Genomic DNA, 144179 nt, shown 5'->3' with positions numbered 1-144179 from the left:
ACTTGGGCTTACTTATGTTGAGGTATATCCAGACCAGTGTTTATATCGCTATTTTTGAAAAGATATCTGTTCCAAAATGTTGTTTTGTCAGAATTTGATCAAAAATGAGCTTGATACATCAATTTGGACCAAACAATGACTCATGTTCCAGTTAAGTTGACCTGTCCAATTTCCATTCAAAAAGAGTCACTAATTACGCAATATAATCGCTACCAGTCTCAGATACACATGCTTTAATGCATAATGATTGCTTTAAATAATGATCGTTTAGTGCATGAGATGATCAACAATGACTTCAAGCATGCTCAAAACATCTTTATTGTCAAAAATAAGATTTAATTTCCAAACTTCGAGCCACATTGTTTATACCGGAAGCCGCGTTTTTGATTGAATTTATTGAAACCCATGCTAAACCGATCGATATACAGTATAAAAACACTACGCATCGGTAACTTCCCTTTACAAAAACACGAAAACTAGCGTAGAAAAAATTATACTTGATTAGTTTTAGCCTTTCAATAAATTATTACCTCAAAAAAATATGCTTGGCGATCAAAATGGAGGTGCGAGCGCACAAAAAAAAAAAAAAATATTTTTTTTACATTTTCAAAAAAATAGGAGCGGTAAATCCGCGGAACGAAATATCAATTTGGTGTGGCCTTGTGTTTGTTTTTCATACAAGAGATGTTAGTGAAACATTTATGCCCCCTTGGGAGCCAAATTGTTAGTAGGATTTGGACACTTAAATAAAATATGGACAATCAGAAAACCTTTTTTCAGCTTACAGTCACACTGACCTTGACCTTTGACCCACTGACCTCAAAATCAATAGGGTTCATCTGCTGGTCATGACCAATAAGCCTACCTAGTATGAGGTCCCTGGGTCAAAGCGTTCTCAAGTTATTGATCGGAAACCGTTTTTCATGTTAAGGTCACACTGACCTTGACCTTTGACCCACTGACCTCAAAATCAATAGGGTTCATCTGCTGGTCATGACCAATACACCTACCAAGTATGAGGTTCCTGGGTCAAAGCGTTCTCAAGTTATTGATCGGAAACCGTTTTTCATGTAAAGGTCACACTGACCTTGACCTTTGACCCACTGACCTCAAAATCAATAGGGTTCATCTGCTGGTGATGACCAATACACATACCAAGTATGAGGTCCCTCGGTCAAAGCGTTCTCAAGTTATTGATCGGAAACCATTTGGTATTCCGACCGACCGACAGACAGACAGACCGACCGACATGTGCAAAACAATATACCCCACTTTTTTCAAAAGGGGGCATAATAAAGCATATATGTACAGTGTTGCAATTTGTTTGTGGAGTGTTGTGTTGTTGATCTATGTTTCTGGTTTGCGATTGTTTAATTTTGTGTCCTATTTCTTAGGCGTATCCTGTGCAATTAAACGGTGCTAATGTTTGAACTTTGGACTTCTGGGCTTGTTTCTGAAGTTTGTCATATAATTGTTACTGCCACGACTGAGTTTATGTCGTTAATGTCTTTGGATCTCATCGCTTGTGGTCTGATACAATTTCGGACTGCCCTGACAGCTGAATAAGACCGAAACTGTTATTCAGTCGTTAGACCCTTCACAAGTGCAACTTAATAATTATAATACATCCGATTTAAAAGCATCCTATTAAGATCTGCTACTCGAAATAAAGGAAGATATATTGAGTATAACCTTAATGAATAACCTGAGGAATTTAATTTTAAAATAATTACCCTTCTTTAGATGGAGGTGTTCCTAGTTTACCGTCATAATTATGGTCGACTTATTGCACAGTTGATAAGATTTGCTAGGATATGTACAGATGTCAAAAATTTCAGCTCTCGCAGTAAACTTATGGCGGAAAACATCTAATACAGGGTTTCAGATATTATAAATTAAGGAAAAAATTTTCAAAACTTATTAATGATCATTATAAACTTATATCAAAGAACAAAAGTAGTCTTAAATCGCTGATTGCTAGTATTGCTCATCCGGATTTTTATTGAAAGAATGAAAATTCGTAAAATTAAAATGTTTCCAGCAGGTAGTACGGTAGTCCAAATTTTTGTACGTTGACGGATTTTTCTTTACGATTTTTGATATGGCAAATCCTTCAAGTACAAATTGTTTTGTACCAAAAATTGATAGTTTTCCGATTGGGATTCCGGGTTCAAGCATATTGCGTCCGTAAAATATCATAAAAACAAGAAATATTACTAGATAATGTTATTTTATATTAGTTCCGTACACAATAAATAAATATCCAACGAATAATTATGAGTTTGATGCGGTTTTCTTCATTTCATTCTGTCAAAACATAACTGCAAGGCTGCAGTTCAGTTTTACAACAATCGAACCATTCGGCAATGGCCGAGTTGATACTTTTGTATTTATGAGGTCTATCTCGAAGCTTCTCGGAGTTGGCCGAGTTATTACGATTGGTTCGAGTTGTTCCGCTTGGCATAATTGTTGTCTGTGACAGTCAAGTTTTATTGGAAAGGTAAATCATGTGTTTTAATGCATTTAATGCTTGTTTTGTGCAAAATAACTTTGCACTTACATGGTAAAATATTGATATAAACCTTTATTACCCATTTCAAACATAAAATACTTTACTAAATACAATTATTTTTATTATTATCAATATTTTTCACCCGGCCTCCACAGGCCCGGTGTTTGCACAAACCCGTTTAGACGTTAGGGATTGAAAGAATCCCGTATAACACGTCTATTAGTTTAGACTAGTAGTTGGGCAGATAGACTCAATGAATTACTTGGATTATAATTAAACCGTGGATATAAAGGCAATACTTTGAAGAGTACTTGCTCTCAGTCCTTTTATTTAATTTATGAAACTTTTTGAAAATTCATGTTATCTTTAAAACCGTCCTTGGCTGACTCTACTAAGCTTATCAGTCCTTTGATTTTATGAAAATTTTGCAGATTCTGGCTGGGAGTGTTTTGACATGTGACGTAATTTTTATGCCCCCACAAAGTGGCGGCATATAGGGTTGCCCTTGTCCGTACGTACGTACGTACGTACGTCTGTCTGTCTGTCTGTCTGTACGTACGTACGTCCCGAAGATTGTTTCCGATCTAATTCTTGAAAACCGTTTGTCCAATCCTCACCAAACTTTAAACACATGTTTGTGACCATAATATCTTGATCAAGTTCGATAGTCATGGAAATCGCTTTAGTCATTTAGGAGTTACGGCCCTTTTTTGCCAAAAATACTTCAAAAATATGTTTCCGATCTAATTCTTGAAAACCGTTTGTCCAATCCTCACCAAACTTTAAACACATGTTTGTGACCATAATATCTTGATCAAGTTCGATAGTCATGGAAATCGCTTCAGTCATTTAGGAGTTACGGCCCTTTTTCGCCAAAAATACTTCAAAAATATATGTTTCCAATCTAATTCTTGAAAAGTATGTGTCCAATCCTCACCAAACTTTACATACATGATTGTGACCATAATATCTTGATCAAGTTCGATAGCCATGGAAATCGCTTTAATCATTTAGGAGTTAGGGCCCTTTATTTCCCAACAATACTTAAAAAATATCATCTCGATGTAAATGAGATGTGGATCCAACAAGTTTTTTCCTGCCTGAATGGCGCCATATAACCTATACAGTCTTGCGATGCCGTAAAACCCAACTCAACTCAACTTATCCTATATGTGCAGATTATCCTGAATAATCATTATGGCTTATTTTCTGTGACAAAAAATCAAAGTGGGGGCATCCGTGTCCTATGGACACATTTCTAGTTTTCAAATATTTTACATAAATAATCATTATGAAGAAAAAAATAGCTAACATTTGTCGCTTTTATTTAATGTTTTCTTGATTTGTTCCAAGCTTTAGTACAATGATGCTTTTTATTATGAATTCTATGATCACAAAGTTTTAAGCCTTTTATTTTATAAGGCAGACTGTGTGATGCTCATAGTTTCAAACAATGACTGCGTCTTATCTGTTTGCATTAGGTGCTCTGAATTGTATTCCTCCGTCTGCAGATAGAGTGGGGATCTCTTATCAGGATCATTATCTCACTTGAATTTTTTATGTTCACTATTCTTTAAAAAATATATTTCTAATGACAGCAGTTTAAAGTCAGTAATATACTAAGGGAACCTGTTTGCTTTTATTAGTTGACATCTGACCCACATTTGGGTCCTTTCTATACAGTTAAATGACCTTGACCTTTTGGGAGCATCCTTACATTTGTATGCTCCGTCACACAATGTAAAATAAACTTAAACATGTTAAAAAAAAATTTAAAATGATTTTTTTTCTTTTGTCTTTTATCTTATTGCTGATATTATATAATATCCATAAAAATCATATTTATCAAAATTTTAAAATAATTTATACATGATTCAGTGTTTAAATTGGCTATTGATTATATAATATTGAATTGTACATAAGAAGTGTATGTATTTAAATCGACGAATAGATCCTAAAACATTATTATTCACTTACATACACATTAAGCATTAAGTAACGATAATATTAACTACATCATGTTGATATTATTGTAGAAATTTTTAAAAAACTATGCCGTTATGGAGAAGACTTTTAGTGACGGCGGAGATGATAATGTGACGGTGGGTGACAAATTAGAACGTACATGTGTTTAACTATGAATAATACATATGCATTGTGAAACATTTATTTAATAAACCAATAAATTCATCTAACAAACAACTTAAGTCATAGAAACGAACGAGTTGCTGCTGCGAATACATCATTGGTAGAATATATTTACGTTATAACAAGTAACTCTTCTTCTGTTGGCTTACCGGTATAACAAACAGAAAACTTGAACTGAATTAACCAAAACTTAATTTAACACTAGAAATCGCTATGTCTTATCATGATATGAACACATTTAAAGGTAGTGTTTAAGAAGTCAAAGTCAAGTGTTTTGCATGAGTATCATAAACTATGAACATTTTATTAATTCACAATAGCCTCTATTGCTTTAGATTTCTCTGGGTCTATCTGGCAGTGCCTTCCTGTTACGTGGCTTGGCTCCGGGATAGGCATTATAACATGATTCCAGGTATACCAGATAATGTCATCAATGCGTGGCCAGAAGTATCTGTTGTGGCCTATACGAGCCATGCATTTCACCTCAACCGATTCAGCTTCTAGTAGGGATTGAAAATCGGACCAAAGTCATAATCGATCATCGAAAATAATCTGACGATACATTTCGACCAATCATCGATTATATAATCGAAACGGAACAAGTGAATATATTACAAATACATCCAAAACTATATTGGTTTGTACATACATGTCTTTAAATGAATAAACATATTACAATCAGTTATGTTTTATATGCTGTTTTGTTATACATTCCAGGTTACAATTGATAATTTAGTAAAATGTTTTTTAGGAGATAACTTAATTCTCAAATAATTGAGAATAAAAAAAAATATTTTTCCACACTACAAGGATATACCAGACAGTAGTTTTATATTTATTAAAAAGATCAACCATAAACTGATTAATTATTTACATAATTATCAGCATTTTCATCACTTTAAAACAGATATTACATAATTTGGAACAAAAATGTAGTACAAAATGTATTTACATACAGCATTTTAAAAAATGTTCCAATCTTTTACATGAAATACATGGGAAAATGCTGAATAAGTAATCATTTTACTTGATAAAAAAAATTATGTTTGATATTACAATGAAGAAGATTTTTACTTTTAAAAGAGACACGTTCGCCCATTGGAGCTGACATTTTGACAAGGATGTTGCGAGAGTTAGCTCCCCTAAGTTCTGATTGCCGTATAATCCCGAACAAGTCCGTACCGTTTCCCGTTTTAAAGAAAATTAGTACATACACAACACGGTTACTTCCCTTTGCCGTACATTAGCGGTAATCAATTATGGAATAATGAAATCGATTATCGCCGACATCGGATACAAATAATCGACTTTCGACAATACTCGATCATCGTTTTATTCCTAGCGTCTAGGTCCTGAAGTATAATAAAATGCACGGATGTCAAATTGTTGGAACACAAATATAAGGGATGGGCTTATACATTTTGAATTGGTAACATTTTACATCGACATTTGCTACACATTAAAAGTTATTAACGTCATTTTTAAATTCATACTATCACACTACTGTAAGTTAAGATATAAACATTGATTATTTTTCAATGTTGAATTCCGTAAAATGCATGTTAAACTTATGACAAAACATGCCTGTATAATTCCCGGATACACATGCCCTTCATACGAAAATGCGCACCAGGAACCGATTGCGTATTTGCTATCATAAGTTTGTGGTTGGTCTTCAGTTTCCTGCACAACTGCTGCAATTTTGCATGTATATAAAGTAAGGTATCAGTCAAATATGCCAATTAACAAGTTAATATATGTATGTTGTTCGGTTGACTTACTACATGTCTTTGTATTATTAATATTATTATGATAATGCATATTTTGACTTAAACAGAACTGTTCAGGTACAATTTTTTTCTCAAGTGGTTCTTCGTTCTGTAAAGTTTTTAACATTTCATTTTAAATTTAATATTGAATGCCGGGATAAGAGCGAGGTTGTGTACAAGGCGGTACCCGGTATTTACTTTTAAATGCCAGTTTTTATATGTTTGTGATTGTTTGTTCGTCCTGTTACATGTATCTCTATGCCATTAAAAAGAGGTATATGATAAACGTTTGACTTCTGGGCTCTCCCTGTAGTTTATATTGTATTATTATATTTAAATTTTGTTTAAATGGCGTATATACCTGGCGATGCAGTTACTTGTTGCAGCTCATGTTCGCCAGCTTCACCAATAAAACATCTACATGGATTTGGCCATTTACAGAAGCATGACAGTAGCTTCAGCCGCAAAATGCTGCCATGTTGAGTGCTGATAAGTACTTGATGAAGCTTCATTGTACCTTTTACTGCCTTCAGTGACCCCGGTATGCGATTTGAGTATTACTCAATGACGGGTCCTTCAATTGTAAAGAGACGGACATTTTTCAGTTCTCCACGTACATTCTCAAAAAGTGCCGTGACATCATTAATGTCCTTTCCATTTGCAACAATTCTGTCAGCAGTACGCTTTACCGTCCCCCCTACACCATCTGCTACACTTTTGCCGTGCCCTGTTTCTGTGAAATTCCATGTGACGCTTTCGAATCCGTAGTTTTCTATGATCTCCCTATAGAAAAAGATAAAAATTGTTTTTGGATTTATATCGAGTGCTTCCAACACTCACAAAATGTATATTTTTCACATTTGGATGGTCTTCCTTCAGGGATTTCAGGATTGGTTGCATGTGTGCCCAGATAGCCCCTAGTCCATGTTGAGTGTTGTCAGGTATTGTACAGTAAGACTGCTTTTTATCTTTTACATAAACAACAAAAGTATGGAGAGAAATTTCACGGTGATGATGCATAGCGGATTCTTTCCGTCCACATTTTTCATTTGCTGGTTCTATCCGGCACCGGTGCGGATTCTATCCGTGAAAATCACAAAGGTGAGTACACCTCAGCATTTCTTCGCCTTTTTAGTGTTATCTTATAGCGTTTCTGCAAATATTTTTATTTTAAAGAATGACAATATTATAACTAACTATTAGTTCATTGGTATTTAAGAGATGCCGTTTAACGATCGTTTTAAAATGACAAAAAAGGAAGAAATTTTACATGAAAAAGGTAGTCGACAAGCATAAACTGTTTTCGTATCTATTTTTGAATTATTACTTATTTTATCATAAGAAATACAGGCACTAGAGTTTCACCATAAGAACCATGCTTCAATTTTATCTAGATTCGTCGTTTAATCGTGTTTTAAGGAGCGGCTGACTGATCGAGACTAAGAAGGTTTCCGTTACCACATGCAAGCGTTTATTTGTCATAGTAGCTGTGTCTGCACTGCCGTCTGCATTTAAAAGTTATTTTAAACGAGAAATTGGCCGCAGTTTGTCGGGATTCACTTTATATACGCTGTCAGTAAGAATCGTGGGTGCTATATACAACGATATTTTTAATCTACAGTATGCTAATAGATCATGGATAATTAGCGATCCGTGCATTCATCGAAATATATTTTAATACGTGAAATTGGCACTAGTTCATTAAAATATACTTGAGATACGCTGTCAATAACATACATGAATGTTTATTGCTATGATTTTACTAGTCTGCGAAGTGCTACTATCTATGAATGATCATGCCTTTAGACTGACCTTGCTCGTATTTATAGACATTTAGAAGACCACAGTTCTTTGGCCAGTAGACATCATAATAGTTTTAAACTTGTGCAAAAAAGTCACTTATTTTGCATTTTCACCCATGGATTGACGAAGATTGATAGACATAGCTGAATTGCATGCTCACTGATGCAAGTAGATTTTTTTAAAGAGAGTTAAACTCTTTTAAAATGGCACTGGATGTTATGAGTTTAAGTTGTTCAATAAATGTTTAAAGCAGCTCCCTCTCACGGATTGAACAATTCGACAACTTTTTTACTTTTGTCATGGAACGAGCCAATTTTGGCAAAAATCCATGAAAACCAATTATTTAAGACTGCTGGCAAAAAGATAGATCACATATATTTATGTTTAATATCAAAAATTGGGATTTTATGCATTTCTTTTTAACCGTTAATAAACCATAAAACATAAATTTTCGAACATAAATATGAAAATCCGAGAGCTGATCTTTTGTCGACAATCTTTTATCGTTGGTTTGCAGATACATTTTTTACGTCAAAAGTTGATCTATCTCAGACAAAAAATCACTAAGTTGTTAAAATAGTATCTATGAGATTGCAGCTTTAAAAAAATGTTCAAAAAGTAAGTTTTTGTTCCGAGAGTAAAACTTTTTTTATGTGATATTTCATTATATATTAAGCATGCATTTTTCCACCAATAACGAAAATTGGTATTGTATACGGAGATCAACCGGCACCAAAACATGCTGGCTGATCAGGGTCCACACTGTTCTATGCACAGATAGTAGGTAAGCCTTTAAGTTTCCAAGTAGCAAATACAAATAGCCTAGACCCTGATCATGCCAGCTGATCCGTGTCTACAGTGTTCACAGAGGCCAACAGGTTAATCATGTTGTTCAATAAATGTCTTAAGATGTTCAGAAAGTGAAAGGTTTTGTTTTTGAGAATAAAACCCTTTGAAAATGACATTTGATGTTATTTAACAAGTTGTTTAATAAATGTTAAAAATGGCAAATAAGTTATTTCACTGAAATGTTTCGTTGTAATAACTGTGAAAAAGGTTGAGAGAAAGTCTGGAATTTGCAAAAAAAAACCTGGAAAAAGTCTGGAATTTTACTTGCAGAAAAATGTGGAAACCCTGTTCATATTATGACATTGTGGATTAAAAGAAATGATTACATGATGTAGATTTTGTTTCTTTTTCTTTCAGGACCTCGAAGACGAACTGATTTTTTTGGGGGTTGAATTGACCGAAATCGAGGTTGCAGGGACGAGTAAAATCGGGGATGACATCAAAAGCGACAACACAAATACCTTGGATAAGAACATGGACGTTAACTGCTCTATTTGTGAAACCGGAGTTGGAGGGAGAAGTGAACCCCAGGATGTCAACAACAATAACTGCAGCAACATCAACGACAGCAATGAGAATCAAACATTGGATAAGAGCGTAAACATTAGTTTAACATGTTCTATTTGTGCAACAGTATGTTCGTCGAAGAGAGCATTCAGACGTCATGTAAATACTCACTCTGAAGGCCAAAATTGCCGATAATTACGAATTGAAAGAACATCAGAAGATACACTTTCATTAGAAACCATTCATGTGTTCATATGGAAAGTCATTCAATACAAGAGGGGGGTTAAATACTCACAAAAAGAAACATAAGGGTTTAAGTACATTTGTGAAAGCTGTGGTAAATGTTTTAACTATAAATCCAATTTTGAGGGACATAAGGCATCCCATTCAAAGGGAAAAAACATTCAAGTGTAATTCCTGCGACCGTGCGTATTCATATCAACCTAATCTTGCAAGACATAAGTGCGGTCATACTATTGACCGAGTTCCGTGTAAATATTGTGAAAAGAACTTTAAATCCCAGCGCTATCTGAAGGAGCATGAAATGGGACATACTAACCCGGAACGCTACCAGTGTGCAATATGTGGTACATTCTTTAAATACAGAGGGACTTTTTACAAGCATAAGAAACGCACAGGACATAATTAATTGACAGGAGTTCAACTTTGAATAAAGGCGGATGTTTCTTTGTTAAAACTGATCATGTATAGCTTACATAAATAATTTTCAAGAGTACCTTGTTATGGCTGAACAAATTAATGCTGTGGTTTCGGTGAAGTGAAACCAATTCATTTTAGGAATTATTGATTGTACTATTAGTACATTCGTTTTTGTTTTGGTCCATGCAATGTTCATACAGATTTGAACGATTGCACTAAAAACAAAGTAGATGGGGTAACTGGCACCACAACATTTATTATCGTACGTCAAGGCGGGCCAGTCAGGAAACAAAGCCTTCATCTATTGCAGCAATCTTATATGTTTTCTCTTTGTTATTTCCCTTTATAAAAATGCCTAGGTGGTATCATGTAAATGTTTTATACGCTCAGCTTGTGAGTTATGTTGATTTTTGTTTTCACTGTTACAGTATGTTTGTTTTTAGCTCGACTATAAAAATGGAGCTATACTATTCACCCAAGCGTCGGCGTCGGTGTCACACCTTGGTTAAGGTTTTGCATGTAAGCACCTTTGAGTCATTATCTCAGTAAATACATCATGTATTGCATTGAAACTTTAGATATGTATTCCTAAGTATCTAACCTACGAAATTAAAGAAGTTAGATAACAAATTTTTGAATATAATGCAAATTATGGAAATTTATTATTTGACTTAGAAATACTGGTTCAGGTTTTGCATTTAAGCACATATAGGTTAATATCTCATCGACTACTTGATGTATTGCATTGAGACTTTATACAATGGTACTCAATCATCCAATCTACACGTTCTTAAATAACCAATTAAGATAAGTCTAGTTTGCATTAAACTCAAATTAGGGCCCTTTTTATTCGACATAGAAATTCGAATACATCATCTATTGTATTGAAACTTTATACACGGGCTCCCAACCATTCAACCTTCATAACAAGTCAGGAAAGATATCTCTATCGTGCATATTATATAAGTTTTGCCCCTTTATTATGCGACTTAGAAATTCTAGTTAAGGTTATGCATGTATGCACACATTGGTTATTATATCAGGAACTACTTGATGTATTGCATTGATGCCTTATACAATGGTACTCAACCACACAACCTACTTGAATAACCAAATTAGATAAATGAATTTTGCAAAATTAGCCCTTTATTATTGGACTTAGAAATTCTGGTTGAATATTTATTTGCATGTAACAGCATTTATGTTAACATCTCGGCAAATACATTATGTATTGCATTGAAATCTAATCTAATTTTACAGTGGTCCATGTTTCGCCAAAATTCCAATCCTTTCACTGAAAAGCGGTGGAATAGTCGAGCGTCTCAGTGACAGCTCTTGTTAGATACATTTTAAAACCACATGGTATGTGAAACGTTTGAGTTTTGTCTGTTAAAAAAATTTTTTTAATGTGTTTACTTATGTTATGAAAACATAACACTGAAAAGTACATGTACCTGTAATTGCACGACTATTTGTTCAACAAGCACGATATCTTTGTGTTATATTTTCACATACATTGAAGTCGGTTAGACTGAAATAAAAATTGATAATTTAATTGTTCCGTGTATAGCTCATCAAAAAAGACGGACTATGGCTTAGCTTTAGCGTCGTTGGTTTCTGTTTTGTGCAAAAAAGTACAAGATGTTCAAATTCAACTTATTTTCACACATTGACACACGAATAGAAAGGGACCTAACTCTTGCATCAATACTATTTGAGTTGTTCTCCTTTTTGGACGGGTTTATTTTAACATTGGCCAAAACTCAAAAGTATATACATGCAACTTGGTTCACGTGTATGTAAAGACAATACACACATGAAAAGCCAGGGGCATAATATTGACATAAAATGTTACAATATATTTTATTTGTTGTATTTTTTGCATGTTAATAAATAAAAACAAGCCTTTTGAAATATAAAAGGTATAGGTAAAGGTAGAGTTTCAAACCTTGACTTTAAAAATGATCACATTCAAATCGATTATGATATAATTCACTTCGGGTGGTGTATGTGAGAAACGCGTTGATCATTTTCACACAAAGACATAGCTTCAAAACAATAATATAAATCAACGTTCTCTTAAAACATTGTCCGTTATAAAAAATACTTTATAAGCAAAATACACTTTTTAGCTTTAGCACGTGTTGCTTTGTTCACCAACTTCAAGTGGAATTCCCAATCTTGTTGTTGCCAGGATCTTTGTTTCGTCGTTTTTATGGTGAAACCTCACCGGCAAACATCCTCTCGCCACTTCATGAGGTTTTGACACGTCAGAGCGTTTTGATTTGCGCTGTTTTTGCCGTACTGTTGTGGGTTATCGAACAAATGATTCCTGTAAAAATATGATATTTGTGTATAATATTTGTGTTAGCACAATAATGAGAGGGTATCAGAGTTTTTACACTTATAATCGTTATTTCTATAACTATTCTTAATACTGCATAAAGAAACTACATTCGAACCCCGATGGCTCGAACTCCCAGATACCGGCGAAAATACCTCGAGTCCCTGAAAATTCGAACCAAGCGGTAATGCTTACCTTCAGTATTGGAAATCGGTCCATAACATCCAATTCAAATCAACGAGAGGTTCGAGCCAAGCGAGTTCGAGCCAATGGGGTTCGACTTTATATTTTTAGCGATAATTACTACTTATCACATATTGATAGTTTGAAAACATAAATGTTTACCTACCTAGGTTTAATGAAAGACACAACCGAGATTTGTCCTTAACCGATATCCAACTTTTCGGTTGGTGTTTTCATTCCAGCCATAAATGTAGTGCTTTGCCGTAAAATAGTCGATACAACACCTTCCAGAATTTTAAACAATCTTTGGAGTAATACATCTGAGAGGTTTTATCTACAGAATACCACTTGACAACATCAAGAAATAGCAAAAGTGATATATTGTTCAGAGAAAACTTGTCAGTGTTAACTAATCGAAGAAAATCGCAGAAGGGTGTAAAAAGTCCCGATTTTTTTTAATTTATTGAGAACACTTGGCAAATTTTTCAGCATTTCTTTTTGTATATCTTCGGAGACATTGCTTTCGAAAAGTATCCTCCGTGATTTCTTCGAACGTTGTTTCTTTTCTTTTTTTTTGGGGGGGGGGGGGGCAGCAATCAGTGAACTAACATCCGGGCGATTTGCGGCATTAAAAGTGCTCGAAGGTGTTGCATTTGTTGATTGAATTTTTCTTTTTTTTATGTTCTTCGTTCTGTTTAGAGAAAGATTAGATCTTCTTTTGCGACTGAAAACAAATAAACAAAAACAGCATATCAAATCTTGGATAGAATCTGGTGCGAGTGACAAAATATATCCGGTGCCCAAATTTCTATACATACACTCATAATAGATAGAATCCGGAGCTTCGCTAAACCGATAAGGGAGGACTGCATTACCATTTTATCCCAAATATTATATGCAAAAGCAGGAAATTAAATAATATCTACTTCGATACCTTATTTCAACAGTTAAACGGATTTATCAGTATGCAAATATCTCATATTACATACATTTAAACGCTTCTTTTGCGTGGTAGTAGCTGTCAGAATCATGATCGCTGTTTTATTTTCATTCGTTTAGATAAATAAAAAGATATGGGACTTTCATTTTTGTTTTTTTGTCGATATTAAATGAAGTTATTCTTTAGAAATCAAATCACACACATACTTACATCACTTGCTGTTTATTTAAACGATTTATTGATCGGCTTTCCATTGTAAAATATAAACAAAACGGAAAGAATCCGCACCGGTGCCGGATAGAACCAGCAAATGAAAAATGTGGACGGAAAGAATCCGCTGTGCATCATCACCGTGAATTTGTCGTCTATTGCCACTGAAATGCATCGTCTGTATTTCTTCAGCGAGTTGTCCATTGTAGTTCTCCGAAAAATCTAGGTGAATTACACACCCAGGTTCACACAAATTATCCTTCTTATTCTTCAATTCTCGGTACACATGCTAAATATATCGTTCCTTAAAAATCTTCAAGGTTTTCTCTAATAAGGTTTCAACACTTTCTGTCTCTTCTACTTTCATGGTTCTTTGAATATTCTTTGGGCCTTCTTTCAAATCAACAATCTCTGTTCTTTGATCCATTGGTAGTTTGATACCTTTGTTGCAGCTACTGCTTCTGTGTATTCGTTGGTGGTCGGCATTTTTCTATTTGCACACTCTGTGCAGTGCCCGTATGCGCAGTCATACCTATCTACACCACACATGATCTTCTCCATTAGTATGTTAGGGCTTGGTGAGTCGACAATCTTCAGACGGAATAGCTTTTCTGACCTCAGTTTCACATTCTCATGTAACTTACACAAGCAAGTTTCTCTAGCATCTACCTTCTTGTGTACTATCCAGAAAGGTCTAAGCCTACAAAAGCTAACGTAGGACACCTTGATATCAGGGTAAAACTCAAAAAAGGATTTGTAAAGGTTCAGGAGTGTATCATTTATGTATCGCTTTTGCATTTTCTTCTTCTTTCTTGTGATTGTGTCTTTATTTCCACTGCAGTCAGTGCCATTATGCTCTAATTTGAACTGAGTGTGTCCTTTTTGTATGTACGTCTTTGTTATAAAGAGTTGATCAAGTCTCTGTTCTTTTCTTCCAAGTTCTCTCTCGAAGTTTGCTAATTCAGTAATTGCTATAACATTCAAAATCTAATTTCTAATTCTATGTCTAACAACAATTCATCAATCTGTTTGAGCTCCATTATAATATATATTTCTCTTGCCAACTTTGATAACTGAAATTAAAAACTCAGTATCACCTAATATTATAATATTAATAATAAACATAATAAAAATAATGATAATAATAATAATAATAATAATAATAATAATAATAATCAATTATTGGTATCGTTTTTATTATGATTATCATCGGTATACATTCGTATGTATTATTATTTTTACAAGTAAATAATTTATTGAATAATAATAATAATAGAAATATAATAATAATAATAATAATAATTATAATAATAAGTATAGTTAGTATTATTATTTTGTTATACAATAATAAAATATATATACTGATAGAAAGGCTTATAATACTATTTTAATTATAGAGTATCATTCTATAATTGTTATTATTAAAATTAAGTCATTATATAATTCATTATTATTATTATTATAAGTAGTAGTAGTAGTTGTTGTAGTAAATTAATTTGTCTGCTCCGTAACGGAATTAGTCTTCTCCGTAACGGATCAGTCGTAATGGAGGGGTATTGTGACGGAAGGGGACTCATTTTAGATTAAACGCGGATAAAATGGTTGAATGGTCGTTTACATATTATATTGTACGAATACACATTATAATGCAAATATACACAGCTAACAACAGCAAAATATTAATAAAAAGGAGAAAATATTTGCTTTTAGACATCGTTCGGTAAAGACAACAAAACATATAAGGGTTCAAATGCAAAACACTTTTACCTCAGTTTCTCCGGCAGCCATTTGTGTCAGCAAGATGGCGAAAAGGAAGCAGCGTTCTTTAAAATGACGTCATCAATATGACATAATTTACTTCGAAAACTTACTTTGAAAAAAAACATGTACTTCTATGGACTAAAACAGCGTGACGGAAAGGGACACATTTTGAGTGGGACAATTTTTGTTTTTTATTTCATGGGAAAACTTAACATTCGTAAACGTAAGTGTCAAATAAAGCAGGCATATACTGATCAACAACCTTTTACGATCCATTAGAAATGGTAATAGTGTAAATAGATTCGTTAGTTAATGTGTAAGCAGGGTGAGAAATATATACCTCGCATTTGGGACATTTCTATCAATAAACGTGACGGTAAAATTAAGTATGTTAAACATTTGCAGTTTTTTTTTCTTTTTGCGTGTACATAATCATCTAGCAGTTACATTATGGTGTGTCAAATCCATATTTCCTTGGTATGTAAGGAAAATGTATAACATTTTTATTATTTAGTATGTGTACTTTTTACGTTTAACCATGTAAAAGTTACAAGCCTGGCACGTGCTAATATGAGAAATTTTGGTTATTTAGAAAATGGCCCATCATTGAAGTACTTGGGGTTTACCTTTTAGTTTATTATTATTTGTTTTATTATTAAGTTTCCTCAAGTTAAAGCATACTTTAGTAAGATTTACCTTTTACGTTTTTTTCTTTATTTAGGATTGTTACTTAGCATGTTTCGGTAGTTTTTCACATAAGTGTTAGTCCTGAGTTGGAGAGGATAACATTTAAAAAAGCGCGGTTCAGAATTACATTCCCGGCACCAAGACACAAAAAGTTTGACTATTACCCGAATTAACACCATAGGACTGTATAATTGCGCAATGAATTGTTTATTTAAAAAATATAAAGAACTACACGAAATATTCGTTATCTTCGAGACTTTCCACAAAATCAAGAACGAAAACGGCCAAACGTTAATGATGGGCCTATATATAATAAATTTAGAAATATGTACGAGGTTAGAGCGCGTGATTCACAACAGTTCATTACTATGACCGGGAAGTAGCTCAATTCCAGGCAAATTCAGCAAAAGATATCAATTTTGCTTATATAAAGGGAATCAGTTTATTTGTAATGATATTCAAGTATGACAAAATCAGCATTGATATCAATCCTCTTACCGACTAAGTATTTTTATATATGTTTAAATGTAGATTCGTCTATCCTAACAAAGTAAACATTATTTACTATAATCATTAACACATATGATTAAGGAAATGCATAATAGAGCAAGACCACTGATCAATTTATTAAACACAACAGAAATTTAAAAAGCTTAAACCAATAATAAATTAGCATCCTGGTGACTATTTTTCTACACATCGACTGAATAATTTTAAACAACTACTTGTGTGATAATTCTCCGATTGGCTGTACTCCTTAAGGATTATTGCACTGATGATTTATTTTGGCTTTGGAACTGTTACGATTTCTTTTTGCTTGTTTCTGTTTAGTCCAAATAAGATTTAGGTGTCATGTAGTTCAATTGAACATTGTCATAATTAACATAATCATTGATAATCTCAACCTGAGCATGCAATTTTAAAAGTTTCACCTTTCTGGCAATTTGAAAATGTTCACATCACAGTAACATGCAAGAAGACAACAATCGCCCTTCCAGGAGGAAATCCGTTTGCAGCATTTCTTGTTTTCTATTTGTCGCAAACCATACGCAGATTACTTTTGAAATTGGACAGCATTAAGCTTCCCTTGCTGTCTGATCTGATATTATAAAGATAATGTCGTTAGACTGGTAAATTGAAGAGGTTCGTCATTCATTTTCTTTTTGAAATATTTTCGTATTTTCCTAACATTTTATGAGTGTGACGACGTTTCCATTCTGAATAAAAGGGCATTGTAATCAATGATAGAATGTTATGACATTACAACTATGGCTTAATGTCAATAATTAAAGAATTAATTACAAATTGAAAATCGGTATCTGTTACCAATACAGAACTATTTTGAAATAATTATAAAAATTGAACTCTGTCTATGCATAATCGCATTACATTAAGCTGCCTAGACAGTCCATACTCGTGATAATGAAATGCGCTCAAACATGCTAATAGCGATGCTTAAAATTGTTAAAATGGTCTATAATTTGGCAAATTGAATCAGTAGTAGTATTGGTAGCCCTCCGTAGTCAAATTTGCATAATTACATCATCAATTATAAATAGCCCTCCGTTGTCAAATTTGCATAATGACATCATCAATTATAAATAGCCTTCCGTTGTCAAATTTGCATAATTACATCATCAATTATAAATAGCCCTCCGTTGTCAAATTTGCATAATGACATCATCAATTATAAATAGCCTTCCGTTGTCAAATTTGCATAATGACATCATCAATTATAAATAGCCCTCCGTTGTCAAATTTGCATAATTACATCATCAATTATAAATAGCCCTCCGTAGTCAAATTTGCATAATTACATCATCAATTATAAATAGCCCTCCGTTGTCAAATTTGCATAATTACATTTACATCAATGAAGGTGTAGCAGGGGTCGCGCAAGTCCAACTTTTTTAAGAACAGTGGATGACATGTTAATCATGTGAGTTTGATTTAATAGCAGCAACGGATGAAGAATCACAACGCTTGTACTTCACGGGGACGGTCCGTCTTCATTAATCAAACACTTTAACTGACAATGATCACTTAAAAACGTTCGCATTAATTCATTTTTCAGCAATTATGTTAAATGGTCCTGTATATAAAGTCATGATAGATCGCGCCTATCATTGTAGTGAGATCAGTCATTAACACACAAAGAAGTCAACGTCCGAGGTTACTACATTTATTGTACATACCAATTTGAAAATTAATGAACAAAATGTTAAACCTTGTATAAATTTTCAATAATCATTTTCTCAAGGAAGTTCACTAAAATGTATGTTATAAATATGGGTATAATATGTACTTGATAGTTTTAATAAAAAACATTGATTTTATAAGATTAATGTAAAATTGAATTCATAAGTAATAATGCTGGTTAAATGTTTGAAGCAATAAAACGCTATCTAGGCGACCATTTACAAAAGTCTTTGTTACATTTCTACTCTATGGTTTTATAAAACGTATTTCAAACAAAATTTCAGATAATCACAAGAACTTTTTAATCTTTGGAGCCTACACGCCATTAGATTGGTATTAAGAAAAAAGGTCAAATATTCAAACAAGTATGGTATACCCCCTTTTAGTAAATACAAACTTGCTTTCTGATTAATTATTAACAATGCATTATCCCAAGGTCAGTGGTCTAACGCGCTTTTACTTTTGGGTGATTAACCCGATCCTGATAGGTCTGAGGTTCGAAACACTCTGTTACCCCATAGTTTTTCTTTTTGTTTCAATGCAAACATACTTAAAAGTATCAAACTGGTAAAACAGAATACATGTTACAATCACATAAAATGTGACTTGTCCCGTTATCTAAGTATTTAGTTGTCATCCGTTAAGTCAATGATGGGCGGTGTATTAGAAGGTCTAACGGGACACGGGGCATACGTTGAAACTTTAGACTTTTGAATGATATCAGTGTTATACCGTTCTGGCATATGGTGTAAAAAAAGGGTTTTCAGTGCGATAAGCAGAGAGTAAAATTCTAAACGGTGAGACTCTCCATTAAATCCTTCGAGTACATGACTCAATTCATGTAGGAAAACAACTATCAAATGGTCAATACAAGAAATGCCACTTAAATTGAGTATAATCATAACCTTGGTCGAACCAACACTCTTCATAGTAAGACCTATGGGAGCATTGCCATGTGTTTTTATCAGTTTGATACCCAAAGTATTGAATTCGGTATAACGCTGACCAATCAAATGGGTAAACAAACTTAAAACGACTTCTATAACGGAAAAGGCTTCGTCAACTGTAAATGGCCGCCTAATATAGACATCATTATCTTCACAACCATATCTGATACCGTACAAATTGTCAGGATATTGAAAATTAAACCTAGGTAAATTATGAGTGTTTGTTCGCACATTCCCATTTGGAAGTTCTTTAATAACTTTCAGTTTTTGAACGATATAACGGTCACATCCAGTTTGTATCAACATTAATAGCATCATATAGGCGCTCGGAAAACATATTCCCTCTGTAACATCACAGAGCTCCGGAATCTGGAACATTTTAGCCACCTGAAAATAAAGAACACTATCTAAAATTGTTTTGTTAACACACACACGCACGCACGCATACGCACACACACACACCCACACACACACACATACACACGCGCGCGCGCGCACGCGAGCACGTTCATATAGAGATAAAAAAAACAACAACATTGAACATCGGACCAAGAACGCATAAAATTCATAATAGTGATTATATCAGTAAAGTACCGGTTGACTAGTTTGTAACACAGCTTCGCTACGGGCTTAAATTAGTTGTCAATTACCTCTACAACTATCGATATTTTATTAAGAAACGTCTCAAAAGAGTCAGTCTTTGTTTACATATTGTATTTTTAAGAGTAAGCACACATTTTGAATTTATATTATACTGTCATGCATATAATATACGTTATTGTGTTATACTATACTTATAAAAGGAATCGATAATAGATATACTAGCTTACCGTTTTTGTCACTGTATTACGAGGGTTGAAGACGTTCATTGCCTCGTGTTGACCTAATAAGTAATAAATGATATATCAATACAAAAAGAAAAAGAAAGACTAAATAAAGCTTGAATAAATGTTTATTGTAAATGCAATAACAAAAACACACCAATACGCACATAATGGAATGCGATTTACATAAATAATAATAATAATAATAATAATAATAATAATAATAATAATAATTACAATTTAGGTCCTGAGAGAGTAAATCTAATACACTAAATGTTTATTAATAACATTAACTCACCACAGCCGCGCATATTTGAAGCCAATGTATATATGTTGTTTTTTTTTTCAAAAAGATGAAAAGTAAATTGTTTTGAAAAGCTAGGGAGTTGTTATGTGTGTGGTAGAAAATACACGAATGGACAGAACAAATGTAAAAAATGTCACCTCCTCCCCTAAACTGACCAATGAATTAAATGTTAGTTGACCAATGTACCCACCCACTGAGTAAAAACTACAAATCAAATTCAAGTATGAAGAAACACGCGGATGAACAGAACAAGTGAAAAATGTCAAGCTCATATCTAAGATGTCTCGGCAAGGTTTTGGAACACCAACTCTTCGGAGCGAAGCGTATCAATTCTATGCCAAGAATCTTATTTATCCGCATTATATACAAACATATTAATATATGTTAAGGTCAGATGTCTATATAAACAATAATAAAATTACATTTGATTGTACATGTAGTGTTAACAAACTTACATTTGCTGACTCAAACTTTACAGATTTCACTTTCGTGTCCGGAAGCGGAAGCTCATTCGGAAATTCGGAGCATGTTTCCATTTGTGACACATGTTTATACATAACACGCGTAAATACTTCATAACATTTAATTTATATTGATTTAATAAATGTTTGGAAACAATTTACTGACGCTTTTGTCTAGTGACATTTAATATTAAACCTTCATATTACGTATATTTTTTTTTTTGAGGTGCAAAACCTCGAAGAATGTCGTGAAAGTGTTACAAAAGTCAATGTCCATCCGCTTTAAAGTACAAATTTTCCGTATTGGTCGGTTTAGTTCACTAATGACAAAATAAAAGAGTCTAGACGCATTGAAAATAGCAGGAAATTAACCGGATTTCATAAGTGACCTTTTGCGCATGAGCAAAATGGGTCGTAACGAGTTGTTTTCCCTATTGATCCTTGCTACATACATGCTCATCCATGATGAAATCTTCACACTTGTTTAGTTTACTGAAAAAGTGATATAATACGAAATATCATAATGTTACTGAAAAGTAAGTTTTATTTAAGAAAAAATGTTTTAAAGTTATATCTTTCTAAAGGGAAACTAGTTGAGTAATAATGATCTTACTCTTCAACAAATGCGGAATTAGATAAAAGAAAACAACAGAGGTTGAAGGTTCCATAGAGCTCGTCAATACTTTTCTTCCACGGGAGTTCATCAACCTATTTTGCTGCAACCACACCTTGAACTGAAATGCGACCTTAGTAATATGTCTCATGCATAGAGGATATGTTTCTATAAATGCATAGTCTCAAACAACAAAGCTGCTAGTTACATACAGAACGTATGCCTTTCCGGCTATCGTCGTCAGACGGGATCTAATAGCATTTGTAACTCAAAGGTTAAAGGTCACAATTAGGTTTGTGCTTTATGCATACTCGTTTAACACACATTTAAAAGCAGAAAGTGCCATTATTATTTTATTAACGGTAAAATCAATTTGTTCGATTTCCGGAATGACGCCCTATCAAAAACAATGTGACATACTGGTTGGTGAAGGTGGCATTCGTGGTCTAAACGTTGTAATATAGCTGGTGGATCAATCACTGACAGATTTTGGACTCGGGAAGCGATCCACCACACATCACGCAAATTATAATTATATAATTATAAAGGAATCGTTAACATTGAAATTTTAGGAGGAGCATTTCCGCCTGCTCCGTATTTTAATGACACTGATTTTGTTAAAAAAATATTCGTGAGTAAATTTCTAATGTAAAATGCATTTATTTGAGAGACCAATAAAGAAAAACACAAATCAAACTAAGCTTTTCACCTTCTAACTAAGTGATGTTAGATAGAATTTGTTTAAACTAGATATATGTGTGGTTGTACGGCATTAAGTATATTTCCTTCAAAACTGGGTGATTTAGTATCGTAAACTGTCTTTTAATTTGTTAATTTCTTTAAAATGATTTTACTAGCTAGCCTTGTGTTTAACTGTTGCTTTCTTATTGAACAAAACTGCTACATATGTTGAACTATCGGACGACTGCTTTGTTACGTCAAGTCACATTATTAGTTGAAATGAATTATTTTCTCATTTTTTATTGAGAATTCACTTTTCTGTTATGTTTATTTTAGCACACACTGTTGTGTGTATGTTTTAATCTCATTTATTATGTTGATAATTAAAATTTAAACACAGTATGTACTTATCGAACTTTGAACCCCTTGAGTTTCTGGGGTAAGGCATAATCATTTTCTTTAATTACATTTTTTTATTTCATGGTAAAAGTCTTAGACTTGATGGTTTATAATTTTTGTATTATACTAATATTCTTATAGAGATTATTAGTTGAGCATTTAATCTCCCAGATTCTTTTACCTTATCTGCAACATTCCATAATGGCCCAATGAAAAAAGAGCATGCAATCGACCAAAAAGAAGATAAAATGTTTTATCAAACTGCATAGGCATTTCCTGTATATTTTTATTAAATGCACACAGTATAGAATGAATTTAATGCAACAATATCGCTAACTTTCCGCCGTGATACTCGTGTGATTTTTACCTTTTTAATAAACTGACTAACTCGCTGTATATGTTGATACTTGCTTGAGTACTCGTTTAAAATTGACTGATACACTTAGTTTTATATTGATTTCTATTTTTATTTCTAAGACTAATGCAGTATATATCAACGATTGACAATGATCAGAAAAAAACTGATATTACAGATGTCGAATCTCCGTAATCAAGTTTTAGGAAATACACCGTCTAAATTATAGGCACTTTCTGTATCGTCAACTCTCGAATAGAGTTCACAAAACATGGCTTTACAAAAACAGGGTTCACATTTGACATTCTAGTATTGGGCTTTTTATTGGAGTTTTCGATGCATTTTAGTAGTTTAATTAAATCAAATACAAATGTTTTATTAGCATGATGAAAAATTGCTGTGTTATTATAACAATGTCAACTGATAAGATGCCGCAGAAACACTAGTTATGTCCATTTTATATAAAAATTTAGATAATTTGTTTTGTTTCTTTACCAACAGGATTCACTGTCAAAATCATACCGATACAAATGTTGAAGTAATGTATGAAACTGACATGTCAGTGAACAATTTTAAGACTGTTATTTTTGAAAGCAACAAATTCTCAGTTTTTATTAGAGGATCCACCATAGATTTGAATCAGCTTCTCATATCGCCGCACTATAATTGCTGTAAAGTGGGATTGAAAATGTTTGTACAGCAGTTAAGGCAATACTGCTATGCGAAGGTTCTGACATAGAAAACCGAAAGATAAACTTGAAGGAAAATTACATGACAGAAACAATTGACACAAATTCAGTGAATAAACAAATTGTACGTTCAAAATTTTGCAAACAAACCGTTTCCTTTCAATTTATGAAACATCATCATTGTGTTACATGTAAAAGACAAAAATTGTCCTATGTGAAATCCAAACCGGAAAAAAGTGTTCTTGAAAAAGTTAAAGAGCTTATGCCATCAGCTACAGATGCTATGCTGACATTGATAATGACACAAATTCAAAATAGTAATAAAGAAAATGCAAAACAAAACAGATGGAACAAGCAAATTATCATTAAGTGCCTAAACTGGTATACAAGAAGTCAGGAATTTTGCTATTACCATCACCTTCTATGATTCTATTATATAAAACTAGTATAAAGCACACACCCGGACTTTCGACTGAAACATTTCGATGGATGGACCAGGAAGCTATAAGAATGAACATTCCAGAAAGCGGTAGAATATTGGGAATTCTTCACGATGAGATGTCCATTCAACAGAAATTAGAGATCCAGAAATGTGGCAAATCTATTGAAATGGTGGGATTTGTCGACATGGAGCAAGAAAGTGCAAATTTGTCAGCACTACGTGAAGGGAAAAAATCGAATAAATTAGGTACACATGTTTTGAAATTTTTGCTTCAATGTATATCTGGTTTTTGATTTCCGTTTGCTCACTTTATTTCCAATCAAGTGAACGCATGTGAGATATATATGCATGGTTGGGATAGAGTAAAATTACTGTCTCTACATGGATTCAACTGTAAATATATATGCATGGATGGCACAGTCAGCAATAGGACATTTACGTATGTTTCTTCATTTTCCAGACGATAATAATATTTAAAAAAAGGATGAACGCCCCTATGACGTGTGACCCAACAAAAGAAATCATTTTCATGATGGACCCTTCCCACACATTCAAAAAAATAAGAAACAATTTGTTAAAAAGTGGTACATACGAAAAATCCACTCGATTACCAAAATTACCTTCTGGAAAGGAAATCATGTGGAAAATGTGGATTGATGCTTTTAAATGGGACAGAACCAATCCAATTCAAATTCATAGAAGTCTTAACTAATGAACACATATTTCCAAACCAATCAGAAAAAATGAGGAACAAACTTGCAGAGGAAGTACTTAACTGTGACATGTTAAATCTGATGGTGTCTTACCAGCAACATATCTAGGAGCAAAAGGAACTGTACTGGATGGGGCAATAGAGCTATTCCAAAATACATCTGTCAGTTTTGGTATATTCCGCGACAGAAGGACTATTAATGAGAAAAACGATATTCGTATGACTAAATTAAATGCTGTGCAACAGTGGTTCTTAAACTGGTCTTTTCAAACAGACTCTCAAAAATCAATTATAATATCACAATATCACGGAGACGTCCAATCATCTATTATAGGATTTCTTGAATTGTGTAATTATGTCATTGAAAGTCATCCTGGTACCTCAATAGTACCTGTTCAACCCGGATGCCATTGAAAATAAATTTTGCCCTGCAGTACAGAGGAAACATAAATGGAGTTATATTAGGCCAGTCAGCTATTTTTTTTAAAAAAGTAATGCAAAAGCTGTATGTAGAATGACTGAAAATTTTGCTTTTTCATCAAATAAACCAGTCTGGCACCAATCAAGGAAAAGGAAGTCAGAAACAATAAGCATTAAACCAATAAAATGTGTACGAATGTTATGCAACTGATTTATAGTTTGCTTATATGAACTTTGAAATCAATATACAGTGATTTCAAGATAATGTGAAATTTAAGTAACTTTCATATTTGTAACTGTATGTGTGCCTGGTTTAATGTCTTTTTCAAAGAAAGTTCAATTATATCAATAAAATCTGAAAAGTAGATCCCTCAAAAGCATCGCGCAAGGCAAAAATGAAAATTGCAGACTAGGTTTGATTGAGTCTGTTCATGAACAGTAATGGAAAATGCAACGCTCCCCGTGCCCCCTGGCATCGGCTTAAGCAGTATTCAATCTTCAAATCTAAATGAGTTGTAATCAAAGATCCTGAATGACCAGAAATATAACAACACTGAATTTAAGAACAGAGCATTCAATGCACAACTTTATAGTGCTGCCTCACTGGAATATCACGCAAAGGATATCTATTTATAAGAAGATCACAATTTTTTTCCATTTAAACACATATTTCTGTTGTTATTAAGATAAGGCTTTGTTAAATCAATGTTTTGCAACTATGTAGATAAGAATTTTAATTATGATAGCTTTTGGATAATGAAACAACCATTCCATTACAAAAATAAACATACATTGCATACGTGCCCTTGTCTAATTCTAACTATATAAGTAACATTTTTGCTTTAGACATCAACACAAATAAATCAACAATAATAACAATACCAATCAAAGTGCTGAAAGCACTGATGGACTAGGGCCTCATTCAGGGGAATGTTGACAACCATGTTCTAAGCATTGAAAAAATCGGCTCATATCACAAGGGGTCACTGTTTAATGGGCTAGCTTAAACTTTAGACTAAAACTGCTTGCAAGCTGCAAAGGAAATTTGAAAAATCTAGTTAAGTGTGTGTAGAGTGAGGGGGGGGGGGGGGGGGCTAAAGCGTTAAATCAGATAAAGTCATAGTTCTTTTGAATTTCCCAAAATCGTTAAATCAGACTTGTACAAATTAATTTACGTGGTTGGCACACATACTTCTTTAATTTGATCAATTCCTTTTAATCAAAGGACTGTTATTTGCAGTTTCAGAGAAGATTTTCAATGATGTAATCATATACTATATAGAAAACCTGTCGCCTCTTTTTAAGGGGAACTTTAAACCACAGAGCCATAATTTAAACAATCTTTGTAAAATACATCTACATTATACACCTATGTCATACTGCATACACAATGCTATTAGGAAGTAGTTTTTATTTAAAAAGTGAATAATTATTTTCTCCCTCTTAATTTGTGCTTGGTATTCAATTCATATAACATGTTACCATGATAACTTAGTGCTGTTGATACATATTAGGCACTGCCTTCTGTCTAATGCTATTCATAAAACTGCTGCAGACTTTTGTACATAGCAAAGCAAGTTGAGTAGACTAAGATGAGATGAATATCGTTGAAGTATGAAATATTGAAATGTCTTTTAAATACTCATCAATCCACATGCAATACATATCACAAAATACCTTAACCCATATTCCGCTCCAGTGCATTTCGGCCATATACCACTCTTGTGACGTCGGTACGCCGCTCTTCTATCTGCTGTTGTAGAACCGAGCGTTCACGACGTAAAGCATCCAGAGAGTCGTAAGAGGTCTCCTTCTTCGGAGTCAAATTCACAAGCTCCTCTTGTATTTCCTTGTTCTCCTCCACTAGAGACTCAATGGCCTCTTGACCTTTTCGCGAAGCCTTTGTCTTCGGTCGAGCGCCATTTTCTGATGCCGCCATTTTTTTCAGTCAAATACTGGACGTCTGGACGGGACGAAATTAAACTGAACAATGACCAGATCGGATTAACACCTAAGCGTCTATGGATGACTGCGCATAAAAGTAGTTCCCATAATTATAACATTTTAGGCTAAAATGTGGTAACTGCGTTTTGATCCGGATATGGCGGAATGTCATATTTGATTATGGTAGTTTTTTGTAGATTTTGATTTTACTCGGCTTGTGCCTTGTGGTGTCCGAATCTGCAAAACTCTACTTGAGTCGAATACAACCTACTGGATCAAAACGCAGTACTTTTAACCCTATTATGTACAAAACCTGTTACCCCGTGGACAGAGCATCTTTAACCCACAGGGCCATTGTAACTTTGAACAATCATTGTAAAAGACAACTACATACATGTACAAGATGCTTAAGGAAGTAGTTTGGAAAATTTTAGAATTATTTTCTCCGTCTTAATTTGTATGCTTTAGATAACTCAATAAATGCAGCAGTTGGCCATTCTTATATTGTCCTCTGTCACTGTCCTGATAGCTCCCTATCTCAATAGATGCAAAAGGATGTAGGTTCATGATTCCCTGGTCCAATATGTCATACAGAAAGAAGATGTTGAATGTAGAATCAAGAAGCTTTCTTTTCAGGCACTCCAAATTGAATAGTACTGTAACATTTGGAGTGCCAAGAATTTGTTGGATTCCTAGGCAACAGGTATCAGGTGTTGCAGTACATTTGGAAAATACTTTTCACCCGTCCTTGTAAATCTAAAAAAGCTTTCATTTCGCAAAAGAAGTTCATATAACTAAATTAAGGTTGCTAAATCAGAGTTTGAATAATTCTGAAAAATAGATGTGCCTTTAATTGCAGCAATCTGAACTCTAACTCATAATGTCAATTAAGCTGGTTATGCAATACTGCAGTTCCTTGGCGTTGGGATTGCTTTATTTACTTGAATAAACAAACAGTTCTTGTGTTGGAAAGTACAATGTATTAACATGCATTTTTCTTGCCCTGACTCCATCCAAGCCTTAAATCTTAGATCAACATGTACTTGGGGCTATGTGTAATATCAATAAGAAATATAAATTATGTTCAATTTGGTGCCACTTATGATATTTCATTCCACATACAAAAACACTAACATGTTCAAACCAATATCCTATGTTATGATAAAACCATTGCCAAGTTGGTAATTTGAAAAGACAAGAAATTATATCTGGTCAGGGTTTGACATAGTCATTCTAGACAGCTGGACTTGTTTTGCAGTTACTTTGAAAATCTTCAAAAGCTTAACTGAACAAGACTTGAGCAAAAAACTCACAATACCAAAAGGGGTTTTAAAGACTTATGAGATCATTCTCACATCACCTATACCATTAGTTCTTATCTACAAACTTAAGTCAACATAATAATTGATGTTTTACATAAATATTGCAATGAATAAAACATATTGCAATAAGTGCCAATAACATAGCAATCAAGTATGGTCACTATAGGCCTAAACATGAGATTTCGACATTTTCCTGATAAACAATAAATAATTTTACTTAACAATTTTCTCATTTTTTACACAAGCTGAAAAAATGGTCTCTTTTTGAATACTTCACATATGTTATGGCTTTCATCATTCAAACTAACATTTCGCTTGTTATTTCAATATTCAATGATTGTGTAAACATTCATAAATGATGGTTAAAATTAACATTCATGCTAATCATACCTACCAAAAGCACCTGACTGACCAATCAGTATCCAATTTTGGCAGGCCTTATTGGTGGTTCATTGAAATCAACCATGACCTCCCACAATCTGCACTGATCAACAGTAGTTAATGAATTGTTTCAATTGTTCTTATTTTCATAAACTTAGAAAACACAACTGCAGTGAATAAAATTTATTCCTCATCACTGAGAGAAAGTTTAGAAAAATGAACGAAGCCGAGTTACATCTAGTAGGATATCAAATCCTACAAATGTATTCATCATTGTTTATAACCGTATTTAGTAAATGTTAAATTTTTGTATGTCTAAAAAGTTTCATTTTTTGGTATATCAAAGAACATTTGTGTGTATAATTTTGATGATATTAAGTGTTCAATCCCAAGCTTTCTTGTTCACATATTAGTGCAAGAAAAGTCACTGATCTGAATAAATTCATTATAATGAAAGGTCACATAAAATATATATTGTGCTTTTTAAAAATAACATTTTTTCATCTGTTTAAAATTATGTCAACTGAAGTGCATTGACATTTTATTATGAGTTTAAAGCTGCACTCTCATTTTGACAACTTTTTTTAAATTTTTGTCTTGGAACGACAGTACCTAGTAATCTTTTTTAATGGAAAAACACGAAATAACTGCTATTAATAAAACATTTGTAAACTATGGGGATCATCAGTAGTAAGTTTCAATGCATTAATTGTACACATCGATACCAAGTTTATGTCAATTTTCTACAATTTTCTTTAAATTTTTGCTTTTTCATCATTAACTTAGTACAGCCCCTTTAAACTGTACCTTATAATGTCTGTGACTTATCAAATATTTAATAGTAATGGTCTACAACCAAGATTTGTTTTAATTATTCAGGTTTCAAACTGCATTGTGTATGCGATTGGAAGGGTAATCTTGAAAGCTCACCTAGTATAAGTTTTACAAATAACATTCACCCTGCAAGGTACTCATATTTGGATGATACAAAAAGATTTGCACAGTCATTTATATATACTTGCATTTATTGATAAAGGATACCTTTTTCAAATCTTTGAATTAGATTACAAAGTATAAGTTATATAAATAAATATTTATTCTTAACTTTATCTGAATACACAAGCTAATGCATCAGTCAATTGTAACCATGCCCACCGCCCCCCGGTCCCGGTATAGCAGGGACTTTTACTTTCGGTCCAGCCAAACCCAGCTAAAGTCCCCGACCTGCGGAGATAACCTGATGGTAAAGTCCTCACCAAATGCCCCGCACCCAAGGGACATTAGGTAAAGCCCCATCCACACTGTATTTTCAGGGAAGACCTGGCACTGCGGGGCCACCTGAAAGGTAAAAACATGGCCCATTTCGCCGGCTATCCCCGTTATACCCCCCGGATGTGAGAGCCGTGGTTACAATTGACTGGTGGATAATGATACATAGTGATCCAAGCTCATGCCAAGATGATTTCTGGTCTGACATCGCGAGGTTAGATATTCCTAAGCATAAAAAAGCCTTGACAGCATTTGAGAAAGACTGTTGTGAGATTAAATCTTCATTACTTTACTATTCCACAACATAAGGGATCTTTATTGAATATTTTGATTTTGTTCCCTAAATGCCACAAGTCAACCGATTAATTAATACAAATTCAATTATATCTCCACAATTTTCGGCACTGCATTGTTAAATAAAACTCAAAAGTTACATTTGAAAATTATTTAACCAAATACCTTTCCCTCAAATACTTCACAAATTTATATTTATCTATCAACAACAATGCATCACCATACTGTATCTCTGACTGATTTTTGATTTTCATTCTTGGCTAGAAAACAAAAAGTGAGCACAAAGCGTCTTCAGAAAAAGAACGTGTGCACCAGACAATTGTAACCACCCACCCCCCCCCCCCCCGGATTTTCATCCAGCCAATCCCCGGTAAAATCCCTGCCCTGCGAGAACGAACTGGTGGTAAAATCCCGTGAATAACCCCACACACCGGGGATCTAAGGTAAGAGCAATTTCCTGATATATTTTGAGGGAAGACAAAACCACCGCAATCACCCAGCATTGCGAGGACACTAGTTCCGGCTTCCATAACTGTAATGTTGATATTTATTTTTTTGATGTTTACAACACGTCCAAAAAGGTAATATATAATGTGTTCGCTGAAGTTCTTTAGCTACGAGGGCACCTGAAAGGTAAAAACACAGCCCTTTTCTCTGGTATATCCTCGTAGGGGCCGTGGTAACAATTGACTGGTGCATTATGTAAGAGAGGAAATCAAAATTGAGCATGCAAGATTGTTTTATCAATGCCATGGCGATGGTTTATCACAATGTCATGTACTTACACTGAGAGTGGCTCCAAGATTTTTCTATACACATAGGTAAACAATCATCTTATTCACAGATGCTGTGCACATATCCATATATTTGGCTTCATTTAGATTGAAACTTCATAAATAAGTATGCGCATATTTGATATTTTTTTATCTCCATTTTGCAAAATCACATGAGTTTTTCAAACGAACTTGTATTGCTTAACGTGTCAAATTAAAAATGCTACCCTCGGTAAGATGAAAATAAATCCGTTTGATGGTGATAAGCATTCAATGGCGGCTTTATTGATAAATTTCCTCAATTAAACACTATGAAATTTGCATCATGAGCATCCGGAAGTAGTGATAACATACATGTCTGAATCATTCGGCCGCTCTGATCAGAGTTAATTTTGAAGTCAATAAGTAGACTGGTACCCTGATTTACTTTTCCTCAAAAATATAAAGTTATACAGGTACGCGGCATATGGTTTTTAGTTAACATTAATAGTATTTGAACAATAAATACCAAAAATCATGTTGTATTTAAAAAATTGCTAAGTGCCATGAAATTCACATCATTAGCATCCGGAAGTAGTGATAACATACATGTCTGAATCATTCGGCCGCTCTGATCAGAGTAAATTTCGAAGTCAATAAGTAGACTGGTACCCTGATTTACTTTTCCTCAAAAATTATACAGGTACGCGGCATATGGTTTTTAGTTAACATTAATAGTATTTGAACAATAAATACCAAAAATCATGTTGTATTTAAAAAAATTGCTAAGTGCCATGCGATGATTAGTTAAAAAAACTTTGTATCGAAAAGAAAAAAATCACGAAAACATGCAAATTATGTCGAAAAAAAGATCAGGGACCGACTTCGAAATACCAACATTGTATACAAAGGATAACACTACTTTTTTAAACCAACTCTCGTGGTTGTTTTCTACTTAGACCGCACGCTTTATTCGCTTTTAATACGTATGAATTCAAAAGACATTTCGAATGCGCGACAGGCACCACGGTTAGCTGATACTAATTTATTTTCGGATAAAAGCGAAATAGGGTACCAGTATATCAATACAGAGCATTGAACGGAAAAACCTCGATGCGTACTTTTCCAATATGTTCATATTCTTATTGCATATAATCTGACCGTATGCAAGAACATTCATGTGGTTAACCCGATTAACTCACTCGCTACGTATGCATTTATTGTGCTTCATTAAAAGAACAAACAGTTAGCTTGAATTGTTAGGAGAACTATTTTTATTGGATGTTGTGATTGTAATCAGTTCTGGTACTACTTTGATTATTCAAATTCGCTAACGGCAATCCAATCAAAATACAGCGTATGAATACATTTCGTCAGTGAACCCTCAGATGCGGCTTGAAAATGCAGACATCGCGGTTATGGCTATGAACTAGGCCACAAGTGCCCTAGTCCAAAAACAAAAGATATCAATACGAAAAAGCAAGAAAATCTCTATGTATCAAACATTACATATCTCACAGATTAAGTGAACTGGTAAATTTCTCTGCGTAAATATATATTTAAACAGATGTCATTGTCTTATGTTTTATGTCAGTTAACTATCTCGACATATTTGTATGTGAATAATGTAAATATACAGCACAAATCGCTTGATTACACTCCGTTGTATCGAACTTAATTGTTATTTGTTAGTTTGCTGGTCAAGAAAACGGTGTACCACACATGTGACCTATATTCTATTTGCGTATAACTGTGTGCATTTATCATGATCGGAGTCAGCCAGTTTAAACATTCTTTTTGTTTTACTTGTCCCTATAGGAGCTTGGATTACACTCAATACATCACCCTTTCCAATCCATATCTTGTCGGTTCGCCTCGGTCACTGATAGAGTTCCTTTTTCCTGACCATGAATGAAATCTCAACTTCCTTATCGATGTCTACTACCTTCCCCACAAACCACCCGGTCTCATACACGGCAGCAACGTAATCTTCAACGCTAATATCTGAGTGTTCCCACATGTTGTTCAGGTTCTGTTTGATTTTCAACCAATACAGTTTCAACAGCTACTGTTGCCACATGTTGTTCGGGTTCTGTGTGATTTTCGATCAATGCAGTTTCAACCGCTACTGGATTCAGCTTACGAGTTGGTTCTTCCGGCCACCTGCTGCAACGTTCACCTGACAAGCAATGTGCACAGTAACAGCTGGTTTCATTAACCAAGACACTAGACAGTCCATTTCCGACAACTGCATGTAGTTTCATGGTTCCTTTGACTGGCCGAATAAGTCCAAGCATCTGCGACAATTCATGTTCCTTTTCCCTAGTAGCCTCATCTCCGACATATACAAATGATACATTGTCGAAAGAAGACTTTTCAGTAGCCCATGAAAAGAAATCTGTCGCATCCTGTATAATTGCTCTTCCCGTTTTGATGGCTGTGTCGGCCATCCTCTTCACTGTTCCACCTAAACCATCGCAGACGCACGGACCCTTCTCATGTCCAGCTTCGAAGTAGTTCCATATAGCTGCGCAGTTGTAGGTTGTCTTGTGATTCGCAACAGTGTCAAATATCAGTTGGTTGCGGTATTGCGACGTCGAACTATCCGTCCAATAATGAAAGACCTTTACATTTGGAACTAGCTTTTTTATTTCAGGGACAATTTTGTCAATGAATGTTTCAACAGTTTGTGCATTATGAGCTAGTGTATCTGACACAATTACAATACTTTTGTGCTTGAGTTCGTTGTCTTGTTTATAGTACAACACTACTGGGTGTAGCGTCACACCAGTTTGATTGAAGTACGCAGATTGAATTTCCTCTGAACTTCTACAAAAATAGTTCTCGGCAAAATCCATTTGAATGATGACATGATCGACTGGTAGGTTTTGCTTTAGTGTCCTTATCTGTGTGTACTGGGTTTTCACTCTATCTGCATGCTCTCCAAACTCTCTCCTCTGTTTATCGATGTGATCTACAAATTCATCTCTTTTCACACATGTCAGTGTTTGTTATCCTCATCACCTGTTTCTTTTTCCCCCTATCGTGAATCTCGACTCTTTTCCATTGTAGTACAGCAATTGTTTCTGGTATCTTGTCTAAGACTGCCTGCCTATCATAATCCGCTCTCAGGAATGTCTCGGGGTTCACTTATGTTGCAACCCCTTCCCGCCAGAATGTTTTGGCAGTCAACGCCATATTCTGGTGTTTGGTGCACAGACAACTGCTTCTAGATATGAATGCGGATATTTGTATGTGTTTGGGTCTTATTCTACAAAATGTTGCGAACGATATATTCTGTCCTGGATTTTCAGATAGGAATTTTTCATAAGGATCTGGAGATAATCTGTTAGAACCCTTACTTGTTTGACTGCACCATCCTGTTTTACTGTGTCCTTTTTTCCAGGTTGCATGCGGCTGTTGTCGTCGCGCTCAAGGAATTGGATTATATTTTTCTCCAACTTTCTGGCTGTCTTGAAGCTTCCTTTGTTTGTACCTACGTCATCAGCCGAGTACTTGGTGGCGGTGTTTTTGTTCAGTCCAAGTTTTTTACAAAGTGTGAAGCGACATTTATACTTGTTGATAATTTTACACAGGATCTATCAACCTCTGTAGGTATCCATTGGCTGTTCAAGAAATCCAACACCAGTGAAGGTTGTGGGATAACAGCATCTTTAGTAAAGTTCACCACCCGCAGACCATCGGGTGACTTCACTAGCTGTCCAGATTGAAACATCTATCTGTAGTCTACTAGCCCTAAATGTAAGTAGTATCTCTTTAGTATGTATACTTGTAACATTTATCAAATGAAATACATAATGTTGATATATAGATTGATATTTAAATACTTTTCTGTGAAATGTTCACTACAACATTCACTATGACATTCATGAGAAAAACAATAGAATAGAAAAATTGCCAACATATAACAGTCTCCCTAGCATCATGAAAAAATGGTATCAGGCAATTTATTCAAATGTTTATATAAATAAATCTGTTATTCCTTTAACAATTATTTCTGATATCATGAGCTGCAAAAGTAAACCATATTACATAAACAAGTTTGAGATACCTGTCAAGTGTCATTCCTTGAGCTTTGTGCACCGTAATTGAATATCACAACTTCTCACTGCCAAGTTTCTGTTAGAGGCTGGATCGAATACTGCCAATTTATAAAAGTATATGCCTCAACCCTATTAATAATGTTAGTAGAAAAAATAAACATTGAATGGCTTACATGTAAAAATACCTTGTGTTCAGATAATTCATATCTTAAGTACTATAGTGTAGTTTTTAATCTATACAATTATATAAAGCACATTTAGTATCATAGTATCATTTTCAATGACATGTGAGCTTTAAATAAGCCTTTGCAAATAGTACAAACATGAACATTTATGAATGTACTTACTTGAAATTAGTCATGTCTGGTTTCAAGATAAGATTAACTATTTAAAGCGGATACTTGGAAAGCATCGATGCTATATTTACCTTTGCATTTTTCTTTTACCAAAGTGTCTTCTGAACTGTCAAAGTGCCTCTCCTCCCCTTCATCAATTGCTTCAAATTGGTAGACATCACCATTGACTCTCATAAGGCAGTCTCTGTTGTAAATATCTGCCAATATATTGACAGAAGAAAGACTTCTTGTCTCTCGACCTACCAGTGTTAAAGGCTTACTTAAATGTTTCACATAAGCTGTAGTTTCCTGGTCAACTTTTCCAATAGCAAGGTTGTGTACTACTTTGATCAGCTGTTCATCTTTCTGCCTCATAAAATGTGACAGAAAAATTATGTGTAGTGGAAAAACCTCAGACTGGAAAGAAAATTCTCCTTGATCATTGTACCTTGAATTCATAACAGGGGGGGGGGGGGGGGGTGCAGAAAATCTCCAACAACAACAAGCTGTGCACTACCAAATACCTAACTGATTCCTCTTACATGTCTCATTACAGCCTCTTATGTATCAAGCATACATTTGCTGAGCATTGAATTTTCATCTATGATTAAAATGTCAACATTTTTCATTCTTTCTGCAGCTGCCACATAGTGGTCATCTGATGCATCTATGAGTGTGTTGAGTTGTTGTGCTGTCAACCTCCCATCCCCTAAGCCACTCCATTTGTGCACTGTCATTGGATGATACATCTGAAATGATATGCAGTAGGGGGATACACGTATTCCGAATCTGCAAGGGTTTAAGTGGGGTTTTGGAGCTTGATATGCAAGATGGCGGCGAAACCATGAAGAAATAGGATTGTTGGGACCTGTTTTCGCCTGGTAAGTAGTACAACATGTAAAAAGTATAATTTCCAAAATATCATGACGCGCATTCGGCAATACAATTACCATGTCTCACTCGGCTTTTTATTTCATGCTTCTAGGTTACGAAATAAAAAAAGTTATACTTTTTAAAACTTCGGCCAGTCTGTTGTTTACAAATGTGGGAAGCGAGAATTTGATACTTTTTAGGACGTTTAAGCTCCAAAAACACATATTTTTGCAATGGTTTCTGCTTTTACATTATTTAAATGTGGTCTTTTAATTTCCTGACAATGCCTTTACTGTACAAGAGCCTTCATGGTCAATATGTTTTGGTTTAACCACCTAAATGTGTGCTGAAAATAGTTCAACCACATTTTGGCATCTGAAATGAAAGACAATGAGAAGTTTTTATAAAGGAAAACAAACTGTGTGACAAAGCAAACTTGTGACAAACGTTCCATGATGTTATTACAAACTTTCCATTATATAATACTATCACGTGTTAAATACTTTCTATAAAAATATTTTAAAGCGATTTATTTGTCTTTTGTTTACTGTCTAATTTTCTTTTCCTCACATTATAAGTACTTATAACCAACTGATAAAAGTAGAAATTAAAACAACCTATTATAAAAAACACTAAGGTATCTGTATAAGGTTTTGGTACTACAATGAGTCAAATGCCTGGTGACCCTATAGGATAGGCAATCTTACCATTACAGTAGATGGTTATTTTTATATTTGCTACCTCATAATGGTTACATGAGAGGAACCAAAAATCAAATGAAAATTCAGTTTACTGTTAACAATGGAATTTACGTCATGTTTCTATTTGTAGGGCCATCGATATTCCGAGATACAAAAAGAAATCATCTCTGAGTGTATACCGCTCTAGAAAACGGAAAACGGACAGTCCCTGTACCAGACAATTCAAGAAATTAAAAGTTACCGTCACACCCCGAAAGAGTTTCAGTTTCACACCAAACAGAAACGTCTTAAATACAATATACAGGATATAGCGTCAGACATATCTGTTGCAACACCAATCAAACTCTCTGTCCGAATATCCCGACTCTGTCTCTTTGAAGAAAAGGACGGTAAAAAAGTTTTCTGACAATTCTAACAACGAGGTGAAAAATGAGCCAGGAGAAGTTCGGGAAGTTGTCCGTCTCAGTGCCGTAGCTACACTGAGACACACCGAAGCAGCTGCCTCGGTGTTTTTGGGTGCATATAACAATTTCGATAGCTCTAAAAATATATTTTTTCAACTTACTTCATTTGCCTCACTGTACACAAACCATCGACCAAAGATACTCCAGAATGCAGGAAATCGCTACTTGCAAAAACAAAATTCCGGGTAGGGGGAGGGGGCATGCCCCCGGACCCCCATAGACCAATCTGCCTCGGTGTTCTTCTAAGTCTGGCTACAGCACTGCGTCTGTTAAATAGCCTTGTAAAAGATGGACGCTTTTCCACGGCTAATATATCATTCAAACTATTCCTTGACACTCTACGTTGGCATGCATCAGACAACACTTCTGGTATGCGGTATTCTGATGAGACAAAGGAACTGTTTTGGACCGGGAAGCGCTTTCTTGGAGGTCAATTTGTACGTTCTATGCGAGGCTTTGCTCATCAAGGTCTTGTTTCAGAAGGCAAGTCAACAATGGGTAAATTCAACCCAATGGACACAAATATCAACTTTGCGGTTCCCTATGATACAGTGTTGAGCGAGTTTTAAGCCGTCTTACGTTGGCGATATCGATGAAACATAAATGAAGCCAGGTATTTTACACAAGAACATAGAAATGACAGCAAACGCAATGCCTAGTGTATCGCATGTTGTTATGTTTGACGGAAAGAAAAAATTTCCTAACTCAGCTGACATATATTTGCTTGATAAAGAGGTACCAAATCTCTCAACATTAAAAACGTTACACGAGTAACAGAAAGGGTGTGTTAATCACATTTTAACTCATGTAGAAAGGTTGATGGACAAGGGAGTCAGCTTTGTTAGTGATTTAATTGGCAATAAGAGGCAAACGCTTCTTCAGGAGAGCAATGACGCAAACAAGACGATTGGAACTGTTGTGAAAGTTCTTCGCGAATGTTACGCAAAGAAGTCCTTGTACTTAAGAGTCCCTGCAATAAAACCTGTTGGAAAACAATGAGAAACTGAAATTTGCCAGTAATAAGATCAAAACACTGATGTACAAACTGAAGATATGCATTGCGGATCTCATGGAAGTTGCAGATGTTTTGTGAAAATTGTGTGCCGAACTTAATGGAGTCCTACAGCAATTTAGGGGAAAAGTGTGCAACTTGTCAGAGCACAAGTCATATCGACAGCTAAAGTCTCCAGAAGAAATGAGATTAGCTCTTGAATGCGATACGATTCCGGGACCGTTTTTAAAACAACGAAGTGAGGAATGGTTTGAAATGAGAAAAACAACTAAAGTCACAGGAAGTGTTGCGCATATAGCGTTGGGATTAGAGTCATTAAACAAACAAAAGGTATTCATTGAGTCGGTATTAAGCAATGTTCCTCACCCAGAGCCAACTGAACAACAACAACGCGCAATGAACAAATGGTTCCAAACATGAAATACACGCTATTACAACTCTGGTCTCGAAAATTATACCGATGTACTATCCAGGCTACACTTATTACGAAGAAGGTGCGTATCAAATAAAAACCGAAGCTGGTGCAACTGTGTTGATTGTGTCGCCGGATGGAAGTTTGAATAACGGCAAAGACACCGTTTCCATTGAAATTAAATGTCGCATACACGGGTAGCACACCGGTTTTCTATCATGTCATACCAAGACACATCGTTCAGTGCCATCTTGAATCACATGTGCTACATGCAAATGAACAACTCTACTTGAGCTGGAGTAAAGACACAACGACTGTCTTTAGAATGAGACCGAACGATGACTTGGTAAAAGTAATTGTCGATGCAGTGGAAAAAAACATACCATGGAAAATATCCTACTGTACCAACAAAAACAACAGATACGTCAAAAATGCTTAAACAGGCAGTAAGTGAAGAATCTGAAAAGGCAGAATTTCTCGGCGAATTTCAATCTGTATTTGCTGCACAATGTACAGGATTTCCTGATTTAAACTCAAATGCAAATGCTTATTATGAGAAATGACCCGAAGCAACTGAGCAGCAGATTCAGTCCCTATCATTGGAAAGGATTTGTCAATTCCTCCTGAAAGGGTTAAATCAAATGAATGAAACATATGTCTTTCAAAAGCCAATTGCATCTGAAGTTCAAGTTTTTTGATGAGCGACATCGACAGGTCCTGGAATAGGGAGATTGGTCACGGACTCCCAATCACGTATCTCTTCAAAGGATACAATCTCCCAATGGCAGCCGCTCGACAAGTTCTTGAAGAGGTGTTAAATGCATGTTACAAATGTAAAGCCCATGTTCCATGCGTGAGTTTCGATGGTCAGTTTGCAAGATTGAAATACTTTGATCTGAAGGATCAGCCTTTGACGTTATTCGCTCTACAACAACAAATCTGGTCAGAAGTACAGAAGAATACAAAGCGATAGCTTATTAACACGATCATGGGCCTGTACAAAGTGCCAGAATGGGCCGTTGTAACGGATGCGCACTTAAATAAGAGGTTTCCTAGAAGTAGACAAGAAATACATACTTGTGCAAAACAGAAATGGCAGATGTTTGCCAATTGATGCAGCATTGAACAAATTAAGTGTGAACCCTAGCCACACAGATGAGAAAGTAGACCATTCGATCAATGAAACAGAATTGATAGACAAATCTGGCTTAGAGCAAGAGGTTATCTCTGTTTTAGAACATATCAATGCAGAGCCAGGCAACGCCAATAGTAAAGGAGACGAATCAACAAGTCGTTCAAATCTCCCAAATACAGACAATCAAACACGATTACAACTGGATAAGAATGACAATATACAATATACTGTGTTTGATGTTGCGGAATACAAAGCGGCAAAAACGGAAAAATGTAACTTTAGCCGATATTGAAGTTTTGTTTACTCGTGCAGAAGAAATGAATAAGCAGCTCACTGGACAAGAGCTTATTCCCGTGATCATATACTTGAATTTGAAGATAAAAGATAGCAAAATGATCATTTAACATAGTCTTCGAAAGTCGGAAAAAATCAATGCTATCTGAAACCCTCTCGGTAATCACACATCTGTAAGTGTACCAAAAACGACATCACGTCCAAAAAGTACGAAATGTTTGAGTTCTCTGTGCATAACAGTGTTGATAAAGAAAACCTTATCCTAAACAAGCCCTATCAATGTCTTATGCAAGGAGCGTCTGGCCTTGCTACAAATACAACTGGTTTGAAACAGCGTCCATAGAAGAAGTCGAGATAGAATTTTTGGATCAGGAAGAAAAACAGAAAGACAAGGTGGTGTTTAACACCGTATATGCACCTGAATTCAGCTCAGACAGAAATCAGCTTGAGGTAAGAGTCATGGATGGAACCCATATAAGAACAAACATTAAGTCAAAACTAATACGCAATGGTCTTGAAAATGTTGAATTAGCGGCCTGGAAAAAGGTTTTTGTCGGACGAAACTGGCTTGTTGCCCACTATGTTAGAAGTCCAACACGACAGTAAAATAATGCACCAGCAGAGTGACCTCTTTGTTCGAACAATGTTTTCAGAATCAGTTGAAAAACTTATGGATAAAAATGGCGATGTAAGCGAAGCTCTTTTTGTCGCTTATTTCGAAAGTGGCACTAAGCAGAGGACAAAGCTGGTTTATCAGCAGAAGATAGGGTTAAAACAAGTCTCCGATTTCGGGATTGGCTTTTGCAAGGATTTGACTTTAGCAAATTTCCACCAGCTTCATTTTATATTCGTGGAATTCCGAGAGTAACGTTTGAAGACATGGTTAGCAGTATTGATGCCCACATACTCCTCTATGCAATGGTAAAGGGTGGATCATACAACTGGCGCTCATTGTCAACGCAGAGAACTTCATGGGAGAACTGGCGGAACGCTCACAGAATAACCACGGAGTACCATGTGGCAGTACCTTACCAACAAACATGAAGAAAATTTCAGAACTTCATTGCATGAGGATGAACCCGAATAGGTACTTTTTTCCAAGAGTTCATGAATAACACCATACACCTCAAATATCCTTATTTTTTAAAGACTCGTGCTTTTTATTAAGAACTTATAACATTAAAATAAAATGTGTATTTCATTCTAAGTTGCTATTAAATAGTGAAGGTGACCATTGAAAATCACTGTTGTTTTGTTTATAGATCGTTTCTAATGAAGACGTTCAAGTCGCGTGCGTATGAAGTACCACAAGACATCGTCACCTGTTTTGACGACGAATCTGAAAGCAGTGCTGCGAACTTAGTTGACTCTAGTTCGTCATGTGTAGCAACAGATGAAGTCATGAAGACTCCATTCCAGGCATCACTTCATGTTTGTCAACAGTGAATGTTCGGTAAGTGACAACATATGATTAATAAAATGAAAATTAAATATTTAAAAGATCTACTATGAAAACAATATCAGTACATGGTCCATTTGTTATTTACCCGCCCTTTTCAACAGCAAGTTTCTGCAAAATAGCTACTGTCTTAACATTCTAGTTCATTTCTTTATTCAAACTGTGTCTGTCAAATGCCATGTTTAACGTTTAGAGTAAAATCCCCGTGGCAGATTTGGACACATGATTAGATACAAATAATTAAGTTTGCCAATGTATTGCAGGCAACATGCTCATTTTGATATTTGTGTATTTATGAAGTATTATTAATTTATTACATAAACTATACCATAACATGTTAAAATTCATTTCAAAGTTTTGTATAATTGGCTACAATATGTATGTCAGATGTGTATTGTTCAGTGTTCGTTCACGTTTGTCAATTATGCTTATGAAAACCAGCTAAATATACACATACATCATGCCGAAAGGAAATTGAGTTTTCACTTTATTAGCATAAATTCGGGTAATCATGTATAACAAATTTCCAAGATGTTGCTTGCTTTCTCAGAAATAAAAATTAACAAAACTGAACAACAGAATAAGAACATCAGATAATGATTTTGAGATATGAACAATGAACATAAAAATATTGACTATAAGGGTTCAATACTGCTTTGAAAACAAACAGGTATACTACTCAACAAGATACACTGCAAAATGATAAAAATAAAAAGTGTGATTTTTAACACTTTCCACAACTGGACGGTAAACTATCATTAATTGTCTTTTAAATTGTTCAATAGACACCATAGATAATATTTGAAATGATTTCAGCAGCTTGCCTTATATTTAAGTATTTTTATGAATTATATAAAACTGCTATATATTTTCAAACATCGAATAACTGCTCTGTTCCGAAGACTCACATGATCAATCAAAATGATTTTTTTCCCACGTGTATCAATAATGTGTTCGTTTGAACTTACTGAAGTTTATTTTACTAGAAACTGTTGTGTTTATTTCATAATCTCGGAAAATGCGAAAAAAAAATCAAATATAGTCAAAAGATTTACTTGTCGCTCTGGGGTTGGTGTAATGAAACATAAATAACTTTTTTAATTCACGGTAAAAAATCTTCAACATTTGGATAAAAGTCCCATAGTGTACTATGATTAAAACTATGTTGTCGGTTAAAGCTTATATCTACTTTTTTAATTTTATTTACAAACTCGGAAAGAAATGAGCATTTTGCAATATTAATACCTGCGGATATAGACAGCATGCCACACCTGTTGTCCACGTTGACGCCGCTTGCCTGTCGGATCTCATCGCCCAGGAAACTATCTCTGTAACTAGAAATGATTTACCAGTGCCTGCACAACCCCCTATATACACGTTATGACCTTCCTTGAAAACGTTCAGGCTTTTTTTGTTCTTCGTTCATTTTGCGCTGTGTTGCTAGTATGAAGATAACCGAGAAATTCCGCTTGTGTTTCCCGCAAATGTCAAAATCCGTCAGCGGTGTAATGTGAACTATTCCGATTCATATCTTAACCAATCAGATCCTTGAATAATATACAGTGCGGAACAGTATACATGCGATATACATGGCGATAAAATACTGTCACCTTGTGTACTTTTTCAAAAGAATAACATATGTAGAGGGCTTTCGTTCAGTTGAGATTTCTCAGATCGATAGGAAAAAAGTTTGTTAATGGAACGTACGTGGATATTCTAGCCCTTTTTTGTTTATTTCGTAGGAATCGACCAGAGATCGTGTTTGTATACATGAATAGAATGGACGTCGAAAACGACATGGATTGAAAATAATGGCATTTTGTGAAAAAAATTCTCATTTCTTTTCTATTTGAGGGATTTTAATGAAATAAAAAGCGTTAACGCTTGGATTGATGCTTTCAAATGGCGACCACAAAGAGATAACCGTGATCTGGTCGTTTCATGCAGCAGTGTTCTTGTTTGTTCAGCATGATGTTTTTTTTTGTTCCATTGGGGGCCTTATATCTTAATATACATATATAGGCCGATTTTGTAAAATATTTGATTATGTGACTAGCGCCTGTGTCCTGAAGAGTCGTTTTCACAAATAAGTAACGATTCTTCACGTATAAGAAACGAACCTTTTTAAAAATCTAGCCCTCTTGATTGGCTGACAATGTAGCGCAAACACTACATATAACATAACTATACATCAGGTTGTATAAATGTATTTAGTATATAAGCGGTATAGGATTATAACTGGTTTGGTTATTCGGGGGGAAATTAGGAATTTTCTCGTGGATGAATAGAATTGGTCATTCGACGATCAGTCGGGATTAAATAAACATCGTACTCAGAATTGTCCCATTTTCTCTAAATTTGAATGTCGATACATGGAATTAATGTATTGTCCAAGGTCAAAGTTACACATGTACAGGGAAGTCGAACTAGTATGGATTGAAGGGAAACAAACACCGGTTGAATGAAAAACGGGAATTTATTAAAATGCCATAAATGTTGATAAGTTACTAAGAGGGTATTTTAGAAAAGTTTAAAAAAAGAATTATGGTTATGTTGCATACATAAAACATTCAGGCGCGTACCTGCCTATATGCCAGTAAGCGGGTGAATCCACATGATTCTGACAAAAAAAAACAACAACAAAAAACAGCCAAAGTTGCAGTTTGCGTATTTGACAACATGATCCTAACACTGTCCATTTTCCAGTACCTCAGATCGCCCAGAACGCACAAGATTGCTCCATGAGGTCCCTGAGTCATAAATGTGTTGTTGTTGTTGTTGTTGTTGTTTCTTCCGATATTTATAAGGAACCAGTAAATTGTACTGAGGAAGAAATCGACATGTCGGCACAGTTCAAACGAATCGTTTAAAACAAGTGTCTCAATGTTTAATTAGTTTCATTTCAGTTGAACCAACCATTCACATTCACATTGCCATGATTTAGGACTTCTTTTGCGATTTTCAAACATTAAATCGTTTGAGTGAGCTAAAACATTAACAGTTCGAAAATATTTATGGACTTTATGTATCGACATGCATAAAATTTGGTGTGGCTCTGAAGATGTTAAAATTGAACATACACGGCATAAGTGCGTTAGTTGTTCATACCCGTTGCAAGGTTTGGTGGGTACAGTTTTCCAGAGCTTTTTACAGTACATATTTGAGCTGAAGTTTTATCTCTGGTGTTTACTCTGGCCTAGCATATATTTGTGAGCGGTTGTGATGTTTGATTGCCGAATTAGGCTTACTACTCATTTGTCGATAATTTAAATGAAATATTGAATGAATACGTATTCACGTATGAAAAGAAATTGCTTACGCAAATATAAGTAAGTAAGTAAGTAAATTGTTTATTATTGTGACATGTGCAATTCAAACAAAGTAGTAATAACATATGTACAAACATTTGCACCCGACCCGTTGGGTCTATAGGTCACCATATGTAAAGTGTAATGTAAGTAACATAAGGTATATAACATAAATTGACTAGTAGCATAACAAAGTTGGTATTACAGATACAATGCGAGTTCCAGGAGCGATAGATTAATGATCAAATATCACATTAAGAGTACATAATAGTTCGTCTTTTCAGGTAGGCAATTACAATATATTTGGATAGTTTCCTAGGGTATGAGGACATTAGAATGGATAATTTACTGTCTATATCATGGTCGATTAGTTGACGTGAAATTATTTCGTTCAGGTGTAATATAAATTGTGCTGTACAATGTATACGTGCATTTCTTAAATTGCATTAACAGTTTTTACTCACCACTTTCATTAATGTATTTTATATGCAATATTAACGCAAAGCGCTTAAATATTTTGTGTAATAGATATGTACTGTCAATAACAAGCCCGATCAAAGTATCTCGTCTCGGGCACATCTATAAATGTGTGCATTGTGTATTATTATCCTTAAGGTAAATAATAATCTATGTTTGGCTTATAATGGAATGAAATAGATTTTTTTTTCTAATGGGGGATAATGAGCAGAATCATTATACATTTATAGAACTTTAAAATAAGTTGTCTTGACCTCACCATCGTCAAAAGCAATCCGCAGCTTCATAATTATCATTTAACGGGGCTGTACTCCGTATGATGAAATAGTGAAAAAAAATTCGAAAAATGATATTAATTTGGTATCGATGTGTACAATGCATTGAATCTTACTAACTGAAGTACCACATAGTTTACAATTGATTTATTTTTCGCAGTTCTTTCGTATTTTTCCATTAAAAAAGATTACTAGGTATGTCTGCCTAGTAGAATTCATTCCTTATGCGTGATTGGCTAGTCGATGTTATCACGTGATATTACCAAGTTAGGTATATATCTTAAAAATTCCAACCGTTTAGGGTAAGCCTTCGTAGCACAGTGGATACAACACTGGATTGCAATTTTGGCGACACCGGTTCGGTCTCCGACTCGATGTTTATTTACATTTTGGTATTTTTTTACAATTACGATATCAAAAGGTAAAACATTTTATTAGATAATTGTCCTGAGATCCGTTACAGGAAAAACTTTTTTGGGTGCCAATCTGGTGTACAGTCCCTTTAAGGCTTATAGTTATCGAGAGAAAAACGTTTTTGAAACCGCAGGAAGTCTGGACGCCCGCCCATAGACATCATCGTATAACCCGGTTTTTGTGGAAAACATATTTGAACATGTTTTCAACTTTAATGTGTTGATATACATAGATGGCACTGCCATGTTTGCTTAATCGGAAAGTACGTAATGCTATGAAAGATATCTGTACCTTAAGAATGTAAAAAAAACCCAGATAATTGTGTTTCCTACAGGTAAATTGAAAAGTTAAAGATAAGTTTACCTACCCTGGAAATAGTTTTAACAACAATGGTATTATTTCAAAAGCAAATCTCAACAATAAACGGCTAGGACGACAATGTTAGTGCGCGTACATCCAGGTGTCCGAGCGAGCTTAGTTAGTATTGACATAGTCATATGAATGAAACAATCTCACGTTGAGACGTACATTGAGATCATATTTCAGGTACGTGGGGGTCTTTGAAATCTTTGAAGTCAAGTTGGAATATTTTCACTTTTGTCTTGAAAACGTGCTTTGAGTTAACCTGTATATATTCAGATCCATATTTTTTGCGACAATGGTTTGTCCAATTAAACAGCGTTGTTTGGCAGCCTGGAGTGGTGAAAACAACAATATAAATTTTATTAATAAACTTGTGTTCTTTATGTGGCTCACATCATTCATGATGAATACCAATTAAACCTTTTTTATTCCGTTACTTTTAAGCTTGCGAAAAAAAATACCTTCCAATAATATATGTTACACAGTGTACAGCTGTTTAACTCTTCCTATAAATTTATACTTAAAAAAATATCCTTTTGTCAATTCAATATTGAGTTATTTTCGATAAGTGTCGGTTGGTTTATCATGAGGTGAAATCCCTGGGTACACTATTGCTATGTTATTCTTGCACGTGTGTTTCCAGTCAGGTGACCAGTGCTAGAAACACCGTCCTACACCTCCATGTGAGATGAGTCACGAGCAACAACGCGCCATTTCTATTATACTTGTTGTGTATGAAAAGTAAATTATGCCTTTTCAGTAAAGCGTAATATAAGATATGCGTGCGCAAGCCTTTTAATTAAAATTGATAATCGGAAAACCGCATTTTTTCTTGTCGTCAATAGTGAATTAAAATTACTGCGCTTTATGGCGTCAGTAAAAAGTGTTGCACGCGCTTTTTGGTGAAATGTACATAAATGCGTTTTCTACGTCAATTTTTCCACGAATTGATAATTTTAGATATGCAAGAAAAAATATCAATCATATATTTCCGGTCCGGATCGAAAAATCCCCCGCCTTGAAAAGGCGAGGAGATATAGTAATGGTAGGCGCGCTTCCGTGCATGCGTGCGTGCCTTTGTGCGTCCGTCTGTCCCACATTCATTTCTTTGCATCTCCTCTTACATTTCTCGTGCGATTTCTACCAAACTTTCACAGATTGATGATCATAAAGTGAAGCAGCGCATATTGTCGGGCTTTCCCGATTCGACCATTTTTGAAAGAGTTATTGGCCTTTGCTTATTTTACATTTAAAATTGGTTTGTTCGCAACTCCTCTTACGTTTTTCATGCAATTTCTACCAAACTTTCACAGATTGATGATCATAAAGTGAAGCGATGCGTATTGTCGGGCTTTCCTGATTTGACCACTTTTGAAAGAGTTATTGCCCTTTGCTTATTTTACATTTAAAATTGGTTTCTTCGGAACTCCTCTTACGTTTTTCGTGCGATTTCTACCAAACTTTCACAGATTGATTATCATAAAGTGAAGCAGCGCATATTGTCGGGCTTTCCCGATTCGACTATTTTTGAAAGAGTTATTGCCCTTTGCTTATTTTACATTTAAAATTGGTTTCTTCGCAACTCCTCTTACGTTTTTTATGCGATTTCTACCAAACTTTCACAGATTGATTATCATAAAGTGAAGCAGCGCATGTTGTCGGGCTTATCCGATTCGACTATTTTTGAAAGAGTTATTGCCCTTTGCTTATTTTACATTTAAAATTGGTTTCTTCGCAACCGCTATAACGTTTTTCATGCGATTTCTACTAAACTTTCACAGATTGATGATCATAAAGTGACGCAGCGCATATTGTCGGGCTTTCCTGATTTGACTATTTTTGAAAGAGTTATTGCCCTTTGCTTATTTTACATGTGAAATTGTTTTTTTCGCAACTCCTCTTACGTTTTTCATGCGATTTCTACCAAATTTCACAGATTGATGATCATAAAGTGAAGCAGGGCATATCGTCGGGCTTTCCCGATTCGACTATTTTTGAAAAAGTTATTGCCTTTTGCTTGTTTTACATTTAAAATTGGTTTCTTCGCAACTCCTCTTACGTTATTCGTGCGATTTTTACCAAACTTTCACAGATTGATGACTATATAGTGACGCAGCGCATATTGTCGGGCTTTCGAGATTCGGCCATTTTTGAAAGAGTTATTGCCCTTTTTTACATTTAAAATTGGTTTCTTCGCAACTCCTCTTACGTTTTTCATGCTATTTTTACCAAACTTTCACAGATTGATGACTATATAGTGACGCAGCGCATATTGTCTGGCTTTTGCGATTTGACCATTTCTTAAAGAGTTATTGCCCTTTGCTTATTTTACATATAAAATTGGTTTCTTTGCAACTTCTCTTACGTTTTTCATGCGATTTCTACCAAACTTTCACAGATTGATGACTATATAGTGACGCAGCGCATATTGTCGGGCTTTTGCGATTCAATATTTTTTGAAAGAGTTATAGCCCTTTGTTTATTTTACATTTAAAATTGGTTTCTTCGCAACTCCTCTTACGTTTTTCATGCTATTTTTACCAAACTTTCACAGATTGATGATTATATAGTGACGCAGCGCATATTGTCGGGCTTTCGCGATTCGGCCATTTTTGAAAGAGTTATTGCCCTTTTTTACATTTAAAATTGGTTTCGTCGCAATTCCTCTTACGTTTTAATGCAATTTCTACCAAACTTTCACAAATTGATGACTATATAGTGACGCAGCGCATATTGTCCGGCTTTCGCGATTCGACCATTTTTAAAAGAGTTATTGCCCTTTCTTTATTTTACATTTGAAATTGGTTTCTTCGCAACTCCTCTTACGTTTATGACTATATAGTGACGCAGCGCATATTGTCAGGCTTTTGCAATTTGATCTTTTTTGAAAGAGTTATTGCTCTTTCTTAATTTTACGCATTTCTTATGTTCCTGAGAAACTACCCTTACCATTGATTAGCTTTCGTTACAAAAGATGCCCCCATGAAGCGGGGGATATAGCTGTCTGTGACCGCTCTTGTTCTATCCGTACCGGAAACACCTGATAGATACTTATGATACCTAAACATTGTACAGCTGTTTAACTTTTCCTTCGACTTTAAACTTAAACATGATATCCTTTTGCCAAATGAGTATTGAGTTATTTTCGATTAGAGTCGGTTTATCATGAGGTGAAGTCCCTGGGTACATTATTGCTATTCTTGCACGTGTGTTTCCAGTCAGGTGACCAGTGCGGGAAAACCCTGTCTTACACCGTCATGTATGATGTGTTACGAGCAACAACGCGCCACTTCTTATTACTATTATTTTATGGTTTATGAAAGGTATAGTATGCCTTTTCAAGAAAGCGTAATCTAATTTATGAGTGTGCAAGCCTTTTAAATAAAATTTAAAATTGATAAGCGTAAAATCGCTATCTTTTGAGGAACTTTTTGACCTCAGTAGTGATTTAAAATTACTGTGCTATATGACGTTAGTAAACAACGTCGAACGCGCTTTTTGATGAAATGTACAAAGGTGCGTTTTTTACGTCAATTTTTCCACAAATTGATAATTTTATATATCCAAGAAAAAAATATCAATCATGTTATATAATCTTAAGTATATGTTATGTGTTTCCGGTCCGGACCTAAAATCCGACCCTCGGGCACACTGCGTGACCGGTAACTTGGCAAGCCTAGTTCCTGGCTTACGCGTGTGTCCGCGGGTCTGATTTGGCGATCCGTACCGGAATCAAATAACATATACTTAAGATATGTCCTTTTCCCATTGATATAAGTGTGTGCACTACTTCTTAAAGGGCTCCCGATGGTTCTATGTTTCAAAATGTGCAAGATAGTTTTGATATGCTTCTGCACTTATCTAACAGATTCATTTAAATTTAAATTCATTGCCTTTGTGTTCAACTATAATTCATCGTTGATAATAATAATTATGAGCAATTAGCTTTTACATGTTCAAAATTTAGTGTTTTTTTAAATTAGAAAAATATGAACAGATATATACTTATGTTTTTCTGTTTACATTTAGTAATTTAAAATTATTTAAGCGACTGGAAAAATAAAATAGTTTCTTTTTTCATTGGTCTTGAAGACCAATTTGTACACTTTGTTTATCAACGTGTCGTGTTATCGTTAGGTATGAAAGGAATGCTTAGGATGTTAGTATTGACAATTAGCCCTTTGATTGCAATTATGTCCGAGTGTAGGTAGTTCAAAAAAGGTTGTAACTGTATTCGAAAACAGTATGTATGTATACGTTTATCATTTGTCTGTACTGTTCATAATGCCACGTATTGTATATATTAGGTACTAATTCCTTCTTCTCTTATAGAAAATAAATGTGTTATGAAGTGCTTAATGGTTGAGGTTAGTTAGGGTAAGTACGACATTAGTGGCTAAATTTTTATAATGGGAGAAAGTACCTTACAAAGGTTGATATGTGAGAACGTCTGTCCGACCGTCCTTGGACATAAGGACCAGTCTACTTTTCAACACTACTCCATGTCTTTTTGGGGTATTGACTTTAAACTTCATCTCATTGAGGAAAAGTACAGTATACAGGAACAATACATGTGGCTGCAGATGAATCAGATTCAGAGGTAATGCATTGTAGAAGAACCATATTTCATGGTGCAGTATATTTTGAGTACTTTTGTTAATGTTCATAATAATTTCTGTCTGGAGCATAAATTGACATGCCTTTGAGATATTGTCTTTAAACGTGATATACAGATCGATCAGATTAAGGGGAAATGCATTGCACAAGAACCATAACTGTTGGTGCAGTTTTGTTTAAGTAATTTACCTTTATTTGTTATATACTCATTTTTTGTCTGGAGTAACTTTAAAAGTATTTGAGGTGTGTTGTTTTCTTCAAACTTCATACACAGGTGGATGTCATTGAGGAGAGGTGCAGTGCTTAGGAACCATATAACTATATGGGTGCAGTATTGTTTGATTTATTGCCCTTTGTTAACTTTTATACTTATATTTGCCCTGAGCATAAATTGAGTTTGTTTTTTTTGCGTAGTTTGTTTTCAAACTACATATACAGATAGATCTCATCGTAGAAAAGTGCAGTGCACAGGAACCATTACTCAGGCTGCAATAGTTTCTATTGATTTTGTAAATTTTCATATTTATTTTGTCTGAAGCATCAATTGAAGTTTTTGAAGTATTTATGTTTATGTTTAGGCTTTCAGCTACTGAGCTTGTTCTGTAGTTATTCATACAAATATTGACTTCATATACGGATAGATCGAAGAACTATAACTCTGTGTGCAGTGTTGTTTAGTTACTGGTCCTTGTTAAATTTCATACTTATTTTTTGTCCGGATCAGGCTTAAACAACTTGTCAGGTATTTAGTTCAAAGTTCATATACAGTTATATTTCATTGAAGAGAATTGCCGTGAACAAAAACATAACTTTGGGTGCAGTTTATTTTGAGAGATTGCCCTTTGTTATTTGTTATCCGGAGCATAACATGAAGAGGTTGGGGTTTTTAACTTCAATCTTCATATACAGATATATCTTATTGAGGAGAGGTGCAATGTACAGAAATCATAGCTTCGGTTGCCGTATTGTTTTTAGTTATTGACCTTTGTTAATGTTCATAATTATTTTTTGCTCGGATCAAAACATGAAAAGTCTTTGAGGACTTCATTTTAAACTTCATATAAAGATAAATATCATTGAAGAGAATGCTGTGCACAGAAACAATAACTGTGGCTGCAGTACTTTTTGGGTAATTATCTTTTGTTAATTTCCGTACTTTCTGTCCGGAGCAAAACTTGAAAGACGTTTCAGTTATTTACTTTTAACTTCATATACAGATAGAAATCATTGGGTTGCGCAGTGCACAAGAAACATTACTCTTTGTGCAGTGTTTTTGTTGTTCATTCAGTTATTGTCCCTTGTTAATTTTCATGCTTATTTTTTGTCTGGAGCTTAACTTGAAAAGTCTATGCGGTATTGACTTCAAGCTTCATATACATATACATCTCATTTAAGGACTTGCGGGATTGATGTCATTATTGGGATATGAACGCAGATGGGTTGGTTAAAGTGTGTTGGGTCCGAAGGACTCCACGTGTACTTTGACAAAGCCCAATTGCGTTCATATCCCCGATAATGACATCAATCCCGCACTCCTTTACTTATATTTACACCAATAGTTCATTATTTCTTTCAAGAATTGTTATAAAAAATACTTTATTTCATTTAAGAAAGCCCATTCTGTAAATAGAACGACCCGACCGGAACATTTTATCAAATGACGTCACAATAACGCGGAGAAAAAATCAACCACTTGAGAGCGCGTAAACGTAAAATTTAAACACTAACGACAACAATACATTTAACATATCATAAATAAGCTCTTTCTAAAATGTTGATGTTTTAACGGGACCTTCTGCCAAAATACAAACGATAACAAGATAAACAATTTCCTTGTACATTGTAATGCAATAATTCGCGATCCGAACGTATCCAGAGATGTTGCATTCAGCGGATGATAACCGCAATTGCCGAAAGGCAGTTCATTTATGAAATGAAATTTGAGTTGTAAATATTGAGATGTGCAATGCACAGGAATCATAACTTTATTACTCTTACTGCAGTATTTTTCAGTTATTGCCCTTTGTTGTTTTTTTCATAATTTCTTTGGTCTGTAGCATTACTTTAATGTATTTACTTCAAACTCACAAACTAAACTTCAAACTTTAGAAGTGCACATAAACCATTACCCTTGGTGCAACATGTTTTAGTTATTATCCACGTCATATATTGTTCAGGAATTAATTTCAACTGTACAAAATAAACATATTTTTTGTGTTTGGTCAACTCATGAAAAACAGTGTTATGCTTTTTTTTTTTAAAACTAAAAAGAATATTTCATGCCTTATTTCGCAATTGTATAGTCGGTTATTTCTACAAAATATGGACAAATAGGATTTGTCAGAAGCATGAAACTGAAATGTAGTATTTGATTGTTTTTTTCTAATAAGACCACATAGCAACTCTCCGGAAACAAGCTGTCACTAGTGCATAATTTTAGGAAGAACCATATTGATAATATTGCAAAAGGAATATGTATGGGTAATAGCATTTGTCATTTCCACAACGATTTGAACAAAGACTCAAAAATAATATTGTAACTTAATTATGTCGTTACAAACAGCAATGATACGTTAAATATGGTACCTTAAATTGCTCATAACTGGCATATTCAAAATAAATTGTCTAACACTAACTCTTTTTTTTAAATTTTGACAATGTCAAAACTATATCATTTAAAGTCAGAGTTTTTATGTTAAATATTCAAGCAATGGTTTTCCTTAACATCCACTGTGTGTATACGGTTATTGGTAACACCATAGAGAAAAAAATATTCTTTCATTAAATACACTATTTATTTGACTTAAAAAATTAAAAGAAGAAAACATTCCTGTTGCGGCAATGACTTAGCGTTACGGAAATGACAAGTATGTTGTGGTAATGACTATAACAAAGACAGCTCGTTTTTAAGTTATCTATTTACTTTAAACAGCACAACTATGAGAAAATCACCAAAATATATATTAAAATTGTTTTAGTGAATTATTTCTTTTCATTTAATATGACTATGTCATATCTTATTTCATGTCAAAGACGTGTATACAAATGATATTTGGAATTTCATGTTAATTAGTCAATGCAGTTTGTTCATACTGGTATATTAACATTTCATTTTTTATTTCATAATTTTAACATTTTAACAGCAACACATTTAACTACAACTACAAATGCAACAAAAATGAAATAATTATTCATTGTCCATTTCGTCTGTAATGGCCTTCCAGACAACTTGATCAATTTGACAATGTCTCTTGGTCACATGTTCAGGTTCTCCACTTAGTAATGCTACAACTTTACTTTTCTCGTACCACAGTCTATATTCCAGTAACGGCCAAAAAAAATTGTTCACCCCAATGCGGTGCATAACTTTAACCTCCAGGTCAACTTCATCAACATCTAGGATTATGCCTGGATAAGGCAGTCGGTCGTATTCTACTACACAATACCTTCCAATGAGAGATTCATCTACCTCATTTACTTTTAGTAGCACTGTATTCTAAAATATATAAACACTTTGACATTTGAATAATGATATTGACAATGATTGTTTCATCGATGTTATTTCATTTAGAGAATGAAATGTTTACCATGTATTTTGTTGTAAGGCTACAAAATTGCATTATTCTATACAATATTTTAAAATTGTATTATTACATTGCTAAATTGCATAATTCTATACTAATATTAAAGATCGTATTGTAACATTGCTAAATTGCATATTCTCTATTTATATTTTAAGACCGTATTGTAACTTTGATCAACTGCATAGATCGTATTGCTTTATTGCTAAACTGCATATTTCTGTATTTATATTTTAAGATCGTATTTTTAGATTCATTGATTAATATAAACAGTTGGACACATCACTAAAATGTACCTTTTTAACCACAGATGTTGACTGATCATCATGTATGGCTGTGTCCGTCATATCATACGGTGTGTTGATATATAAATAAAATGCAAATGTTAAAAAAACAACAAGTTTTTAGTATTTGGAAGAAGAACGTTTTTTTGATATTTTACAAATACATTTTATGAAGTATATCTACTTGGAAAGTCGCTGTGCGTTTACAGATATGCTCCTAATTGTATTCAAAATTTCACATGCATATCTTTATAGTAAAACTAGTCTTGGGTATGACTTGTCTCATTTTATAATACATTAACTCTAATAATACATGGTGCTATTATGCCCCATCTGCCCTTTAATGCTTTATAATACCAATAGGTACTTGATGATTAATTATCAGTGCTAAAGAACATCAAACACTTAAGAGAAATCATAATTATTTATTAAAATGTTAAAAACAAATCAATATAGACATATATTTGGAAGTATAATTCAGCTCTTGACTCTGGATATCTTGATGTATGTCAAAGTTAGCAAAGCGGGTCTTCACTGGATTGTAGCAGTCACAATTCCAACTGCAAAAAAAGCTCACGGGTCGGGAATAAATTGTATGTGGCTCAGTCACAATAATCTGGTAAACAACATGGTAGGCAATGAATGTTTAAACTTGAAAATTAATAATAAAAAAGCAAAACTTCTATATGCCCATGGTTTTATGTTCAATAAATGTGCATTCTGTTTTGTATGTCTATATAAAAATGATTATCATAAATTTAAACACAATTTGTGTTTACTTAAATAAACTGTTATTCTGTTATTATGAGACCATTTTGATCAAAAATAGTATTTTCATTTTAGATGAACGTGTATAAAAATGCACTATTGCAAAATTAAAATAAATTTCCTGATGTATTTTTATCGTTTCAGGAACTGTTGTAATCTTGGCATCTTTATAGAAATTGAATAAATCAATTTCTGTCTGTTCTATTTCGTACAGGTCAATCTTTGTACCTAGCTTCGTCAAGCCTTCTAAGAGCTCAGCAGCCTTTGTGATATCTTGCTTGTCATGTAAAACAAGAGAGTCTGCTAATCATTTGACACACGAACCAATCCCATCAGGAGCACCCTTTCCATGCCCAGCCTCCCAAAAATTCCATGTTGCTGACTTAAAACCGAATTCAAAAATGATTTTTGAAAGCAAGAAAAAGTTGTTTTTGGACCTGTATTGGGGCGTAGGTCCATCAGATACAAAGTGGATCCTTTCAATATTATTTATTTCAGCAATTCCTCTTAGAATTGGCTTTGAATGAGCCCATATGGCTGCTGGACCATGATACATGTTGTCTGATAATGTTGTAAATGATTGGCTGGTATATCTATAGTATATCATGCCAGTGCGAAGGGAGATTTGCCTCTGGGAGGCTCCGAAGTGCATTCTCTGTATTTCTGATCTACATTTACAAGAATAATTTTCTGAGAAGTCCATATAGACAATTGCTTCTTTATCTCCAAGTGATTCTCTAAGCTTTCTTATTGCTCGATATTGGTGTTGTATGTTATACACGTGTCTCCCAACTCTTTTTAAATCATTTTGCACCTGATTTGCTAGGTTTTCAAGAGTCCCAAATTCATTTTCTTTCATTGTTTTCAGTTTTTATCTTTTCCACAGTTCCATTGTTGTTCTTCTTTTCCTTTTCTAATCGAACATTTTTCCAGCTATACCAAAATAGTTGGCGCCCATCAGCATGTTTAAATGTCAGATTTTTGTCACGGCATCTATCGCATTCTCTATACATACACGCTTTGTTTTCTGAATTGCAAGTTATTTATCAAAAGTTCATCAAGATTATTGGTTTCTAATGCTTTTTCGTGGAAAATCTTGTTGATCTTAAATTGTATGTTTTCATGGTGTTTACACAGGCAGGTTTCTCTGTGTTTTCTGTTGGTTTTGTAACATAAAAAGGTTTCAATCTGCAAAAGAGACTGTATGAAATTTTACTTCTTTGCTCACTTAAGAACTTTTCATGTATATTTTAATGCTATCATTCAATAACCGTATCTGCTTTTTGGATCCATGCCGTGTAAGTGTACACTTCTTACCCCCATGATTCTTGAGTTATTGTCGCGTTCAAAATAATCAACTACCATTATTTTTATCCATGGCGGTTGTCTTTGTTCGGTTTGCCTTTTCGACTTTTGGTTTACTTTCATTTCTAATATTCCTTGAGCATGTTTCCCAAGTTTGTATTTCTTAAGAATTCTGTCCCTACAAACTATTTCTCTAAGTAGTTTCTTGTCCCTATTGATTGCTTCGCCATTCATGGCTTTCATATTTCTTACCATTATCAAACGAAGTGTTAGTGCCTTTCTGATCTCTTCAGACTTCATTTTCTTATCTTCCTCTTTATCAATATCAGTCTTTTTTCTGATACTCTTGCTTAGGCGGTTTGCACGCTTTTTATATTTTTCTTTCAGCCTCCTTTCACAATCAAACTTAACTCTTAGTTGAAATAGATCTCTGTATGCTGTTGCATTTTCTTTTCTGGACCGCTTTCGTCCACGTTTCTTTGGCTGAATGTTTTCGATGTTTTCGGAGTTGTCTGTTGGACTATTGGGTGGACTAAGCTGCTATTGTATGTGTTTCATTAACATAGCGTCATTTTGCCTCTTTGACCTTTGATTCATACGCCAGTTTCGCCTAGTTTTTCATTTTTTCCGTTTCATTCATTTTATTGATTAATTTTATTGACCTCTCTTCCCGCCTCTTTTTGTACCTCAGATGTTCTTTTTCTTTGTATTTTGCATGCATTTCGGGGTCTTCTTTCTGGCGTTTACGCCGCAGTGCAGCCCTTTCCCCCAAATACTGTCATACAGGTCACAAATATATTTTGAAAAGGGTCTTATATCTTCCTTTCTAAGAACTGTGTATAAAGCTCTTTCAAAGATTCCTATAAATTTGTCCAAATTGTCCAATTTTTTCTTTAGGTCTAAAACAAATAACGCAATAATTATAAGAAGAATCTGGCATAAGTGAAAATTTGCAATCAATATTTATTAAAAAAAATTCATAAACTAGTATTGGTATTTTTCAGTTACTTACATAATAACAGTCATTAGTAATGTATAACACCTGTAGAAATATATTATTAACAGAGGTATAAACTAGTTACAGTAATACATAGCACATGAGCCTTGTATAAAATCAACCTTGTATAATTATCAGTATACCTTTAAGAAATACCTACATTTATGTTCCATGTCTCACAATAAATTACAGTATTTAAATAGCGAAAATGGAAAATCATAATTTTATACTATGTTATTTAAATAATAATTAATAACATAATTATTTGCAAGGACAGGAGATATTTTGTCATTACCGAAACGATTTTGTCATTTCCACAACAAGGAACTATTGTTTCGGTAATGACCGTTGCGGAAATGACAAATTAATCAAATTCGTTCGACGGCCATGTTTGTTTACAGTATATTTCACAGTATGTTCTCAAATCATAAGCATACACAGCAAATGTATATTTTAAACATTTAAACGTGTACGTATATATTGTATCTTTTCATTAATACTTCGCTCGGTAATGACAAAGAATTTATGTTTGTTTTATAAATCGATACCTACCTTCAAAATGGCTTTCCACATCTTCCATATCTTCTTTTCAAATATTTCCCGCTAAAAAAACTTTATTAATAACGTCATCAAGTTTAATCGATTGGCAGGATTTGTTTAAAATGCGGACTAACAATAGCGCGTTTCGGAAATGACGGAATTTCAGGACAATGATTAAGTGCAATATTTATGATAAAATAAGGTGTCTACAACAATTAAAAATATATTTCTATACGTCCTTAACATAAGTTTTGAAGATTGTGGTTGAGATTCAATTCAAGGTAAATTCAATTAATTAAAAATTGACAAAAATAACTTAAACAAAGCTAAGTATTAACAGGGACAAGCGTTTTTGTCATTTTAAATGGCCACAGTTGCTCTTAAGAGTATACTATAAATATAAATATCATGAACTGTGACATAATGGAATGTTTCAAATATTTCTACATAAATCAACGATTTCTTACAGCGTAAAAGTATAATTATAGCTGTTTTATTTCAGGTAAAATTATCTGATCAAATGTGCCCGACACATATTTTCTTTTTTTCCGTATAATATACCAGTCCTTATTTCTATACAGTATGACCATGAAGTTCACATAGGGCATCCAATGAGCACACATTGTTACAGTGTTATTTTTTATTACATTGTGATGTAGTTGAGGTTTAAATCAGATCCAGTGGTAGCCCTAGTTTTAATACTCGACAATAAAGAATTGTTCTGAATTATTTGCATGTCTTAAAGCTGCACTCTCATAGATATACCATTTTTACAAAAATACGTCTTGGATGGATAAAATTTTGCATAAATATCTGCAAACCAATTATATAAGTTTGCTGACAAAAATCAGACCGTAGATTTTTATATTTCCGTTCGAAAATTATTATGGCTACTAACGGTTTAAGAAAAATGCATAAAACATTACTTTTTTAACTTAAATATAAAAACCTGCTATCTATTTATTTGTCAGCAGTCTTAAACAACTGGTTTTCATGGATTTTCGTAAAAATTGGCTCGTTCCAAGACAAAAAATAAAAAAGTTTTAAAAATAGTATATCTGTGAGAGTGGAGCTTTAAAGAATAGTAACATATGCTGATTGATTAGTGTATATCAGTAGAATGTTATAAATCAGGTATCCGTTATACATGAAATTCAATCATTCAACAATGTGAACCGTTAACCGACATGCTCTCTGTAGCTTTACGCGCGAACAACGCTCCGATCGAAGATCTGTGAGCCGGTAAATAAACAGTATTCTTGGTCGTGTTGTTGAAGAAACTTGCAAAAAACGACTTGTTTTTCCTTGCTGAGCTATTACATCTTCGAAATAATTCTTTATGCATACGCATGACAAGTATGCAGTTGTTTTATTATATTGAATTATCTTCTCAATCCGAGTTCGTATCCGTCCTCTCAATCCGAAATCTGCGAATCTTCAGAACTTTATGAGTGTTGTAGGAGTATTTAAAAATCTAACATGTAAAAATGTAGATTTCTTTGTATGCTGCATACAGTACAAGAACTCATTTTTGTATTTTTTCAACGTAGGGACCGAATCGCTCGATTCGGAGAGCTAGACTGGCCAAAACTGCCGTCCAAATATCTGGTAACTGTGGTATTGTATTGAAAAAGAATACTATCTTAAAGTATGAGGGGAACCAGGTGTTCATTAAATTTTAGGTTAAATGTTACATATGTTTGTATAGTCAGCTATCACTTGGATTGGATTATTTTACCACTTACTCAGTTTCACGTGGTTATAATTTTCAGTTCAGTGCTTATAATGTAAGTGTAACTTTTGGACGATTCTTTATGTTCTAGTATTCCTTTAAAATAAACAAACATTGAGAATATAGTACCATATTTGAATTTTGCTTAAAGCCCCAGTGCCACTTAGGATTATTAAAGACTCATAAAATGATGAATTATCGTAGTCTTGCGAAATGCCGCGGCTCCAAAAGTGATGAGATTTTGCGCGCTAAATTAAGATTACACTTAGATTATACTTTCGGTTTTGTTGCATTTTGTAATTGCATTTTTTATTAGTCTGGGCGTTAAAAAGTTCAAAAAGGTTAAGCAAAGCCATTTGCATAAACATACCAAAAAATAAGTTAATGTCGCTAGAACATAATTGGCTCAGTGGCGGATCCAGGACTTTCTAAATGGGGGGCACAACTAGTTATAAACATATCTAACTTTTTTGAATGCATTATTTCAATTATATAGTGACATGGAATTAACATTTGTCTTCACTGTCAATGATGTTTGGCATATCAATTGAATTAAAAAGATAGCATTTACTGATCTAAGATAAACCTTTCAAAAAACAACAACGATATCATGCCGGTTTGGGGGTATCGTCAGGGTCGACGGATTAACAGGCTAAGTCGTTAAGCACTCGTCCACCTGAGACGCACATATACGTATATGCCGTAAAATAAATGCTATATAAACCTACAGTATATTGATGCATTCAGCGATACTGTAGGTACTTCGGATGTCATTGTCATTTAAGTTAACTGAAGTAAAAACAACTTGACAACAAATTCCAAAAAGGGTTTCAAATAAATTATTATGTATTAAGTTATAAAGGCTCTAGCATAATTCCGAGAACTAGACGATAATAAAGGCTAAAATGGAAAGTTTCAAGGCAGCAACGTTTTGAATTTAATTTTTTGTTAAATGCACGTCAGGCACACACATCTTTTTTACACAGTGACATTATTAAAAGGAATGGCGAACATATAATGTGCACATGTTAACAGTTTAAAACAACTTATATTTCTGGTATATGATATATTCTGAAAACTTATGCGTATAACTGCAGCATTGCTTGCCGGCCCGCTGAAGGGAGGGGGGCACGGGCTCTCTGGGCCCCCTCGGTAGAGCCGCCACTGTTGGCTTTACGACATAATCTCATATATGCTCATGTGAGCCATCACTTATCAATAAATCTTGAAAATCTTGTTTATTTGCATCAAATTTCCTTTTAAGCTTATTTAGACAATTGATAAGACAAATTCTGCTTCGGTAATAGGTTGTATTTGTTTTAACATTGAAGTAAAGCTAAAATGAGAATCCGTTTTTTGGGGGGGAGGCAAAAATATATTTTAGCACAAACTGCTACTTAAACGTAATATCAGAAGGTTTTAACGTCAAGCAATTGCATAGAACATGAGGAAAGTATTTATGTATTTTAGTAAGATAAATCCCAATAGTAATTGAACTCTTTGCCGCGTTGATGCTTATATATTTCACTTTAAATGCCAATTGTACTTGTCGCTAACTGACGAAAGCTTTTAATGGCAATCTACATTAAAAACTAAATACACATATAGGAAACACTCATTCAATGTGCTTAAAAAGATGTTTTAAAACGTCAATACATCAGGATTAATAATATATACGTATTTGAATCTAAACGCATCTATTTACGGGATCGATTGGGATAATCTTCTTTTAATGTCAAAACGACCCATAACTCTTATTTAATCTCGATGTATGTACCTAGTTTAAAAACAAATTGCTCCTCTTACATGTGTCCGTGAAATTGAAAATCAATGCAATACGTATTTTTATTTTATTTTATTCAACAAACTCCTTGTTAACTTGTCTTAATGCACTGATTACTTGAAGTTTCAATCAACTCAATAACCAAGTAAATTAAACAATAGAATATACTCCTCGGTTTTAAACTATGTCATTTAATTCATGCTATAAACCTGCAACGTTCTAGTTTGAAATTGAATTCTTCAGCCATAGTAAATATGCAGGTAGGAATTAGGTTGAGTAGTCTTCGTGCATGGTCTTTCTGGTGACTTTTAAGGAATTAGGTTGAGTAGTCTTCGTGCATGGTCTTTCTGGTGACTTTTAAGAACGTTGTATGCCCGCCGTTGGTATTAATCAAATCGACCTTGTAGTCTTGCGAAATGCACAAGCCGCGGCTCCAAAGTGATATATTATTATTTATATCATGCGAAATAAAAACTAACAAAACGTGGGTATATGTTTACTTTTATTGATGGAAACCTTTAGACATATACATATATACATATGTATGAACCATATTTATCAAAAACCTAAGTAATGGCAAGTTTTGGCCGCAGCGTGACGTAAAATCCCGGCGGTCGTAAGACCGCCGGTTGAAGCATCCTAAATGCTTGTAAATGTAAAATAAGAAAAACTGTTCACAGATGTTAAACCTAACAGTTGTACACGAGCTGGCACTAGCTCAAACTAATATTTATGCGAGCTGGCACTAGCTCGGGAGCCGGCACTGGCTCTGACAAAACAACGTTAGCCTTGACACATGGTACAATATCAGGAATGACCTTCCCGACGGCCATGCAAGACTAAACTAACTTGTACAACATGTTTCCTAACTATATTTAAAAATTGGTGGACTGTAACCTCTAAACCATTGTAAAGGACATGAGACCGGAGCCACGCTAAACGCTGGTAGAGGTCAAAAATCCAGTAGTCATTATTTTATAGTCAATAAATGATTTATTATATTAAACTTATTAATATTTATGTGCCAACGGTCAACCAACCGACAGAATTTTACGCCACAATAAATTTAATGAAATAAATTTATCCTCCAAAATTCTGATGTCTAGGCCACGCAAATGATCGGTTGTTTTTAGAAATGTTTTTTAAGGATGTCCTTCATTGAATCTAAATAAAACTCTAGTCCGACGTCCGAGAGATGTACCCCGTCGGACAGATAAAACCCCGGTGTAGTAGAGTCAATATCGATCGACAGAACATCGAACGCGCCCGTAAGCCTAACCCAGCTCCTACCATGTCTGTTTAAGCGGTTTCTTTTGGCTTTAATTATTTTTTTGGGGTAAGACTGTGTGCGCCAGTCCATGCGGTCCAAAATGTCAACCCAAATTATTATTACGTTTGGAAAGGCCGCTCTAAGATAGCGGATTTCTTTTGCGATTTGGTTTGAAATTACGTTACAGGGAGCCTGGGTTAAGTCATTTCCCCCGAGATGTATGACTATGATCTTTGGTGGAGAACACAAGAGAACCTGCGTTTCGAACGACCTCCTGAATTTAGGCCAGGTGAGGCCGCCGACTCCCCACCAGGAAATTGACGCGGGAAGCTTCAGATCTGGTATACCCCTCGATCGTGCTCTCTCGCCGGCCCGACGCGGGATTGAATCTCCCAGGACCCATATGTCTGCGAAATATATTTATCTCTCTCTCTATATATATATATATATTTATATATGTATCCGTAATGTTATTTATGTATATGAGGTTTTATCTCCTAACCTATTTCCCCGGGCCGTCTAATTCAACGTGTCCTAATCCTCATACTATTAAATACATATACTCAAGTAATGACCTCAATGGCATATTCAGTTCGGCGTGTCTATATTCTTATGTATCGCTTGAACGAATCCGACGACCACCGACCAAGTTTCATTATCATATCATGAGGACACCCATGTGCCGCGAGATCAGTAGCCCTGCCTATACGGAAGCTATGCGTTTTGTAAACGCTTGTGTCAAGTCCCGCGCGTTTAATACATTTTTCTAAGACTGCATTAACTTGTTGCCTAGTAACGGGTGCGGCGTCCATGTGACAAAAGGCAGTATGGGATATTGACGCTACAGCCAGGTAATCAGTAACGGCTTTAACCGGGCATGGCCCGATGCTTTGTTTGGGTATTTTAAAGGTGATAGGCGGACCGCGTTGACTAGTTTTGGATCTGACCAAGCGTACGCCTATTCTTATTCCGTCCTCAAATAAGAACAAATCACCCCCGCGTATTTGGTTACCTGCGCATGCGTTTGCAGGGGCGACTAGCTCGCTAATGCGGAAAAGCCCAAAGTATGCCAACGTAAAATTAGCTTTGAATAATTTAGATTCGAATGCATCATAACACACCAAAGGAAGTGCCTCCGTTATTGAAATGAGAATACAGAGTGTGATTGGGCGCCTTTTGTCGGCTTCTTCCGGGTGTCGACCTGCCCTGCTACATCCCTCTAACAGTTTGTTTACAACAAAAACTGTAGAAAAATCCTTAAAATTCTGCAACTTATGAAAGTAATTAATGCCGGCCATGTATGTCCTGATCGTACTTGCACTGCAGTTGTTTTGAAAACAGTATGTTATAAACATTACTATATGATGTTCGGGAATTGGCCATACATCGTCGAAATTGAGTTTCCGACGGAAACCCCTTAGTGCATTTAACCCTGTTCTATATGTTGATTGTGTGTTAGGGGCAATGGCATGTCGCAAAAGGTCGACTGCTCCACGCTGAAGACGTTCCACAGATGTACCGGAAGAAGCTGCGGTTCCAGGTCTGCTTCCGGAGCTAGGCGTCTGAACCTGTCCATCTGAAACCGGGATAAAGCATCGCATATTCCGTTGTTATTGCCGGCTACATGCTGGGTCCTAATAAGAAGGTTAAACTGGAGGGATTTCAGAGTAATCGTTCTAACAATGGACATAACTCTGTCAGATTTCGATGTTAGCGTGTTTAAAATGTGTACCACGGCCGAGTTATCGCAATTAAACCTAATGCGCTTATTCCTAAGGCGTGGGCCCCAGATACATGTAGCTACTAAAATAGGAAATATTTCCAGGACTGTGATGTCTTTTGTTATACCCTCGTTATGCCATTCTTCAGGCCAAGCCGCTGATAACCACTGACCCTGAAAAAACAAACCAAAACCACGCCCTGGCCCTCCTGCGCTATCAGAGAAAAACTGAACGTCCTCATTCGACAACCAAAAACGGTCGTGAAAAACCGATACGCCGTTAAATCTCTCAAAGAACCAGAGCCACATCGCCAGATCTAACCTCACTGCCTTTTTAATTCGGACATAATAAAATGGCTTGGAGAAACCACAGATCGCGTTGATGAGACGTCTGCAAAAAGGGCGCCCGGCCACAATGGCCCTGCAACAAAAATTGAGAGAGCCAATGAGGGATTGAATTTCCTTCACCTTTGCCTTATCTTTCTGTAGTATAGCCTGGATTTTGGATATGACCTCCTTGACTTTATCCCCTGGGATCCTAACCACCATTTGCCTAGTGTCTAATTCCAGACCCAGAAAAACCAGAACTTCCGCTGGGCCTTCCGTCTTATCCGAAGCCATGGGTACATTAAGTTGATGCATGATCTTTTCAAATGTGTTCATCACCTGCGAACAAGCGGATTTTGACCTATCACCACCCAGGAAATCATCTAGGTAGTGTATCAACGAACCCGATGACAAACGACATTTAACACAATGTTCTAAAAACGTTGAGAAACGTTCAAATGTTGCACAGCTGATCGACGCACCAAAAGGCAAAGTTTTATCAAAATAAAAGAAGTCCTGAAAATGAAAACCTAATAGCGGAAAATCTTGAGGTTCTATTGGAATGAGCTTGAATGCGTTTTTTATGTCCATCTTAAACAAGTGACAACCTTGGCCAAGCTCTTGTATTAGCTCCACCGCTTTATCAAAATTGGTATAATGCACAGATGTCAGATTAGGATCTATGAAATCATTAACCGAGGTGCCATGAGGGTGAGATAAATGGTGGATCATTCTGAACTCATTCGGGGCTTTTTTGGGAACCAAACCGATAGGCGACACTATAAAGTTTGGCAGTGGCTGATATGTAAACGGTCCCGCGACTCGTCCTTCCGTGATTTCCTTGTTAATTTTTTGCTGTATTATATGCGGATTTGACATTGCTGATTTTAGATTTTTTGACATACGCTCCTGTCTAGGGCCTTGATAATGTAGGCTAAAACCTTGTGTGAAACCTTTTAACAAATATTCGGCCTCAGACTCGTTGTAATTTAAAAGAAGTTTTGACAGTGTGTTAAGGTTGATGGGGGATGGGGCAATTTCAGTCGCATTCAAATTACATGGAAGAATACCGAATCTGGTGTCGACCACCGTTATATTGGGCCTGATCTGGTCGCCTCGGTCGGGGGGCACGAAATGTCGCTCCCGCAGGATAACGGGGGATATTTTGTATCGTGTGTGGCCTAGGGCAATGGGCCGCCGGGTGGCCTTCCCCGCATTTAGCACATGAGTGTAAGTATTTGCAGTTCGCCCAGTGACAATGACCCGCATTAAAATAATTGCACACAAGAGTTTTGCGGGTGGGATTTGTGGGAGTTGCGGTATCGCGGACTAACAGACAACGCCACCAGAGATCGTTGTTGATACGTGCCCAAGAGGCTGGTTCGATTGCTTGCCGTATCCGAAATTGCTCATCGTACGCGCGCCACGCGAAGCCGCCTTGGCGTGCGGCGCATTCTCTTATGTCGCGCATATATTTGAACAAACCCTGTGTTGCATCTTTATGGGCCGATATGTACACTGCACTATATATGATGAACGCGTCAGTCCATTTCTCGATATTCGTTACCTTATCTTTACATTCTTTCGGGCGCGTCTCAAGCCGGCCGTCATTAGAAAGATGTAAAGTGGCTCCGCCACAAAGGTCAGAAAGCTCGACTGAGCCTTTCAACAGAAGCGCAAGGTTTACATAGTCGCCGTTGATAATTTGGCGTTTAAGTGATTCTGGCACATGTGCGGCGACATCGTCGCCCGCCAGGCGTATGATAGTAGGGACGTTCGTTTGCTGTGCTAATTGCGCGACGCTACTGGTAATGTTAGACACAGTGTCCTGTAATGGTTGTACGTTACAAACTGCCTCACCACACCCATTTATTATGTTAGATTCCCTTATAATGGATTCAAAATCAATGATCCTTGTGGCGGTTACATTGATATCTTTACCTCCGTCATCGCGTTGTTCAGGCACGTCAGCTGTCCTGTCCGGGTCGACCTGGTGCCGTCTTCTCTTCACACCTCTTCCGCGTCCCGGCATCGCTGAATGCTTGTCAAAATACTACGATTAATTTAGATATTGTTAAGAGTTTTTGAATTGTAGCGGCCGCTACAGTATCGCCAAAGAGAAAGAACTATCGCGAGATCTCGTCACGTGATGAATAAAATAACGGTGACATGCAAATGTATCCGAATGCCTTAGAAACGGCATCATGTAGCTAAGTAAAACTATTTCTTAGCAAATAATTTGAATTATATTTATGCAAACATAATTGCTATTATTTCATTATTACCTGCTTGAGTATGGTTACAATACATATTACGTTGAAGCTGTTAAAGCGTTTCACACAAAAACATAATAAACAGATATAACAGTCATGAAATTGCTTTATTGACAAATACAAATTATCAAAATTTGATATCAATAATTCAAAAACAATTCAAATAAAACAAGATATGATATCACAACTCAAATGATATTTTGGTTGAGACAGTTGATAAAATCAACAACAAAAACATGAAAAAGAAATTACTGCTCTGTTTATTTGTCAGAAAATTCCACTATTGTTTAATATAAGGACAAAGGAAACAACCACTCAAATTACTACCAAATTACTGCAAAAAATATATGAAATGTTGAGAGTTGTGTAATCACGATCAATTTACTCTATAACTAGAAAAGTTAGGATTCATGTCGATGTTTTGAACCTCGTCTTATAAGAGCAAATATATTCCTCTTCAGGTTTCGACATGCTTATTCAATACTTTGAAGTAAAGTTGATGACAATTTATCAACCAACTACAAAAAAAACAGGTACATAACAATAACAAACAACAGTATCACAGATGGTTTTGCTGGAGACAGAAAGCCTCCGGATCAAATAGTTAGCACTACAAATGCAACTAATATGTCTAGTACACAAACAGGCGAGATAAGGTAGAGGAATTCACAAATGTTATATTCAGTATCTAGCACAAAACATAACGGAAATTTTCAGAACTTCTGTAGTTCCTTGAAACAAACACTTCCTCCTAATACTGATAAAAGATGTTCACTCATACGAACACTCATTTAAGTAAGACTTATGACGTTTGCAGCCATAAGTCAGTTTAATCACGAAAACAAAAGAACCGACCCAAAAAGTATGTAGTGCCATTAACAGTAATGCTTAAGTTGAATACCAAGAGAAACTATGTTCTTCTGTTAATACAACAACAAAAGATAAACAATGTTCATGTTTTTGCATAGTAATTCTGGACGACCTTGTATTATTTAGATAATTATAGCATAGAAGTTTTACCCATCTATTGCTCGGAAAATGTAATGTTGTAAATGAAAAACGTTTTCAAATATTGTGCATACATTTTCATATGAACATGGTTATTTCCTATACATGTCATATATACACAATTATACTTTGCTGTGTAAATATAGTTTTACTTTTTCAAACCAAACTAATAGACATCCTAGAATCTTTAATTTCGCCCATGTTTATGAAATAAAGTAAATGGGAAACTTAGAATTGAGCAAAATAACAACAGAATATAACGTAAATGCAAAACACAATATTTTGAGTAAAAAGGAAAACAATTCAAACTTAAAAAAACAACAATCGTCCTTCCATTAAATAAAGTACATCATCTACACAAACATAAACTCAAACTCACCATTTGTTTTTGTCTAAATTATTCTAAAAGGTCTACAATAGGTATCTGCTTGATTAGTATGATCACAAGTATGTTCTAACTGCGATTCTATCAAGAAAAGCACATCATTCAGGTAAAAGCATGTGAATGTAAACCACCAGGCCTCCATCACAAAATGGCTGACTTGATCGTCCAAAACGAGCTCTACAGTTTCATCCATACCCAAATTGACGAAAACATCTTACAGTGCACTAAGTCATGCAACAGTCCACACCCTGCTTCATAAATTATCAGATGTTTTATACTTCCCACTTAAGTCTGTCAGTGGCTTTAAGGCTTACAATTATGATATACAAAACCCACAACAGAAACAAGAAAATACTAGTTCCCCAGCGAACGAATGGGTTCTTGCCGCCAAGTTCACCTCCAACAAACTGGAATAAAGGAATGTCATTGTTATTAATCAACATGTATGAAGGTCGATCAGCGTACACCAGAAATGGTAGCCATAGAGAGACGTAAACAACACGATATGGCAATATTTATGTATGCAACAGGTTAGTTTTTTTCATGATATTTCTGCTAATTGTTATTTTAAAATGATAATAAAAGTCGATTCAAACCATCAATGTTTAATCCAACCAGTAAACATGCGAAAGCTCCAAGATTTGCTTTAAAGCAGTACTATTTGTTTTTTGAAGCTGAACAGATATTGTGAGTATGGGTATTTAAAACCCTTGTGAAGCACATTTTTTGATAGAATTTACATTTTTACAGGAAAAAATACTGTAAATGGATCGATTTTATTTGCCGAAAAGGTTCGCTTCATTCTCTTTAGGGCAGATATTTAACATATGTCATACCCAAAAGCATGCTCGGAAGTAAATTTGCTCTGAAGAGCATGAAGCTGATATAATACCGTTTTATCTTAAAATTAACCAGCAAAACCTTCATAATTCCTCGAAAATGTAGTTTTTATATCGTTTTTATAAAATGCAAACACCTCTTCCATGGTGGGAGTTATCTTAAAGGTAGAGAAATATACCAGCCTTATGATATCTCATCTAAACCATTACCTTTCTTCTGAGCAGCAGCACAATAATGCAGATAGCACCAACAGTACTGAAGACGATAACGCTCTGTGTAAGGTTATCGGACTGCACCCTAAACTCGGTGCCTTTAGCTAAATGGTACATCGTGCTCATCACCCATGGAATGCCCAAACCAAGAAACACGTTCACACAGTTGCTCCCTGAAGTAATTAGTTTACATTATTGCAATAGTTGATGGTAGATACTAGTATAAATGTATCATAGCGGGAATATTTAGTTCCTGACCAAGTTTCTGTATTGTTTTTGTGTCTACAATGACGACTAAACATAACACTCTTGTCAAAAACAAATCAATATGAACTGAATCTGCAGTTCATTGCCACCTTCTAAAATTCATTTACAGAATGTACGTCATATTTAATAAAGAAATTGTATGTATAGCAATAAGTCATGCAATATAATTTACAGTCTTTAGAGTGAATTATCCAAATAGTACACAACTACAAGTCGACTACAATAATAAATAGCCAACCAGTGACATTGCCAACCGCTGCGTCAGCATTCTCATCCTGTTGAGCAGCAGAACGACTAGCAAAGGTGTCCGGTAAACTGGTTCCAAGAGCAATTATTGTGATGCCAGTTATACTTGTTGGTAGGCCTATGACGCAACCAATTAAATGACCCAACTGGAAATAAATCATTTCATACGTGATATAGGTTAATGAATTTGGTAATACAATAAAAATATCCTAATTGAAGGGTATGACTAAAATACGAAAATATGCTATTTTCTCGAAAAAAAAGCCTATTTTCGCGAAAATAGCTTTTTTGACTAAAATACGAAAATAAGGTTAATTTTGATGAAAATAAAGTTATTTTCGCGAAAGTAAGATTTTGATAAAAATCTGAAAATAAGGTTAGTTTGCACAAAAATAACATTTTTTGACAATTATGTACTTAGTTTGGGCTAAAATAAAGTTATTTTAGTGAAAATAAGATTTTGATAAAAATCTGGTAAATTTTGGCAAAAATAACATTTTTGACAAAAATGTAGTTATTTTTTGGATAAAATATTTGGGGGGTGGGGGGTTAAGTTTTGGTAAAAATCTGAAAATATGGCAAGTTCTGGCGAAAATAACATTTTGGACAAAAATGTACTTAGTTTTTGGATAAATTCAAGTTATTTTCGCGGAAATAAGTTTTGGTAAAAATCTGAAAAATAGGGTTAGTTTTGGCGAAAATAGCATTTTCGACAAAAATGTAGCAAGTTTATGGCTAATATAAAGGTGATTTGGCGAAAATAAGATTTTGGTAAAAATCTGGAAAGTTTTGGCGAAAATAACATTTTTTTACAAAAATGTAGTTAGTTTTGAATAAAAGAAAGTTGTTTTTGCGAAATATCATTTTGACAACAATCTGAAAATAGGGTTAGTTTTGGCAAAAATATCTTTTTTTACAAAAATGTAGTTAATTTTTGGCTAAAATAAAATCATTTTTGCGAAAATAACATTTTAATAAAAATCTGGTTATTTTTGGCGAAAAAACTTTCCGAACACACAGAGCTTCTACTCGACCCATTGGCATGGGTGGTTGGGTGAGCTTTTTAACCCTTGCCATCGGGTTATACTAGTTAAAAGTTATACTCATTCGGCGAGCACACCACGATTTACATTTTAGGCTCAGCCTGTCATAGGCATACATGTCGGCATCTCCTTTAATTTGTAGGACATATCTTTGATTGTTCCCTTTAGTTTTATCGTGTATCTGCTGCAGTAGCAATAACGGTCTATAATTATGGGTCATTGTCATCAACTTAATCCGCTTAATGACAAACAAGTGTGTATCCGCTTTGATGTTGCACATTTCGGATGGAGGTGTTATCAACAGAAACATATCAAAATACTTTCAATAATCATTGTTTAATTTTCTTAAAAACACAATTGTTTCGAAACACTAATGCACCTGTCATATGTGTTATGTAGACCATATTTTTAAGAATTTAAAATTTATCATTCACGGCAACAGAAGAAGGTATTTTCCCCATGTTTTTAAAATCTTATTTTCGCGAAAATAACTTTATTTTATCCAAAAACTAACCACATGTTTGTCAAAAATGTTCACCAAAACTAACCCTACTTTCAGATTTTTATCAAAATCTGATTTTCTAAAAAATAACTATTTTAGTCAAAACTAAATACATTATTGTCAAAAAATGTTATTTTCGTCAAAACTTACTCTATTTTTATATTTTTTTTCAAAATCTGGTTTTCGCGAAAATAACTTTATTTTTATTAAATAACCTTATTTTCGTATTTTAGTCAAAAAAGCTATTTTCGCGAAAATAGCCTATTTTCGTATTTTAGTCATACCGCTAATTGAATATGTTTTGATTCCAAATAACAATATTTTACATAGCTTTAATTGGTTTTAGAGATACACTCATTACTGGTGTTGCATGGTATGATACAATAATGAAAATGTGATTGTCACATTTTATTGAGATACATGAATATAGAATAATTGAGAAAAAGTAGTATACCTGTTCTACAACTATCACTAACAGCCCGATGTACAACAGAGATAAACAAAAGGTTGGCCAGGCACCCAAGTACTTTCTGTAACATAAATGTAAATAAATCAAAATAAGTAAATAATTCTTTAACATACTGGTACGAATTTTGTGTAACATGATGCAATTTTAAAGGTCAAGGTGTAAAGTCCTATCATAACATAACTCAAATTTAATTTCAACATTTATACTTCGACAAATAACAGAGACTTGATAGCTTACGTAGGTGGTACACATGCTCCCATGAGCTTCCAGAAGAAGGTCAGAAAATGCATGAAGTAGTCAAACCATGTAGGGTCTGTGTCATTACCATCATCATCTGAACCACCTCCAACGGTCATAGCACTGAAACAATTCAATGCATTGAATAATGAAATGTGATATAACAATTTCGTCATGGGAAATCATCACAAACTAGATTAGTTATTTGAAAGCATGTACATAGATAATGATCAAAATTATTAAATTATGTACTGACCTCACAAACTGTCCCCTCCAGGTTGTTTCTTCTTCTGCCTCAGAGACAACATCAGCCAACCTGTCTCCAAGCTCATCTGAAGAAACAAAACATGAAGCATGTATGGAAAGAGTGAAGAGCAATCATCAGATATGGAGCACGTTGTTTCTATGCCTTATTGTAAAACTCACTTTTCTGTTAGGTTTCGAAACATCTTTGTTCTCTTCAACTGGTAACTTGAGTCAGAGCAGTATGTTAATGGAATAAATGCTTTGTCAATATAATGCTTGCTTATATAATATAGAAAAACAGTTTACCTTTCGTTATGTTACAAACAATTGCACTTCGGGTGCCAATTTTGGCACCAAGGCTCGGGTTCTTCAGAACGATGATGAAGTTTTTTGGTCCCTGGAAAGCAAACAACAGGCTTATCAAGACAATGGATGACAAAGCCAAAACAATAAGACATAACAGTTCTTTTTAACCAAAACAAAAAAGAATGATAAGACACCAATAGTTACGAAAACCATGCAAAAAAATACCATAATTAGTATTAAATCTGCTAATAGTTAAATTGTCAACATTGTCATTCGAAGCAACATAAACGCAGTTTAAGCAAACATGTATAGAATGTGCATGTGTATAAATTTAGATAAAAGAAACTAAATCAACTAAAAGCATTATACTGTCATGTATCCAACTCATTTAGAAAACGGAATTAGTTAATGTGTTCACATTTGTTTAGTCAAAATATAAATGCAATAATTTGAATTGGCAAAAGTTAAGTGTCTATTAAATGTATTTATAGAAAAAAGTGTTAGATTCAGAATAAAAGCAAAGACAAATTAGTCACATGAAGATGACAAAGTTGCATCACAACAGTTACACGCTTACATGCTTTGTTGTTTGTGTGTTAATTTTGGGAACATTCTAATAGTACTGTATCAGCTGCTAAAAATAACACTGATAGTTTGCGACTTCTTTTTAAAAACAGGGAATAAATGACCTTTTTTTTAAAATATTTAAACAGTGTAGACCTTCAAACGATTAAATTCATTGCTTCTACAAAATGTACTTGGTTTACAATAAATTATACAAAAATTATTTGTAAATAGCAAATCCTGCTGTTAATGACAATCCGTGGTCTGAAGATAATATCTTTATGTACATGTACATGTAATTCATGCAGAGAGACAGACTTAACAGTGTGCATCCACAATAGCATGCTCCAACACAAATCTGGAAACCTAGAGCAAAATATGTTCTGTGTACTAAAACAAAGACCTCTACCATATCTTAACTTACCTCTATCTGAAAGAAGTACAAGAATAAGCTTGTTTAGTACCCGCTTGGTCAATAAACAGAGCACTCTGCATTATTTCATATTTTGTTCAGCCATTATGACAACCATAAGACATAGAAGTTCATTTTACACTGATACCCAGACAATCCTTTATTATGTGTATTTGGTCTAAAAAAGGGCAACTTAAAGCATACATGGGCAAAGACAAATGTTAATGTAAGTATCATACGCACATCCATAGAGGCAAGTGAGCAAACAGTACTATAATAAATAAAGCAAATGTCAGTTTAGTCCATCATAGATAAAAACATAGGAATTAGGTTATTAAATCAGAAGAAATTTCAGTGTTAGCAATATTTGACATGAAATACCATCACAACAAAATTATAATACATTACTTGATAGTCTTTGTTGTTAATATCAATCAGCTGTTGGCAAACAAAACCATTATCAGACAATAAAAAGTACATGGCTCAGTTCATAGCTATTACAATAATAGATATCTTGTAATAATCTACATTGATTTAAAAAAAAATACAGAACACTTATTACAGTAGCACTATCCTCCATAATAGTGTAGATAGGGAGAAAGCAATTGTTTTAAATTGGAAACTGTTTTACATGAAACAGTTTGTTGCAGCTCATTTACTTATTGACAATCATTATCTTTACCCTTGAAGAATGGTGTTGTTGCTCTGTTGACTAGGTATTGTTCATGACATGATCTCTACCCTAACACAACATGCATGAATCATATTAAAGGAATAAACAAATGTAATGCTTTATCAATAAGTTCAAGCAAAAGTATAATGACTTGCAAATCATAAACAAAAGAAATGTTTTAACATCATACAATACCGAGGACACCTTTATCAAAAATGCAAATTCATACTAGCTATTTTTGTACAAAAAGGGTACACTGTTGTTATTTACAAACTGATTCAAACATTGAAAAGACATGTGAAAGAAGATAATGTTTCCAAATAACAAGACATACATAAGCATCCTTTAAATTGAAGGATATTGGCATATGCATCCTTTAAATTGAAGGACTCATACAGCAAGATGTGAATGTACAACATCCTAACTAAAAGCAATGCATTTTAGTATGTATGCTTTCTAGTTGTTTATGGAGATTCATCAATATAAGACTTGCAAACAAGGGTCAATTGTTTATATAGTATTGTATATAGGTTTATATCTTAAACAAAAACAGAAGTTTAGATTACAAATAGATGTTTTTTTAATGAAAGTGTGATCTAAGATCTCTTATCCTCTACTTACTTTGGCATTTTTGTTGATATCAATGGATAAGACTTTTGAAGTTTCAGCATGACAGAACTCGAGGAAGCCTTTCTGGTGCACATAATCACAATTCTTAGCGAGGTTTTCCCCTCCAGTAGCTGTCCCATCTCTGAGGTAGATATTTGCAAAAACATCAGTAAATCTTTTAGTGACAATATCAATGTCTACAGCATTATTTGTCCTTCAAGGTATTTGTTGCAAAACAAAAAATGTGACTGTACTTACTTATATAATTACAAAATAACTGTTTTTTTTTCCAAACTATACACATCTGCAGTAACTCAGTTTCAAATAAATTTTACCTTTTCTGATAAAACATGAAGTCTAACAATCTTTGATAAACACATCAAGCTTTTATATAGTGTATATGCACTGTGTTGTTTGTTGAGTTTTAAGCTGTTGTCCCATGTTTCTTGTTTGAGATTTTTTGTTTGTGTGTTCTATGTCTTTGTCCTTAACTCTGCGCAATTAAAATGGGTTTATGTTTAAACTTTTGGCTACTGGGCTTGTTTCTGTAGTTTTTCATGTAAATATTTCTATGAATTCCCCCCCCCCAAAAAAAATCTTACATTGTATGGTACTCTATTTTGACATTGCCATCAAAACCATGCTCTCGGGTGACTTTGGTATTGAGTTTTCCTGCACTTAGGTCAGCCATACAGTGATCCTGTTCAAACTGAAATTCCCCAGGTTCTGAAAGTAAAGTTTAAAAAAAAGATAGAAAGATAGAAAACATATAAACAGACAACAAAAAATACGCTTAAAACTATACAAATTTAACACTTTAAAGACTGAGTTAGGATTCCAAAACTTTCATCAAGTTAAGAACATAATTTATGTAAGTGAAATGCATGCATGAAGCCATGCTTTGTTGAGATATGGTTGTGTGATATTTAATTGCATTTTAAAATATCTAGTGTACAAAAAATCTTTTCTGAACACTTTTTTGCAGAAAAGTACAATTTACTTAACAGTTAATTGCTTAACTCATATTAATTGCAATGACTTCCTCAAAGTTGCTTATGTATAAACCTACACTAGGTAATTTTGACTGTGAAAATGGTTTATATATATATATATATATATATATATATATATATATATATATATATATATATATATGTTTACTAATTTGATACTTGAAAAAGGTAAAACTCTGTTAAGATAATATTTATATGTTTTGCATATTTTGAATAAGTGAATGTCAAAGCACAGATTTACACATTTAGGCTTACATATGGGTGAAGTTTTACAAATACCCACACCTAGTTTACTACAAACATAAGGTGGAGCACAAAAATAACCAATAGTATTTTAAAAATGTTTTGGAAAAAATGCAATAGCATTTTAACGAAATCAGGAAAATATATATATCTTGGGAACAGTAGAAAATAAATTGTGTCAGGAGAGTTAAAGACATTTTGTCTTTGCCAAAATTCCATAAAATGTAACTGAAAACTAGATTGACAAACCATAATGTTACTGAAATTGGCTATGTGCGCATGGATTGTTCTGAGTTACAGACTTAAAACTCCAATAGTCAATTATGAAAAACATTTTGAAACTGCCACTAAAAAGAACAGTAAAGATAAGCATAAGGTAGGTAAATAACATACATAAAGCTGCCTGTGACAAAAATATGAAATAATTTGGATATATAAAAAAAAGTGAATTTGAAATCATGAAAATATCCTTTTCAATAAAGAGCCTGATTTCAGTGACATAGGCCTTGTCTAAAATAACATTTCAACTACTGAACTATTTCTAGGTGTACCAATTTACATTACCTTTACTACCTGTAACAATTAAAAAGACATATATGAGACATAGTTCACAACCAATGTGTATTTAGACACCACACCAACTAAAAGATGCACTATTATGTATTAATTTCAAAGATATGTGTTAGTCAAGTGTTGCCCACTTAGTTGTAATTGGACCTCTTTTTGTGCAAAGGAACAGCTGTACCCACTTCATTCCATAAGTGTAACAAAACTAAACTGAAGTATTCTAGTTTTTAGTTAATGATACTTGCATCTTATACAATGGCGATTTTTTGAATTAAAAGTAAAAGTACTAAAGTTTGAATTTGTTCTACAGAACATTAAATGTACGGTAGTCAAATCTTAGAACATGTTACATTAAGACATTAATGGCATTTCTCTTTGTAAAGTAATGGAGATTTTGTAATTGATATGATTTTTTAATACAATGTGCGGGGTAGCAAGGATGAAAGAAAGTCACATAGAATCACACTTTGGATATCATTTCATGCCAAAATACCAATGACAAAAGGGTTATTTCTGGAAAATGTGCAAGGTTCAAAATCTACCATGGACATACTTTCCATTTGTTACATAAACATTGCTATACCAAAACTCTCAAACATCAGAAAATGTTAGTTTCTGGAAGTTTCACAACAACGTTCAAAAAGAGCAGGCTAAATTGCTTTAAAGACAGTGGTCAGTTACCATCATCATCCACAATCGTGACTGTGGCAACACTTGGGTCACCAATGCCTGCTCCTCCGGTTGGGTTTTTCAAGACGATGTAGAATGTCACATCATTTTCAAACTGGTTGTCATTTATGATGGGGACTGATATTGTCTTCTTGTACTCTGACTCTTTAAAAACCTTTAACAGACAATATTTTGAAATACATTCTTGTTATAATCAAAGCAATAAGTTCATAAAAAAGGGAATAAGCAAAATTTTCAATGCTCAAATAAGTATGGTAAGGTAACATTTGAGGCCAGTTGATTTCAAAGATATACAATTACTATCAAATAAAAAAACAGTTTTAAATTTTAAACATTAAAACAATGAATGGCAGTATTTAAAAACCTTTACCAAATTCTAGCACTAAAAGATACATGACTGTTCCTTAGCAACCATTCAACAAGTATATCCTCGACTAACCATGATTCGCGGATGTAAGGAATAAATAAAAAATAATAAAGTTGAGCAAAACAATGAAATAATTTAACTACTTTTGTCAGACATGCCATTTATTTATCCATATTTCCACAAGTATTTAAGAACAAACGGTCAAAAGATCACGTAAATAATGTCAACAGAGTACAGACACTGAAACTAGGCCGCCATCTTGATTCTAGTACCTTGATTCGCGAGCTCTGACGTAATCTAGGTCAGCACGTTTTAATTAGGCCAACACTATTTTGATCAATTGTTTTTTGAGAAAAACAGTCAAACATATCTTTTAAAATGTTAATTTCAAAATTTCAACTTGTAATAAAAGATTTACAGTATTTTGTAAACATAAAACATTAAATCATGTCAAATTACTCGTAGTGGGGGAAAGTATAATTTAACCCAAAGATAAAACTGTCTCTTTAAGTGTATTTTCAGGAACACTAAACATTCTAGATGAGGACATAAGTGCCTTCCTCTCTGATCATTTTGTACATAAGCATGTTTAAGGGCAGATGGAAATAAATTATGTACTGCTTTATCACTGCTTAGGGATGCACCTAAAACAGAAATTAACACTCACTAATTTCTTTATTTTGACACTAAGACTATGGGTCATGAAAACACATATTATAAGTTTGTTTTGCCTTCCTACAAGAATTTAGGTCACATGACCGTCATTGATAAAATGTATACAAAGCAGACGAAATAACCAGCGAATTTTTAAGGATGTTATGTGGCAAATATGATTGGTTTCTATGGCAATTAATTTGGGATTAGTAAAACTACGTTGTTTGCAGTGTTAACCATTGTTTCAAGTGAATTTATCTGTTTTAAAGATATTTTATCGTGAGTTGGAAAGCATCTACTCTTGTAAATAGTTTGTAGTAAAAATGACGTCATAGCTTTGCAGATACGTGCATTTCACGTGATAACCAGGTAAAAACAAAGATGGCCGCGAATCAAGGTTGGTCGCGATTTTAGGGACTAGGACGATACAAATAAAAAATAAAGTCTCTTTTTTATCAAGCCTTTCATCACCCCTAGCGTATACAAGGTTCTATTAAGTTTAGTACCAGAGAGTCACCGATGAATCTGAAGTCTTTTCCAGCCCTTGCCGAGGCCTCCCGTGTTTCATACTCGATGCTCACAATTCCAGGTACGGCGTCCAAGTTTGGAAGCACTTTCCCGTTTCCTAACCCTGCATTCCCATTCTGTAAAAATAATGAAGCACATTATTAAAATATATAAAACTCTAAATATGCATCAGCAATTAAAGGGCATGTAATACTATTAGATAATATTATCATAATTATAAGAAGCAAACATACAATTATTTAAATTCATCATCAATAACATTGTGCATTATTATATAAAAAAATGATATGGAACACAAATTGTGAGAAAAATCAATGTTTATCAAATAATTTCATAATCATCATTCAACTGCATCACCAAAATTGTACATACAAAAAGTGTTTGATATATATTAAATTTATAAGATGCATTTACATATATAATGTTACTGAAATGCAATCATCAACTATAAGAGTCATATTATAAATAATTACATGCATTACCAATTATAAAAAGAATACTATACATAATTGATATACACCAATAATACGATGCATACTTATTCAAAATTGCATATAAAAAGCAGTTTTCTTATATCAATTTGCTGAAACATGTTTGTGTTCTTGGACATGCAAGTTGGAAATTAACTATTACTCAGAGAAAACAAACAGATATCAGTATACTAAACAAAAATTCAATGTTTTTTGTTTTTATTCGTTAATTATTCAGTTAGGTTTCAATTGTTTGCACAGTTTGTGGTATGAATATTTAAAAACATGTGAATAAAAATTAGTTAATTTTTCTTTGGATCCATAAGCATCTGGATCACTTTCGACAATTTGTATATATTATTAAGTAAAAAAGTATGCTTATACCAATATCTGCTTTAACATTTTTCTGAGATATTAATATCAACAACAAATTAAGTAAACAGAACATAATAAAAACAACTTACAGGAACATTTTTGGATGTTGCAGCATTTGCTGCTCCAGCTTGCCTGTAAGAATAAAGACAAAAATCAGTAATATCCCTTTGGAATTGAATATCCTTTTGGAAATCGGGTAAATATTAATCAAAACTATGCTATGGCATAACCATGCTTATAAGACTGTGAAAAAGTCTAGCAAATAATGAAAGCCGAATGATTGTTTCTCCTACTCAGTTGTAAATACTTGTTTCTAAAAAACAACAGTGCTTAACAAACAACTTTTGTTTCATATAGAAGTTGCATGCATGTTCAAAGGGGAAATAGTATTTCTTGTAGTGGTGTTAATAGCATAACAACTGATGCTGTTAAGGCCACTCCAAAAGTATCAAAATGAGGTAAAGAGACATAGGAAGGAAAATTGTTTGAACAGTGCATTCCCTTGATAATACAACAATGTTTCTTGTTATAGGTAAACACAACAGAATTGCTTTATTTAACGGTTATTAACAATATATAAACAAGCCAAAACCATCTCCATATTTTGGTCATTGTCAGAATAAGGTTAAAAAAGGCAAATTTTTACCAAGAAAATATGACAAATTCCCCTGAAAGACTTGTAACATATTTTCATGATGACCTACGCTACCTCTCATAATGTTTGGAATATCAATCTGAAACATTTAAATGAGCAAAGTATATACATGGAAAGTATAAGCCCCTGCAGTGGATGTCAACTGGGCCTAAGCATTCTGCAGTTATTGATTAGAAGCTAAAGGTCACTACACCTTTGACCCACTGATCTACAAAATAAACAGGGTTCGTTTGCTGGTCATTTCCAACCTGACAACAAAGTTTATGGTCTCTCTACCTACATGTAAGGTTCTTCAGTTATTGATCAGAAACATATTTAAAGCTTAAGGTCACCATAACCTTGCACTTTGAACCACTGACCTCAAAATCAAATGGATTCATGTGTTGGTTATCAACCTTCCCACCAAGTTTGAGGTCTATGAGCCTAAGCATACTTAAGTTTTTGATTAGATACAGTTTTTAGATCGAGGTCACCACTACCTTGCCTTTGACCCACTGTCCTTAAAATCATTTGGGTTCAGCTGCTGCTCACTACCAACCTACCTACCCAGTTTGAGGTTTCTCAGCCGAAGGATTCTTCAGTTATTTTTTTAATATAGAAACAGATTATCAGCTCGAGGTAAAAACGACCTTTAACCCAAAGACCTTTGAACAGACAGACAGACGGTCTTATTACTTTATAAATATAGGATCTATCACAAATGACATATTAAAAGCACTATCTTATTCACCCATTTCGGAAAATTTGTTAGTAAGGGTGCCTTTGACCAGGTGATTATATATTGCCTGGATAAGTTGAATGAAATTGTGTACTGTTTGATGATGAGGATGAGATTCTTTTTATTAAATGCTTTTTTTTCCAGTAAGGCCTAAAAAATAAATATGTCTGTTTCCTGTAACCCGACCGACCCTAATTTTTACGGCCGACCGCAATTTTTTTATGCCCCCAAATTCGAAAGTCAGATTTATAGCGATCTCTGGCCTGTGATGACAACGATAATTTCATTAATTTAGTAGTGTCCCAACTCGTCGCATAGTTACAAACGTTTCCGGTTTGGCAAGTTGAAACAATGACAGAAAGCTTAATGGCTGTGACATTAAACTGTAGGGCTTTCAATTGACCCGAGCTCCCAGGTTTTGACGCACAGAAATCATAAATGACCCAAAATTGATGCATCATACATTTGTAGTATATGTGTCAGTTTTGACCCGGGATATTTCGGTTTGAGAGTCGGTATCATCTGAAAGGAGCCTCAATGCATGATCTGAATGTTTGTTTAACCCGCAAGAGCAATTAACACCCGAAGTGACAAGTGATTATCGATCTGGAATCTTATCAGAAACCATGTCAATTAGCAGCACTCAAACTCAATGATGTAATGTTAACTCCGCCCATTATGCAAATTAACGGATACCTTCCGCTGACAGGGCTCTATATTAGAGTTAAATGGTTTAGTCATTGATTCTAGTCATTTATCATTCAAAGTATTGATTTATATGTTTTGTGGAGATTCTTGCCAGTTCTTGTTTTGACTGCATTTTATTTTATAATAGTTGTCATGTACATTTAATTGTAATACAACTTCATATAATACACAGTCTATTTTAAAATAGTTTGTGCAATAATATAATGTTTTATTACTAAAAAATGTATGCATTTTGAAAGTTTTGTTTAAAACATTTGCCCAAAATAAATTGTCTAAATGTTATTTGATTCACTTTTTCACTGGGTTTGCAAAGTGTAAATATGAACTGCTTCCCTGGTGAACAATACTGACAATGCTAAAAATTACACATAATGTTGCCACCGCTGGGAGTCGAGCCCATGGCTTGCCCTTCAAAAGGATGCATTCTACAACTGAAATACATGTACAACGGCTGTCAAGCAAACAGTTTTAGCTTATTTATGGCAGAAAGTTTGAATCTATATATCACACTGAATTCTTTTTAAAATAATTCACCTGAAATAAACATGAATATTGGATCATTCTGACATTTTAAAACATTAAAAAAAAAATCCCTACCTACCTACCCATCTTTTTTTCAGCATGTTACGGGAAACAGACAGATTTTTTTTAGGCCTAATAAAAAAAAAAAAAATCTACTTGTTTTACCTGCCCCGATGATACCAAATACCACAGACTTACAAAGCAATTCTGTAGCATGCATTGCAGAAATGTAGTACCCTAAATAGGTTAAAACATGATGATATCTTATCATTTTAAGTCAGATTATGACAAAAATTAATAATTAGATGATATAGAAAAAAAATCACAACATGACGATATCTAAAACTTTACTTCTAGCGAAATTTACTTTCTTTTTATTGTGGTGAAGTCACTCGGTTTAATGATGTCAAAATTTTATTATGCTCCCACTTTAAGGGCCTTCAACAGTGCAAAAGTGGACGGGAAAGGCCTAAAATTAAAATGTATCAAAAGTTTATGTTTTATAATGTTTTGAAGAACAAAGTTTTTCATGAGTACAAAATTCATCTTTTACGACATGTTTTGGGATAATTAAAAACACATGTTTTGGGGTAATAAGGAGTTGACCAAATTTTACAAAAGATGACTTTATCAGATTTTGGATCAAAAAAGCATTTGCCAAGTCAGTCTACAATATAAATATGTCTTCCGGTCCAAATGCCCCACAGACAGTATTTTCAAATTATCCATCATTCAATTTTCATACTGATCGATGTTTTACTTGCCGTACCTATATCGTATTATATCATGCATAGGACGCACTTTTTTACCACCAATTCTCGTCTTAAAAATTGCCTGCGTCCTTTCTATGCTATTAGAATTGCATCTGGGGGTTTTCCAAGTCCATTTCAGGTTGAAAATATCGGACGGGGGAAGAACGAGGTAATAGTAAGTATCTGTACTGCGTCACCGAAGAGAACAACTGACATACCTAGTTAAAATCACGCAAGTTAACACACGCAGAAATATATTGAATGTTTACTTTAAAATGATTTATTGAGAAATAAATTGAAAACAAAATATGATTGTTTACTTTTTTACAAATGGGACGCTACTCACAAAACCTCGATGTGAGTCAGCACTTTAACTGGATTGAGTTATAACGGCAACAGAAAATAGGGAAAGGAGGTAAATATCAATTAATCGTTGTTCATGATTTTAATGTTTCGATATTTTACAAAAAAATTTGTTGTATGTTACTGTTTTAAAAAATTAATAAAGGAATGTGCATAACGCAAAATAGCATTATTGTCACTATCAAATCTTTTCAAATGTGCGAAGGTGTGAAAAACACCCGCTGTCTGTCATTAGAAAAAACATCAATAGAACGAACTATTTCGATGGTAATACCATATGGTTGTTTGTTCGCACTTTACCCGTTGTGCCTTCCCCTGGCAAGGATAATTACCGACACGCATTAATTATGCCTGACATGCTTTAATCCGCGCAGCGACAAGCCTTATCAAAACAATCATCAGTTTAGACGATACACAGTTTTGCAACGGTTGACTGTCATTCAGAAGGCATGTCGAGACTATTGCAATGGTTGCAACGGTTGACTGTCAGTCAGAAGGCGTGTCGGGACTATTACAGCATTTGTATAAGTCTTATAATATGCGTGAATGTTCTCAAAATGTCAAGACTTATATCATTGTTGTGTACACTAAATTACCGAAATGCTAAATTACCGAAATACGACGATAATTATCGAAATACACAAGACAGTTATCGAAATATGCCTTGTATACAATTTTTTTATTTTTTTTTACTTCAATATTATGTTATAAATACTTTACCAACCTCAATTTTTTCGGCTCCGATTTTGACATTTTTCCGCTGAGTCCTATCTTATATATTAAGGGGTTTTACCCATTTTTTCAACGATTTTTTTGCCTGCGTCTTATCTATGCTAGCATCCTATACATGATATAATACGGTAGGTTGAATCATCAATATATTGGAAGACTTTTTTAGGGCAAGAGCTATTTTTGTAAGGTGATAAATACATACTAATAAAGGAACCTGACTGATGTTAAAATGACAAAATACTAAATATACAAATACCTAAACCATATTGATTCATTTACCGTTTCCTCGGCAAACACATGTTCAGCGATAGAAGTGAAAGATATAAACAACAAGACAATTTCAACCATTATAATATAATATTATAGTCATCATTTATTTGGAGGTCTATATGAAAATATATCACTCGTCTGGCTGTGCAAGAATTGAACGATAAGTTTCTCATATAGACCTCCATATAAACAATAACCTATACAGTCATAATGTTTAATACTCATAGAACATAATACTTCCATGCATAGTAATGCAAGAAGAAGATTTGCCCCAAAACTACACAAAATTTTATGAAAATAGTTATCTCTTTGAAATAGCAAGTATAAGTACCTTAGTTTAAAGAATTGAGTACCTTAGTTTAAAGATTGTTGGTATGCCAGCTCTTCCATAAAGCTTTAGTCATTCTGCAATTAGTTTTAATTCAGCAGAAAAGTTCTCATTAATATTACGATGTTTGTTCGCAAGTAAGCTTATGAACATGTATAATAAGAAATGAGTTTCTAACAAAAACCCAATTCCATTAAGGCTAACAATAAAATGTCTGTAATGTTACATATAGGGTAGAAACGAAACGACATCTTTAAAGTCATACACTACATAGATCCACTGCAAAATACCTCCCTAGAGACACTAATTACTAAGAACTGCTCCCAAGTCAGTATCCTCAAAGGTGATAAAATGGAGAGCTTAATTTAGTTATTTTTATATCTTGAAGCCAAGAAGAAATGGGATGCTGTAATTAACTTAAGAGTTAGAATGGCAGAACTATAATGTACCTGTGTGTTGTTGGTACAATGATGAAATGTGCACAAGAAGTGTGTAACAAAAATCAATACTCATATCCACGCCCTGTAAACAATCGCTCCACAACCAAAAAGAGAAAGCAAAACTAGTGAAAACCACTCTCTGGCCACAGCAGTCGTGCTGTTTTGGGTTTTTTGGACAAAAGTGAAGATGACCAACTTTTATTTCACTTTAAAAAAACAAACAAATGTTGTGGCATAGAATGCGCCAATTATCTTGGACAATAATAGTTTTGAATGTTCAGAATAATGTTGAATGTTTTTAGAAGGCATAAAATTGATATACAAGTATGTTGGTTTCTGGTCGCTAGCCCCTTAAACTTAGCCCCTTAAACTTAAATCAAGTTATTTCTATTTCAGTTCTTTTATGTTATGGTGTTTTTCAAGGGGGAGGGGGTTATTTTATATCCACCAAAATGCTATGAAGATGTTTAGAAATATGAAACTTGCAACTTAAATATGCACTCTCACAGATTTGCTGCTTTGACAACGTTTTTGGTCTTGGAATGAGCCAATTTTTGCAATTATATCTAACAATCAGTGATATAAGACTGCTGATAAAAGATCAAGATTGCATATATTCATATTTCCATCGAAACTTAGTGTTTTATGGCGAAATTTGTGACTAACGTTTTAAGAAAAATGCATAAAACAACAATTTTTGAACATAAATATGAAAACCTGCGGTCTGATATTTTGTCAGCAGTCTTATATGATTGGATAAAAATTTTTTTTAAAGTTATCAAAACATTAAATCTGTGAGAGTGCAGCTTAAACTTTAAGACTTCAAAATTTAGACAGACCAAAACATCAATTTATCAAAGAGTGAACATATCTCAAGGTTACCCAAAAGATTTAGGGCACTGCCTAAAATTTAGAGTAGGAAAACCGAAACCAGCATTTCTTTTGTAACTATCTGGAACATTGGAACTTGATTCAACTGTATCAGCTTCCATATATAGCAGGATCATGCAACAAAAAGGGGCTATCAAAATTTTAATCCAAAAATTGAGATGCACATTCAAAACAGACAGTGAGTGGGAAATACAACGTTAAGTGCTGAAAAAGTGAACATGTTTTACTCTGAATCCATCTTCCTTTCCTCAGGTCTATCTTTGTGATAGGATAGCCAAGTCCTGAAATGGTTTTTACCAATGATATCTGGGCTGTTTTGGCAATCAAATACAGATGACTGTGGAAACAGTGAAAATATATACTGTGCTTTCATATGAAGACACATTAACTTAGTCATTGTAATAAAGTGAAAATAAAAGTACTTATCAAAATTTGATTAGAAATACTGCAAATAAATTCCTTGTAACATTTTCTGAAACCTCAAGTTCTCCTCATAACATGGTAATTAATACAAACATTAAATAGCGGAGTTGAAATAATCTGCAATTAAATTGGCAATTATTTCCTTGACAACAGTAAAACAACATTATGACAAGTTTATAGACTTTTCTTATTTGTTCTCATTCAATGATAAAATATAATTTAAAATAGAGATCTCAGTATGATTTTAAATCATACAAGTTTTTGCAATGACATTAATAAGCACTATTATAAATTATGGGTTTCAAACTTTGAGGTAACTCTTAAGAATGGGGTTTAGAACTTTAGAAATAAAATGTCCTTCATTCATACCTTCCAGAAATAAATTTGCAGTACTCCCAGAATTTATGCAATGTGACCATGAGTGACAGCATTCATTAATTGCCAGTTGAACATTAAAGGTGTCCGAAAACAAGCAAATATGAGATTGAAATCCCCTGCCCAAATGATTCATTAGTAAAGAACCAAACATTTAAAGACTCCAAACACAACCAAGATTTATAGTAAGTATTTATGAATCTGAACAATTTCTTTACAGTATTGATAGATATTTGCTTCATAAAGTTTAAATCAGCTAAAACAAGAGTTATCTCTTCAAAAGGATGAATTCATGTATGATCATTGCATTAATTAAAGGGCCTTAACTCTGATGGTACTAGGACAACATATGAGTCATTAACACCGCCCTATGGTTGTACAAACACATTTCAAGTCTCATAAAATTCTTCCAATTACATCCTTCTGTCAATTAGTTATATATTATGGTTCCAAGAAGTCTAAGTTGATGGTTTTTTCATTCATTAAAGGGCAATAACTCTTGTGTTACTGACCAAATTTAAGTGAATCTTGCACATGCACCATCAACCGTCAATATATATTTCATGTAATTTTCTTCAATTTCTATCCAAATCATAGCTTTCACTAAAAGGTCAATAACTAGTGCAAAGCTGACCAGATCAGGACAAATTTTGCACATGTACACTCTTTACATATGGCTCATTTCTTTTTGTCAATAACTTTCAAGGCAATGCCTCTGGATATTTATTTTAGTTATTTTTCATTACTTAAAGGGCATTTTTTACTCATGTGTAACTGAAATAATCTAGGCATATATTGCGCGTGTACTTTGGTTATACACACATCAAAGAAGTTTCATTAATTTCTGTTAATGAGTAACATAAAATGGCAGCAGACAGACATATTTCAGCTATTTTTTATTAATTAAAGGCAATCACTCCTGTGTTCCAAATGACCCAATCAAGATGAATCTTGCACATGCAGCAGTGCACTATGGTTATACACATACTTGACATGAGTTTCATTAATATCTGTTGAGTGGTTACATAGTAATGGAACCTGTCGGACTGACAGAAAGATAGACGAACTGATGGATAGAAGCCAAATCTTTCAATGAGGGATAATAAACCGTCTTACACAAGTGATGCTAACACTCCTATTCACATATACAAAACAAAAAATGACATTAGATATATATACTTACGGAATATTTCTGTGGAAGAGGATGTCCACTTCAAGGAACCCAGCACTTTCCAGCACAGCATAGCGATCAGAGGAGAAAGTAAACTTTCCCAGCAAATCACCTGAACAATTTTTATGAGATTAAAGTTAAACCAAGTCATCTCATCTAAAAAAACAAAATATACTCACTAAAATTAATGAACAAAGCATTTAAGTGTTTTAAATAAAGCTTTCATAATACCCAAAGTCTTCAGCTTTAAAAATAGTTCCACAAAGACTCTTGCTATACTTAAGCTAGAAGACTTAACTCATTTTTTATGTCATGTTATAGTTATTTTTTCTTCATGGAGTATTAATGGATAAAAACTTATAGCACCAACTATAAGCAGGGTTCGAATTTAGACTCACATACTCGCAAAATGCGAGCGACATTTGCAAATTGCGAGTGACCTTTATTCAAGCTCGCGAAATTATGCGAGTGGCCTTTTCTAGACCACAAAATGTGAAAAGGAAAGTAGAATAAACATGAACTTAACTCTGCTGCGTACTAGAGTGTAAACAGCCTATAAGTGGCATGTTTACACTACCAGTATAAAAAAGACAGTACGGAGTCACGCTCTAGTAAGTTTTAAAAATATAACAAATACAGAAAATGCCTTTCCAGGTTGCTCCGAGGCGTGCATTATACAAAGTGACAAATTTAGCACATTCGCGCACTATATGTAAACCCCATCAACCTTTGAATATATTTCGCCCAACTGTCAAAGTGAATAGACTTCGTCGATCGATATATTTCATGGTCTAGAGCATCCTCGCTACCATTGCTTTTATTTATTTAAAATTTATAATGTTATTGTTTTTAATACTTATAGACTTCATGAAATCTGTACCGTGTTTGCCATATGGATATTACCGGCTGGCGAGGGCAAATATACAAAATGAACAATGTCTTGTAATCAAAAAGCGGCCAGCATCCGATTAGTGTTTCCGTACCCCCAAAAAAGAATAAGCCATCAGCAAGTTCTAGTAGTCGAGTTACTCAAGATTGATACGTTTAAATATTCATAATTTGTCTTAGGTGTAAATTTCTACTTAAGTTAGACACTGTTATAAGGTAATAAAGCAAATAATAAAATTGCAAGTTGATTTTTCATTTTGCGAGTTGCCTCAGAAAGCACTCGCAAAATTTTGCGAGTGCTCCTCAAAGTAAAATTCGAACCCTGCTATAAGGCAGTTTCCCAATCTGTATGCCAATACAGTCTGTAAAGGTGTTTCATAGACTTTCACTCTTACAACTCAGTTTGGAACCCACCTTCTGGAGCCTTGCCCTCCTGCTTGCGCTTCTCCAGAGTGATGGCTGTCTGTACAACATCTGCCATGGTTTTCTTGGGCACACCTCTGGGTTTCTGCCCTGTGAGTGACCGCACAACAGCATGGCGGAACCTGCAAACATGAACAAATTCTTTAGAATAGAATTAAACTAAGAATGACTGGATTTACTAAATCCCTGTTTTTCTCAGTCAATTGGTTATTGGTATATATCATGAAGTTGGCATACCATTTTTTATATTAGATCACTTGGTATGCCTTGATGTTTTAAGTCAAGAAAGTTGTGCTATAACATTTATAATTGGTAATTTTGGTATTATAACAAAGGAATGTTTTGACATAGTCATAGTATCTAAGTCTTTGCACAGAGCATATCTTTGTAGGATATGTAGCCTTTTTTCCAGCTAGAGGCTGACAGTGATTTACTATCAAAGTCTGGTGGTGATACTTAAGCTGCCACATCAATCATGTATGTATCTATCTATCTTAATCCCAAGAGCATATCTAAGATAGGGTGGGAAACAACGCTTTCTACAAGAACCCAAATGGAGCATTAAAAACAGTTACACAAAACATAGTTAACAAAGCCAAGAAATGAAATAGGCTTTGAGGTCTTTCTATGCTAAACTAAAGTGAAGTGAATATGGACAAATCGTTATGACAACTTAAGCTTTACTGATCAGTGTCTTGGTTAACAAAATGAGAGGCTCAGCTTTAAGAAAAATGAAGAAAATGATTATTTTCCTGTCATTTGGAAAAAAAGGAGGAAATATTTAAATTATGATGGAACATTAACATGAATCAATATCAAATCCACTTGTAAAATAACATTTGTTTAAGAAGTTGATGGAGAAGAATTCTGATTTTTCTTCTTACAGATTGTTTTTGCTGGTTACTTATCACTTTTTTTAAGACGTTTTTTTATAAGCTAGAGTTCTGGAACTCAATTTTTTATGTGCAAGAACAAGTGGAGAACTTTTGACGTAATTACCGATGCATCATGAAAATGAAGTTACTTTGCATGTTTATTTATAATGACATTTATCTATAATGACGTTTAACTTTGCACATTCATTTATCTATAATAATGTTTACCTTTGCATGTTTATCTATAATGAAGTTGAATTAGTGTGTTTATCTATAATGATGTTAACCTTTGTGTGTTTATCTATAATGACTTTTAACTTTGCACATTTATCTTTAATGACGTTTAACTTTGTACAATTATCTATTTTAATGTTCAATGGAAATGTCTGAGACATTCTGCAATCCAGTTAAAATAGTCCCACACACCCAATATCAACAGTTCAGAATTTCTTAGTATGCAAGGGGCCTTAGATCTGACAATATTCAGCATGAATTACATACCTTGTCAAAAAAAGCTTATCACTACTGTGAGCAAGTCAAGAGGTTTGAACTTAATATCTTGAACAGTTTTTAAGATATTAACAAAACAATAAAAATTGTCATTACATCTAAGTATACAAAGTTAAATAAATTTTCGCAGGGGATGGTATTATTAATGTGAGCAAGTAAAGAAAATATGAACCATAACCATGTTGTGACTGTTCAGATAACACAATTGTGGAGTACATTTTAAAGAATGAATTTTGAGATTATACCATGGTGTCTACTTCATAACAAGCCTCAGAGACTACAAATTTCTACATTTGTTACAGCTTTCATTTAGATCTACTCAAGTTGTATTTGATCCATTCAATATACACAACTTTCCATACATCCCTTTACACAAAGGAGTTATCTCTGTCATGTCTTGTCAAACATGGGTCCCCTACAAAGTGAATAGGTGAACTAAAAGGTGAGACGTGTTTCTTCTATGATGTGTGTATTTCTTGGAAACAAACTAACATTGATTCAAATAAAGATAAATATAATGCATGATTTAGCAAATTGCCTGTGATGTTTTCTAATCATTGGTAATTCTTCCAGCAGACACCAAAAGTAAATGAAAAAGTTTGAAGTTATGATGCACTACTGTATTCATATATTTACCTTGTCCTTTTTGCAAGAAAACAAATAGTTACACAATTTATCAGAAAGATGCATTTAAAACAGAATGATAAGCCTTAATGCAGTTGTATATAATTATTCTTTTCATTGATTAATTATAATTATATCAAAACATTGTTATGAATTTGTCATCACCGAATTAAGAATATCACTTAAGTCTCAAAGAGCAAGCATTTAACAACATTTTGGTTTAAAAATCTGGAAAAGTGAAATCAATAGAAATATGTTATGCTAAAGTTAATCAAATATCACACTTTGGGGTTGACTAGCACTATGGATCTAAAGAGAAATAAGCATTATTATAGGCAACAAGTATTCTTTGTTAGTATTGCCTTAAGTTTGCGCCAACACATGAGAAGAATCACAAAAATTAGCTTGCATCTATGTTTTATCTCAATAAGGTAAGATTTTTTTTTAACAAGATCATTTTCCACAAACCTTCAAAACTGAGCTAAAATTGAGATAAAACTTAGATGATGTTTGGAGCCTTTATTTCTTATCCCAGAGCCTGCGAGCATATTTTCACTTCACTGAGACTTACGTAGCATGAGCAAGGGCTGTTGACCCTGCATTTTCAGTTACATTACTGAAATATAAACACTATTCTATAAGCTTTCAGTTCCTGAAGATTTTCAACATTTTGAATAGGAAAGAGAAACAAAATAGGGTAAAAATCCTTACAAAGCCATGAATGTGCACCCACTTACCAATGCAAGCAAAGAGACAAACAAGATATAATCAAGATTCTGGTTAAAAATAGATATATATAATAGCACTTTATTTTTTTTCAATAAAAACATCACTAAGAAAACAAGTTTCCTCATCCTGTACTGAAAGGCATATTAACTTAATACTGGTGTGCAATTTATTATTCAAATAAACTCAACTCTAGTTTTCAAAAAAAGTCCAGATGAACTATTTCTGACAACACATTATGTTTACAGCTTTTTCAGATATCCATCAGACAATTATTCCTCATTTAAAGTACACCTTGTGGCATGAATGCACGTCAACACAATCACAAAATTAAATCAGACATGCAAGAAAATAATTTCTAGAAATATTCTGGGTGATGAGTTTAATTTTTTTTGTTGATTGGCTACTTTTTAAAACATGTAAAAAAGAAATAAAAATTATCTTCCTTTATATTTCTATAATATTAGTTACAACATCTAATGCTAACATATCGTATGCATTTTACAATATTTAAATACTGGTTATACAACAGCATACAGTGTTGAATACTATGCTAGCACAAGCATTGTTTATATGCTCCGTGGCTAATTTAAAAAAAAAACAAGACTGATTAATACCTTCCCAAAAATTAAACATAAGATGAAAAAATTGCTAAAAATTTGTAACCATAAGTCACCCCATATAAATTTCTGTCCAAATACTTGTGCCAACATAGCTTTCAAATCTACCCTTAATAGGCAAGCCATGGGTCAGATCTCGTCCAATCTGCCTGAATGCAGGATCAGAGCTAAGGACAAGCCCAAATTCCCACAGCAATTAATAAGGCTGCAAGACAAGCCTAGAGGCAAGTCCAACCTAAGAACATGCTTTGAACAGTGGGTCAATATAGCAAATCCCAACTCAAACTCCTCAAGTTAGGGGCAAGCCTGCAGCCAAGTCAAGACCCAACTCCTAGTCAACAGAGCAAGACCCCCCCCCCACCCCGTCCCCTCTGAAATCCCATCCCTGAGATCCCTGGTGTACCTGGCACGTGTGAAAGGCTGTGCTGTATTGTGGGAAGGTCTCTCTTTATCTTCCATGTGCCCTCTATTTTCTGTCATCTCGATCACCGTGTCCGACTCTGCATCATCCCTGTAACATACACATCACTTATCGATATAATGCGTGTCAATAATGTATAACCTGTTTGTAAAAAAAATGATGATTCTTTTTGCTAAATGTAAAGATATATCAGTGAAAAAAGTGCAAACTTTGGGCTTGTGCTTATTAGTTTCACATATATCACATCAGAGGCCAACAATTGAATTCAAAATCTAAATATAACCATACTGACTTTATCATACAAGAATTGTAGAATGACATGTTGATATGTAACAATATAAAGAGGCTACTAACACTAGATACATATGGAATTACGCATAAACCTTGTTAAAGCTAGTGTGTATCATCTAGACAGAATGGTAATTCTTACAATATTTCAACTTAGTGTAATTTAAAATAGCATAATTTTACTACACCTATTGCATGAAACTTCAAGGAGAAAAGGGAGGCAATATGTGAGTGCAGGGACTTCAATACAACAAACACAATACAGATATATAATAAATACTACAACTTAATGGTGACAACATGACAAAGAGGCTCAGCATGCTGAATACCTTGCAGAGTTTTGATCAAGATTTACTATAACATTGGTGGTAGAGCGATGAGATTTCTCGCTTAACCTCTCCTGAGTGTTGATGCTGTCTGAATGAGAGCTGTAAGGACAAGACTGATGTTACCAGAAGGATGGTATTTGCAAAAAAGAGTAACTAACACTCTTATTGTCCAGAAAGTTGAGTGCTTGGAAATATGCGACTTTAGTACATATTTCCTACCGGATGAGGCTTATATATAAAAGACTCCCTGTAAAATAAAAAGGGTTAAAACCTGCATCCCTATGTGTTGCTGACCTATTGTTTCCACTCTGTTACCAATTGCTTTTTAGTCCTAAGACATTTCCACTCTGTTACCAATTGCTTTCTAGTCCTAAGACATTTCCACTCTGTTACCAATTGCTTTCTAGTCCTAAGACAGAGTTTTTGCGGTCAGTAAAAAGGCATCACAGTTATAATGCTGTCAGGAGAGTGCGTATGAAGTCTTTTCTGAGATAACCTTAAGGAAGCCAAGCTTTCTCATTACACTATAATGTAAAACACCTGCGAAATAACCATCTTGGTCTTATAATGCTTTTGAAAGGTTAATGGTTTACAACAGAGATGTACTGCAGGCCAGATCATTACTATTACATAATAAATTCATAACTTTCACAGATTTCTATAACATATACCTAATGGGATTGTCTAATAAAAGGCAAACTGATGGTTTACATAAAAATGGTTAAATGGCATATTTGTCTTCTGGCATTATTTGCTTGCTTGCTGAATTTTTAGTTCATACTCTACCAGCCACCGTTCAGCTATATTTAGAATGTTCTTGTAACAAGACGAACAAACCAATTAAATATATTGTGATTATGACAAGATTTGAGTTATGTAGTCATTTAAAATTTTGAAAAACTTTGACATCAGTAGACAAATACTGTCATCATGGCCATAAAATGTTTTCAGACAAGCAGACAGTATACCTTTATGGCAAAAGTTATTATTACTTCAGAATGCCAATTTTACTGACAAGAGCATCATTAAATCACCTTCACAGTAATGTCCATCTTGTGCACATTTTGAGACGTGCAAAAAAAACAAAACAAATGAAAGCAAGTGCAGTATGACATGAACCCTGATTTACTCTTTTAATAAGAATAACTAGTCTATTACAATGTATATGATAGAGTTAATTTTTGCGATCAACAGAAAATGCAGCGAGCGCAGCAATTAAGGGCGCAGGCCGAGAAAGAAGTAACTTTTTTGGGGTCAACATATTGTTGATATTTAGATTATAAGAATAACTTTGGCATGCTTTGCATAGTACAGAACTTTACTGGGATGACTTCGTAAAAATGTTTAATTCACCGTCGCATCTTCTCTACATGAAATTGAGCTACAGTAAATTGAATAAATCCTTGATTGTCAGTGGCCCACAAATAAGTGCGAACACCAATACAGGTTGAAAAGTATTTTAAAATAAATCAACAGAACGGTCTGCAAATATTAATCAGTTAAATGGAAAACATATCCTGTGGACCATTCAGAACACAATAAGGCCATCTCCTGAACTACTTCTATTTATTATTTGATTTAATGGCCGTGTCACACTGTCACGAATTGCATCTGCGAGTTACCCCAAGTGCTGGTGAATCAAAACTTCAAAATTTCCAAATTTCTTCATCAACAATTTCCAAATCCTGAATGAACATTCTAAATATTGGCTTTCGTATATTTACACATGAATTGGTGACATCACAGCATTCCACGTGCTTAGCATTTGTAGTATTCAATTAATAAGCATCTAAGCATCTGCCCAACACTTGGATGTTTATTAAGTAAACACTTTTCTCGTTCTTGTTTTTGTTTTGGTTACAAAATGATGAATTTTAAGTAGCTTGAGGCTACTCAGCCAAATGGCGGAAAAAAAAAGATAATACTATTACATCAGTTAATAAGAAGCAGTATGACGAAAAACATCAACGAGAAAATGGCATGGCAAAAATATGAAGAGTTTGTTTTCAATTTGATGTTTTCCTTTCAGGAATAAATGAACACTACAATTTGATATTTTTGTTATGCCCCCTTTTGAAAAAAGTGGGGTATATTGTTTTGCACATGTCGGTCGGTCGGTCGGTCGGTCGGTCGGTCGGTCGGTCTGTCTGTCGGTCTGTCTGTCGGTCGGTCGGAATACCAAATGGTTTCCGATCAATAACTTGAGAACGCTTTGACCGAGGGACCTCATACTTGGTATGTGTATTGGTCATCACCAGCAGATGAACCCTATTGATTTTGAGGTCAGTGGGTCAAAGGTCAAGGTCAGTGTGACCTTTACATGAAAAACGGTTTCCGATCAATAACTTGAGAACGCTTTGACCCAGGAACCTCATACTTGGTAGGTGTATTGGTCATGACCAGCAGATGAACCCTATCGATTTTGAGGTCAGTGGGTCAAAGGTCAAGGTCAGTGTGACCTTAACATGAAAAACGGTTTCCGATCAATAACTTGAGAACGCTTTGACCCAGGGACCTCATACTAGGTAGGCTTATTGGTCATGACCAGCAGATGAACCCTATTGATTTTGAGGTCAGTGGGTCAAAGGTCAAGGTCAGTGTGACTGTAAGCTGAAAAAAGGTTAACTTGAGAACGCTTTGACCGAGGGACCTCATACTTGGTATGTGTATTGGTCATCACCAGCAGATGAACCCTATTGATTTTGAGGTCAGTGGGTCAAAGGTCAAGGTCAGTGTGACCTTTACATGAAAAACGGTTTCCGATCAATAACTTGAGAACGCTTTGACCCAGGAACCTCATACTTGGTAGGTGTATTGGTCATGACCAGCAGATGAACCCTATTGATTTTGAGGTCAGTGGGTCAAAGGTCAAGGTCAGTGTGACCTTAACATGAAAAACGGTTTCCGATCAATAACTTGAGAACGCTTTGACCCAGGGACCTCATACTAGGTAGGCTTATTGGTCATGACCAGCAGATGAACCCTATTGATTTTGAGGTCAGTGGGTCAAAGGTCAAGGTCAGTGTGACTGTAAGCTGAAAAAAGGTTTTCTGATTGTCCATATTTTATTTAAGTGTCCAAATCCTACTAACAATTTGGCTCCCAAGGGGGCATAAATGTTTCACTAACATCTCTTGTTTTAAATTATTTTGGGCAAGCAAGTGGTTTTCTTCCATTACTTGCTCGAAAGGACAAGTGCTAAACAAATTAAGGCGAAGACTGACCTGATGGGGTTCTCTCCTACATGTATATGAGAAAAGTATGAGACTCTTCTATTTAACCTGAGTTAAAGCAACATCGATATCAACTATGTTCTACACTCTCTCAACTACCGAGGAGATTTCTATGAGAACAATTACAAGTTCAGGCCAGAAATCAAAGAATTCTTGAAGATATGGGGCACATGCAAACTGCACTATAATTTAAATGAATCTCGTAGGGTGTCTAGCAACTTTTTTACATGGCCAAAGCGGCAACTAGTGAAGACATGTCTACGTGTATAGTTGGAGTTTGACCGACACTCCCCACCACATGTCTTCGATATATTTACTAGAAAATATATGTACTAGAAGAATTCCCGTACAACAATTTTAAACTGTTTAAATTTCTCTTTGCTGCTTACCAATCACTTTCTACATAAAGAGACATCTCTACGACATGCAAAGACAAGGCTTGGAGTCAAACTTGAAGAATTAAGGCAGGTTAAAACTGACGCCACAACTTGTAGAGGAAACTCACGACAGTGTGACACCGGCTTAATCCTAATAAGACAATATTTATGTTCATTTGATTTTTCGGCTTTGTGTCTCCATACATAATGACAAATAACGTGATTATTTGATATTGATGTAATGCAATGAAGCTATTTGAATAAATGAAAAAAAAACACTACCGATAAATCAATAATTGCATGACAATACAGCAAAGTTGCCAATTGGGTTTCATACTAATGTAGAATACATTACAAAGTGGTTGCAAGTTTGCAAGCTGGCCATGTCAGATTACCGTACAAATAAGTCATCCTGGGTGGCACAATGACCCCACAGAAGAGCATTCCAATTAGTGGAACCATGGTAGCAGCAGATATCAACTCAGCAATCAATCAATGGATTAAATAATTAACTTGAAGTTATGCCAGCTATAAGTAATTAAGTCAAACAAGGACATCCAAAGGACTGGTTATAGATGACCGCTTTAATTGTTATCTGTGTATCTAATTAAACAAAATATGATAGTCAAATATTTGTAATTAGTAATTATTGCTTCGGGACGTGTTTTAATGATGTTTAAGTTGACATGAAATATATATCTTTTTGACACAATATTCACAAAATGGCATGAAATTAAAATGAAATATGGTCTAAAATGAAGCATTTCTGCAGAGAATGGTCATCTTTTAGTCAGTAAGTTTATAAAAGACTATAGACTTGTCTGAAGCCTTGCGAACAAGACATATAGCAACCAAAACTCAAGCGCTTATACATTTGAAAATAATGTTGACACACAACACTTTGTGTATATTTTTTATACCACATCACAAAAGCAAACTGAAATGTTTGCGCATAGGGTATACTTTCCTTTAGTCAATATTAATGCATAATATAACAAATTACCATTAGCACCACAATTTTGCAAGGACAGGATGCACCGTGAATAATTCACAATTGTTCAATTACCTTCCATTTTTCTTCAGTCTATATATGTCTGAGTGCAGACTTACGACACTGAAAATGATGTATAAACATGTAGACAAAAGTGCTTGAAAAACAGAAGCTCCTATGAAAGGTTTTGAGCCCCTAGTTGCTGACCAAATTTAATTAATATTATAAAAAAGAATCCTATCATATGCAACTATTTAACAGATCAGTTGTCTTGTAGTGCAAAGTAGTAAAAAACAGTGAAGTGATATTAGTAGTGCATAATTATTCAGAACTTTTAACATCTGCATACTCTGAAGTCAAATGACTCAACTTCAATAAGGCCCCCCATAATGGTTTTGGTTAGGGTAACCATCCTTCTTCCAGACTTTTTTGTTTTATTTTTTTTAGTCTTTATGTAAGAGTTTTAGTGTCATCTTTGAGGAATGGTGTTGAAGCGTTGAAGGTTTTTAATCTACATATTAAAACACCCACTTTTTTATAGTATTATTTTTTAAATATATATCCCACAGACAATAAAACAGTAGGGCCCATTTTGTAGGTTACAACGGATTCAGTACCCCCCACCCCCAAAAAAAAAAAATGGCTCTTACTTTTTGATACATCAAGGGTACCTGAGTGTGGCTTAGGTTTAAGTGACAGCATATACTAACGTAAAAATATTAACGTCAAAGGTTAATAAATTGAGTAAGATCAACTTTGCTAAAACTTCAGAATATGCATAGACAGGTTACATATATATATACATATGAAAAAAGTTCAGGATTTCACTAAGTAGACAACTGATCTAATCTCTGGCTATTTTGTTGTTTTTTGAAAATAATTTAAGTCTCAATCATGGTCAGCACACTCTGGTAGCCATGTGGTTAGCACACTTGCTTCTCACCAGGGCGACCTGGGTTTGATTCCCGACCATGGCACATGTGAGTTTGTTTGTGGTCACCAAGCCCATCTAGTGGATTTTCTCCAGGTACTCCGGTTTTCCCCCACAACACATGGCCATACTCCCACTCAACATCATGCCGAGAGTGACTTAGTATAAGTTATCACAACTTCCTTCACAATCGTTTTAAAATATATGTTTAAACCAGGGCTTCTAAAAACCGGCAATTTGCCGGTCTGGAACGATTTTGACCAAGCCAGACCGATTTCAGTTTCAAAAAGTGTAAAAAAAAAAATTCTCATTTTTTTTTATAATTTCGGTCCAAAACGACTAGGCTAGTAAAAGTTGCAAAAATTGTAAAACACACATATTCATGGGTCATTCACACATTCAAAACTACCCCCAATAGGTCATAAAAGTGTCTTAGTTACCATGTGACTAATGCGACCAGCTGCTTTTTCCGCTACACTGATCACTCTATAGCCTATCCGTTAATTAGCAGACGCTTGCAATCGGTCCAATCACGTGTATTGGTAGGTCGCAGAAGACACAATTAAACAAACTATGTGTTAATTGTGTGCTTGCAGCTATCCTGATTAAGTGTTAAAATTGGTCCATATTTTCACATGGCAATATGAATATGCTATGTCGTCGTCGATCATTACATGATATATCCGTTTGTTGATTACCAAACTTTCAGTGTTTTTTTTCACTTTTAGGGGAATGGGGCCAGGGCCCGTCAGGAGGGGAAAATCGCGTCGTAAAAGGGCAAAAAGGGGAAAATGTATAAATGCAAAAATCATTAAAGCTTTGCCTTCCTCTTTAATAAATTGATCATATGCATATACATAACAAGATCAAAGTGAAAGTGAAAGCAATCTACAAAGCAATATCTCTTTGTTTCATATTGTAAAGGTTGATTATGTTGTCAATGTCCCCTGCTGACAGTTCTTTTGGCACTCTCATACATATTCTTATAAGACTGTCAAGTGTGATTCACCGCAATCCGAATGAGATTTATCATCACTGAAAGTTTCAGAGCTGGTATAAGAAGTGCTACAAACGCTGGTGCTGCTGCTAGCAGGCGCAATAGACATACAAGATTGTTTAAATAAAACATCTATCTTCTTCGAGCCGGCAGCAGCCTTTTTGTCAATCTTTTTGGTGTAAAATTTCGCGTTGTGCGACATTTTGATTTTGAAGATTGATGGGACGCTTGTTTTTTCGTATAATCGTAATATAATTAATTTTCCGAGCGCTTGAACGATACCGATCAATCAAGGGAGACTAGCACGTATGATCACTACGTGTAAAATGCGGCGCCAAACTGCGTTTACCGTATTGAAAAGTGCCGTAATTACGATCGGCAAAGTTATTTTAGAGGACGATTTTGACATCGTCGGGAGGGGAATTTTTTACTGAAATAGGGGAAAAATATATTCTTTTTGGAGAGGGGAATGGGGCCGAATTTCGGCCCCAAATCAGGCCTAAAAAAAACACTGCAAACTGTTAAATTTAATTTGTTCTTTTAAATTGCATATGTCATTGATAATCCAAACCTAGTCATATATAGGATATCAACAGCGACACGCTTTATTAACAACATAGTCTGGAAGCTGAGTGCGCCTCTTACGTCATTTTAATTTGCAGTAATGAAAAAATCGTTGTTGATATCACACTTATAGCTTGAAGCCCCGATTATAAATCTAGATATATATCATTATTCAAGAGTATCAGTTGTATGTTGACCCACTGTAGATGCATTAAGCAAATAAATCATAATACTGTTTCACTTTTTGTCGTCTGACCGCTTCCCGACAGCCACAGTTATTTACGATTGCAGTCGTTCTTATTAGAAACGCCGCAGAACTCGATGAGAATCTCATTTGAATTAAGCTTGTATCAATGACTATCTGAATCGGCTATGCGGCTCTAGAACCTCATAGGAATTGCGACATTGGGAAAATATATTGACAAAGAAGACGTCGCGAAATGTGTAACATTTTTTAACAGGTCTTTCCTTTTTTTCGGGGGGGGGGGGGGGGGGGGGGGGGGTGTCGCCGGGTCCAGACCGATTGTCGCCGGGTCCGGACCGATGGAGGTTCCAAAATTTGAAGCCCTGGTTTAAACTAATCATGGTCAGATAAAGAGTTAAAACAATGACAGTAAATGTTCTCAATTTTGTAAAACATGATTATTTAGACTGAAAATGTTTCCTGACATGATCTGATAGTTAAAAATCATACATAAATCAACAGTAGGAAAATCAGAAACTAATAGTGTGCATAGTTGGCCTAAGATTCCATTGTAGTTGTCTGCAGATCTGTGATGATAATAATAATTAAACCTCTTCAAAATAAACAGGTTATACCTTCAGGGATTTATGTTTTGCATGAACCATTTTTGTTTCATGTTAATTTTGAGGGTTTAATAATTCGAAAAAACCAACCTCTACGTACTCTACCATCACAGGGAAATATAATAATATCATCACTTAGAGATGTCTGTTATATAATATTAATAAATCCTTACAAGTTATTACATCAGATATAAACTGAATATTTCGTAACTAAATGAACCAGGTGGCCTGTATTAAATGTTTTAATGTATACTTCTGAAGCCATAACAGCCTCCTATGGCATATTCTTCCATTGTGATGGCCACCATCTGGCATAACAACAAAGCCTCTTTGGAGTACCTTTGGTCTGGACAGGTGTAAACAGAGGCAAGTGGGATACTAACTAGACCAGCACCTATCTTTACAAATCTCCCAAAGAAACATTAGCAGGAGGGCAATAATCATCTCAGCATAATTGGCAATGGTGTCTTTAAAGCTCAGTGGTTCAATAGGTATTACACATCTGTCATCAGATTATTATAGTCAGACATTCTCCTTCAAACTTACAGTTCTAACAAATTATTATTTTGTGCCAAGACAAGCATTTTATGCTCCTTGTTGGCTTCCTGAAGTATCAAAGCTTATAATCATAAAAGATGCCAATTGATGCATAAAACATAGCAAGTACAGGAACAAGAACCTCGGGAAACTAATTTCTGGGGAAATGACAGCAAAAATTATATACTATAAAACTACCTTGAAATAATAAGTGTAATATGATTCTACAAGTGCTAGTAATAGTTCAAATAAGTTACATAATGTTTCAAAACAATTATTAATGCATGTCATTCTGTTCTTTACATATCAAATACATTCATAAAATAAGCAAATTAGTGTGATTACAAGCAGAAAAAGGATTTAACTTTACTTCACAAAAAAAAAATCACATCTTTAAACAATATTATAAAAGTGCTATGAATTATTTGCATAAGAATTACAAGAACAGTTTTCAGTGTTTCCCATGAGGCATTGAACCTACCTAAGCCTGGAAGCATGCGCATGTTTCTCAGCCTCGAGTACGCGCAGCTCCTTGCCTGGAATGATGTGCCCTGTAAACGACCCCGCACGACCCCGCTGGTTAAGGATACGCATGTGCTGAAAATACAAGAATATAACAGTTGTGGTATAGTTCTTATACACTTCAAAGTACAACACTATTTGTGAGATTTTACAAAAAGTCAATTTTTGTCAGGATTTTAAACATTTTATTGAACATTGTGCATATCAAGGCTTGCATTTACTTGGGGCAAAAAGATCCATTGATGCCTTTCGCCTTGAATTGGATGGTTAAAATATCATGCAAACAGCAATGACGCATTTCTTAGAACATAAACAACATTCTAATGCCAAAATGATCAGATAAGTATTCATAATGCAATAAACTTCTAATTTCATTACATGAGGAAAGGAATATAGTTTATTTAAACTATCATTGGCATTGATGATCTACATAAGGTTATTCATTAATTATTTTGGTAAGCAAAATTTTATTTCTCTTACAAGGTGATTTTAACACACATTTTATTGCCTTTGGCAGAAAATGTGAGTTTGCATAAATGGGAAATGTTAATTTACTAAATGGACATTTTTTTCATAGAATTAATACCTGAGTGATAATATATTAATATCTCATGCAATGTTAGGATAAGTACTTACACAATTATGACAAAACCTAGCCTTTCATACATCTATTGTTGGGTTCCTCAATACTAAATTGTTACTACAAAATAAGTAGTAGACCCAAACTTGAGCTCTTAGTTGATAAAATTGAACGGATCCAAAATAATTTACTGACAGGAGATTAAAGCCTTTTGATTTTGTATCCTCAGTCATACCCTCTGCTAATGGGATTGCTGGACAGATTCACATGTAATTATTTTAAGGGGCTGTGAAGACCAAAAATCGCAAAAAGCATATTACAACCACCAAATTTTCTTTTTATAAAGCCAAATTTTCCATTTTGAAACGAAAACAACCACCAAATTCCCTTTAATTATTTATGTTTACAACCGCGGGCATGCACACTGGCTATTATAGAGGCTTTTTTGCTGAACAGTTTTGTTTTTTTTCTGCTTATCAATTTATCATGCAGTGCCTGAAAACTTAGACATTAAGATTTTACATAATATTTTTTACTTTAACATAAACATCATAGTAAACTGTACTTAATTAGCTGGGAACAACTTCAAAAGCAATGACTTGTATTAGGAAATTGCCATGGCATTAAATGACCATATCATTATTTTATTAAGTACTCTAATTACATTAACATACCAAGCCAGCTCCCTGTAAACAAACATCATAACAAATATTACAATCGAAGATGGTAATACAAGTAATACAAGAAAAAAGTCATGATCAAGCCTTTTTGTCTATCAAAAATCATTGATTACGTCATAGTGTGAAATAAAATACTACACCATAATTAAACAAAACTAATATTCCTTTGTTTAATTAGTTTACGTAATTACCGATATTCTTTGATCTGATACTATTAGATATCATAGTCAATTGTAAAGAAATACTTGTGCAGATATAATCAACCCATTGCAACAATTGTACAGTGAAACATTAATGCCAATAGTAGACAAAAGATCGTTTTGGCAGACAAAAGATGGCAGTATACCAATGCTATCCAGAATAGATATTATGATAATTCTTTTTGCATTATATTTTGTTGCAAAATATTAAATAATAATGTTTTAAGTACAATAAAAAATAAACATTTAAACTTAAAATTGACCTATCATATTTAGTATAGAAATGATTTTCTATTGATATAGAATTGACTCAGATAACTTACAATATCATAACTTGATATTATAAAAACATTATATATTATATTTTGTATTTTTGTCATCATATTTGCAACTTGCATAACTTCAGTAATTTCTTAAGCAAACACTTAATTCTTATTTTTGACTGTTGTCACTACATTTGAGCACCTTTTTTGTTCTATGGTTTTGCTAATCATAAGAATTAGGCTTAAACACCTATGCAAGCCAGACAAGTTGTGATAAGCATATATTAGATCAAAGAAACAAAGATTATCTAAAGGAAACTCTTAATCCTAAGCCGAGTAAAACTCTTAAGATGACAGTGCCAGTTGTTGGCAACTTAGCCTCAAATTTAGTATTTAAACCCATGACTTCCCAGTTCAGGTTGTCATTTAACCTTGGACAATAAACATCGGAAGTCTGATTTGGGTACTTGTCATCTTATTCACAGGTATGTGGTTTTACTCTGTTATTAGATTATTATATTTTTGACTTAAATGCTTGGAATTAAATTAAGTTCTTTAAATAGGCTAAAATAAGTTATGTATATTGTTGCAAATACCCACTGTTGACCTTATAATTCACTTGTACTATATATAGTACAAGTGAATTATAAGGTCAACAGTGGGTATTTGCAACATAATTGTAACAACAATATACATAACTTATTTTAGCCTATTTAAAGAACTTAATTTAATTCCAAGCATTTTTATTAGTCATACAAGTTGTTTCTCTATTTAATACATTCATATTTATTGGTACCTTTCACATTGCTAAGCATTGTTATTATCAATATTCCCCAAATATTGTTAATATTCCTTATTGTTACATATTCATGCATTTACATCATTATGCTGATTTACTTTTAATATTTAGTTTATTATAAGTTGTCATTTAACCTTGGACAATAAACATCGGAAGTCTGACTTGGGTACTAATGTCATCTTATTCACAGGGACGACCCCCTCTAGCATTCTTCGCTGTGCTGTCTTCAGTAGTTCGACGACAACCGAAATTAGCGTCATAAAATAGATTTCAAGTCTTGGTCAATTTCAGAGGCAACCTAGCCAATTTGTAATGATACTGGACAGTTCTGCAGTCATCAAAATAAAACTTTTGGATGAACAAGCCCGATTTTTTATACTGGTGCTTACCATGAAAAAATCAACAAGACCAGCCCAGAGAGAATTTCACCAGTGAATGGCTTGCGTGCTTGTGCTAATTTCGACCTGTGGTGCTGTTGAAGTCATTTCAAAATCAGTAATTGTTTCCTTTTTGTAAAGTTAAATGAAAGCAGACGAGTTATGGTCTAAGGTACATGTGAGAAATACTAGTAATGATGAGGATCCAGTTCAGAATTCAAAAATTCAACTTTTTTACTAGTTCTTCAGTCTTCCAGAAATGTGCTGGTCCGCCGGACATAATATTGTCCGGCAAATTTTGTACGGGTCTGACAGGTCTTCCGAAAATAACGGTCCGGATGACCGACATATATTTGAGACAACTAAATAGCAAAATAGGTGCCTGAAAGCGAAATGTCTCTAAAAACTTTCGATGATTATTTGCCTATGCGATAGTTAGTCGATCCCATACTGATATTGACGTCACATAACATCTCCAAAAGTCGGCCATTTCCGATATGCAATCATGATGTTGATTGCTGGGGATAAACGAGTAAATAGAATTCATCAGTAACGGCATTTTATTACATCTGTTTTGATTGATTCTTGATTTGCAACAAAGTTACGTAACAATCAAAATCATCGGCACTCAATATACTTTGTCTGCAGTCAAAATGGTGGCGGTTGGTGGAATTACCTGAAGACCGAAAAACCAGAAAGCACCTTAATTGTGGCAGTGTTTAAATATTTTTTGCGATACCAAGTGTGTTTATTTTTACTAAACGACATGTCCATGTAGTGTTTATATGTTGTTTTTTGTGAATTAAATCAGGAAAGCATTAAAAACAGTTGACATTCATTTTTTTATTCTTTATGTATACCAAGTAATGACATATTTGTTTGGACAGGCAAATATTTTTTTGGACAGGCAAAAACTTTCGAAGTGCCTGTCTGGTGGACAGGCAGAATTTTGACAATTTCGGAAAAGACTGGTTCTTTTACAGTGTTGCTGATTATATGAAGTATATGATAAATTCATTCATTATCAGTGAAACCTACTGGCACTAGCTCAGTAGTCAAAAATTCAAAAATACACCCTGTCTAGAGGCACAAGACAAGTAAAAAGGTTGTCCTTATTAAAGCACTTCATGACAAAGATAAGGTTCAAGTTGTTTTAATGAATGCAAAAATTCGGTAGATGTCATTGTTGTTTTATTTGTTTCTGGATAATACCTTATATAACTTTATAGTTATGACTGAGCCTCAAGCTGAACATGAAAGAGTTCCCAGGAGAGATTAGCTTCGGACTTAATGCATGGTTATTAGAGTAATGTAGTACTTACAGTAAATATCCGTTAGAGACCATGCTTAAATAGTCAGAATAATGGCCAAATCTGGATGATAATATATTTCTTTCTAACATAATATGCATGCCATTGCACACAAAACATCCCTTTGTTCCTTAAGTATTCTACTTATAACCAATTATGCAAGAAGTCTTCTGTTGGTGCACTTTGCTGATGCAGCAATGCACAATATGATTCAACCTTAATAACAGAATATTAGTTTTTGATTCATGAACAGTAGATGTAATGGGGATTATTTCCAAAACAAAGTTATCAATGAAAACGATGTAGGCTCCTCAATGAGATGCAAATTGGAAAGGATAATTGGACCTATATTAAATGATATTGAAAATCAAAAGAGCCATAACTGAAGAAAAATCGTTGAACAGGAGCATGCTGATCAAACGTGCATCTTCATTCTCAATATAGTTTCACTGAATTCAAGCTGGCAGTTTCTAAAAAATAGCCTGGACACGAATAGGGGGGTGGCCTAGTCCTATACCATACCATATTGAAATTTAAAGGGCCATAATACTGTGAAAAATCATTGAGCTGGAATGTGCTGAAAATATGTGTAACAAAAAAGATACTGATTTAAAGCGGTTTTTTCATGGGCATTCCGTGCACAGCATATTTTTTTAAGATTATAAGTTAAAATATACCTTTCAAAATACTCATTTTCATCTCAAATTTAAATGTACATGCTCCATCATATTTGTAAATACTACGGCTTGATTCTCTATCATGATTATGCTCCTCAAAATTAAAATTGGGGAGCATTAAAAAGTTATGGTTAGAAACCTTTGAATATTTTCAAACAGGCATTTGTTGTCACTCAGCATGTGTTTAACCACAAACCATGATTTTTTGACCATCGAGGGATTACAAATAAGATTAGAAGTTTGACTCGTGAATTAATAATTTCTTCTGCACATTATTGAGTCAAACCAAAGCCAACTAGTATATTTTTAGAGATAAAAGACGATAGAGCGAGTCATGTACCTTGAGGCGGACAGTTTGTACCTGATCATCATTGACAGAGTTGTCCTTGCAAAGGCTCCCACACCAGCCGATGTGCTGCATGTAAGACATGAAGACAAAAATGGGCATCATTGCCAGGGTGACCCATGCCTCCCAGGGGGAGATAACCCCGGGCGTGATGAACTGGACCACAACCAACATCCACACATACGCCAGCAGGGACCATATCGCCGTCGTCATAAACACGCCGAACTCCTGTATGTGCTTCACGTTGTTCTTTGGCACAGAAACTATGCAGACTGATGTTATGACAAGCAGATTAAAAGCCGCACTCCCTATGATAGTAAATGTGCCCAAAGAGTCTTTAACTTCTTCAGTATGACCACCAGCTAATATAAGTATGTTTTCTATAGTAGCTAGAAGAATTTCAGGAGCACTACTTCCGAGTGCCATCAGAGTTAAGTTTGCTACAGTTTCATTCCAGATTCGAACCCTAAACTTCACCACTTCTTGCTTTTCATTGTCCCAACGTGAGACCTCTCTCTCTTTACTGGTTAGACATTCTATAGCATTCATAAATATGTCCGAACCTATTGCTATACCAACGAAAAAGTAGATCATACATAGTATATAAAGAAAGCCCCTTATTCCTTCATGCCAGAGGTTTTCAGCAGGAAAAAGGACCCAGCTTTCGCAATGGGTGTCATTCTCAGAATCTTTAAACTCAACCACATAGCCCCGTTTGTAGTCTGTCCTGAACTCAAACATGATGTGAAGATCTTATAGCTCTGGTAGTAAATAACAAGAAAATGTCTTCTTTTCAATTTTCCTTCCAACAGATTGCAAATTACCACTGAAAAGTGTTCCTTTTCTCATTTGTTGATTGAGAGCTCTTTGAAGTGCTATGAATAGTTTATAACTCCAAACCCAATAGATTAAGTTTTGATGCCAATTGTTTCTACTCTTGCACTTACTTGAAGTCTAGGAATGGTAGAAATTATATTACATTAACCATTGTAACAGGGTTTTTCTACATATGACATTAAATACATGTAACTGTTAACCACTTGTTTGCAAATCATGCATGGATTTTCACATATTACCAGGCACAGTCACAATGAGAGACAAGTCTTGATAATCCATACGATTTCAACTGCAAATAGCATATGAATATAATAATCATTAATCCAAAATGCTGATCAGTCTCTGTATTAAGTGACCTTAGAAAAAGATATTTGTCTTAAGAGCAGGCTGTAGCATGTAAAGAGATGTAATTCCAAGATAAAATCCATTGTACACAGTTCCTTATCAAAAACTCAGGTAAGTTGAGCAAACATCCACAGCTCTTGTTAGAATAGTTTTCTTGCTTTTCAATATTTTACAAATCACCTCTTCATGCAGTACTATTCAACAAGCTGATATAACCTGCTTCCAATACCGTTTTTTTGCTACACACTTCTTTTATCTTTTCCAGGGGAAACAACAATAAACTTTTTCTTCTGATGTCACTTAACATTCAGTCCAAGGATTGAAATGATCAGCTTTGACATTTGACCTCTGGTATGTACTAGATTAGTTAAAATATCCAAAGGCAATTGCGACAAATTTGACAATCTTAAAATTAAATGTCAGTCATTGAAGATGTTAATAATATAAAACGAAGTCAGTTTTGGATAATAAAAAATTATTATCCAAACTTTTGAATAATGTTTTCCTTCAAATGATAAGGGAAACTTATTATAGCATAAATAATTAAACAATTACTGTTCTTTTATTAACCCCAAACTTATGAGTGAGGTACACATTTATTCCTAAACCACACAAGAGACCATCCAATAATACTATGTTAAAGAGCCTAAATGCAATTAAAGACACTAGGTTGAACAATGCAATCCAGCAAATCTAATTAAGAAGATCAATAGCAGAGAGGATCAGCTGAGAAAATTGGAACTGCAGGTTAAGTTACTCTCAGAACCAGCAGACTAGTAGATATCTAGAACAGAGCTTCTTGTCAAATCAAACCAATTAAGTATACATCTCCATAAGGCCTAAAAAAAAAATATGTCTGTTTCGGGTAACCCGACCCTACCTATAAAAATGCATCGACCCTAACTATTTTTTTCCATTTCAGAGCAAAAAAAATATTCGTTAGCAAATAGAGAGTTACGAAGGGCGGATAAATGCAGATTTTAATCAGAATTATTGTTTATATGATAAAACAAAGTCAGGCAATGACAGTAATGTAGGAAAGACTGCCATGTGCAAGAAAACACTCTGAACTTACGACAGATTTTTAAAAAAAAATAAAAATAAAGAAATCCCTACCTACCCTACCTAGAAACTTTGGGAAGGTTACCCAAAACAAACAATTTTATTTTTTTGGCCTATGATCGAAACAAATGCAATGAAAAACCATGCCAGTTAAGATTGATAAAAAATCTACAAATAGTCTATTGTCATGGAATGATGAATTAAACATAAGCATTGGTATTGCCATTTATGTCATTGTTTGTTCTGTATCCAGACAATCCTTTCTGCTACAACTTTTACACTGAGCCTGGTAACTGCTGTGCTTTATTTATTGTCTGTTATATTTGCATGTTGAAGAGTAGTAACTTTCTCACAAGGATCAAATCACTGAAAACAAATGAGTCCTAAATGTATACAAGGTTTTATGGCAGACAATCATCCCTGGCCTATGAAGTGTTTGATACTTACCTTTCCCATCAAAAACTCATTTTAACAATGCTGCACATAATCTCAAGTACAACTTTCTAAATTTTGATTGACAGAGAAGGTAAATATTTATTAGCAAATTAGCATTAGCCTTTCCCATTTCATTTAACCATTATGAGAATGAATATTTTTAAGACCTTTGATTTGACAAGCATTAGTTTAATGTTATTTTAATATGTTATAATGATAGATTTTATAACAAGTTATAAAAAAGACTTTCTAAATTTTGATTGACAGAGAGGAGTAAAGTTTATATTGATTAGCAAATTAGCATTTCCCATTTCATTTTACCATTTTAAAAGTTTTATTTTTAAACCGTAGATTTTACAAGCATTAGTTTAATGCTACTTTAATAGGTTATAATGATGGATTCTATAAAAAGAAAAAAGAATAACATATTAACTGTTTGCTGCAGATCTTTGGAAACCAGCATTGCTGAAACTGTTTTTTAACATATTTCATGTTTCACACTATAAAAAGTGTTGTGTTTCTTGCAAACAACTAAGACCAGTGTCTTTATTTTATCTAACAAAATTAAATAACATTTTCATATCTTGAAATAATTCAAATTAAACTTAACCATTGCAAGCAAAAGCAGCCATTAAAAGAAGTCTTCAGAAACGACAAGGCCGAACTTTATTTTACTACTTGGTTTAAAAAATTACAAAAAGCCCAGAGCTCTATAATACAAAAGCAAGATTTTTGGGCATATCCAAATATCAACCACTGAAAAAAGATATAGATTTCTTGATCACAAGCAGATTGATTTGGCTACTTACATCGTCCCCCTGGTCAACCTTGCTCTTCTTGCACCACCAGGAATTATGTTGGCAGTAGGCGAGGAAGACAAATATGGGCATGTACGCCAGGGTGACCCAAGCCTCCCAGGGGTCTATCACATCAGGAGTGATGTACTTTACCACGAGCAACATCCACACGTATGCCCATATTGACCATGAGGCTGTCATTATAAACACTGAGAATTCGCGAATCTTTTTGGGGTCTGGTGGTGGCACGGAGACAATACAAATTGATGTAATGACGAGAAGGTTGAATGCAGCACTACCAATGATTGTGAACGTTCCCAGTGAATCCTGGGGCTCAGTTTCTCCGCTGACAAGACTCAGCAAGGTCTCCAGGGTGGCCAGAAGGATTTCAGGCGCGCTGCTGCCCAGCGCCATCAAGGTTAGATTGGCTACAGTCTCGTTCCATACCAACACTTCTATCTCAACTTTGGTGTTCTTTTGTTTATCCCATCGCACTAATTTACGCTTTTTACTAGTAATGACTTCAATAGAACTCATGAATATGTCTGAGGCTATTGCAATGCCGATGAAGAAGTAAGCTATACATATGACATAGAGGAATCCACGGAGTACCGGATTCCAGAGGTTCTCCGCAGGCAGCAGTATCCAGCTGCTGCAAGGCTCAGTGTCGTTGTCCGGCAACTCCTCAACCACATAACCATTCTCGTACACAGTCTTTATTGTGATCGACATCCTGGCTCAAAGGTTTGTTACCTCTGCTAATGGATTATGGTCTCTCCTTCCCTGAAAAAAAATATTGTAAATATTGCATTGAATGATATTAGAGTTTGGAAATTTTGAAAAAGAAAATTCAGCATCAATATTTTTGTTGAAAAATACTGCTTGAGTTATAATACAAAAAAAGGTACTCGCAGTATTAAAAAATAATGTAAACAACCCAAAAACTTATTTCATATAAATGCTTTAAGCCTTTGAGTTAAATACCAGAATATCTTCTGAAAGTAAAAATGTACGCAATTGAACTATATCCATTGAAAGTTTTGAAATTTATCAAAATACATCTTAATATTTACTGTGTTAAAAGCCAAAGTAATGACAAGAGAAGCAAAACTCTAAATTGGTTTGAACAATTTCATTACTTCCATTGATAAAACTTGTAAAAAGGAATTGATCGAAAGCAAATAAAGTGATATTATCTCCCAATATCTGTCATATTAATAAATCAAATAACAAATTACCTCATAGGAGCATACTCATTTTTGATAACTTAATTAGTTATTACACATTTTCTCAATAAATGTCCCTGATGCTACCTATACATGCAAAAAGCTCTCTGGAACTCTTGGTAACAAGGTGTCTAAAAATGAGTTATAAAAGTCACGACTGTTTGCAGGCAGTTTTGTCATTTAAGGCTAACCTGTAATATAATGAGGTAGAATTGATTGTTGTAAGGGCTAATCAAACAACATTTTGAAAGTGAAACGCCATTCTGTTTGTCAGTTTGTTTGTATATGACAACGATGTGAAGCTTTTCAATGTATTTTAATCAATAGTGGAAGCAGGCCTAACTTGGCTTCAAACTAAGCAAACAATTTTGCAGCTACTAATACAACAATTTCTTCAAAATTGTCAATAAAATCCATACAATTTTACTATTATGAAAACTTTCTAAATCGGTATGCTGTCAGTTTACATACAGTAGTCCATAACAACATAACAACTTGAAATACCAATACTTAGAATGTCTGGACAAACTGTTCCAAATACCTCCAGTCAGATATGCAAACTCCCATGATCCCTTTGGATTTAATTGAATGCAGCAAGTTTCTCTGAATCAGATATAATTTGCTAATGTGCAACTATTCATGGACCTCACATCCTACCGACTCGGAGCATTGATACATTAGAATTCAAATAAGATTTTTCACCTACAACTGCCAAAAATCTCCATACCTGAAAGTTGTTTCCTAAACAAATTTTGTATTTTTTTGCCTTGTTTTCTTTCATTTCAATAAAAAATATTTCTTGATTAAGTCCCTGCTCATTGTAAAACAATTCCTTGGATGGCAGTTTTGTATTTGGTTCATTACCATTTGAAATATGAGAATTGAAAGCAGCATTCTCGCACCAAAAGAGAGGGCCATGATATATTAGGCAGAATACCTTTTGTTTGTCTTTCTGCCAAATATATCCCATTTAGACAACAAGAGTGAGGTGGTTAAGGACCATGTATGCTTCTCATTTAAGAGGTTGTGCATTGGAGTCACCTAATAATGTGCATGCCCAGGTAACAGACTTGACCCCATAAGGTCATCCATATAAATTTGTCTGTTTGCAGTGGCTATAAGGACTCATCGAAAATGCCCTGACTGAACTAATATTTTGACCTTTGGAGTAAGTTTATATCTTTCTATTTTTTCAACAATAATTAAAACGTATATTATATATATATATATTAATTTCTATTCTATTCTGGTGATATTGATATATAACGATAACACAAACTAACACTGCATAGCTATAAAGAATGCTGTCAGGAACATGGACAGACATGGTGCTACTATGAAAATGCTGAAAAGGAAATCGAAGCTTATGGCTACGGAATACCATTAGGGCCATTGCCTGTGAATGTGTTGATCTAAAACGAGATACTCAAATAAGATGATGAAAAGGCAAAATCACGAAACTACGATGGTGTAAACTTGACAGTACGATGATGAAAACGTGACATTACGATAACGAAAATGGAATAATACCACAGTACGATAATGATAATGCATTACACTATCGTGTTTTCACCATCGTACTGTCGCGTTTTCAACATCGTGGTTTCGTGATTTGGCCTTTGCAACATCAAAGTATAGTACTGTTGTGTTTTCATTATCGTAATGTTGCGTTTTCAATATCGTTCTATCGCGTTTTCATCATCGTGCTGTCGTACTTTCGCGTTTTCATCATCATACTATTGTGTTTTCATCATCGTACTTTCACGTTTTCATCATCGTACTATTGTGTTTTCATCATCGTACTGTTGTGTTTTCATCATCGTACTATCGCATTTTCATCATGGCGTACTATCGCTTTTTCATCATCGTGCTATTGCGTTTTCATCATCGTACTGATACGTACGATGACGAAAACACAAAAATCACGATATTAAGATGCTGAAAACGCGAAAGTACAACGGTGAAAACACAATAGTTTTTTCACATTATCATCATCGCACTGTTGTATTTTCGTGTTTTCGTTATCTTACTGTCACGTTTTCATCATCGTACTCTTGCGTTATCACCAACGTAGCATCGTGATTTCGCGTTTTCATCATCATACTTTCGAGTATCCCATTTCAGATCAACACATTCATAGGCAATGGCCCTAACGGCATTCTGTATATATGGCAGTTATGTGAATTAGGACAAAATGAACTTCAATGGACACAGGAGTGAAATTACATATGACGGCAGGAGAGCCTACAAACTGGGTTGTGACCAGGGACACCAACAGATACAGGGTAATGTTATGTTATATGCTGACAGAATTATCGATGGACATGGCAGTGACATGAAATACAGATGGGAGCACCAAAGCAATGACAGTCACATGAAATATAACGACAGACAGGAACATAGACAGAAACGACATTGCATGAATTACGACGATCACAACATTAAAGGACACAGCAGTGTAAGGACAAACATTGAAGTACCAACAGACATGGTAATGACATAAAATATGATGAAGAGAACACTGGTGGAAAGAGATGATATACGAAATCGGGAACATGGACGGATACAGATGTAACATGAAACACAACACAAGGAACATTGGCGAACAAAACAGAAACATGAAAACTAATGACGAGAGCACCTTCAAATACTGTAATAACATGCAAAGGGACGACGGGAACACTGATGTGAAGGCATGGAAATGAAATACAACAACAGAAACAATTAGGGATACGGCAGTGACATGTGATAAAACAGAATCACTGACGGACACAACAGAGATAAGCAATGCACCAACCTGAAAACAAACATAAACAGTAGCAACAATACAATGACGACAGAAAAACTAAGGGACATGACAGGGCATGTGTTACACCAACAGGAATATAAATATCCAAGGCAGGGGCAAAAGTATGATAGGGGCTTCAGATGAAACTACAGTGACATAATTATTAAGATGATGGATACACCCGAGGACACGGCAGAGGCCTGAAATATGACAACGGGAGCACCATTGTATGCAAGAGTACTATCCATTAATTTGCCGATGAGAGCATCACTGACACAGCAATGCTATGAAATATTCAGATCAGAGCACCCACATACATAGCAATGATTTGAAAAACTTTTGTCACAAAAATGAAAACCCAATCCTTACACCCAGCGATTTTCAATAACTGACCAAAAGGAATTTCAATGTGTTGATAAAATATTGTCACTAAAATAATACATTGCCATGCAACCGACATCAGCTATCAACTGTTCTTTCATTTAGTTGGTTGGCTGATACTTTAGCTTATATAAGAAAAAAAACAGAAATCTGTTTCAAGATATTTTTAAAAGGTCAATAACTCTTAATATACATTGTTGTTGTTTTTTACAAACATTTGAAATTACTCAGACATTTAATAGTAACATCAATTACCATACACCAATCATGATGCCAAAATAATTTTTATAAGGTAATTAGGATGAAATCAGTATTTACCCCATGGAATTTTTAATGTCAAATCCATCAATCAGAATTTAACAAGGCCTATTCAACAGATAAATTAAGACGTTAATCCAAATTGCTTATATTCAAACAGAAATTGGATGCATATTATATCACAAGATTCTTTCAATTTTGACGAAAGATCAATTTTACTTCTGGTAACAGATCATTAGCTTTTCACAAAAGTAAAACTTAACTTCCACTATTCTATTCTTTATATAATTTAATTCTTATTACACTTATCAATACTTCATGAAGTGGTCATTTAAAACTCTTTGAAGAGGACATTTTTATAAATAAGAGGTTAAAGCTCATTTAACAACCTGGCATTACAATCATACTAAAATTGACCCGAAAAAGCAAATTCACAGTGAAGTTTAAACTTCTATTATTTGGTAGTAACAAGGAATTATACTTAGACAAGATCAGCTAACACAACTTCAATGAAATTTGTGAACTCTATTGACGTCATAGTCTGCAAGGGCAACGGAGAACCTATTGTCCAAAAATATTGGTATTGGGTTTTAAAATTGACTATGAATATCAATACTTAGATTTTAATCCAATGTATTAACATTTCTATTTTCAGACATATTCGACAAACATTGTATTTCGTGACCAACATTTACTTAAGCCTTTTATAAGTCTTCAGACTGTGATTTAAATTTTATTGAAATAATATTTGACGACTTTTGGAAGAAATTACATGTACATTGTTGTTGCACATTTTCACTCTTTCAAAACTTTATATGTTCTTTTTTGCAAATAATACACTGTGATGAATTGACACCATATAAGCTATTTGAATATGTGGATGTTTTTATGACTAAATAAACAGATTGTCATTGAAATTCCAAAAAGTAAAAAGAAGAAAAAAAAAGATTTGATACATGTATATATATGTAAAACATTTTTAATAGTTTTGCTATTAACCAGGGTAAAAATAATTTCTGTTATTTCAATCAGTTAAGTTTAAAATCAACTAATCAGGCCAAGATATATGATCACTGTGTTATATCTGAGGCTCATGCTATTACTTAATATCAATATAAATCATCTGTATTATTGAATATAGCTCCCGGGTGTTAACTCATGACCGCAATACAGCAATTTTCAACTTCAAATTGTAAATGAGGACGCAGCCTTTTACAGCGTTTAACCCCCTTTTATTGAAGTTTGATTGTGTTTTTTTCTAAAAGTCATTTTAAAGTAGATTTTAATGTTTTTTGCTTAAACCTACTGAAATTTATATTGTTTGAAACAAAAAATTGTAGATTTAGCAATGATTTTGTTTTGCTTTCTCATTTATACCTGATAAAATTGTTTAAAACAATAAGTTAATCATAAAATTCCATAATAATCAATAGACAAACAAAGAGAAATAATAATACTTTTAGTAGCAAATACAGCAAATGAAACTATTGTCATATCAACATTGAATTGGTTTCAAATGTTGGAAAATTTATCACCTACCAGAACAATTATAAATACTTGTTGCGTAATATATCTACTGTTCAATAAATCATAATCATATAACAAAGTTTTTTTAAAACTGTTCTTTTGTATATGAATGACTAAATATTAGATTTATATGTTTTAGAAAATATGCCTCATTATGCAAAAATGCATTTAAATTGCATGAAAATGACCTGAATAATATAATATACTCAGCTGCAATTATTTATTAAGCCTGTTATTTTATCATGCCATTTGAATTAATATTAAATTTTAATACCTGGTGACCCCAACCATTTTTGTTGGTTATCTGAAAAGCTATGGCTTTTGATTATTACTATGTAAACACATTATAAATTAATTCATTGCAGTTTGTGTTTTTGTTCTTTATATCAACTGAAATCGAGCACAAACTTTAAAGCTGCACTCTCACAGATTGACCGCTTTGAAAACTTTTTTAATTTTTTTTTTATCTTATCTTTAATATCTTTTGTCAGCAGTCTTATATCACTGGTTTCCAGACATTTATGCAAAATTTGGCTCATTCCAAGACAAAGGATAAAAAAGATGTCAAAACTGTCAATCTGTGAGAGTTCAGCTTTAAGGCCCAAAGATCTTGTTTGTATAATAAAAAAATACTATTGGGTTACCAGGCATCCAAGATACACTTGACTGTAAATGGGACACCTTTATATGATTATTGTTTCAATTGATTTCATGTATTTTGCATGTTTGATATGTATATTGAACTTTCAAATAAAACCTCAGTTTGCCATACCAAGCTTCTGTTATTGTGATAACAATGCACTGTACATGGTTGACATGCTAACATGCTAACATTATTCTCCTGTTCTGTTCTGTTCTTAATATTTAAGATGTCTTAGTAAAAATAATTAAAATGTGAAGCTTCTTCACCCTCAAGCCTTAATTTCTTGTAAATCAAAATTTATAATTGGTTAAGTTTCTACAGATGTCAACATTTGCAATTTAAGATGATACCTTCTGACATTTATGATTCATGATGTCAACCACCTATATAAAATGTGTATTGATTCTTCCTGGTATTACATCTTCATTAATATTCACTTATTGTCAATACCTGGTAAGCACCATCATTCAAATTAAAAAAAATAATATTTTATACTTTTTAACTCTATTTTAAATGGAATTACATAAAAAAGTATTATTCAGAGAATGAAATATATCAAAATAAGAAGATTACATAATCATTTACAAATTCAAGAACATGTTTTCAAGGCAAAGTCGAAAGATTTTAGAGATTGGGAGACAGGCAGACAATTTGATAATAACACAAATGATACATACCAGTAATGTCATACTAATTGCATGAAACTTATATCACAACTGTATCAGAAAAAATCCAATACTAGGCTTCACAACTAATAAGGAAATGATGTACGTACATGATACGGAGCATTGAGGAATGTGCAAACTCTTTGACAATCTACTTCGTCGCTGAAGAGTGGGATGGATAGGTGACAACTGAAAAATAGATACATACTGACAATATCCATTTGCAGTTTATGTTCCAAAACTGTGTGTTTCGCATCTAGATAAAATCCAAGACCAGACACTGTGACTGCCATGCAACGAAAATAGGTTTTCAATTTGCGCAATAAGAAAGTTTAGTCAAACTAAACAAGTGATGAATAGGCATACTGAGGGACAAGGGTAACTCTCTTTGCTCTTTATACTTCCCTGTCTGTTGGCGAAACCCTAACAAAGACAAGACTGCTGCTAAGTGATGAAAACGTTTTGTCAAAGGTTGTTCAATTTAAAATGAATGTGTTTGAATGAATATTAAACTCATATTGTTTTATTCACGTTGTTCAGGTGACATACCAGCTACTAGTGTTAATTTCTGCCAAGTTATTTCAAGTCCCACAACACATGGCATAGTTTAAGCCAAGTCAGCCAAAATACAAGAATTCTTAATTGTGACCTTTACATCTGTGAACATTTATGCAAAGTTATTTTAAAATCCTTCAATGTATGGTTCAATGTATGGACAAGTGACGGTCCCCCTGCAAAGCCAAAATACAAGAAATTTTGACTAATGACCTTTAAGTGTGACCTTAACCTCTAACCTACAAACATACTGGTAGGGCTTGCATGTGACACACCATCATCTCAGGGTAAACATTCATGCCAAGCTAATTTAAAATCCCCCACTGCATGGACAAGTCCCCCCCTCAAATTGTTGACTGCCAGTCACCTGCCCAAAGACATATCCCAATCTAATAATGTTAATGAGGTTTTATACATGTATACCAGAAGTGGATAAATGTCCAGTTACTCCAGTATATGACCCTCAAAAAAAGTTTATATAAAATTTTGATTGTTCTAACTTTGTGCACTTACATTGTACAAGAAATTGACCAGAAAACTTATGTTACATCATAAGGTCATGGAAAGGGTCAAGTGCTTGAGGCCTTTTATAAAATTAAATAAAATTATTGATCATAATAACTAACATTGTACACAGTGACTGATTAAAAGTAAATAAAAACTTGTTTATGCAAATAAAATTAGTTATTCTTACAATATTTTCAGTTCTTATCATCAATAATTTTCCAATTAATATACAAACTAGGTCCCTTCCCAGTAATCATGAATACTTGTATAATTTCTGGACCAAATATTTCAGCCATTGTAAAATACGATAATGGCTAATTCTATCGGAACTTGCAAACAATTGGATGTGGACAGAAATTGTCTAGAGATAAGTGTAATAATGAAAACTATTTCCTAAATCAATGAACGTTATAAAGTGATCAATATTCAGGCCACAGAAAAACTTTGTTATCTTGGAAATTGAATGCAAAATCTTTAATTTTACACACCAATGAGTTTATTGCCTCCACTAGGCATGAAACAATTCTAAGAAAATGAAAAATATCTATTAAATGGACTGGTATTGACTACATGCATAAGATTTATGTCTAAAAAATTAATAGACGTTTTAGTTGCTGTGTTTTTCATAGTTGCATTACAAACAGTATTATTTACAATCTGACATCCAAGGGCTATTGGATTGCATTTTGCCATAATTGTTAATATTTACATTAGGGCACCTGTAGCAGTTTATAGTAAATTAAAGTGACTCTTATATGTAATACTTTTAAAGGTAATCATTATTTCAGGCATATTTGTTTTTGTCCTTTTTGACATGATAATATAATGTAGACTCACCCCCAGTGAAATTATAATGCAGGTTTTTTTTTATTTAAATTAGTATATTTTTCTAAATTCATTACCAAAAACTAAGATTTCAGAATGGGTGGTCTTAATATTCTTAAAATTTGAATGTATAAGATAAATAAATGCAGCAGGATTGTTTGAATTTTGTTATTTGCAACTTTTCCTGGTAAAAGAAAACTTTCCCCCTGATTTCTGTATTGAAATTTGTGATGTAATATTTGCATGGTTTAACTAGAATGTTCAAAAAATGTGATATAAGTTAATACAATTGCAATTCCTGTTTCATTATTGAAACAATAATATGTCTGACACTGAGAATTAACTCACTGATCATGCTAGTTTGTTTGATTTTAGGTGGTATTTCCATGTCACACCATTAGTTGTTGGTCTTCAAGAAAAGCTTCATTAATAGGCAGAGAATCATTTATTATTTGATACAGGTAAGCTGCTTTTATGTCCTATAAAATATGGGTGTAAAATGGGCATGGGGTGTTTATTTCATTCCAACCCTGGTGGAATGTTGTGGTGCTGTTATAATGCTCTAAAATATATAAATCTATTTGTCAGTTACAAAATAAATGAAAATAAATCAGATGATGCTTAAAACATAGAATACAGCAGGTTGAAATGTGTGAATACAGCTAACTAGTGTTCATTTTATTGCAATTAAATACAATGATTTTCTAATGGAAATAAGGCGTCTACAAATTGATAAATTGCTTCCTCTTTTCTCACCGCCCCTTAAATTGTACTGACTGAAATAAAAACGTTACACTAGAACTGTATTTGCGTATAGGTCCAGTACTTTCCGGGAATAGTGTTTATTCATATCTACAGTGTTAATGTATAATATTCACATGCAAAAAAAGAGAATTGTAACGATCATGTTCATGGAAATAGAAAATAAATTGTCAATCCGGCCCTCAAAAAAATGAATGAAAATCTAGCAATTAATTTATATTGACCTAATTAACCCCCCCCCCCCCCCCGCGCCCCTGAATTTTATACACAATTTATCTAGTATTCTCTATGAGACCTTACAATAAAAAATAGTCAGAACAATTATTAAAATGTATCTGATATTCTGATATCATCAAGTAAAATAATATGAAACATTGCTTTAGAACTTTGAATAAGCATACTTATAATGACAACCATGATAATATGATTTCAAATACTACGCACATTTAAACTCTAAAAATCTTATAACAGCACTATACTATGAAGTGTGGGTTTTTTTTCAACAGAGCTAATGAGTGATTGTTTAATAGAAAAACATATTTAATTGGACTTATACGCACATCAGCACAGCTCATCTTAATGCATGCATGTCCTCTGCAATCCAATCCTTATTACAAAATTAACACTGCACAAATCAATTCAGATGGCAATAAAATACTAAATGCTTCATAATACTTCCATACAGTTTCCATAATCAGAGCAAATCTATGTAATTCAAGATAGATATACTTTCCATCATTGATCTAATAGCCGCTTAGTGATCCCACCTAACCCTTCACAAAAGACAGAATCTCATGAATAATTCAGCTTTTAAGTCATAAAACATCTTCAAAATTAATAGGCAAAGCCCCAAAGCCAATAGGTCAAAATTCCGACCTGAATTGATTCACCACTGTTTGGAGGCATCAGCCGTAATGATGTCATAAACAAGCTAAGATGGTAGTAATAGACAGAATTTGTACCATATGATCATCCTAATCATTTGCTGACATCGTGCCATGACACATCTTTGCAACTGATACATATATAACTATTATATGATGACCAGCAGAAAAACACAACATTATCTTCTACCATGCTTTCACCTTCTTGTTTTCAATACTTACAAATACTTCAACTTGGAAGGACTGGAGGTCTGAGTTTACACCAACTTATTCAGCAAGATCTGTTAATATAATTCAGAGAAATTGCATGAAAGAAGTGTAAAAATAACAGGGTGGGTCATTTTCATCTTTACTTCTACATTATAGATTAATTCAATTTGACAACTTATTTCATTTGCATTCACATAGCAACATCAAAAGGATTTAATGAAGTTTGTTGTTCATAGCTTAATGGGCGATTTTTGCTATTAAGTGTGGGTCCCTTATGACAGGATTAAGCTAAACTCACTATTTTGGTTACGGTATAGTTTATGTAATATTCTTATTTTGAAAAGATTTAAAGACTTATGCTTAAACTTATAAATGCGAGAAATTGGGCTCAGGTTAAGTAAGGTGACTTTGGTTTGATTCCCAGCCTATTACAAGTGATGCCGGGACCTCAGGCCTTTACCTCAACATAAATCCAAATACTTGTTAGAGTAATAATAGTAATACCCTGCCAACAAATATTACAAAGTTCATCTTAGCAACCAAGTCTACTTTGGTCTTGTTTAGGGTGCAATAAAAATAAAGTCTATTTCCATAAAACTTTTTTTTTTTACAATTTTGGCATTAGGATAAACAAAATAGTTCACTTAGTAAGAATTTAATAAAGATATTTCATTACTGAGGGACTTCCTTAGTACTGCAATAGTATATATTATGTTTATAGTAATTTACTCTAGCTTTATGATTCTGTAAATCGCTATACATTTGTAGATATAAAGTTGATATGAATCACAGTCTGGTTCCTGGGTAACCAGTGGAGGAAATTGCCCAATCAAGAAATTAAAGGGATTTCCCTGATAAGCAAATCGGTTGTGAATTTTTGAATGATTGGGAAACAAAATGCTCAGTTTTCATAAAATTGTCTTGTGCATAAAGATTTTTAGTCTACAGACAATCTTAAACCATGGTTGTGAACTAGAAATATAAATCTAAAATTCTACCATTTGTTTTAAATATCCCCATTATTGAGATATTTTTGTTCTGAGATTTTATCGAGATGTTTCCCGATTTGGAAGCACTTATTTCCTTATCAGAAAGCAACACCAACCAGGCAGTGAAAACAGCTTTTTAGTGTATACCTTTCAGTAATGTAGCTTTTGTATTGATTCTATTACTAACAAAAGTTTTCACACAAAAAGCATGTTTCGTCTCCAATATCACGAATATGATGAAATTCAAAAAACGATATAAACAGTAGTATTTTAGACAGATCTATCTTTTAAGTATTCAACCATAGTTTGTAGATTGTCCAAACACTCAAATACCCTTACTGAGGAAAATTGTTCTAAGGTTTATGAAATGTGAGTGTTTTGGTTCTTAGTAGGGCTTCAAATTGACAAAAAAAATCTCAGTCATAACACTGACAGGGAATCACCTTTTTTCCTGATCAAGCAATTTCCTCCACTAGTATCAACTATTGGTGTCCTTTATGGCCTTTAAGTCATCATGGAATAATTTGAATTTCAAAATTATGGAAAGAAAAAGATTTCTAGACATTCTTTAAGGAATTAGAAAGTATTTCAAACAGACTTACCAAGTCTGATCTAATCCAGTCACTCTAATTATGATGCAGCAAAGTATGGAACTGCAACACTTGCTTTGTTCACGTTAGCAACATGTCTCCATATTTGCAGAATTCTGCAACAAAAGTATTAAATCAAGCTAAAGTTTGTGACATTGTAAATATTAATCCTTAAAGAAACATATAATAAAATGTAAACATCAGATCAAAAGAATCAATAGTGAACTTCAAAATTATAACAATGTCGCTACTTAAATATTCTATTTCAATAGGGAAAAGTGTTTAACAAGATTCACTGTTGTATTTGGGAAAATTTCATAACTTTTTAAAGGGTATTGATATCATAATCAATTCAATGAATCTGAAGACATTCAGTCAAAGGCATGGTAAATTGCATTTTTATAGCTGTATAGACTAAACCTCATCGTAGCTGTTCATTGTTTGAAATTTTTCCCACATACTAGCATTAATATAAGAAGAAATTCAAACAAAATGTTTAATGAAATATGGACATTAAATTACACCATTATATCATAACAACTGGAATACCATTATAGCATTGATGTATGTGACAACTGAACATGAAACAAGTTATTCCATCAATATTGTAATTAAGAACAAGTTTCTCCAGATTACAAAAATATGTAATAATTATGTCCATCCAAATATAACAAAATATTCATGAAGACATAAATTTAAAAAATAATAAACATTAATAAAATGTATTACTAACGTAAAGAAAAAAATCAGAATTGTTTCCATGTTTTCAGTCAAATCATGAATTGATCAAATTTACAAATATGAATTAATAAGATATTATGACATACCAGATGGTCTCCAATTGTTATTGTTGATTTCAGATGGTCAGCCACATATTTCATAATAACCTAGAATTGCTATCTAATGTGCTCTTTATACTGATCCCATAATAAACTGAATATTGTAACAGATTATGAGATTCCTTAAAAACAATATCCTTTCCACTGGAATTATGCAGAAAAACTTAAGACATTATTTGTTATCAGAAATTGCATATTTTTGTAACTAATTTGAACAAAAAATAAAATATTTTAGACATGTACTCTGGTCCATGCTCATAATCTGATAAAAAAATAAACCTGTTAACAGGATTAGCTTTAAATCAACTTGCAATTTGTGCTTAGGAAAAGGTCATTTCACATTTCTGCCAATTGGCTATTGAACACCACAGGCCAATAGCCAATACAGTGTACATATTTTCACAGTTTCTATTCAAGTTTTGAATTGTGTAAAAAACACTGCTAGTTACATACAAATGTGAACTTAGTATGCAAACCTAGTAAATGGTAATTATGAATAATGATGGTTATAAATGATAATACTTTAAAACTTAGGTAAAAATTTAACTTCAGGTGAGTCCCATATATGAATTTAAGTCCTGACAATGCAGAATAAAACCATTTAATTTTAAGTCAAAGGCAAACAGATTTCTGTCCCCATGGCTCTTACAGATTTTGGAAAAAAGTAGAAGATTTTACTATCATCTTCATCTCCAGTTAAAAAAACAATCCTCTGGCAGAGTAATTTTGTGACCTAGCTGACAATCTCCTTGAAATGATGTAATTAAGTATTTGCAATTTTGTCTCCAGAATTCTTCTAGAATTAGCCACAAAAATTGACATTCAGGGAAATTATTTTATCATTTGGACATTGTTATGTTTCCATGTTACAAATGCCGCAATTCTCAACAGCAAATGCCATGTCAACTATTACAGAAGCTTAAATTCCTTTTCATTTGCACAAACAGTAATAAATAATAAAATTATTTTACAACTTTATTGATACCTTATGAATCAGGACCAAAGGCGAACCTTAAACACTGTGCCGCCATTGCATTAACAGCAGTGTCAGAGTATGGACAAAAGAGTCTGCTTATACCGAAAATTGTAAAAAGTATATCTAGTATTCACCAGTCAATTGCAACAACGCCCCCCCTCCCCCCCAGGTCCGGGGGTATCAAGGTGGCCTCGCAGTGCCAAGTAAATGCGGTGGTTTTGTATTCACGCTAAAAATAGTGGGAATGGGCCTTATATGGATGTCACTGGGGTGCAGGGGTCATTTGGTGGGGATTTTACCAGCAGTTTGTCCTCGACTGAGATTGGCTTGACCGAAAGTAAAAGTTCCCGCTATTCCCCGGACGTGGGGGGGCCGTGGTTACAATTGACTTGTGCATTATATGGACTTCTTCTAGAATCTGAATCATGTAATGACCTGCATATTCAACCTTTAATGCAAGGCAACACATTGTCATAATCACTAAAATGAACACCTTTCTCATTCTATTATGACAAGCTATTCATATAGGAATAATTACAGAACTATGTTTGATGGATCATGGGAATGAACTTCTGCTTTGAACTGTTAGCATTCCAGCTTGCAGGTCAGAATGCACTGAAAGGCGCGGCCATCAACAACAGCTCCTACCATGCCTAGGTCAGAGAAGTTGAAGACGTGGTTCTTGTGCAGAAAGTTTGACTCATGGGCAGACACAAACTTGCAGACAGATGGGAATGGGATCCACTTACCATTGTATGGATTCCTGATCTTAGAAATAACCAGAAATCACCATTTTGTATAAAGGCAACCCCTAGATTTTCCTCAACTTAAGGAGGGGATACCCCCTGCCAAACTTACCCCCTTTGCTGCCCAATCCAGAAATTATCAATCTGCTTCTGGCACCCTTGTCATGCACACAACAACTATGAATAACTGCAGTTTAACAATCCCAAAATAGCTGAATACCGTAGTTAGGCTTTAAGGTAATGCACCAGTCAATTTTAACCACGGCCCCCCCAAGTCCAGAAGTTTTAATCTGCCCAAGCCTGGGTAAAATCCCTGCCAAATGCCCCTGCACCCCAGAGACCCTAGTTAAGGCCCATTTTCTGTGATATTTGGCGCAAAGACAAAAACACTGCATTCACCCGGCACTGCTGGGCCACCTGGAAGGTAAAAACACAGCACGTTTGCCCGGCTATCCCCAGTATACCCCCGGACATGATGGGGCTGTGGTTACAATTGACTGGAGCCTAAAATGTCACTAAATCTGAAATGATGCAGGCTAAGAGTAAGACTGAAACTGAATAAGAACCCGATATAAAATTTTCACGCTTAAAGTAAACGTACAACAAAGGAAAAATCTCTGATATTGATAGATAATTCGTTCAATTTTGAAAAATTATCGAAGTAAAAAATGTTATTTCATTGATTCGATGATTATAAAATTGGCATGTTTTTTGTTCATTTCAGATTTAGCCGTATTCGCAGAGGTTGAATCAAGGATTTACTGGATATAACCATATTCATGAAACAATAATGATGAATGGCTTCAAGGTTTACATTTCAAGTTTTCGCTGTATGTAAACTTCCGAAGACGCTGACGTTCGAACGTTATATCGAATGCAATCGACGTTGTCGGCAATATATTATCGAAAAGATTTATCGTTGTAAAATAATGCAGCCTAATCGGGATTTCTAGCCTTTCCAGGAAACTATTTAAACTGACTTTAATTAAATTCGAATACCCTGTTTAGATGTACAGGACATAGCTGCCAGACATATAAATAAAATTCTAGATTACATTATTGCTTAATAGTGTTCCGGATTTTGGATTACGTAAGTGGTATTGCGTCCCGAAACTAAAGCGGTATTCCGGTCTTCATGGGGAACCCTCGTCCAGAGACTCTCCCACTCCTTGCATGCGGGATCAGACATCGAAATTGTGTGCAATGTGAAAAATATGCATATAACGATGATAAGTCGCCACTACCAATACTCATGAAAATGAAAGATCTGAAAAGCTGTAGGCGCGATCAGTTTGATTTTACTTAATTTTTACAATTCTGTTCACAAGCAATACAAATAGGTTTGAAAACTAAATAGGTTATGTAAATCGATTGTATTTTATACAATTAGCTATTTTCAAAACAGTAACTGATCAACCTATGTGTACTAGGATATGCGCGATAGGAACACTGCTTTCATCTAGCACGTTTATTCCTAGTGTAAAATTAATTAAATGAAACCCGACATTGTAAGGGTCTTTATGTCAACACATTTCCATTTTCTGCGTAATTATCTTTTATTATCTATTTTTGTTTGGCTCGCTTGCAAATTCACATTTGATTTGCAATAGTATGAACGTATTCTAATATAGTGGTCTTTTCACTCGCATAACACCATGTACACCCCGTTACCATTTTGTAACCCCCGGTACATTCAATCTTTTATATGTCATGTCGAAAAGTAGCTCTGACGATAACTGATTTCGATTTTTGTACTTAAACAGGCTATAAAAGCAATTATGAAATAGTCATTGACATACTTCAGTATTCAAAGGACTTACTTTGAAACAGAAAAGATATACCGCGAAAAGTTTAAAACGTATTTTAGATAGGACAATACAAGTGATCCCGCCATTCCCTAGCACCCGAATCCCGAACGAAATTAAGGACTTTAACGTCCACATCCAAAACCTGATAACTTTTAACCAAAAATGCTGGGTTGTTCTCATCACAAATTCTTTTTAATATGCAGTATATTAGAGAATATAATTACACCCTCGATAATAGCTCTACTGGTTGTTGGGAATGTCCTTCCGACGATAAAGGCAGTTTTACTGACGAGAACAATTTTTTGTTATAAACTTGTTATATAAGTTATAAATATTATAAAAGATTTTTGTTGGGAAAAGACAAAAACATGTCGAATTAATGTGAGTTTTCAGAAAGCAGCATTCGGAACTCCTCAGCCATTTTCAATGGAAAACAACCAGACGGTTAACAATGTCAGAATGTTTAATTTTTAACTACGCTGCCAGTAGATCGCGTAGTAATTTCAATTAAGCAGTTAAACTTAACTACTTTACTCTGGGGAATCACAATTTTCTTTATGCAATAATACACTTCAATGGCAATCAATTTAGACTTAGTTATACACAATACACGTTAAAACGATACAATTAATTAATACTATTATTTAAATACTGATCAGTATACGAACTTCTTCTAGCGTACCGGCATACATTCAAGGTTGTTTTCAATGGAAAATAGTCGAATGATGATTCCTCATAATGCATTGCTTCAAATCGTCCAGAATATTTCACAGAAACAAGAACTAAATATCATCCCACTGATCACAACGGTATCGAACATGATGAACTGAACCGACAAGAATACTGTTGGTTGCCAGGTACCAAGACGTAAGAGAACGTGTAATGTTCTACGTTTACATACTCATATTTAAGAAGAGTGGGATGATGTAGACATAATCACGTTTTGGTTATATCATTCCCTGCCAAGTAGTAGATTACTTATATGTTTTCATAAATGATGACACCCGTTCGGTCCTACTGTCTTAACGAATCTCCCAGTGGTCGTTGTTATTTCTTTGATATTAGACTAAAAAAACCTATAATTAACGACTTCTGTTCAATATTGCATTTTTTTACAGATACATTCATACCCACCTGGGAAGCAGAGTGTTGCGGGTTCCATTTGTGGACGGCTCATACTGAATGGTACCGTCGCTCGGCGTTAGCTTTTTGCCTGGTGCTTGGCAGGCACAATTTTGAGTATTTCAGTACCGGCCTCGATCCAAGGAATTTTTCGTAAGACCGTCATTCCATGTCTAAGCATTCCACATCCCGAATCGTGATACGCTTCCCCGTCTAAACCGAAAACGACATCAACTTGTCCGCTAAACGAAATTAAAGCAGGTCTTTTAAATAGTAATATAACGGCACCAGTCCGTGCGGATGCTGGAGCAAGAAATATACACGGACATACTTATTATCACATGTATACATTGTTAAATGTTGTGGGGGTTATTGGCAGTCCAGTATGCTAAATAATTAATATCGAAACCGTCTCTAGGGACTTTGTGTAGAGTTAAAAAAATTTGGACCGCCGATCGAAGTTTTTCATTGTACCCCGTTGTGACGGTAAAACCCCATGATAAACCTAGGTTTGGTTAATTAAGTAGCACTGGCGGAAAATCAGCTCGCTGCTCTTGTAACAAAGCTTTTAAAATATCGGGTTGCGTTCATACATTCAATAGAAATAATTCGAATAATGGTGGGATAATTCATGCATGTGCCTCCTATGACACGGACTACAAGTTACAGTCCCGGACATATTAACAGTATCGCTATTAATCTATTACGAGTTTCAGTTATCATAAAAGTGAAAGTGCAAAAGATTAACAGAACTTGCAACACAATAATAACGATGCGTACATCGATCGCAATGATATTGAAAGCTCAAGTGTAAGAATAACAGATGTATAAGTTGTTTTCGTATATATACACCCTCGGTACGCAATATATATGTATATACATTAACCGCATGAGGATATGTTTAAGTTCATAAATATACAATTCTAATCGTACAGGGCCACAAACATTGTACATGTATTTACTAATGTTTTTGACTCAAAACTCAAAGCTGCATTTTTTATTGTAAGTTGCTACTCGGAAAGCAATATTAAAAACAATTGGCTACAGTGTGGTACAGATAGCTTGTTTTGTAACTATATTCACCGTTTTATAAAACATTACTGTATTGAAGATATTAATAACATTTTAAAACCCGCTTTCAGAGCCTGAGTCTCAAATGTTAGTTAAATCAAGTCTAATTAGTTAAAATGAGTCCGGACCTACTTCAGATTATTCCTTAATAAAAACGTCTAACTGAAACATATATTCTACGAAAAAAAAACACTTTGATTATAGGTAACAAATAATGTGTACCTTTTTACGATTCCGGCTATAACTTTCTGCAATTTAAAAAAATTACTCCTTCAACCGTTGGTTCGGAGAAACAGCACTCATTTGCTCATCACAATGCAGAATTCAATCGCACTGATCTTAAGACTAATGTACTCTTTCGCTTCTCAGCAAACAGATTTACCGTGATTTCATTAGCACATATATAGTTGATTATGGTCAAATCCATGTAGAGCTACTATTCAACCATTGTAACAAGTCTGAAACTGAGATACACCTGATTACTAGAAGGTTAAATGAAAGCCAACTATCTGTAAATATAGATTTTTAATACTTGGCTATATACTGTCATCAATACTTCTACCAGTGTTGCCTGGTCTATGATTCTCAACAGCAATTTGCATTGAGCACAACAGAGGTTATTTTCACCACTTGCTACTTCACTAGTGCCATCGGTGTCCTTTAGGACTTTATTTCTCCCACTAGACAAGTCACTTCTACAGATCATTTCATTTACGGGGTCTGTGGTGCATCCTAATGGGCCCAAGAGTGCATTTCCCTCAATCACGCCGTACACCAACAACATGGTATTTCTCCGGCCCTCACCGAATACCGTCTTCCATACAGTAATTTCGTATTTCTGAGTGAGTTTAAAATAATGCAATCATTAGTGGGGTTTTAAACAATGTGACGTTAAACATATAAGACAATATTGCGCCAAGCTGGCAGTTAAAACAAAGTTCCCATGGTGACAGAGATACAAAGCAACCAACTTCGTTAAAGCATGCTGGTTATTTTAGTAGAAAATTTCATATTTTTTGTAACAATTAAATCCCTAAACAGGTGAATGATAAAACCATTAACGGATGCAAAAGGAACTTGAAACTAATGTAAACACCAGTGTACCCCATCACTCATGGCGAGTGATAGTGGAGTAGCAGAAAACACTGACTGATGAACACGTAAAAGGTAGATTTTCAAAACCCTAGTATTGGTCATGTTTTATCACAAAAAATGCTTTGAACTAATTTCGTGATCTAACCTGGTGTAGATTATCAAAATTGATGAGCTACACACTACGTAGTTATTCGCTATTATTTGCTATGTTCAAATATATTTTGACCTTTAAATAGTAAGTTACCAGGGTTGTATTTGTTAATGTCATGCCATACAAGGCGACTAAAACCCCTGCCACACCTAGCAACTGGGATTGCACGGCGTTTTTTAATTTCCAAGAGCACCGTGAGATTGCAGGAACAATTGTAGGGATGTCAACGTACTCGAGTACTCGGACTATCGGAAGCTCGGAAATGTTGTATTGGTTTTCGGAAATACACGTTCATGAAAGTATCGTTTATGTACCATGTGCGTGGTTAGTCGTTAAATTGGCCGTTTCCATCTTTGAATAAGTCTATCATTATGTTATTATATGTACTTTCACCTAAAATGATTAAATAGAAGAAAAAAAAGTTTATTATTTCAATTTATCCTTTTTATTTCATTCTATGCATAAATATGTGACACTGCAATATAGTGCATGCGAAGAAGTAAACAATATACATGTATATATAATTATGTAAAAAAATATCGCGTCATAAAAGTAGCAATATATGACTTCCACTCAATGATGAACAAAAATTAAAGTTACAATAAACGAAATCTAATGGCGTACATTAAACTTTAGAATACAAAGTACATGATTCCAAATACGAACAAAAAGTACATACGTATAACATGCAAGCACTACGTGACATTGAACAAATTTTTGCTTGTAGTGCCACCATTATGCACCAAACAATTGCATCCAGGCAAGCCCGGGTAAAATCCCCGTCCTACGGGAACGAACTGCTAGTAAAATTCCCCCGTACAGCAGGTCACCTAGGTAAGGCCCATTCCATTTTAGGTGCGAAGACGAAACCACCACATTCACCTGGCACTGCGGGGCCACCTGGAAGGTAAAAAAAACACGGTCCATTCCACTGGCTACCTCCAGACCTGGGGAGAGGCGTGATTACAATTGACTAGTGCATAATATGCTAACTTGACACCACACATCGTGCATTTTCACGACATGCTGTCGGTCCCTCATTTAAAGTATTTCAACGCCGTGGACTTGGCAAGCTGCATAATTAATCGCGATGTACTTTTAGTTGGTTACTCTACAAAATTATTCAGAATGATAGTTCTTCTTCAAAGATATCCACCACTCACTTGTGATGATCATTGCAAAAATAAGCCCATTAACGATTCAGTGCTCGTAAAGCCCCTGCCACACCTAGCCGCTATGCCACTGCGGTTGCACGGCGTGAGATCGTGATATTTTCCATGAAGATGTCGATGTCACGGCGACCTTGGCGTTTCTACGGAGCTCTATGGCGTTCTACCGAGTTCCTACGGAGTTCGAGTTGGCGATTGTCTACGCCCTTATGGCGCTATCACGGCGCTTCCACTGCGTGCATCGATTTGCATCATCCCGGATCTGCTGGACCTGCATTTAGGCAAGCAGTAGCACTGCGGTAGGAACGCAGTGTCATCTCAGAGAACGCTGTACAACCGCCGGGCAAGCGCCACCGATAACCATTGCGTTCGCACTGCGACTTCTGTGCGCGACCGCGGCGATCCAGTTGCATTGTAGGAGACCGTTCTACTCTGCTACGATGACCTCACGGCAATCCTACTGCGCTCTTATCATTATACGCGGTGGGATCGCGTATAGAACGCCGAGCGACGGCGCGCACTTTGAGCATTCCCAAACAAACGCCGTCGGTCGGCGTTCTATATATGCGATCCCACTGCGTTAACCGCCGGTGCCGCTACGTTGCCGCGGCGATGTTTGCGACTCCACTACGCACAGGTCGGTGCTCTGGGTTTTTCTTGGACGCCGTTGGAACGCGGCCCTAGTGTGACAGGGGTTTTATGTTATTCTTGATACATGATTATTTATTACTTTGGAAATATAAGCCATGTGACACTATCATTTGTACAATATAAAACAGTTGTTTATTTTTCTTGGCAACATTAAAGTCAAGTTAATGTGTATGTAAATGTATGATAACACTGCAAGAATATGCGTGCGACATTAATTTAGTTATGCTTAATCCCTGAATGCATTTTAAAAAAATAATCAACACGTTGCAAAAAAATCTTTACACAAGATATCTAGGTTTTAAGTGAAGGCAAACAACAGTACAGAGGAATTTATTATCTTGTACAAAATACTGTGAGTAGATGCAGGAAATGAGTGGAGACCATAGTATAAAACTACTAACCATGCTTAAAATGAAATGTGCACTCCGTAAATCCAGAGAGTCGTTGAACCCCAGAGGGGCTGGACACTAGGTCTTACAAACATGCTAATGGTTCATGTTTGAAGGTGCCAGGAGCACACCTTGATGGGATTGGCAGCATGTCCAACATACTTGCCATTGGTTAATGCTTTAACGTGCCGTGTATTACTCCTTAAATTCAGATAATCCTTTGATTGATTGGATATTATAGCTTGCAAGCTTGTCATTGGTCCAATTTTAAAGGTGCCAGGTGCTCTTGTTGGCATCCAGAAGATGCTTTAAGGGACTGGGCTCTAGTTTTAGCAAACATGCCATTGGTTCATGTTAACTATGTACACGTGCCATGTGCACTCCTTAAATCCAAAGATTCCTTTGATGGATTGGGCACTATGTCTTGCAAACTGGCCATTGGTCCAAATTTTAAGGTGCCAGGTGCTCTTGTTAAAATCAAGAGGAAGCTTTAACGGACTGGGCACATGTTGGTACCAGGTGTTCTCTATGACATCCAGAGGATGCTTTAAGGGGCTGAGCACCATCTCTTGCAAACATGCTATTGGTTCATTAAAGGTTAAAGGTGCCAGGTGGTCTCCTTGAAACCCTAAAGATGCTTCAAGGGGCTGGGCCGTGTCTCAATAAGATATCTTAGTCATAAAACTAACGCTGTTTAAGAGTGCTCAGGTACACACGTAGAGATACGGGCAGAATTGTATGCGATGCTGTTATTGAAACGCTGTAAAGCTAAAAACGGAGTTACGCATAAAAAGTTACGATCTTTATTGAAACAGGGCCCAGGGCACTCAAGTCTTGCAAACATGTCATTGTCTATGTTTACAAGGCCCACACTATAGGTTGATCGCCCTTTTTGAACTGCGGAATGTGTGGCTACGTAGCTATTAATTAAAATCAAACATTTATGAAGGCTAATCTTTTTATATTTATCTAAATCATAAAGCTCTTCTTTAATTTTACCATTAATGTCAAATGAGTTAAACATGACAAGGCATGAAATTTTACAAAGGAAATGCATCAACCAGGTGCTCTAGTAAAAATCTGGAGGATTAAGGGGCTGGGTACCAGGACTTACAAACACGCTACTGGTTCAGGTTTAAAGGTGCCAGAAGCTATCATTGAACCCCATAAGATACTAAGACACTAAGTCTTGCAAACATGTCATTGGTTCAGGTTTTTAAGTACCAAGTGCTTTCGTTGAAATCCAGAGGATGCTTCAAGAGACTGGGCTCAAGGTCTTGCAAACATGCCATTGGTTCAGGTTTAAATTGTCCATGTGGTCCCCTTATAACCCAGAGGAATTGGCTTTGCACTAGATTTTGTAACCTAGCTATTGGCTTAGGTTTTAAGGTGCCAGGTGCTCTCTTTGAAACCCAGAGGATCCTTAAAGGGGCTGCTCACTGGGCAAACATGCCATTAGTCATATTGGTCAGGTATTCAGGTCGTATAGTGTCCTTATCCAAGTCTGTGAGGTAGGTTCTGGTTAAAGAACCAAGTGGTTCAGTTAACAAGAGTAACCATTATTTCCTGGTGGGTCTAGGTACACTACATATGTACATGTCTCAGATGCAGATGTAATAAGGGTTCACTTTTTGACATCCAGTGACCTAGTCTAAATCTGCGGCGATGGTTCTAATGGGAGAACCAAGTAGTCATGGAAACAAAGAAAGCTCAAGGTGGTCCCTGGTGCGGTGAGGTACATTTGTACATGCCCTGGTTGAAGGCGTTATAAGGGACCCGGTGTTGTCATACTGTCTCGTTGTCCAGGTCTGTAAAGATAGTCCTGGCATTTTTTTCTTCCACCTTTTGGAGAATAGGGCTAGGGCTTTTCAGAATAAGAAAAATGCATCATATTTAATGAAATTGGCAATTCTACCTTTGACTAAAATGAACAAGAATGCTATTATAGAATAGACATAAAAGTTAAAAGAATTTGACAGAGTTTGTTACTTTAAGAACTCATCAACTCTTCCACAGTTTTGGATACAATATTTCATTAAAAAGGTAAAAACTAACAATATTTTTTTCATTTTTTTAAACATATCATTGTGTATTTTTACTATTTTATTTCACAATATGTCCAGGGGTCGCTGAGGCTAGGTACATGTGTACAAGCCCCAGACGAAAATGTTATGGGAAGTTAGGTGTTGTTATCCAGTGTCCTTGTCCAGGCCTGTGAAGATGGTTCTGGTGGAAGCACCCAGTGGTCTGGTATACAGGAGGCTCCAGGAGTACCTGGTGTGGCAAGGTACATGTCCCAATCAGACCTGAAATAATGCAAGTATTGTACTTGATAAATGGTATGTATTATTTAAGCTGATATAAATTATCAATGTGACTGTGATAATGATAAAAATCTAAATGTATAACCTTGCTCATGAAAATGAGTTATGTATATCTCGATAAAGTTCATATTTTTACCTGATAGATATAAGGGCCTCAACACTGCTGCTGGCTGACTCGTAAAACTGCTGGAAACTGTATATAGGATCACCAGGCTGGGCCCTCCCTGAATTATTACCACACAATATTGAATAGTTATCCCAGAAAGACAAACCAAGGCTAAAACTGACATACTGTAAAAGAAATGACAGATGGCGTGTAACATTTCAATAAATCCACTACTAAAATAAGCGGTACAATGTAGATAAAACAAGTACATTTCAAACTTCAAAGCAAACTAACTGCTTTTGGTTTCAGGATTGTTCTTTCACCACTTTTATATTTATCCAAAAATACAAGTTTTTGAATCTAAGGAAATAACTTAATCCCACCTCAAAATGACAATGTTGTGGAGGGGATGATTATTTTTGTTCATTTCTGAATTGAGCTTTACAATTGTATCAAGTTTAATTAAATTCCATCCAATAGTTTTCAAGCTATATGTTCTGGACAAGGAAAATTGCTCCAAAACACCCACTTCAAACTTTGTTTGCTATGAGTATAAATATTTCAGTTCTTAGCTGAAAGAAAGCAATGCTCACTGTGATCCCCAAACACCATGACATCCTCCCTTGCACGCTGTCGTACATGTTTGTCATGAAGACGTTGTTGAGCTCGCTCCTCCTCCTTCTCTCGTGTTTCTTGCTGCTCCTGCTCCAGTAACACCTGAATACAGATAGAAAACAACACCATGAAACCTATGACCTCAACAAAGTTTCCTATACACCATATAGTGTTGACATATGAGGCTGTCATGGAAACACTGCCAGGTGAGCTCTTTTCTTTTCAGTTACAGAGACAACCAGGCAGATTATCAATTCAACAGTCATTCAATATCTCTGATATCAGTAGTAGTTCTAGATTTTATTACAGAAAATGGTTAGATTCTTGGTATACTGTAATTCTTGATACTAGATTCCAAATGGTTACATGTAAAGTCTGTTGATAGAGCCTTTGACACAGACATTGTACTCTTCCATGCTATTGCAAAACAGAACAACATGGACTTGAACAATACATGGAAGGACCGCTTTAATCTTTGGCTTAACCTTGACCTTTAATGTCAACCTTTGACCTTTGAGGTCATCCTCTAAGTGTGACCTTGACCTTAGGGGTGCAGACCTAGGTCTTGTGTGTGACATACTTCTCATCTTGGTGAATCTTCATGGCACCTTTTTTGAAAATCCTATAATGCATGGTTAAGATACAGCCAGGACAAGGATCATTTCAAGCTTCCTCATCTTACCGTGACCTTTCCCATACAGACCTGGGTCTTGTGCGTGACATACTGCCTCATCAAGGAAAACCTATAATGCATGGTCAAGATACAGCCCAGACAATGATCATTTTAACCTTTGGCCTCTTAACTTGACCTTTTCCTTTGAGGTACAGACCTGAGTCTTAAATGCAACATGCTGCCTCATTTTGGCCTCATTATGGTGAACCTTCTCACAGATTGAACGTTTTGACAACTTTTTAACTTTTTGTCTTGGAACGAGCCAATTTTTGTGAAAATGCATGGATACCAGTTATATAAGACTGATGACAAAAAATTAGATTGCAGATTTTTATATTTAAATTCAAAAATTGATGTTTTATGCATTTTTCATAAAACATTAATTTTCGAACGGAAATGTAAAAATCTGCGTTCTGATTTTGTGTCAGCAGTCTTTTATCACTGATTTGCAGATATTTAGGCAAAAGTTTGCTCATTCAAAGACAAAAAATTAAAAAGTTGTAAAAATGGTAAATCTGTGAGAGTGCAGCTTTAAAAACAAGTATTTTGAAAATCCTATCTTTTTATCCTGTATTGCACAGTCAAGAAACAGATTGGACAAATTAGTCTGAACTGACGCACTCACAATGCACTCACATACACATACATGGAACCACGATTGTGACAACTATGTCTCACTTTAATATCGCAAGTGGGCTAAACAAACAATGGCTTAAACTACTATCTACTTGCCCAGTCTTAATTAATTTACACAAAGCAAGCTTTCGAATTATTTGCAAAATTCCAATACATGAACCCATTATCTGCTAACAGTAAATCTTCTTTCATTCTCAAATGATAGTTGACAGTTCTTTAATTACAAACATGCACTATCATAATATAAATCTGTGGACATAGTCTCCCTACTTTAATCTTTTGACATACAGTTCCGATATCACCTGAAGTGTAGATTCTTCAGCCTTGTATGTCTTCAACCGCGAGGTGAGCAGATCAGACAGGGTGGACATCTTATTATCAAACAGGAGTTTCCTGGCCTCGCTGCCTCCTTGGCCTCCAGCCACACTGCCTAACACTCCTGTTAAAACGGCAATATTTAACATCTAAAATTTCTGTTGATCTTAGAAATATTACTAGACATAATCTAATCATTATCTACTTTAGGTTACATTGGCCCAAGCCATTTGAATGGGAAAAAAAATAATTAAAGCAATGTTATTCGCAAAAAGATACGAATTGAGTTTCGTTTTCATAAATGCATTGCAGCCCAAAAAAAATAGTAGATTGAGAGCTTCTACTATTTGCTTCTACCAGTATTATAGTCGTAAATATAATAATGTATGAATTATCGAACTATAGATATATATATATATATATATATATATATATATATATATAATATCATAATGTCATAAAAAACAATGTAACAATAAAATGCAGTTAACATGAGGCCAAAAATAACTTATCAACCGTATCAAAGGTTGATCATGACCTCTATAAGCCCAATATAACCAGCATACTAACCTTGTCTATCTAGCCTGTCAGACCGTAGTTTTCGTAGTTTTTGCAGTCCGTCAAGGAGCTGCTGAGCACGCGATGCCTCTGTCAACTTTCGTCGGACCTGGCCAAGGATCACATCAGCCTCCTTCTGCATGTCCTGTTCCTGTAGGCAATATCAATAATACACAAATGTCTTTAATCTATCATGCTTCCATTAATAATTTATTTAAAAGAGACTGCCAGTCACTGACGACATTTGTATCTAATAACTGAACTTGTTTCTGCCATAGAAACAGACTGGAGAGTGATTTTATAAGCTATCAGGTTTTGTCACAATCAAGCTAAATTAAATGAGTCTAAATGATATCTGGAAAGGTTTTGTAAAAATGCTTCATTAAAAAACAAAACAACAGCATTCATATATCATCAAAAGAACTGCAAATAATAAAATAATATTGTTACTAATAACGTAGTCTTATGTTTCTTATTATTCTAAATAAAATAATCAAATATAAATAAAGCAAACTCTCAGCATTAGAATTGAGAAGAACCTGTTTCTGTGCGCGTTGCTTCTCAACAATTTGATGCATCTGTTTGTCAATAAGGGCATGTTTCTCCTCACGGGCAGACAACTCTGCTTGACACTCCTCACGCACCTGCTGACGGAGTCGCTTCACCCTCGCCTAGGGTAAGAATATGTGAAATATTTAAACCAGTTACAATCATATCCTAAAACTACTGTCACAGCCAATCTACTTCAATTACAATGATATAATGTAAAAAAAGAAAAAAGATAAAAGTTAATTTTGCATTACATTTCAATATCATTAAAATTGTCATTTAAAAATACTAAAGAATAAAACATTACTGAATTCATATGGAAAAATCAAAGGCATTGCGAATTCTTGCAAAACTGACAGTGTAGGTCAGTATTACAATATATGAACTTAATGACTTAGATTGATTTCTCTTACTCTATTAAAAACAATTGAATTCAAATTAAGGTAAATTACTCTAAATGTTAAAGACAATCATAAATTATTCATAACAGAAGTGTACATCTTTGTGGAGACACATATATATATATCTTAGGATACAATCAAAGGATATCTGGAATACACCATTATAACAATCACATGGCTCAACCCGTTTGAGAATCAAACTCACTGAAAACAACAGTTGATATAAGTTCAAGTTGAAATGACCATGGACTATTGCAAACGACAAAGCACATTTACAAAAAAAGATCATTTAACATTTTAAAACTAAAAATAAGTTTTAAACATCTAATAATGGCTGTGATAAAAAGTTGAAATAATTGAATAAAAACATTATAATGAAACTTTACCCTTTTCTTCCTTCTTTTGTTGATCTTCTTGTGCAAAGTTTTCAATTTTTCACCATCTGTCATCTCAGTTTGCAGCTTTTCAACCTCTGTCTAAAGTCAGGCACATATTTGAAACTGTAGTAATATAACTAACAGCAAACCATTCAAACCATAACGTGACAGTATATCTAAAATTAATAATTACGCTACTGAAAAAAGCTGTCATTCTAAAAAGAATCTAAGACATATAGATCTATCAACTAAACCATCATTAATGTTACTCCTATTTTATATTTCTTCAGGCTCTGACACTATTTAATGCACTTTCTTAGTAACATATCATTTATTTATTAAAAGGAGACTGTCAGACATACCTTAATATTGAGCAATTCTTTCATTTTCTGGTCCCATATTGAGGCATCTTCATTTTTCATTGTTTCAAGCATGCTTTTCTGCTTTTGAAGTCGAGCAAGAAGGACAATCATCTCCCTTGTTTTCTTCTGAGCATTATTTATCTTCAAAAACAAGAGATTGAATAATACAATTCAAATCAATAAAGCACATTATAATTTATTTATTATTATTGGAATGGAAAAGATTCAATTATATTTATGGTACAGATCTTTAAAGAGCCAATATTTTTATCTTTGACACTTGTGTTTGTTTTTGACTGAAAATGGGGTCAAAAATCCCAAAAAGAATAATTTTTCACAAAAATTGAACTCAAAATTCACAATCCAATAATTTTTAATTTTCTCAACTCTTTACAAGTTAAGGCTCAACTAGTAATGTCATGTTAAAATGCTTTCATAATCTCTTAAAAAAATCTTGAAAAATTATGTATCTTAAAATGCCTTTGCTTTGATCTTGTTTGAAGTATACAAAAAAAAAATCATTTTAGGAATTTTGTTGCAATTTTCACAATTCTAAAGGCTCTGCCACTCTTCACAAAAAGGTGGGGGGATAACATTGACACTTTATTATTGAGGGGCCAATTGGAAATAAGTTGAAAACCTTGAAGGACTATTCTTTGATAAATATATATATCAGTTTCTCTGATAGACTTACAGATATACCATCTTTGATTTCTTCCTTATTTTTCTGTGTGGTTTTATTTTGAATTTTCAGGGTCCAGTTATTTACCCAAATCTGATCATCATGCTTGTCTTTATTTTCATCTATCACAACTTGATTGAAGGGAAATAATTTGTCGTCAAAATTTTGTATTGAAGTCTGTAATCTCGGTCCAATATCGTCTCTGAAATTTTGAGGTACTGGAAGTCTTGGCACTGGTTGAGATCCTGCTTGATTCATTGGATTTGTGTTATGGAAGTGTGGTTGATTCCCCTGTGGTTGTGATTGGTAAACATTGCCTTGGTTCTGAAAGTTGTTACCAAGATGGGGTTGATGATTAAAGTCCCTTGGTGGAGGTATGCGTATGTTAATATTGACATTGTGGCCAGTAAATGGCGCAATAGGAGGGCCAAACCTATGTCTAACATTCTGGTTATTGTCATTGTGAGGACCTGGATTCGAAAAACGACTGCCACTGGAAAATTCAGGCATGTGAGGCGGTGGTCCCCTCATTCTGTTGCTTGCAAATTCACTTCTATTGTTAAACATAACTTTGGAATTAATTAACACTAAAATGACAAAGTAGTTTGCGAGTTGTCTACATTTTTAAATATGTCAACTGAAATTGTTGTGTGTTTTTTTCATTTCACATGGGCGCAGCCATCTTGGATCTGGATATTAAAATATTAATCGATTATTAGATGGATAAACCGGTTTGACATGGTAGACATGGTATTTCTTTTAGGTTCGTAATCGAAAACCTTGTAGTAAAATGGATATAATAGAATCGGCGATATGTGTTATGCTTGAACATTGATTAAGGTTTTAATTAAATTTGAATACACTCGGTACGTGATTTTACAGGATATCATCGACATTCCATGACAGATTACCATATTGACTTGTCTAATTGATACATGAACT

At 34.4% G+C, this 144179-nt stretch overlaps 2 protein-coding genes and 1 pseudogene across 14 annotated transcripts; 1 reads left to right on the top strand and 2 right to left on the bottom strand.

Annotated features, from left to right (window-relative positions):
- The first annotated feature begins 41097 nt into the window (after window positions 1-41097).
- On the top strand, window positions 41098-42120 carry LOC128226153 (uncharacterized; annotated as a pseudogene).
- A 26135-nt stretch (window positions 42121-68255) lies between these two features.
- LOC128228060 (sodium/calcium exchanger 2-like) lies at window positions 68256-132628 on the bottom strand. Of its 13 annotated transcripts, XM_052939106.1 has the most exons (26): window positions 132407-132628; window positions 131126-131355; window positions 125635-125738; window positions 124056-124114; window positions 120411-120489; window positions 112825-113595; window positions 104064-104179; window positions 99822-99869; window positions 94511-94618; window positions 93333-93377; window positions 90744-90874; window positions 89454-89553; window positions 87700-87753; window positions 81183-81225; window positions 80227-80364; window positions 78691-78853; window positions 76789-76912; window positions 76199-76328; window positions 75313-75342; window positions 73929-74019; window positions 73633-73708; window positions 73377-73499; window positions 73125-73200; window positions 71118-71271; window positions 70610-70785; window positions 68256-69967 (listed from the first exon to the last, which is right to left on the bottom strand). In XM_052939106.1, exons 6-26 carry the CDS (start codon window positions 113542-113544, stop codon window positions 69833-69835), a joined length of 2781 nt encoding a protein of 926 aa, XP_052795066.1. In that variant the 5' UTR covers window positions 113545-113595; window positions 120411-120489; window positions 124056-124114; window positions 125635-125738; window positions 131126-131355; window positions 132407-132628; the 3' UTR covers window positions 68256-69832. The 13 variants fall into 13 exon arrangements, with proteins under 13 accessions (XP_052795066.1, XP_052795078.1, XP_052795070.1 ...); XM_052939118.1 differs by lacking the exon at window positions 99822-99869 and having other exon boundaries at window positions 132407-132626; XM_052939110.1 differs by lacking the exons at window positions 120411-120489; window positions 124056-124114; window positions 125635-125738; window positions 131126-131355; window positions 132407-132628 and adding exons at window positions 117526-117573; window positions 117855-117890.
- A 4892-nt stretch (window positions 132629-137520) lies between these two features.
- Window positions 137521-143920, bottom strand: LOC128226619 (programmed cell death protein 7-like). Its single transcript, XM_052936580.1, has 9 exons — window positions 143250-143920; window positions 142556-142696; window positions 142203-142292; window positions 141406-141537; window positions 140879-141017; window positions 140296-140432; window positions 138663-138786; window positions 138100-138187; window positions 137521-137945 (listed from the first exon to the last, which is right to left on the bottom strand). Exons 1-9 carry the CDS (start codon window positions 143802-143804, stop codon window positions 137819-137821), a joined length of 1533 nt encoding a protein of 510 aa, XP_052792540.1. The 5' UTR covers window positions 143805-143920; the 3' UTR covers window positions 137521-137818.
- Between the last annotated feature and the right edge of the window lie 259 nt (window positions 143921-144179).

The sequence above is a fragment of the Mya arenaria genome, chromosome 3 (genome assembly GCF_026914265.1).
Source record: "Mya arenaria isolate MELC-2E11 chromosome 3, ASM2691426v1".
In the NCBI taxonomy this organism is placed as follows: Eukaryota; Metazoa; Mollusca; class Bivalvia; order Myida; family Myidae; genus Mya; species Mya arenaria.
Note: the sequence above shows the minus strand (reverse complement) of the source record. Positions and strands in the feature narration are given on the sequence as shown.

Bases quoted from the DNA above. Each gene is read 5' to 3' on its own strand.
- LOC128228060 (XM_052939105.1), bottom strand. From the start codon at position 110,077: ATGTTTGAGTTCAGGACAGACTACAAACGGGGCTATGTGGTTGAGTTT. The intron at 99,870-104,063 runs GTAGGTTCAATG...CATCATTTTCAG, and splicing joins GCGCATGCTTCCAGGCTTAG to TGTCGTAAGTCTGCACTCAG. The intron at 69,968-70,609 runs GTAATGGTTTAG...CCTTTATTCCAG, and splicing joins TGCTGCTGCTCAGAAGAAAG to TTTGTTGGAGGTGAACTTGG.
- LOC128226619 (XM_052936580.1), bottom strand. From the start codon at position 143,804: ATGTTTAACAATAGAAGTGAATTTGCAAGCAACAGAATGAGGGGACCA. The intron at 141,538-142,202 runs GTAAAGTTTCAT...TTCTTACCCTAG, and splicing joins ACAAAAGAAGGAAGAAAAGG to GCGAGGGTGAAGCGACTCCG. The intron at 140,433-140,878 runs GTTAGTATGCTG...CCGTTTTAACAG, and splicing joins TGACAGGCTAGATAGACAAG to GAGTGTTAGGCAGTGTGGCT.